This window comes from Gopherus flavomarginatus, chromosome 3, assembly GCF_025201925.1.
Source record: "Gopherus flavomarginatus isolate rGopFla2 chromosome 3, rGopFla2.mat.asm, whole genome shotgun sequence".
In the NCBI taxonomy this organism is placed as follows: Eukaryota; Metazoa; Chordata; order Testudines; family Testudinidae; genus Gopherus; species Gopherus flavomarginatus.
This window is the reverse complement of record NC_066619.1, coordinates 274,604,994-274,749,172: the sequence shown is the minus strand read 5'-3', so window position 1 is coordinate 274,749,172 and position 144,179 is coordinate 274,604,994. Positions and strand designations below refer to the sequence as shown.

Below are 144,179 nucleotides of genomic sequence, written 5' to 3'. Positions count from 1 at the left end.
CTGATACACCTGAGGAGGGGTGTGGCCCAGTGGGCAGGGAAGTGGGAGTGGCCACGCAGAAGGGTACTGACACCTTTATCCAGAAGGCATGAGGTGTGGACACATTCAGACAGGGTCTGGTAGTAAAAGTCAGCAGGAACCAATGAAAAAGGTGTTTAGTCAACTTCCCAGTGACTGCTGGGCTGGGCACACCATGCAGAAGAGCCAGCAGCTGCAGAGAGGGGTAACTACAGTGGAGTTTAGCAGGTTTGGAGGCCCTGCTGCTCCACTCACACAACCCCTGTGCCTCTGAGACTCAGGCGCCTACTATGTCATGGAAGTAGAGGGTGAAGGGGCATAGACACAATGGGCAGCACTGGAGCCTAGCGCACTGACACAACTGTTCAGCATTTCTGTGCTGTGCATACACCCAACATCTGAGCATGCTCAGACCTTGGATCTCCTCTTCCCAGACCTCACTTTCATCCTGCCTGTGTGCACCCTTCAAGCCTTTGAAAACAGCCTTCATTCTAGGCACGCAGAATGCATGCAGCCACTGGGGCCTCTGCAGAGGCCCATGCAGCTGCCGGTGCCGCTGCTTCTTTGAGAATCTGGCCTATCAATATCATGAAAATGGATTAATTAAAACAGACTGGGCTGATTGCATTTAAATCCCACACAGTAAATGACTGAATGATTTTAGCTCCTCTAACTTGTGGAAGGGCTCCTAGCACAGCTGCATCCTTGCACACCCTTGAAGATACCAGCAGTATTCTCTCCCAAAGGAAGGCATTTACTGTCCGGAGTATCTGGACAGGACATCAGCCCAACTATCTCATCGGGCAAGGACACTGGGGACATTCATGAATATTTTCATGTCAAAAAGTAAGGTAAAGGGCGGTAAACAGATCTGAAAAGTGCTGCAAAAATTGCTGGGAGATTTTAACCATAGACACATAGACTTTAAGGTCAGAAGGGACCATTATGATCATCTAGTCTGACCTCCTGCACAACGCAGGCCACAGAATCTCACCCACTCACTCCTGTAACAAACCCCTAACCTATGTCTGAGTTACTGAAGTCCTCAAATTGTGATTTGAAGACCTCAAGCTGTAGAGAATCCTCCAGGAAGTGACCCGTGCCATTCAAGTGAGGTGTATTTACATGATTCGTTCCTTTTGTAAATTCACATGTGAGCGATACTCCCTTCCTGCCCTGCTGAGCTTGTATAAATGGAGCTGTTTGCACAGCACAGTGTCCTGGTTAGCACTGGCAGCTGAGAACCGTCACAATGATCTCCCACACTCAGCTTCTCTGGATACTAGTTTTTAGGATGCAGGGGGTAAGAAAACACAATAGGCCCAGCTTTAATGAAAAGCAGCAGCAGAGACAATGCAAATATAATCTGTGTTGTAACGGATAATATTACGTTACTTTAATTATTTCTATTTAATAATATATACAACTAAAATATATTCAATATAAGGTTATAACTGATCAATTTATCACAAGTTCCTGCATGTTCTTTTTTACATCTAGACTCCACTGGGCAGAAAGTGCTGATGTAGACTCCAGAACAGGGGTAGGCAACCTATGGCACCCGTGCTGATTTTCAGTGGCACTTCACACTGCCCACGTCCTGGCCACCGATCCGGGGGGCTCTGCATTTTAATTTAAATTTTAAATGAAGCTTCTTAAACATTTTAAAACCTTATTTACTTTACATACAACAATAGTTTAGTTATATATTATAGACTTATAGAAAGAGACCTTCTAAAAATGTTAAAATGTATTACTGGCACGCGAAACCTTAAATTAGAGTGAATAAATGAAGACTCGGCACCCCACTTCTGAAAGGTTGCCGACCCCTGCTCCAGAATCTCTATTGGTTTCTCCAGGAGACAGAGTCACTATCAAACGCAGAGCCAGTGAAAGTATTAGCAACATTTTAGTTTGGTACCAACAGAAATCAGGACAAGCTTTTAACCTCCTTATCTACTATGCTACCACCCTGGAATCTGGGGTCCTAGCCTGGTTAGTGTTAGTGGGTTTGGGACTGATTTCACTCTCAAATTATTACTGTTAATAAGGCTACACCCCTCTCATCATGATAAAGACCAATACAAAAACCTCCCTGAGCGAGTGCACAGTGGTAAGTGTTTTTCACAGCTGCATGTGCAACACCAGCTTCACAGATTTCATAACAAGCAAAAAACAGGAAGTTAATTACAGAACTCTCAGCCACTACTCCCACTGTCATTTCTAGTCTAGACACGGAGAGTGAAGAGAAAACCCAACTTCACATGGCTCTTTTAAGCAAAGGCTATTGATAGAGACAGAGTGATCCTTTTACAACAGAAATTGCACAGGGAGGAATGGTAAAAGTAATGGTTCTGCAGCACCTCGATCTATGACTGGAGCCCGTAGGAGGCATGACAGCAATACAAGTACAGATAGTAATTAAGAAATACGAGCCAGTTTTTTCCAAAGAGATCATCTCCCATTTATGCACAAAATAAGCGTTCAACAGAGCTCAGCATGTTAGATGCCGTATCCTTCGAACAGGAGATTAGTGAACAACAAGTGATGATCAGCCCCTGCGGAATAAGGCACCAATTTTCATGATAAAAATCTATGAGATGTTCAGGCTTTGCGAACATTTCCATGAACACCCAGCACCCACCTGGATTCTCACATGCAACTGATGAGATGACCCCTCAAATTATAGCCAACCCAATGTGCTGCTTTTAGATGCGACTCACAGTTTATATTATTCATTATTCTAGTTTTTACTCAGACCTCATTCAGGCAAACTCCCACTCTCCAAAACTGACTCATGATTTGGCCTATCATTATATTATTTATCTAGAACTTTATAGCCAAGTTCCTGCCCCCGGGGAAGTATTCCAGGGACTACTGTCCTGACCACATTTTTCACTTTTATTTTTAAAACACTGAACATCTCTTATTTCACTAGCCCTCAGCAACAGCATTTCCATTAGAGTGCCATGGAATCCAGGGATCTGTCTCAGAATTCAAGTAGACCTTACCACAGAGTACACAGGGCTCCATGCAGATGGCTCAGGGAGGAGAAAATGAGACTCATTTATTCAAACTGATTTGTTAACTGTAAATGTCACTTTCCTTAAAGAATCTTTTCAAGCATGTTTTCTTTTACATTCAGTGAGAAGTGTCTCCACATCCCCACTATAGAGCCTGAACACAGCCCTCAATTAGGGCCAGATTCTGACAGCCTGGCTTATGCTGAGTATTACTTTTAGAACAGTCCCAATGATTTCAATAGGACTGTTTCAGGAGCAGGGCCCTGTTCAGGACAAGTAAATCAGAATCTACTCTCACTGCAAATGTAATACCACAGATATTGGTGCTTTCAGGCACCCAAACTGAGCTAACCCAGGACACATGGTGAGGATGTTTGCATAGCTATGTTTATTTTGCATATCCATGCATGAGTGGCATTTCCCTGTAGCTCAGAGGAGTTATAACGGCTCCATGTCACAGATCATGGTGCGTTGAGCAGCAGCTGTCAGTCTGGAGCTCTCAAGATGAGGTCACACACTCTGCTCATCTCTGTGCTAGTTTTCTTTGTGAAGGGTAAGTGCATTAGATTAGAATTTTAGAAAAATAGAGAATAAGCTACAGCATATCATCAGAAGAAAAGTGAGAATGATTTATCAAATAGATGCCAATTCTTGTGTATATGCTCCTTATGCTTTAACTACATCAAGAATAGAATTGAAAATGGTTTCATGTTAAATAAAATCTCGGTTAATAACAATGCTATGACAATTTAAATCCTTACACTATAGACACACCTGGATTTATGCTTTGATTTCACATACAGATGCCAGCGGAGACATTGTGCTGACTCAGACTCCAGAATCCCTGGCAGTGTCTCCAGGAGACAGAGTCACTATCAACTGCAAAGCCAGTTCCAGTGTTAGTAGCTCCATGGCCTGGTACCAACAGAAATCAGGACAAGCTCCTAAACTCCTTATCTACAGCGCTTCCACCCGTCCCTCTGGGATCCCAGACCGGTTCAGTGGCAGTGGATCTGGCACTGATTTCACTTTGACAATCACCAGTTTTCAGGCTGATGATGCTGGCAGTTATTATTGTCAACAGCACTATGACTGGCCTCTCACACAGTGATTCAGGCCAGTACAAAAACCTCCCTCAGTGCTGGTTCATCACTTCTATTGCAACTCTGTGTTTCAGTTACTCTGTCAGAGTCTTTCCAGTTTTCACTGCCCATCAGTGTAGAACAACATTAAATACATTGACTTATACATAAATGATTATACAATATACCAATTTTGCTTAAAAGAATTCAGATAGATCAGGTTAGAAAGCATCTCCGTAAACCAGGAGACACCAGGTTGGAGGTTTTGGAAACATTCTACATTTTGTTCCATTTATGGTAAACACCACATCAGAAGTTGGTCTAATGCATCAGTTAGAAACTTCTGCAGAACTGTGGAAACTGGTAACCACTGAGTTGACTTCCTTCCAGCTTAGAAATATAGTCTTGTCTCACCCAAAAATTACTGATAAAAATGAAGACGGCAGGTCCCTTGCTTTCTATCTAGTCCGTCTGTCCATCTATGCATCCACCCATCCTCTGGAGGCTTTCTGGAGCACCTCTTGCCAGGGTTTCTAAGCATATACTATCCTACCTATGCCATTAGAACTGTACGAAGTAGGGAAAACAAAAAATTGTGATCACTTATAGATGGCATCGAACATGGGCTTAGGAAATCCTGTACCATTTTAGCAGCACTCATCTGGGATCTATTCTTCTAGTTGCTGATGGGATTTTTTCATATCCCCTTGGGTCTCTGGAGGAGCTGGCAGGTAATACTGAGAGTTAGGAAAGGGATGATAGAGTCTTTGACTATTGTTTGTGTTCCTAATTTCTGTGTGCATCTAAACTATTACTGGCAAATAAAAAAAAATAAAAAATAGGCCCAGCTCCCCTTCCTCATGTGCAGTTTATTATCTAAGTTAATGAAGACGTCATTTTAAAAGCTAAGCAAGTAATTAAAAAAAAACAGCTGCATATACTCCCAATAACACCCCAAAGAATACTAATTAAAAGCAACCTTAACTACCTCGTAATTAACAGCTCCAATGTAACACAGCAAAATCCAAAAACTTGTATAAAAACTTTATTACTATAAAAAAAGAGTATTGCCATAAAACTTTGGGTTCATTCTGCATCAACATCAAAGTTTCAAATGAGTTCAGCAAAGGCCCAGGTCCCCTCCCTTCTATGCAGTTTCAGCTGGCCACTGAAACTGACCAAGCAACACCAAAAACTGGTAACTATAAAATCCAGCTGCCAAACCTTTTAGTATGTATGTATGCATGTAAATAAAAGCATATGCTAATTTCAATACTTAAAATTATACTCTCAATAAACACGTCGTATTGCCGTATCCCCTTTAAAAAACTTTCGTGTGCTTCTTATAAGCATAACAAGGTGCGGGGCATAAATCAAATTTTTTGAAATATTTACCCTCCCCCCAATTGTCCCTCACCTTTTGCACCAGAGAATCCTCCCCAGCTGCTTTCAGGCCCCCCAAATTAGAGAGAAGAACCTGCCTTCTTCGAGCCCTGTAGAAGGTGGGAAGGATGGCCCAATGGTTAGGGCACTGTGCAGGATGTGGGAGACATAGATTCAATTCCCTGCTCTGCCATAGACTTCCTGTGTGACCTTGGGTAAGTCACTTAGCCTCTCCGTGCCTCCCTCTCCCAGCTGTAAAACAGGGATGAGAACAATGCTCCCCTACCACACAGGGGTGTTGTGAGGGCGAACACATATAAGATTGCAAAGTGCTTTGAGATCTACGGATGGAAAGGGCTGAATAAGAAATAGGCATTATTATTAGAGGGCAAGCTTGGACCCAAGGCTTAATCACTCAGTCCTTGAATTCTGGGCAGCAGAGAGGGGCTCAGTGCTCCTTATACACAAGAAGGCAACAAAATACAGAAAAACCCGCCCCAAAATCCCACCACCAGCATTCCACAGTGTCACTATTTGGTTGTTACAAATTAAATGTTTGCCAACGGGAATTCAGATTTATTGGCAATCTTATCCGAGAGTCTCCACATCTTTTTGATTGACAGGTCTGAGCCAAATCCTACTGAAGTCAGTGGAGACCCCCACAGACTTCAGTGGGCTTTGGATCAGGCCCTAAATTTCTATCTCTAGCTACCGTTACAGTTGCTTTGTAAGCCGGGGACTAATTTGAAGACATTTGTCAGGACAGGACATGAGAACAATGCAGCTGTCTCAGGTTGGTGGATGCAGGAAATTTGGCTACACACAGAGAGCTGGGATTTTCAAAGGACACGTTTTTGCGCCGTTCGGCTACATTTGACATTCCCTCTCTAATTCTCTCTTGCGCACACACTTTTGGCCCACATGTTGGTTCTTCCAGTGCACACATTGCTGATTTTAAAACCAGCCCTAGGGAATTGATGAGTAGAGACCCTCGCCCAAGAATTTGTTCTGCAGAGGCAAAATGGTTCGAAAAGCCTCCACTCAGCCACTACAGCTCTAAGTCTCCTCCTTCAGAGCATTGAGGGGACATCAGAGAGCTCTCCTCCCTCAGGCCATAGAGTGGCAGCAAATAAGCTCTGTGGTGTCTACACCAGCCTCCGGTTTAATGCAAAGTCTGTGATCTTAATATCCCCCTACATGGTGGGCAACGACTGGTGGATCCACGCCACTTCTGTCCAGAGCCACTAACCCATCGAGTTTCTGCAGCATTTTTCCCTTCACAGTGCACGAGACTATGTATCCCAAGATTCTTCTGTCCCAGAGTAGTAGAGCCACGGACGGGAAGCCCTGAGTCTTGGCAGCCTCCTGCAGGGCTTGAGCTGCGAGTGCCAGCTTGCCTCACTGTAGGGGGAAACCCTGAGTCAGCGCCTCCCTCCCCACCTGGGCGGGTGAGTTGAATGTATGTGGCCCATGAATTTTCCTGAGGGTCAACGGCCCAGGATAGAAAAAAGCGTTCCCCACCTCTGATGTAGGGGATGGCGGGATTTGCTTTTCAATGAAGAGCTGTGCAAACAATGTATCTGAAACACCAGCCTCCATGTGACTAACCATGTGGGCCAGAAAGGGAGCCTCCCTTGGACAGGTGCACAGGAGGCATAGGCTGTGCAGGGAGCATTCCCTGCTAAGGAAGCCTGCACAAAGGCCACTCCCATGTGCAGGGACTGCTTGCCTCATCCAGCCCCAGGAGTGCTGAGGGATGACACACCAGGGCAGTTGTCATGGTAGAATTCCCCACTCTGAACCTTAGCATCCAAAAGATGGGGTACCAGCATGAATTCCTCTAAGATCAATTACCAGCTTAGTACTTGTAGCACTGCCACCAACCAGGAATTCCAGTGCCTGGTACACTCTGGTCCCCCCAAAACCTTGCCCGGGGACTCCCAAGACCCAGTCCCTCTGGATCTTAACATAAGGAAAGAAAACCCTTTCCCCCACCATTGCCCCTCCCAGGCTTCCCCTCCCTGGGTTACCCTGGAAGATCACTGTGATTCAAACTCCTTGAATCACAAAACAGAGAGGAAAATCCACCTTCCCCCCTCCTTCTCTCTTCCCCTCCCAGACTCTCCCTGAGAGAGAAAGTAATCCTAACACAGAGAAAATTAACCTCTCTCTCCCCCTTCCCTCCTTTCTCCCACCAATTCCCTGGTGGCTCCAGACCCAGTCCCCTGGGGTCTCACCAGAATAAAAAACAATCAGGTTCTTAAACAAGAAAAGCTTTTAATTAAAGAGGGAAAAACAGTAAAAATTATCTTTGTAAATTTACGATGGAATATGTTACAGGGTCTTTCAGCTATAGGCACTGGGAATACCCTCCCAGCCTAAGTATACAAGTACAAATTAAAATCCTTTCAGCAAAATACAAATTTGAACTCCTTCCCGCCAAATACACATTTGCAAATAAAGAAAACAAACATAAGCCTAACTCACCTTATCTACCTAGTACTCACTATTCTGGACATATAAGAGACTGTATCAAAGAGATTGGAGAGACAACTGGTTGCACGTCTGCTCCCTCTGAGCCCCCAGAGTGAACAACAACCAAACTAACAGCACACACAAAAACTTCCCTCCCTCAAGGTTTGAAAGTATCCTGTCCCCTGATTGGTCCTCTGGTCAGGTGACAGCCAGGCTCATTGATCTTGTTAACCCTTTACAGGCAAAAGAGATGTGAAGTACTTCTGTTCTATTTACTCTTACTTATCTGTTTATGACAGCAGTTATCTGCTTCATCATATAGCATGGAGGAAAGAGTGTCCCCTCTAGATGCACTGAGCAGCCCCTCCACAGGCTCCCTCTTAAGGCTCCTGCAGGCGCTGTGTGGCTCCACAGTGCCCCCTACAGAGGATGCACAACCCAGCCCTGGCTGTATATCGGATGTCTGTATTTATATTCAAACATGTTCTTAAATCTCTGTATACATTGTATTGCATTGCATTGCATTCAATACTCTGCACAGCACACTCAGACTAATGGAGCTGAACCTCCCCCAGTGACAGCAGGTGGCAGCACTGACACGTATCACTCTGAACACACTGCAGATGCTAAAATTCTGATTAGGATCAGTGCTTTGTAATAAAAGTGACAGCAATAAAAATGATAGAACTTCTGAAACGATGCAAACCAATCAGACCTCCATCTCTAGGCTCTGAGCCTGTGACACGGGCCTGAGGCAAGATGCTTTGCATATTCACATCTACTTCATTTCCCTGCTGCTCTGAGCAGTTATATAAGGAGTCACTTTTTACAGTTTCTATTGGTTTATTGATCAGCTACAGTCAATCCAGACATAGCAAGATGACCTCCCAGGCTCAGCTCATCTGGCTGTTAGTGCTCTGGATCCAAGGTAAGAATCAAACAGAGATAACACTGATTTTGTTGGAGAGATCAAGCCCTAGACATCTCCCAGTCATATATATACACACAATCTACTGCTCAATCCCAAATTTAGGATAAAAAGTTTAAAATATGATGCAAATGTAACAAGTGATTTACTGACCTACTCGTTGTGTTAATTTATATTACATTTTATGTTCAGACTCCAGTGGGCAGATTGTGATGACTCAGACTCCAGAATCCCTGGCAGTGTCTCTAGGAGACAGAGTCACCATCAAGTGCAAAGCCAGTTCCAGCACAGAAAACTATTTAAACTGGTACCAACAGAAATCAGGACAAGCTCCTAAGCTTCTTATTTATCACGGCTCTACCCTCGCCTCTGGAGTCCCAGTCCGGTTTAGTGGCAGTCAGTCTGGGAGTGGCCTCACTGATTACACTTTCACCATCAGCAGTGCTAAAACTGAAGATGCAGGAGATTACTATTATCAGTACAGTTATAGCTCCCCTCTCACAATGATACAGACTCATACAAAAACCTGCCTGCCCTTTTTGGTTTCAGTTTCTCTCATGTAACAAATGTTTCCTAGAGATAAAAACAGTTTGGACATAACCGCTATGTTACACAGTGTCCCACTGTGATGGGGTGAAGGGTCTCTACATTGTAGATAGGGCCTGATCCAATGGCCACTGAGGTCAACAAGAATTCTTCTACTGCACTGGGTCAAGCCTTTTATAAGGAAGGGGTTGAAATCTGCTTTGCACAGCTGGATGCTATTGCATAAAATGCTGAGATTACAGAAGAAGGCTGTCCCTGTGACACAGGAGCTGCTAATAACCCAGGAACACTTCCTGTCCTTTTTATCATACATATATTTGGAGCATAATTGGTCAGCAGATATCCAGTGAGGTATGCTATCAAACCTGAAAGGCAGTGATTGTGTGATTCCTTGGTAATACAAACAGATACCACAATGAAAGTCTACTGGAAAATGTTGATTTTTTTGTATGCTCACCTTTGTCTCTATTCTTCCTAATTGCATCTATCGCTATAATTCCAACTAGAGGAAACCCTGTCCTTGTCTGTATGAATTTTGATCTGAGGGAAGCCTGCCCTTTCGGCTGCCACAAACCTTATCCTTTTTGTTTGGGTCTGTGGGATGCCTTTTCCTTTCTCCCCATGGGGATGTGAAATAAATTGCATGTGGAATGAAACCAAACTCTGCAGCTTCAATATATTCTATCTTCCACTGTTGTGGCCAGACTGTTATTCTTGGAAAGTATGATAAACCTTCAAGCACTGCTGTCCCCCTCTGCCTCTCTATAAAGATCAACTAAATTAGGATATAATCATCTGCAGGAGAATTTCAAAACATCCTTTTTTTGCTTTTATGGCTAAAGCATGGACTGAGTGCCCCATTTACTGGAAATACAAAACCAATATGGCTGAGAGAGTGTAATGTTCCACTGTCATCCTTAGAACCCTGAAATCAAATTCCTCACTGATATAACTGCAGTGATTTCAAGTGATTTACACCTGGGATCAGTTTTTACATTCAATTAAAAGAACGGGCACACTGTATATGATTCTGCACAGAAATTCCTTTTACTGGTAAGTCTTTATCCATATATTCTTTTCTATTCAGAGTCCAGCAGTTGGATTGTGATGACTGTCTCCAAAATCCTCCCCTAAGTGTTTAAAGAGAAAGTAAAATTGTGTTCTTCAAAGGCAGTTCCAGCCCTCTGCATTCTATAGCCAGGTATCAGCAGAAATTGGGGCAAAGCACAAACTTCCCATCTACACTGCATCTGTCAACCCTGCGGATGCTCCAGGCCAGATCAATAGAACTGAGAATGGCTACACTGACCAGATTCTCAGGATCCATGGGTCTGAAGCAGATGATGCTGGAGATTATTACAGTCAACAAGATGAAGGGCCATCAGTACAAAAATCTTCTCATTTGATAGAGTTTCTTTCACTCTTGTCACAGATGGAGCTTTATGGCTATGACACTGGAACCAGAGAGCTGTGAAATCCTTCCAAATACAGCAGCTATTCACAATGCTCCCCCCTCTCCCTTGCCTTTTTGCTGCAGAGTTATTCACCCATCAGGGTGAAAAATCTGAGCCATCCTGAGCTCATGTTCTGGAGAATTGAGTCTTAACCAGCATCCTGAGCTTGGATTACCGCCCCAAGCTGTATTTCAGTTCCATGAATGCCTGGTCTCAGGACTAGAGAAGCTTAGTGTCTAAAAGTGTTTCCAGCTGGATTCCATCTCCTCCTGCTCTTTACCCAGCAGCCGCTTCTCTGTCTCTTGTCATTTTAACTGGCAATATCTCCTCTGGCTCAGCTGCCTGTGCTGAGTGCACATCACTTGCCTGCATTTAAAGTTGACATAGGAGGCAGCTGGCAGCATGTTGCACATATACATCAGGTGCAGCCTTGAGAGGATTCAGGGAGCTAGAAATCAGATAAATCAGAAAGGGCACGAGAGAGAATCTGTAAGAGTTTGGAGGAAGATCTGGATGAGGGAAGTTATAGGTTGGGAAAAAGGAAAACCCAAGTCCCTTCAGGGTCCTCTGTAAACCTGCCCTGGTGTGTTATGCCAAACCAGAAAGCAAAAGATCCATGTCCCTCACAATCAATCCACCAACAATTATCTGCTGTCCTGGCCATATATAAATGCACTACAATGTAAGCTGAATGATAGTATGCTGTGGGGAAGGGGGGAGTAGGGAGGTTGCCAGTTGTGGAGAAAGCAGGCAGCCAAACAACGTAAGAGTGGAGCATGGCACAACTTTAAATGAGCATGTTCTCAAATTGATCAGCAACTTAACAATGAAACAACGTTAACCGGGATGACTTAAAGTGAGGAGTTACTGTAATAAGTCAGAAATGTCTCTGCTGGAGTCTGAATGTAAAAATAGATATAAACAAAATTTTTAAATATAGAAGTTTTCACACATTAGTTATATCCTTCTTTATGTCCCTTGTCCCAATGCCACTTCTTCAAGTCCCCATATACTATCACACTAATTCCATTGACAGAATTCCAAGAAAGAAACTAGCAACCTACATGACACGTGCACTAGCCTCATAAGTAACCATATAATCCTCCCCGTCACCCTGCCCCTTCCTCATCCGTTTCCTGTGTTGTCTCCTCTTTGTTGCTTGAGTGCTTTAGACCCCTATTCTGTAAGCATGTGTGCACATGTGTACAGTTGGGTACAAGGGGAGAGCCACTGAATTCCAGGCATAGGACACTGATGGACTCAATGGGGCCTGCATAAAGCAGTGTTGTGAACTCTAGCCATTGATTTATGAGTCTGATGGCATCTGATGTTAATTTAAAGCCTTCCCAAATCCTGAAGTCCTGCTGGTCACAGTGAAAAGCTTGACCCAAGTATGCCCAGAATGCTCCAAACCAAAAGACAATGAAAACACTGACATTCTATTTCTAACTAATGTGTGAAAACACAAAAGCTTCTACATTTAATAATTCTGTTTATATTTATTTTTACATTCATATTCCAGCAGGGACTCTGCTGACTCAGACTCCAGAATCTGTGGCAATGTCTCCAGGAGACACAATCATTATCAACTGCAAAGCCAGTTCCAGAATGATGGGCCTACTTACCTGGTACCAACAGAAACCTGGGCAAGCTCCACCTTGCTGCCTGGGGTTGCAGCCCAGATCCATGGCAGTCAGGCTGGGAGCAGTGTCACTGATTACAGTCTCTCAGTCAGCACCGTTCAAACCGAGATGAAGGAGCTCATTATTGTCAACCTTTTTACGGTACCCCTTTCACACAGTGATGCAAGCAAATATAAAAACCTCCCTGCTCCATGTTTTAGTTACTTTCATACAGTGTAACAGCTGCTTCCTCTCATGCGTCTCCATATCAGGGTAATTGCAATGTGGGAACCATGGACAGCGACCAGGTGTCAGATTCATTCCTTGTGCCCCCTCTACCAGCCACCGGCTCAGATCTGTTCACCCAGCACAGAACAAAGTCCAAGGTTTATGCTGAGCTGAGAAGACTCCAGGCCACAACCTGTTAGTGTCACTCTTGGTGACAAATTGAGGTTTTTATTAATGGTGGATTTTCACTTTTTTGATGGCTCAAAGGGCTAATTAGACATCAAGAGGCTCTCTGGATACACTGGAAAAAAGCAATGGATAAAACAACATAAACCTCTTAGCCACATTGAGACAATACAGCTCTCATTGCTGGTGAACTAAATCACACAAAACCAGCTCGCCTCAGATTCCTGCCCTTCGTGCTCCTCATGTGCTACCTGACCAGTATTAGAGCTCTTCACTGGCTCCTCCCAACCCTCCATCCACCCCCTCCTCTTTCCTTGGCTACCTGCCTCCCCTGAAGGACTTGGAAGCTCAGCTCTCCCTGTTAAGCCATGGTGGTTGTGCAGCTCCATGGGAGTAGGAGTGGACACCATCTCAAAAGAAATATTAGAAATGGAAAAGGTACAGAGAAGGGCAACAATAATGATTAAGGGTATGGAACAGCTTCCGTATGAGGAGACATTAAAAAGACTAGAACTTTCTATCTTGGAAATGAAATGACTAAGAGGAGATATGATAGTCATCTACTACATAAAACTCTGACTGTTGTGGAGAAATAGAGAATAGAGAAGTGTTATTTGCCAATTCACATAACACAAGAACCAGGGGTCACCCCATGAAATAAATAGGCAGCAGGTTTAAAACAAACATAAGGAAGTACTTCCTCACACAGTGCACAGTCAACCTGCAGAACTCTTTGTCAGAGGATTTTCTGAAGGCCAAAACTATAACGGGTTCAAATAAGAACCAGACCAGTTTGTGGAGGATAGGTATGTTGGTGGCTATTAGACAATATGGTCAGGGATGCAACCTCATGCTCTGAGTGTCTGTAGCCTCTGATTCCCAGAGGGGAATGGAGTGGACAACAGGGGATTGATCACACAATGGCTGCCTGTTCTGTTCGCTCCTTCTGAAGCACCTGGCACTGGCTACTATCAGAAGACAGGATACTGGGCTAAATGGACCATTGGTCTGACCCACTATGGCCATTCTTATTTCTTAAGATATACAAACACACTGGGAGGCAGCAGAGTGCCATGTGGTTCAGCGGAGGCAACTGGGCAATCAGATCCTCAGTGTTAGAGTGGGGCAGTGCCAGAGCTGCAGGAAAATCTGGGACTGGATAAACAGGAGGAGGGGCAGACTGATGGGAAGCCAAGGACAGACAGACATTTTTGGAGATGTGGGACACGTGGAACCACCTACCCCTGGCTACCAACAGCCTCTATGTTTAGGTCTTGCCATGCTCCTTCACTCCCCAATTCTCCTCCTGTGGGAACACCGTACAACTAGAAACACCAGCTCTGCCCCACAGAAAGGAGCCTTCAATGCCTTCTAGGTCTTCCCTCAGGGGCCTTACAGCTACATTTGCTGCCACTCTGCACGAAGTGCCCACAGCAAAGTCAGCCCCCACCACCTCTTCAGACAAGGCCCAATCGTTCAAATATTTACACACGAGTAACTTCACTTGCAAGAGGAGCACACAAGGGGTAGATCAGATGATGTCATGAAATGCAGCACAAAGGAAAATTCATGACAAAACTGAGAAGTAAAACAAAGACGACTTTCCACCCACAAAAGCCAAGGTCAGGACTGTTGGAGCAGGCTGAGGGCTCACTGCCTGTAAAGGAGAAGGGATGGAAAGGAGTTTCTGTAGGCATCTGGATGGCTGAGTGCCTCTTGGCAATGATTATTTTAATGCTTCTGGGCTCTCATTGTATTGTATAATTAATGAAGGTGTTAGGGTGCCTAGGGCCTTGGATAGGTGTCTATCATTTTAAATCTAAATATATAAAAATGAAAATAATAGAAGAATGAACAAGATCATAGTGCAAAGGGTCTAACAGTTTGTGTTACTAACAGTGACCTCTGTTTAACAGGTGCCTTTTGTAATACTGGTGTGTGCGTAAAGCATTTCACCTGTGTATCTTACTCTCCATATTGCGTGAGTAATACGGCAGACCACAGTGACATTCGCCCCTGTGTGAGAGCCGGCATGAGGCCTATTAATTACTGAAGTGAAAGTCCTACTTAAGCCCAGAGAACGATAATATAGCTGCAGGGGGGTAAATTTCAACTCATGTTAACACTGATGTTGATTCTCCTTGTCTTTCCGCCGGATGGCAGCACCTGAGCACAAAACTCATAAGAACGTACATAAGAATAGCCATACTGGGTCAGAACAAAGGTCCATCTAGCCCAGTATCCTGTCTTCTGAAAATGGCCAATGACCGATGCTTTAGAGGAATGAGCTCCCAGATCCTTTTGCAGCATTCGAGATGTGGGCGTATAATACTCAACCAAACTGCTGTAATATTTGAAATGTTGTGTATAAATCTTAAATGGCTTCTACAACTCTAATGTAACAACCACTGACATTCTAACAAATTGTACACAAATCGATTCTCCAAGTCAAAACTCCGATCCTCTGACAAACCCACTTCTCTTTCTGTTCAACTTCCCAGCAACATCAGCTCCCAATATCCCAAAGGAGAATGTGCTCAAGACTTCCACAAACAGCAGCAAAAACCAAAGTGACTCCAGTGCAACACATATATGATGGATGATTACGTTAATGCCGGTATATACAGACATATAACAAAGGGTTTTCCAGTCCATGTGTATAAAAGGAATAAATCAGATGGGAGATGACTCCTCCACTGATTCATAGGGGAGAATGACATAAGGAAAATCTCTCTTCTAACACACCCATTGCTGTTCAGTACCTGAGACCAACACTTCCCAACCTGGGTGCCTGAAGTTAGGCTACTAAATCTTTATGGACACTTGATTTCCACAACTGTTGGACACTCACTAATTGCACTGAAGTTCAAGGGAGCTAAAGATACTCAGCCCCTCTGAAAAAAACCAGACCATTTTTACTTCGCTGCCAAAAATGTATTTAGCAGCCTAACTTTAGGCACCTGGGTATGATCATTTTAGCCCAAAAGAATATATGTTAAAATAATATCTTCCAAATATGCTCAGTAAAATACTAACCACAGCTTTATGTGGTTTAAATATTCAAGCCTTTGTCAACGTTGACCAAGAGATCTCATTGGCCCATTGGTGGACCCTGGAACAGACTGACAGAGATGTTCTTGAGCATCTATCCTTTCCTTTGTTTTATTTTCCACTCCACATTATGAGTCTAATGAATGTAAAGCCTATAGAACATCAGGCCGTGGCTTTTTCTCAGTTTAACAAACTACCTCAGATGATCCTGGATTTCTTTTTTGCCTGTTCCTCTGATGGTGTCTCCTCTTCACTTTGGGAGAGAGATGGAAATTTTATCCATCATCTCGATCACTCCTCCAGTCCAGTCTTCTCGCCTGACCTCAGATGGACCAGGGATTCTGCCTGCCTGAGGAAAGAGCTATAATTTTGCCCTAATTGCTCACCTACCACCTAACAAAGGAGCACCTCATTCTTTGTTTCCTTTAACCTTCTCCCCTCTTTTCTGTTATCCATGTCCCTTTGTATTTGACAGGCTTCAGAGTAGCAGCCGTGTTAGTCTGTATCTGCAAAAAGAACAAGAGTACTTGTGGCACCTTAGAGACTAACAAATTTATTTCAACATGATCTTTCGTGAGCTACAGCTCACTTATTCAGATGCACAGAATGGAACACACAGACAGGAGATATTCATACATACAGAGAACTTGAAAAGGCGGAAGTATGCATACCAACAGGAAGAGTCTAATCAGTTGAGATGAGCTATCATCAGCAGGGGAAAAAAACTTTTGAAGTGATAATTAAGATAACCCATAGAAGGTGTGAGGAGTACTTAACACAGGGAAATAGATTCAATTAGTGTAATGACCCAGCAATTCCCAGTCTCTGTTAAGGCCTGAGTTAATTGTGTCTAATTTGCATATTAATTCGAGTTCAGCAGTCTCTCTTTGGAGTCTGTTTTTGAAGGTTTTTTGTTGCAAAACTGCCACTTTCAAGTCTGTCACTGAGGGCTTGTCTACATCAGAAAGTTGCAGCGCTGGTGAGGGAGTTACAGCGCTGCAACTTTGAAGGTGTACACATCTGCAGGGCACCACCAGCGCTGCAACTCCCTGTTTGCAGCGCTGGCCGTACTCCCGTTTTGTCTCGGGTGTAGAGGATCCAGCGCTGGTGATCCAGCGCTGGTAATCCAATGTAGACACTTACCAGCGCTTTTCTTGACCTCCGTGGAAGGAGGAAGCCTCTGGTAATCAAGCTGGTCTCCTTTCCCGGTTTGCTCTCTCGTTCCCGGAGCCCAGAGCAAGCAGGTCTCCTTCCCTGCGGTTTGCTGGGTGGCTCCGGGAACGCGAGAGCAAACCGGGAAAGGAGACCCGCTTCGCCGCGGTTTGCTCTCTCGTTCCCGGAGCCACCCAGCAAACCGCAGGGAAGGAGTCCTGCTTGCTCTGGGCTCCGGGAACGAGAGAGCAAACCGGGAAAGGAGACCCGCTTCGCCGCGGTTTGCTCTCTCGTTCCCGGAGCCACCCAGCAAACCGCAGGGAAGGAGACCTGCTTGCTCGGGGCTCCGGGAACGAGAGAGCAAACCGCGGCGAAGCGGGTCTCCTTTCCCGGTTTGCTCTCTCGTTCCCAGAGCCCAGAGCAAGCAGGTCTCCTTCCCTGCGGTTTGCTGGGTGGCTCCGGGAACGAGAGAGCAAACCGCGGCGAAGCGGGTCTCCTTTCCCGGTTTGCTCTCTCGTTCCCGGAGCCCAGAGCAAGCAGGACTCCTTCCCTGCGGTTTGCTGGGTGGCTCCGGGAACGAGAGAGCAAACCGCGGCGAAGCTGGTCTCCTTTCCCGGTTTGCTCTCGCGTTCCCGGAACCCCCCTTGAAGCCGCCCAACAGCGCTGCAGTGTGGCCACATCTAACACCACTTGCAGCGCTGGTTGCTGTAAGTGTGGCCACTCTGCAGCGCTGGCCCTATACAGCTGTACTAATACAGCTGTAACAACCAGCGCTGCAAAACTTTAGATGTAGACATGGCCTGAGTGGTTAGAGTGATTGAAGTGTTCTCCCACTGGTTTTTGAATGTTATGATTCCTGATGTCAGATTTGTGTCCATTTATTCTTTTGTGAAGAGACTGTCCGGTTTGGCCAATGTACATGGCAGAGGGGCATTGCTGGCACATGATGGCATATATCACGTTGGTAGATGGACACAAATCTGACATCAGGAATCAGGTAAGAACACACGTCATTGTGTTGGTATCTGACTGTTCAGGACTGCATGTGATCCCCAACATGGGATCCCAGGAGATGGCATGGTCTGGTGGTTAATGCAAGAACTGAGAGTCAGGAGAATTGGGATCTAACCCTAGCCTGGTCTCTCACTCACTCACTAATGTTGGCCAAGACACAACTTCTATGTGCCTGGGTTTTCTATGAAAAACAGACACATTAATTTCCCTCCCTTAAATGGCATTGGAAGATGTGATTTGTTGATATTTTGAAAGCATTTTAAATTTTAGTGCAAGGGATTATTAAACGAAATAAAGCTTTTTATTTTATTTTATGTTGCTTCTTATGTATGAAACCATAACAACAACAATGTACTTCAATCGCTATTCTATAGAATTTATTGCCCTTGAGCTAAACTGGATCCGTCACTACCACTATTCAAAATTGGATTGGACGGAGAACTGGTGACAATGCAAAGGCACAGAGGAAGCTAAAATTCCTACTGCGATCTTCCACCTTTCATTCCTATGATTCTACTATCCTGGGGTTGCTGGTGGGAGTTCCATGTTTTGGCTTGTATAGTGTCTTTAATAACATGTACGTATTAAAGGATGAACGTGGCTGTTTGTAGAAGAGTGCTATCTGATTAGAAACATGCCAAGCTACATCTAAAAGGACTTCCATGTTCTTTTTGCACTATGGTTTTGTAATTTTTTCTGAGCTGTGGATGACAAAGTTTATTTTATAGCAACAGCCACTGGGAGGAGATAATCTAAGAAAAGGAAAAGTGCCAGACTCCACCCTGAAACTCAGAGGTCATTTAAATTGCCTGGCCTCTTTGCATTTCCTCACTGCTCTGAGCAGGGATTATAACTCCACCAGGTTGCATTTTACATTTCACTGCTGGGCTCTCAGCTTCTTGCCACCCAGAAGAGTCAAGATGATTTCACACACACACGGCTTTCCTTGATGATGATGGGGGTTTTTCTGGGTTCAGAGTAAGAAAGAACAAAGAGATAAGGTTTTTAAAAGGCTTGTGGGTGTATTTGGTGTGGGACATAATTCCTAGTATGTTTAATTCCTAGTACCAATAATCATGTGAAATTTACATTTTAAAAATGTTATGACATGAGCAGATTTTCTGTTTCTAGACACCAGTGGAGAGACTGTGCGACTCAGTCCCCAGCATCCCTTTCAGTTAGCGTAGGTAAAAGTGTTACTATCAGGTGCAAAGCCAGTTCGTGTGCTACTGCTGATGTAGCCTGGTACCAACAGTCATCTGGAAAAGCTCCTATGCCACTATCTCAAACTTCTTCTTGCCTTATGGAGGTTGCAGCCAGGTATAGTGGCAGTGGATATAGCACTGATATCTCATTCACCGTCACATTTGTGTAATATTGATACTACTATCTACCACAGCTCACAGCCCTTGGATAGCAGAGGAAAGATTATCGTGGAAAGAGAGAACATTTTGGTGGGGGCGGGGGAAGAAAAGGTAGGAGAGGAGAAGAAGAGCTGTCAAATCTAAAATGATTTGCACCTAGATCAGGAGCACTGGCAGCCTTTTTGGTGCCCTAGGCAGTGGAAGGTCCCGCCCCCAAAATGGCGCCCGACAGAGGCAGCGGAAGGACCCGCCCCCAAAATACCACCGACGACCGCGGCGGGCGGATGTTCGGCCACCACGGTTGCCACCCCCCAAATGTCAGCGCCCTAGGCGACCACCTAGGTTGCCTAATGGGTTGCGCTGGCCCTGACCTAGACTATTCATTCCATACTGGATTGAAGCTGCATGTATCTGACATAGAGCCTGATTATCCAGGGGGTGGGGGAGTATGACATAAGTTTATAAAATCATGAATTATGTGGAGAATGTGAGTGAGAAAGTGTTATTTACCCCTTCACATAACACAAGACCCAGGGGTCAGGCAATGAAATTAATAGACAGCAGGTTTAAAACAAACAAAAGGAAGTACTTCTTCACACAACGCACAGTCAACCTGTGGATCTTGTTGCCCAGGGATGTTGTGAAGGTCAAAACTATGGCGGGGTACAAAAAAAGATTTAGGTAAGTTAATGGAGGACAGGTCCATCAATGGCTATTAGTCAAGAAGGTCAGAGATGTAATCAGGTGATCTGGGTGTCCCTAAGCCTCTGACTGACAGATGCTGGGACTGGAAGGCAGTGGATGGATCACTCAATAAATTGCCAGTAAAATGAAGACCCATGCCCAGACTATGGTGTCACAGCCCAAGTGAATATTTAGGAGAGACATGTCAGATCTGGTCAAATATAATGCAAAGACATCTGTATATACACCATCTGAAACTAGGATAACACAATATAATTGCAAACTAGAAGAGCAGCAGGAAATAAGCCAAACATGAGCTTTTCACATCTCTGTGCTGAAACTAAAAGTGCAGTATATTTGCATGCATTTTGCGTAGGGGTGAGGTGTCATCAGTGAGCTGCTGAGCACATATAAACATTTCATTTTCCACTGCTCACTTATGAACGAGCTTTTCCAACCACGGTCAGGCAAGATGATTGCACACACGCCCCTTCTCTGGCTGCTGGTTCTCTGGATTCAGGGTAAGAAATCAATAAATAAAAAATGTAAAATGTCAGACATCAGTGTTAAAGAAGATAAGAAATGCTGCCATTCAGACTTATTTAATTAATATTCTACTGTTGTATTTAGTATAAATTCACATTGGAATATTCAAACTGTATTTCAGTATCTGAACACTGATCATCTCCAGCATTGTCTCGTTCATTCCCTACCCATCTTCTCTCTTTATCCAGACTCCTCTGGGCAAATTGTGATGACTCAGTCCCCGGAATCTCTGGCAGTGCCAGTGGGAGGGAGAGTCTCTATCAACTGCAAAGCCAGTACGAGCATTGGCACTTGCCTAAACTGGTATCAACAAAAACCTGGACAAGCTCCCAAATGTCTTATCTACGATGCCACCAATCTCCAGTCGGGGGTCCCAGCCCGGTTCAGCAGCAGAGGGTCTGGCACTGTTTTCACATTCACAATCAGCAGCGTAGAAGCTGATGATGATGGAGATTATTACTGCCAGCAGTGTGGCCAGGGCCGTCCTTAGGCATAGGCAACATAGGCAGCTGCGTAGGGCACCTGAAAATTTGGGGCACCACTGGGTCTTAGTGTCCACCTGCTTGTTTTCCTATCCCTGTTCTGACCCTTCCTACAGGCTCCCACAGATGGCTGCTCTAGCCTGGTGAGTCTTCCTTGGGAGGGAATCTAGTAGTTAAAAGTGAAAAAACCTCCAGCCTGCCAGACCTATTAGCACAACATTGAAACTGTTAAAGAGACATTCAAGGGGTAATAAAGCCATTTAATAGGCATTTGCCAACCCCAAGCTATATACTGACAGGTTTCAGAGTGGTAGTCCTGTTAGTCTGTATCAGCAAAAACAAGGACGAGTCCTTGTGTCACCTCAAAGACTAACAAATTATTTGGGCATAAGCTTTTGTGGACTAGAACCCATTTCATCAGATGTCCACGAAAGCTTATGCCCAAATAAATTTTTATACTGTCAGTTTCTGACTCTACTGACAAAAACAGTTGTGCTTTAATGTAATATTTACACAGAACATGTCAGTCTACAGGACCTCAGTTTAAAATTTGCTTTAAAAATATTTCATTAGTGAGCTGGTGAAGATTATAAAATCACATTTCTAAAAAATGCTTGCATAGAGTTTTAGATGCACAATCATCTTTAGCCTTAAATGTGTGGATCTTAACACATAGTTTTTTAAATAAATCCTTCAGAAGACCTCCCTTGTCTAAAATACACATTTTAATTACTATAGTTAAAAAAAAAGTGCTTCCAAGTCTTCCTGTCCTTTCTGTCCATCCCTTCACCACCTCTCCCCCCACTCCACACTGAAGAGAGCCCTTAAAGGGACAACAGTCCTTCCCTTCCAGATAGCTGGACAAAGAGTTCCCTTTCTTTACTTCTGACTATCCGACAAACTAGTTTTAAAAGAACCCTCCAGCAAAATCAGTACCTTAAGTAAGACAAAATCCTTGTTATACTTAAAATCTTTGGAAACATATTTTTTTAAAGTTGGTGAAATTTCATAACCATGTCTCTTGTTATGGAGATCACACAAAGTAAATTACTGTTCCCTTTTTCTAAAAGCAATGAACATTGTTCTGAACACACTAAACCTCTCTGATTAATTTAAAAGAATGTCTTTGTTTCAGTGAGTTAAATATGTAGCAATCTGGAATGCTGGCTTAAGATTTGAGTACATTTAAAATATAAATTCAATTTAGAAATACTGATGAAGAAAATGTAAAACAGAGAAGAGCTGCATCATGTATTCCATTATATGTAATGTTGTATTCAGCAGGACAGCTGACTCACCCTTACTATGAAGTTTTTGCAAATAAATCTCTGACAAACTTCAGGGCATATCAAAAAACCTGTGACTGACATTTTTTATTCCCAAATTTTAGTGCTTTTAATTAGGTACTTTCTTCATGTCCATTCTGCATGAGGGAGAGTGCATGGAAGTCTCTGCGGGGAACTGTGACTCTCCGCCACCATGAGGCAGGCTGGGCATCTCATTATCCTTTGCTGTCAAGTCCCTCCTCCCCCTCCTCCACCAGGCTGTGAGCTTGGGCTGCCATTCGGCATAGGGGCACCAGTTTAATAATACTGCGTAGGGCCCCATAAATCCTAAGGACGGCGCTGAGTGTGGCAGCTTCCCTCTCACAGTGATACAGACCAGTACAAAAACCTCCCTGCTCTCTGCAGCGTGCATTGCAGTTACCATTCGTTGCGGATGTAACTGCATTTCAAATGTTCTGTCAAACATGAAATTGGAGGGTGACTTATTCCATCTCCAAGCACACTATGAAAAGAGAACACCAGAAGACTCAAAGAGTTTGGCTACCGCAGACTCTAGGATATCCACAGAAACTTGACACTCACTACAGTTTTCTCTGCTTTATTCCCACTCTTGAATCCCAGGGCACCAGAGACAATTTCATTTGAGGAAAAAAAATCAAAGATTTTCATGTTAATAAGGTTGGTATGTTCATGTAAACTTTGTAAACTGAACTTCATAACACAACACCCAATGCAAAACACTAGAATAGTCAAAATGATAACATCGAAACAACCATTTTGACCGTACCGGAAGAAAATGTTGTGACCTTATCAAAACTTTCCCCTGAAACTTTCAACAGAATTCCTGTGTTCCCAGAGAACGTTTAGATTTTGTAAAATCTACATTTCCTTAGTGAAAGCTGTTCCTTTGGAAAAAATTCAACCACTCTGCCATTATCAATGCACTTCTACAATGGTCTCAAGGGCTCCTCTTATTTGAATAGATAATCAATAAAATCCCATAGGAAGGTCTCAGAATCATTATTCACAACAGAAAATTATACAAATTTAGGGATTTTTAAATGGTGGTGTTAAGATCAGATGCCTGTTTGCTCTGTTGTAGAGTACATTAAGACCACAGGGGCCAGATTCACAAAGGTCTGTATGGGAGCAAATCCCCAAACACACATGAACCCAGACGCACAAGCAGGTGATAGGCACATGCAGGATTTTCACAGGGACTGGGCAGATGCACCAGAAGAGAAGTGTGGCCCAAATGGGCAGGGAAGTGGGAGTGGCCATGCAGAAGGGTGCAGACCCCTTTATCCAGAAGGCATGGAGTGTGGACACATTCAGACTGGGTCTAGCTAGTAAGAGTCAGCAGGAGCCAATGGAAAAGGTGTTTAGTTAGCTTCCCAGTGACAGCTGGGCTGGCCACAACCAGGCAGAAGAGCCAGCAGGTGCAGAGAGGGGTAACTGCAGTGGAGTTTAGCAGGTTTGGAGGTCCTGCTGCTCCACTCACACAACCCTTTGTACTTCTCAGACTCTGGTGCCCCCATGTCATGGAAGTAGAAGGTGAAGGGGCACAGACACAATGGGCAGCGCTGGGGCCTGGCACACTGACACCACTGTTCAGCATTTCTGTGCTGTGCATACACCCAACATCTGAGCATGCTCAGACCTTGGATCTCCTCTTCCCAGACCTCACTTTCATCCTGCCTGTGTGCACCCTTCAAGCCTTTGAAAACAGCCTTCATTCTAGGCATGCAGAATGCATGCAACCACTGGGGCCTCTGCAGAGAACTATGCAGGTGTCAGTGCCGCTGCTTCCTTGAAAATCTGGCCCTATTAATATAATGAAAATGGATTAATTAAAAGAGACTAGGCTGATTGCATTTAAACCCCACACAGTAAATGACTGAATGATTTTAGCTTTTCTAACTTGGGTTTCAAGTTGCCACTTGCTTGGTTACTCATCATTAATCAAACAATTGTTGTTACCTCTATGTCCTGTAAAGCTAACTCCGGCTGCTTTACTATCTGGATCATGCAAATATGTTCCAGTTATTACAACCAATAACCACAAAACACCATCAAGTCAGATATTTCAAAGCTCCTCCCTGGCACTAATCTCTGGTCATTTACATCATTGGGCTCTTTTTGCATATTCACACATGGCTGATGTTTCCTCACTGAGATACTGAACACATAAATGGTTCCATTTCCACTACATACTTCACTGCTGAGCCTTTGCAACCACACAGAAGCAAGATGATCTCAAAGACTCCCCTTCTCTGGCTGCTGCTTTTCTGGTTTCAGGGTAAGAAACAGACGTGTGTCAAAAGTCTTGACAAGGAATGTGGCAAATCATAATAAATGACGGTGCTTTGTAGAGTTATATGCTGATTCCAGGTATAATTTTAGTTTATTTCTACTGTTCAGTTTACAAGTATTTCAATGTAGAGCTTTGAATAATGTTAATGTCATTGTCCCATTTACCCAACCCCAGCCCTGCCAATTTTTATTCTCTCTCTCCAGGTTCCAGTGGACAGACTGTGATGACTCAGACCCCAGAATCCCTGGCAGTGTCTCCAGGAGACAGAGTCACCATCAACTGCAAAGCCAGTTTAAGCATTGGTGGTGCTATAGCCTGGTACCAACAGAAATCAGGACAAACTCCTAAGCTCCTTATCTACGACGCTTCCACCCGTCCCTCTGGGATCCCAGACCGGTTCAGTGGCAGTGGGTCAGGCACTGACTACACATTCACAATCAGCAGGGTTGAAGCTGATGATGCTGGAGATTATTACTGTCAGCAGTATAACAACTTCCCTTTCACACAGTGATACAGACCAGTACAAAAACCTCCCTGCTCCATGAAGCATGAAGTCTAGTAGACACTAGTACATACAAGTAGCACAGCAAACTAGTTTTCAAATGTTCTGCCAAAAGAAAAAAGTGAGGATAACTAATCCCATCCACTAACATAACCTGAGACTCTAGCATTGTACAGTATTACTATCCCACGAGCTTAGCTATGCAGGGAAGATTTGGTATAGCATGAGCTGAACAACTGGGGGTCATCAGTGAAATCCCACAAAACATATTCTGTCTTTTTTTAAGTCTAATCTTAACCATGAATTTTCTGGGTTATGATCCTTGGTGTTTGGATCATGACAACATCCCTGTCACTGATTTTTATCCAAAATTACTAATATGCACTCGCAGCCTTAACTCCATCTTATTATTATTTATTGTTTGCTCTCTGGTAGCACCTACAAAACCCTAGCCATGGATCTCATTGCGCTAGGTGCTGTGCAAACACTGAGAAAACGATGGTCCCTGCCCTAAACAACTGCTACAGCAGTTTTTGTCTGGGGATGAATACGTTAATCTCGAAAGCAAATTTCATTAGCTGGAGGTTAAGGTTGTTTTCAGACAAAAGCATGGGAAATAGAGCTAATCTTCACTTATGCATACAGCACAGATCACATACAAATAAACTGTGACCACATGGTATACATTAAATCATTAATACATAGTTCTAGTTACAAACTATGCAGATCAAGTGGGGGCCATTAGGGAAGGCACCAGTAGTGCCTCATTCTGGGAATGAGACATAACACCCTTTCACGGGCTGGTTTATGGCAAACAGCTCCCTGATTGATCCTTTTCCCAGCTTTGCACCATAACTATCTTCAATGGGTTTAGACCTGTTGCTGATGGGCAATCCACTGGTGTCTTGCACTCCAGAACGTGGGCCTCTTCTTGGCCCATTTGAGAGGGGGCCACGTGCTGCTCGTTTTCACCAGGAAGCTGCAGGTTTGTGGCTAAGCAGGTAGACCACAGGGGCTGGCTGCACTTGGCATGCCTGGGACAACAACTTCAAGCTCCCTGCCTCACTCTGAAGAAGCCCACAGTGATTGCATCCTTGATAGATGTTGGAATTCTGCTACACTGGCCCTCACAGCCCAACATGTACAAAATAGGGCTTGTGTCTACAGTGCACAGGGGACTTTCTAAATATTTATTTATTTATTTTCACCCTGACCCTACAAAATTGAGAATTCTAGAAGTTTTGGCCCAAAACAGGCATTAAAAAAAATTCTAAAAGAATCCTTGTGATGCGGACACAGCCTCTGCCTATACTGTGACAATAATATTCTCCTCTCTGATATAAGTGTCTGTTTGTACATCCCCAGACAGAAATGATATTAAGATGGAATTCTGGTTGCAAGTACTACCACCACAGGAATTCTGCACCACTGCACATGCGCAGAATTCATGTGCTGTGCAGACATTCCCCACCCCCCCACGCAGAAAATACAGTTATGCTGCCCACCAGGGGCCACTGTGGCAAAACAGAGAGCAGCCACTCCCAGGCCAGCTACAGCTGCACATAGGGAAGAAAAGAGACTGCCTTCTTCACAGCACCCTGCCTGTGGGGCCCGGTCAGCAGGCACGGGATGTGGGAGGACAGACAGTATGGGGCACATGGGCTGCTGAGGGCGACACAGACTGCGGTTCATATTGGCTAGCGGCAGAGACAGAATAGGGTGGGGGCTGAATGTAAGTGGGGGTGCAGGGCCACATGGGAACAGAGGGGAGGCGGTGCTGGGACACATGGGGATGGGGGAGGAGGTGTGACTCAGTGGGGTTGCAAGGACAGATCAGGATGGGAGGTGCAGATACACATGGTGACAGGGGCAGATGTGCCTGACTGAATGAGAGAGGCTAGGTGGTCAGCCAGGATATGCATGGTAGGGAAGCTCCCTACCAATCCCTCCCTGCCCCCAAAAAAACCTGTTTCATATTTCTCCCACTCACATTCAACAACCCTCCAAGTTCAATCCAGGCTCCTTCCCAGAAATCACTTCCCTCTCTCTCAGCTCCTCCATTACCCCTGACTCTCCCAAGCCTTTGCACTGCTTCTGGAGCAGGAAATGCATTTCTGTATTGTAGTTTAAATGAATTATTACTCAGAGTTCTCTATTAACATGCCTAGAAAGGAATCTATTTGTCAAAACAAACATTTCCTGATTTTTTTGTTGTTGTTTGTATTGTTACAGACATACTTGTTGAGAGGTATTGTGAAACAGATTACCAAAATAATTAGACTGCTGTGCTTATATTGTGTGCTTTTGACAAATAAAATATGCTGAATTTTAAAATATTGTGTGCAGAATTTGTAATTTTTGGCTCACAATTTCCCCAAGAGTATTCATATTTGAGGTAAAATGCATTACAAGTGCGTTGCAGTTACACGAAAAACAAGTATAACAAACCTAGGAAAATCAGAGATAAATTTAAAACAAATTAATCATGTCGCAGTATGGAAATACACAGTGAGGGCACCCAAACAACCTAACTCCATCCTGTAATGATGCAGTGCCATTAATATATGATTCTGATTAAAGCATTTTAGTGTTAGAGGATCCCAGATCTGATTATAAAAAGATTTTTGAAGACACAATGGAGTTTTTCATATATTTCCCCCTATACTACAAAGTTAAGATTGTTTGGGTGTCTTAACAGAACTTCTTTTACATAAAAAAAATCTAAACACTTTAAAGTGTAAACATTCATTCTGAATATCCTTCATTTTACAGTGCTTGAGTCTAAGGTAAGTGCAACATCCTTGTAATATCATTACTCTTAAATTCTGGATAACTACTGACAACTTAACTCTATCCTAATATAGTTTTTTGTCCGGGAATTTCCTTATGTTTACTTATACACAGGTATACTTTCATACATGAACCCTAAAACAAATCCCATGAAAATGCTGCTTTACAACATTTCTAATGAGATGTAGATATGTAATATCAACCTTCCCTCTTCGTTTTATTTTCTTTAGATTCATCGATTTTTAAGGCCAGAAGGGACCATCATTATCATCTCGTTAGATCTCCTGCATAACACCGGCTATAGAACCCACCCAATACATTCTGCATCAAGCCCAGAACTTCAGTTTGAACAACAGCATGTTATCTAGAAGGCGCTGCAGTCTTGATTTCAGAGGGCAGATTTATTTGTACACCAAAACAGGCAGAGCACCCGGACAGTTTGCATCACCAGAACAGCTGAAGTGCACTGGTAAATCTGGTCCTTGATTTGTAATAGACTTTATGGGGCTGTGATGGAGACTGCCGCTGTGTCTCAGGCTCTGGAAAGATTCTATGGCTGCATTACCAGTGTGAGCAGCAGTGCTTGACAGGTTTCTCAGGGCGCTGCTTCCTCAAGTACATAGCACGCTGAAGTTGCACTGCTGAGGGGATCTAATCCAGGAGCATGCGGGGGGAGGGGGGACTGTAGGATGGTCTTGATTCAAAGCACAAAATTATTCACTGGGTGGCACGGGTTCCCCATGTCACAGACGGGGATCTGAAACAAAGCATAAGTGACTTGTCGCATGTCACACAAGGTGTCATAAACAAATAGTTAAGGGTTAATGTCTCTTTTACCTGTAAAGGGTTAAGAAGCTCAGTAAACCTGGCTGAGACCTGACCAGAGGATCAATAAAGGGACAAGATACTTTCAAATCTTGGTGGAGGGAAGTCTTTTGTTTGTGCTCTTTGTTTTTGAGGGTCGTTCGCTCTTGGGACTAAGAGGGACCAGACGTCAATCCAGGCTCTCCAAATCTTTCTGAATCAGTCTCTCATGTTTCCAACTTGTAAGTAATAGCCAGGCAAGGCGTGTTAGTCTTATTTTTGTTTTCTCAACTTGTAAATGTTCCTTTTTGCTGAGAGGATTTTACCTCTGTTTGCTGTAACTTTGAACCTAAGTCTAGAGGGGGTTCCTCTGGGCTATATGCATCTGATTACCCTGTAAAGTATTTTCCATCCTGATTTTACAGAGATGGTTTTTACTTTTCTGTCTCTAATTAAAAGCTTTCTTTTCAAGAACCTGATTGATTTTTCCTTGTTTTAAGATCCAAGGGGATTGGATCTGGACTCACCAGGAATTGGTGGGGGAAAGGAGGGGGGGAATGGTTAAATTCTCCTTATGTTAAGATCCAAGGGGTTGGATCAGTGTTCACCAGGGACTTGGTGAAAAAGCCTCTCAAGGCTGCCCAGGGAGGGGAAGGTTTTGCGGGGACAGGAAGTGATCCAGACACTGAAATTTCTGGATGGTGGAAGTGTTACCAGATCTAAGCTAGTAATTAAGCTTAGAAGTGTCCATGCAGGTCCCCACATCTGTACCCTAAAGTTCAGAGTTGGGGAGGAACCTTGACACAAGGAGACTAAGGCAGAGCCAGGAGCTGAACCCAGATTTCTTAAACACCAGTCCAGTACCTTAATAATAACACCATTCCTCCTTAATAAGACCCCATGTGCTACCTACTCACTACACAGGCTTTCTGATGCCTGATGAGATAATACCTCAGGGTGACAGGGATAACACAGAGGATACACCCTAGCCTAAATTCTGGCTATGGTGTAAATATCACTGTTACTGGCCCTACTGCTAAAGATTCAAAGGACTCATGTTTGAAAACTGGCTCCACAACGTCAATTACATCTTGAAATGTGTAACTGGGGTGGGGGGGAAGGGGAACCAGATATAAGAAGACAAAGAAGCATCAGGCCGTGTAGCAGCTCACTCCCTGGCGACCGCTAGGACATGTTTGGGCACTCCATTCACAGACTACAATCTATGGACAACTCTGCCATTGGCCAGTAGATGGCAGTATTTGGATACCACTTTGCAGAATTTGCAATTTCAGGACAAACAGGCCAGTTGGTTTCTGAAGGTTTCTTTACTGGTCTGATGAAAGAGGGAGAAGAATAATTGAGTGAATGGGCTTCACTGATCACCATCTTTAAAAAACCATAACTAACTGTGAGCCCCTTAAACCCACAGCTAAGTCCTCACTCCCATGAGCAGACTTTGTGAAAGACATGGGATTACTTATGAGAATAACTGCTCACCATGTGAATAATAGGAGCAGGATTGGCCCTATATATATATATATATAAGTTGTTATAGATGGTCTTGCATTTAAATGTATAGAAATCTGCAGCCTGCTCAGCTACCCATTGATAGAGTGTTCTTGTTAAATAATGAATCCACCAATGTAACCATCTTATGCCATGTGAGCCTCAGTCTGAGCACTTGAACACCCCACAAGTGAGTAACTATAAATAGTTATTATAGGCAACAGCAGCATGAAATAGACAAGCCAAATATTTCAGAACAGCTTTCCTAAGGCTATAATGCTGGTGACTTCCAGGATTTTATCTTTTTGCATGTTCACACAAGTGATTTTCCCCCTTCTGAGCACTTACAAATGTGTTGATTTCCACTGTGCGCTTATCAACCGATCACAGACTAGATCATATATACACACGCACACACACACAAAGCTGAAACCGTCCTCACTCACCAGGTTTCAAAACCTGGGCTCCAGCCCAAGTGGAAATGTCTATGCTGCCATCTTTAGACACACGGGGTCTGAGACTCGCCATTGTGGTTTTGGTTTGCTTTGCTTTTTTGCAGTGGAGACATACCTACTGATTACACTCACACCATCAGCAGCATTAAAGCTCATCATACTGGAGAATATGATTGTAAACTGGCCTTTCTCAGTGATACAGGCCAGTGCAAAAACCTCCTTTTTCTACACAGAGATACATGCTTAGAGATCCCTGAAGATATTTAGGTGCCTAATTTGTATTGAAATTAGTGGGAGTCAGGTATCAAAAAAGCTTTGCATGGCGGATCTTAGGAGAACAAGTGTGTCATGGAGACCAGCCACTAAAAGGGAACAAAGTCCCAGACTCTCCTTGGGGGGGAGGGGAGGAAGGAGGTACATTATCTTGCTTTCTCCAAATAAAGGGCTCATACAAAGCAATTTAGGCAAGTCTGCACTGGGAGCACAGCTGAGCAGAAGTAGTTCCACCAGGAATTACCTAACACGTCTCTGAACCCCACAGCAAGCAAGGAGAATGTAGCTGCTGCTCGGTTCCTGGAGTGGGCACTGCATACACACCACCTTCAAGCACTGGCCTTCTCTAAGGCCGGTGCAGGAGGTGGAGATCTTGGCTCACAGCCAGTTCTGGGGTGGTTAGTGATGCTGGCTACATACATTACTTCGGTTTGTGTGGGTGCAAAGATTCCACTGCACCTAGCCACTGCATGGAAGGGCTCCTAGCACAACCGCATCCTTGCACACCCATGGAGACACCAGCAGCATTTTCTCCCAAAGGAAGGCATTTACAGTCAGGAGAATCTGGACAGGACATCAGCCCAACTATTTCCTTGGACAAGGACACTAGGGACATTCATGAATATTTTCATGGCAAGGAGAATAAACAAGGTAAAGGGAGGTAAATGGATCTGAAAACTGCTGTAAAAATGGTTAGGAGATTTTAACCATTTAAATACAAGGTCACATACAAAATTCCTGATGCCCTCCCCATAGAGCCCTTCAGCTATTCCAGTCATAAAACTATTAGTGTTGCAACTTTACCTCATAAGTCACTATCACCAGGTTACAGAGACCAACACCATATAATAGTAACAGGAAATGTCCTTGGATTTAAAAAACAGCACATTTATATGAATGGGTCATTTGCATGTTCACTCAGGAAGGATGTTCCCTAGCTGAGCTGCTGGTCATTCATAAACGGTCCTGTTTGCCCTGTCTGGTGAGCTGCTCAGCATTCCCCACGGAGACCTTCTCCCAGGCCCAGCTTCTCTGGATACTAGTGCTTTGGATTCAGGGAGAGCATTACATCAACAGGGAACAGACTTCATAGGCAATAAAATACTAGTTAAGCTTAAAATAATATTGCTTACTTACTTTGCAATCTAGTGTTTCATGACTTCTTAAATGAAAAATGAATTTAAGTACCAAGCTTTAATTACTTTTAATAACATGTCAAGATTGCATGAATTTTCTTTCCATATCTAGACTCCTATGGCCAAATTGTTTTGACGCAGACTCCAGAATCTCTATCAGTGTCCCCTGGACAGAGAGTCACCATCAACTGCAAAGCCAGTACCAGCATTAGCAACTACTTAGGCTGGTACCAACAGAAACCAGGACAAGCACCTAAGCTACTTATCTATGATTCTACCAACCGTTACTCAGGAACCCCAGCCTGGTTCAGTGGCAGTGGGTCTGGGACTGATTTCACTCTCATAATCAGCAGCCTTGAAACTGAAGATGCTGGAGATTATTACTGTCATCAACGGCCTCAGTTACCCTGTCACAGTGACACAGACCATTACAAAAACATCCCTGTGAACAGAGAGTGCTCTTTGCTCATTGTTTGTCACAGCTGCGACCAAGATGGTGAATTTTGTGAATTAATGCAAATAAAAAACAGTGAGTGACTCCAAATACACCTGCCATTTTATACAGCACCAAACAACCCCAAACCATCAAAGAAATACAGGGATCAGATCACTCTTCGCTGAAGCTCAGCTCCAGTGAGGTGGCAGGAGAAATACTCTACAACTGGATCCCAAGATTACTCTATCCATTAAAACTGCAGGGAGTATTTGATAGGTCTATTCTTCCACAATTCTTGTGCTAATATTCATCCCTATTATTGGAAAATTTGCCATGGGTTGTCTGAAGACCCTAAGTAGTCATGGCTCTTGTCTGAGGTCTCATTCAAATGACCGCTCCTTGCAGTGCAGCTCCCCTAATGCCACCAGAGATCATGGGTTCAGTACAGGCTCAGAGGGAGGAGAGTCTCCTACTAAACCATCAACATCACTTTCTGCAGCAACTCCATTTTTCTAGCAGTCTCCCATCCAAGTATTTACTAGAGCCATCTCTGCTCTATGTTTGGCAGAAGATAGTATCTGAACCTGTATCTGCATGGTTGCAAGCGGACATACATTAACATTCTTTGTATCATCTCTCAAGGGCACAGAAGGTTTTGCAGGTGGAAAATTTCCCATTCGCCATTTTTTTTCTTCTGCATCCCTGCAGGGGTTTAAGAATCCCTCTGAGTTCCCTTCTCTTTAATCTCCTCCCTGGAGGATGCAATGTGTCAGGGACAGACTACTGTTATATCACAAACCACACCAACTATCTTGCTTCCCATCCTTTCTTCAACCCAAGTGACTTTGTTTGTGATGTTCTGTACCTGGGGTGAACACCCAGCACCCCCATGTTCATCCTCATAATATGATTGTGTGGTATCTAATGCAAAGTTTATCACATCAAATGTCTTTGGAAGGCGCATGATGTACTGAGCATTGTTGTTATGGTAATGTTATAATAATTGTTGTCATAGTAATGTTATAGGTTATAATTTCATGAATATAGTTATGAGGCTGAAAATGTGTCCTCATGGCTTAAGGCAAGCCCCGGCAAAAACTCTCGAGAAGCAGTGGGGCAGTTCACACCTCATCAAGGCATGTATGGGACAAACCCAGCCCAGCCTCGCAGGAACAAAGGACACTGACCTAGGCAACAGCAAAGGATCTGTTGGACTCTCAAGTGAGTCAGCCCCCTTCCCTTGGTCAGTTTGGGACTGTGATGAGGTAATGCTCACCTGACTCTGAAGGGGTGGTGGCAAAGACCAGAGGGAAGAAAGAACATGATAAAAGGGAGAGACATTTGCAATGTTCATCCTCTCTCTTCCACCTCCATCTACAGACATCACCACCAAGCGACAGAAGCGCTGATCAAAGGGGAGAGCCTGTCTAAAGAGCAACCAGCCAGCCTGTGGTGAGAAGCCTCTAAGTTTATAAGGGCATTGAAAGTGTTAAGATCAGCTTAGAACACGTTTTGCTTTTATTTCATTTGACCAAATCCAACTTGTTATGCTTTAACTTATAATAGCTTAAAATCTATCTTCGTAGTTAGTAAATCTGTTATTCTACCTGAAGCAGGGTGTTTGGTTTGAAGTGTGTCAGAGGCTCCCCTTGGGATAACAAGCCTGGTACATATAAATTTCTTTGTTAAATTGATGAACCCATATAAGCTTGCAGCGTCCAGCAGGCATAACTGGACACTGCAAGATGTAGATTCCTAGGGTTGTGTCTGAGACCAGAGATATTGGCTAGTGTCATGATTCAAGGAGCAGCTTACATGCCAGATGCTGTGCGTGACCAGCCCAGGAGTGGGGGTGTCATAAACAGATAGCTAAGGGTTAATGTCTCTTTCACCTGAAGCACCTGACCAGAGGACCAATCAGGAAACTGGATTTTTTGCAATTTTGGGTGGAGGGAATTTTGTGTCTGAGGTCTTTGTTTTCTGTCTGCCTGCTGTCTCTGAGCTTTGGAGAAGTAGTTTTACTTTCTAATCTTCTGTTTCTAAGTGTAAGGACAAAGAGATCAGATAGTAAGTTATATGGTTTCTTTTCTTTGGTATTTGCATGAATATAAGTGCTGGAGTGCTTTGATTTGTATTCTTTTTGAATAAGGCTGTTTATTCATATTTCTTTTAAGCAATTAACCCTGTATTTTGTCACCTTAATACAGAGAGACCATTTGTATGTATTTTTCTTTCTTTTTTATATAAAGCTTTCTTTTAAGACCTGTTGGAGTTTTTCTTTACTTCAGGGAAATTGAGTCTGTACTCACCAGGGAATTGGTGGGAGGAAGAAATCAGGGGGAGATCTGTGTGTGTTGGATTTGCTAGCCTGATTTTGCATTCCCTCTGGGTGAAGAGGAAAGTGCTTTTGTTTCCAGGACTGGGAACAGAGAGGGGGAGTCACTCTGTTTGGATTCACAGAGCTTGTGTCTGTGTATCTCTCCAGGAGCACCTGGAGGGGGGAAGGGAAAAAGGATTATTTCCCTTTGTTGTGAGACTCAAGGGATTTGGGTCTTGGGGTCCCCATGGAAGGTTTTTCAGGGGGACCAGAGTGCCCCAAAACACTCTAATTTTTTGGGTGGTGGCAGCAAGTACCAGGTCCAAGCTGGTAACTAAGCTTGGAGGTTTTCATGCTAACCCCCATAATTTGGATGCTAAGGTCCAAATCTGGGATAAGGTTTATGATAGGCGGTTCTCACAGCAGAGCAGGGTAAGGCTGACTCTCAGAGTGAAAGACTGGAGTGACCTATCAGATCATGGGTCCAGATAATACCAGGGGAACGTCACACCATCCCTGCAGGGCATTAAGAATCTCTCTGAGTTTCCCTCTCTTTAATCTCCTCCATGGAGGACCCATGTTTCAGACTTCTGTTATATCACAAACCACACCAGCTATCTGCTTCCGGTCCTTTTTGCAATCCAGGTGCCTTTGTTCTACCTAAACACACTCAGAGTAGGACTTTAAACTCTCTATTGATTTCAATGAGCCCTTTGGATTCAATTCTGTAGGGAAAGCTTCTCAGAAATAATTAGAATTAAATGAACCTACATCAGCTACCAAAGCATCAAGGTGATTTTTCATTACTATTGATAGATGAATTCCAGAAGATTTGCTTTCTTGTCATATAGTTCTAAAATTAATAAATGTGCATTAGTCACCATGACAATGAGGACAAATAGCAAATCACACATTTAAAGTAGGTGCAGCAAACCATGTTTCTTCCCATGCCAGGCTTTGCAGAGAGATGCACCAATGGGAACACCAAGGGATTCACTGTCATGTTTTGTGGAAGGAAAAGGGGAAAAAAAGTTAAATGTTTTCAGGGCTCTAATGATGGCAGGTTAAAATAAAATCATTCTACCTTCTCCTTGGTTGTTCCATGTGTTCAAATCCACTGCTCGCTTGGTGACCCAGGGAGAAAAACTGCAAAAGCACCTGCTTAAAACTGAGTAAGGGTCAAATGTGACCTCAGCTGGTTTCCAAAACAATTCAGTCCCTACAGCTCATCCCTGTTACACTTTGATGTCACTGAAGCCCCATTGCGGGTAGAGGGGTATCTGAATCACAAAGATATTACAACTAATTATAACCAGAGTGGGGCCCAAGCTGAGAAGTTCAGAACAGGATCTGGATCCTCTAAGCAGTAGAGGGTATCAGACCAGTGTTCTGGCTCATGCCCATCTCTAAAGAGACTGAGCACACGCAGCATGAAACATAGAACCCACCTGCAATCACTGTAAATCTCTGCCTGGAAGTAAAGCCCAGACCATTTCCAGACATTTTGCATATTCACACGTGTGACATTTCCCCTGTGAGCTGCTGAGAACTTATAAACTTTTCGTTTTCCAGTATAAGCCTCAGTGACAAGCATTTCCAGCCATTGCCTGCCAAGATGATCTCACAGAGTCACGTTCTCTGGCTGCTGGTTCTCTGAGTTCATGGTAAGATGCAGCACAAGAGTCTGCAGGGCTATTAACCAATGTAATAAAATACAGGAAATGCTGCAATATTTTATTTAAATCATTCTTACTTTCCGGCATGTGCTGCAATGTAAAGCCTTGACTCACATATGCTGCCCTTGGTCAATTACCCTCTTGCTGCTCTTATTACCACCAGCAATTTTCCATTTCTATCCATCTAGGTTCAAATGGGCTGACTGTGGCAACTCTGACTCAGACTCCAGAATCTCTGTCCGCGTCTGTGGGGGAAACAGTAACTATCACATGCCAAGCCAGTTTTAGTATTGCTACCCACATAAGCTGGTACCAACAGAAATCTGGGCAATCTCCAAAGCTTCTTATCTGGGATCCCCGCCCGGTTCAGTGGCAGTGGGTCTGACACCGATTTCACTCTCACCATCAGTGGAGTTGACACCAATGATGCTGGAGATTATTACTGTCAGCAGTCCAGCTACAGCGTCCCTAACACAGTGATACAGACCAATACAGAAACCTTCACAGTGTCCCCAGTGTGCAAAGCGGTTGGTTGCCTTTGTGTGAACAAAGCTTGCAAAGTTTCCTGTCAGCAGCACATGAAACAGGATGACGTCCCTTCTCAGCTCTTTCCATGAACAATATGATGTCAATACTTCCCAAAAGCTGAGATTTAAAATGAGCTTCTGTTACAGCCTCCTGGGTGGCAGAAGGTTATCAATCAGGGAGGAGGTGTGTGCAAAGTGGCTGGTCCATTCCACACCATCAGTAAATTTTTCAAACAAAAACTGAGTCTCACAAACTCTGAGCAAGAACCTGTTTTTTCAGAGTAACAGCTGAACTGTGGTAAGAAAGTGAGTCAGGGTTTGTACTTTCCCACTTAGTTCTCTGCTGTCCATCCATACAATTTCCCTGTCTGTTCCTCTGTACTAGTAAAACACCTGAGACTCTTCAGACCTCTCCTATGTTGTCTGAAGGGTGTTGTGCATCCCCTTCCAACCCATACTGGTCACTGATTAGACCCCATCAGCCTGCACTGGGTGGGGTCACCCCCTATTTCCAAAGCCACCATTTAGCCCACACTGAGATCTACCCTGAGGAAAACCTGCAGAAACCAGCTCAGCCAACCCTGAGCATCCACCGGCCCTGCCGCTCCCGTCTCACACCTTTGAAAATTCTCACCTGTGGGATTCCTCAGAGCTGGAGCTGTAATTACCCTCATCTCTTCTGTACCCTCACCAGCAGCCTTCTCCACATGATCTAAAAGCCCAAGGAGGTACCTGACAGCTGCTTAGAGCCAACCAAAGGAAGTCACACAATAAAGATCAAAACCTCTGGCACAATAGAGATTAAATTCATCCCTGAGGCAACTCTGCTCAATTCACTGTAGTTACATCAAGGATGGATTTGGCTTCATAAGTGTAGCTGGGCTGGTTCTACTCCATGAAAGTAGAAGAGACAGCTGAGATAATGATGCAGTCCAAAGGTTTTGGTGCCCCCTACAAGTGTTTGTTCAGATCTTCAGCAACCCATCCCCACTATTTCCATAGGAGGAAGCTGTGCTGTCAGCCACAGCATGGTTTGGTTTTGCTGTGTTGTGGGTTAGTTAGCGGTATTTTTACGGACTAGTAGGGAATAAATCCCCACCACTCTTTCAGCACCCCAGCTGGGAAGGACTCCCTGAGGAAAGGTAGTCAAGGTTTGGCCAGTCTGTGTCAAGCCCTTCAAACTGGAGCTAGCTATTCTCATGAGAAGCAGAGACAGGTTTTCTGGTCAGTCAAAGCAGGGAATGATGGCAACAGAGAAGTCTGCAGGGGGTATGTTATTTTGCTTGGGTTCATACTGCTGGGCTGCAGTTTCTAGGATACTGGGCTGCAGGAAAGGATGGGGGCAGAGTGTTGGCAGGTTTGGGGTTTATAGTTGAATACAACCTCTGCAAATGAATCAGAAACTGCAATAAATTTGGTTAGTTGCTTCACCTGGGCCACCCGTGAGCTTCCTTTCCTGATGCTCCCTAACCTCTGTTTGCCAGAAGCTGGGAATGGGATATATGGGATGGATCATTTGATAATTACCTTTTCTGTTCATTCCCTGTGGGACACCTGGCATTGGCCACTGTCAGAGAGAGGATACTGGGCTAGATGGTCCTCTGATCTGACCCACATCCTGGCTTGGCCACTGTCCTAATAAGCACCATAATGATAGTATCTGACCATTCAGGATAGGCAATAATGAAAGGTCATGTTGATTGGGAAGCAAACTGCATAAAGAGTAGAGCAGAAAACATTTAGCCAAGAATTTTTTTTTCCTTATAGGTAGAAAATAAATAAGAAATACAATTACAACAATGGGTTTCTATTATTGCACTTTGCAATAAAAGCTACACTTTAAAATAAAAGCCACCTTGATGATATTTTTTAATATACACACACACACACTCCAGGATATGCACCAGGCATTAATGCATATGTACAACATTTCCTCTATTGCTCCATTATCCAAGCTTTTGGAGCAATACAGAGCTGCAATGGTCAGGTTAAGCCATATAATTAAATGATCAAGATTAAAATTCAAAATAAAAACTGTTTAAAATGCCATAAACAGCCTCTGTTGAGCATCTTTTTTAGCATCTCTCCAGCCCAAAAGACACACCAGGAACATTCTCTGTGGACTCTCAGTTACTCAAAATCTCTCCCCCTCTCTGGTTCCTGCCCAAATCCCTTTGACCAATGGATACAAGTTAGAGGTGAGGTTCTGAAACACATCTCAGTACCTGGGGCTGAGTATGCCAACCAGAAACAGTGTGAGCCCAGGTGTTGCAGTGCTGTAGATCATGTAAGTTAGTTTGCTGTATTCTGACTCTCTATTAGAAAGCAGAGCCATAACTTCCCAAGGGTAACAACTTGGCAGATGGTCTTTAATTTCCTACATAAGGAGATATTGTCCTATTCGATTATATTTTCATGGGGAAGGAGGAAGCAGGCCAGGCTGCTAAAAACCTTCTAGAATATGGATGGATGGTTTGGCTACTTATATCTACTTGCAGCATATAAGATGTCACCTTGACCATCTTGCTACTGCATTCTCATAAACCAGACATGACCAACAATACAGTTCAGAATCCTGCTTTTGCCATTCAAGTGAGGTGTATTTACATGACTCGTTCTTTTTGCAAATTCACACGTGAGCGACACTCCCTTCCTGTCCTGCTGACTCATATAAATGGAGCTGTTTGCACTACACAGTGTCCTGGTTAGCATTGGCAGCTGAGAACGGTCACAATGATCTCCCACACTCAGCTTCTCTGCATACTAGTTTTTTGGATTTACGGTAAGAAAACACAATAAACCCAGCTTTAATGAGTGACAGCTGCAGAGACAATGCAAATATAATTATTTGTTATAACAGATATGATATTATTTTATTTATTGCTATTTAATAACCTAATAATTAAAAATGTATTCAATATAAGACTATATTTTCTTTTTACATCTAGACTCCACTGGGCAGAAAGTGCTGACACAGACTCCAGAATCTCTATCAGTCTCTCCAGGAAAGACAATTATTATCAAAAGCAAAGTCAGTGAAAGTGTTGGCAACCGCTTAGCCTGGTACCAACAGAAATCAGGACAAGCTCCTAAGCTCCTTATCTACTATGCTATCCTCTGGCAATCTGAGGTCCCAACTCGGTTCATTGGCAGTGGATCTGGGACTGATTTCACTCTCATAATCGATCAGGTGGAAGCTGATGATGCTGGAGATTATTACTGCCAACAAGGCTACATCCCTTTCACAGTGATACAGACCAATATAAAAACCTCCCTGAGCAAGGGCACAGTGCTGGGTGTTTGTCACAGCTGCATGTGCAACACCAGCTTCACAGATTTCATAACAAACAAGAAACAGGGAGTTAATTACACAACCCTCTGCCACTACTCCCACTGTCATTTCTAGTCTGGACACGGAGGGCGAAGAGAAAACCTAACTCCACATGGCTCTTTTAAGCAAATGCTATTAATAGAGGCAGAATGATCCTTTTACAACAGAAATTTCATGAGGGAGCAATGGGAAAAACACTATCTGTGGAGCACCTTGATCCATGGCTGGAGCCCCCAGGAGGCAAGACAGCAATACAAACAATGACAGGACTTAAGAAATATGAGCCAGTTTTTTCCAAAACAATTATCTCCCATTTAGGCACAAAATAAATATTCCACAGAGCTCAGCAGGTTGGATGTTGAGGTCTGTTGGAAACCTGCTGACAAATATCTCAATAGGAGTGGCTGGGTGGCTCGTATTTAGGTGCCTAAATGGGAGCAGAGCTTTTTTGGAAATCTGCTGCTTTGAGCCTGATCCGAGGCCCAGAGATATTAACGGAGTGTTGCCACTGATGACAATGGGTGTTAGATCCTTCAGGCACGTCCCCAAGCTGGAGCTTCCCCCACAGCTGCTGGAACTGGGGGAGCTGGGATGCTGCCGCATCCCCTTTCTTGGAGTGGTTCTATCATACACAGGGATTACAGTTTGGTTCAATGGCTCTCACTACCCCCATTATACAAATTGTACCAGCGCCCCTGGCCTCCCCCAGCTGAGTGGCAATGGGTCTGGGAGTAATATCCCACTCACAGTAAGTGCTGTTGAAGCGGTCAGTGCTGGAGATCATTCCTGTCAGCAAGGCTGGGACTGGTCACTGTCACAGTGATACAGACCAACACAATAACTTCCCCATTCTCCATGGAGTGCTTTGGGCTCACCACTGTATGTGTCACAGCCAGGTGTCCAGCCATTGCCACCTTCATGGCAAACCAAAACAGGAAGGTCACTGACTGATTTCGCAATTGAAAACAGCGACAAAGCATGACATGCTCTCAGAACAGTGTCACTGCTCAATGGGAAAAAGGGCAAAGTAAAGTCCTATAGTAGCCTGGCCTGCTGTGTGCGTAGATACAGCTGTCATAGTCAGACTCTATTCACATTAGTCATGAGGAATATTATTTATTGCAAATTTGGGATAAAATTCTCCCAGGCACAAGGCAGCATAAGCAGAATTTTCAGGGCTTAAGTGAAGCTTTAATGGTTCATAGGCCTTGGGCTGGACCAAAGCTTGGGCTGAATTTCACCCAGAGCCTGTTCATTTGTTCCTGTGCTGGCTTTTGTAAGTTATTCATTGTTCTTGAGCCTTCCAAATGATTTCTGCAGACAAGTTTTAACCTATGGATCATACAAAACTGTTCCCCTGCACTACTTTTTTCATGGTGAGTGGTCATGTGAATCATGGGGTATTTTCTCTGCTTGCTGTGTAGATGGCTGTATCCTTTGAACAGGAGATTAGTGAATGACAACTGACAATCAGCCAATGAGGAATAAGGCACTTACATGAGCCAATGTTCATGCTAAAAGTCTTATGAAACTTTCAGTATTTGCAAACATTCCCATGAATACCCAGGACCTATCCAGATTTTCACATGACCCCAGAAATTACAGCCACTCAATTTTCTGCTTTTAGACGTGACTCACAGTTTACATTATTCATTATTCTGGTTTTTACTCAGTCCTCATTTAGGCAAATGCCCATTGTCCAAAATTGACTCATAATTTAGCCCCTTATTCTGTTATTTATATAGAACTTTATAGCCAAGTTCCTGTCCCCAGGGAACTAATCCAGGGGCTACTGTCCTGCCTGCATTATTCATTTTTATTTTTACTACATTAAAAATCCCTTTTTTATTTCACCTGCCACGGAATTTCCACCAGCCACAGAATCCAGGGTTTTGCCTCAGAATTCAGGTAGACCTTACCACGGAGCACACAGGGCTCCATGCAGATGGCTCAGGGAGGAGAAAATGAGACTCATTTATTCAAACTGACTTTTTAACTGTAAATGTCACTTTCCTTAAAGAATCTTTTCAAGCATGTTTCCTTTTACATTCAGTGAGAAATGTCTCCACAGCCCCACTATGGAGCTTGAAAACAGTCCTCAGTTAGGGCCAGATTCTGACAGCCTGGCTCACGTTGAGTATTGAGTTACTCTTTGAACAGTCCCAATGATTTTGATAGGACAGTTTGAGGAGCAGGACTCTGTTCGTGACAAGTAAATCAGAATCTGCCCTCATTGTAAATGTAATACCACAGACATCAATTCCTTCAAGCACCCAAATCCAGCTAATGGAGCACACAGAGGGGATGTTTGCATAGCTATGGTTATTTTGCATATCCATGCATGAGTGGCATTTCCCTGTAGCTCAGAGGAGTTATAACAGCTCCGTGTCACATATCATGATGCACTGAGCAGCAGCTGTCAGTCCAGAGCTCTCAAGATGAGGTCACACACTCTGCTCATCTCTGCGCTAGTTTTCTTTATGAAGGGTAAGTGCATTTTATTAGAATTGTAGAAAAAATGTATAAAGAGATGGACAATAAGCTATAGAGTATCATCAGACAAAAATGAGGAATGATTTGTAAAATAGATGTCAATTCTAATTTATATACTTCCATATGTTCTGTCTATATAAACAGCAGAATTGAAATGGTTTCATATCAAATAAAATCCTGGCTGATACCCATGCTATGACAATTTAAATCCTCCCATGATCATGTACTAATACAGAAACATGGATTTATGCTTTAATCTCACATACAGATGCCAGTGGGCAGATTGTGATGACCCAGACTCTAGAATCCCTCTCAGTGTCTCCAGGAGACAGAGTCACCATCAACTGCAAAGCCAGTACAAGCATCAGCAGCAACATAGCCTGGTTCCAACAGAAATCAGGACAAGCTCCTAAGCTCCTGTTCTATGGTTCTTCCTCCCGTCCCTCTGGGGTCCCAGACCGATTCAGCGGCAGTGGCTCAGGCACTGACTACACATTCACAATCAGCAGGGTTGAAGCTGATGATGGTGCAGATTATTACTGTCAGCAGTATAGCAGCTTCCCTCTCACACAGTGATATAGACCAATACAAAAACCTCCCTGTTCTGTTTAGTTTTAGACTCTCACTCAATGTTTCAGCTGCTTCCTGTGCAGCATCCTTACAGCATTGCCTCTGTTGCCCTGCAGTGGGGTAGCTGAGTGAGTCAGAGACTTTGGTCACCTTCCCCCACACTCAAGAACTCCCAGTCCTTTCAAGAGCTCACACCAGGGGTCCAGCATTCTTTACTCACCAATTGCTCACCAACCTCTAACATGAATTTGCTCTTCTGAGTTGTATCCAACTTCCTACTGACAGCAGGTTACAATCCAAGCAACTGTCTACAGAGCTGACGAAATGGACGGAGAACTACACCCCGGCTTTGTAAAGCAGCCACACTGGAAAACTGCAACAGTCTAATCCAAACAAACTGTGTTCAGAGTAAAAGCCACTATCTGATCCAGCCTCTTCAGTTCAGTTAGTTGTGCTCATTAAAACATGTTTGGTATATGGAATCATCCAAATATCTGTTGCTCCTGCACTGGCATCATACTAGTGGACTAGAGCCCAACAGTTCAGAGAAGTGAGCTAGAACCTCAGTTCTTTTTTGAGTTCTACATAAAAGTGCAGCATATTTGATACAATTGATATAAAAATATTAAAGCAGTGCAGGGAAGTAAGATGGACTGTTTCCTAAGGGCCAGAAACAACATTTGATTCTAGAATTGAGTCCACACACTTTCAAACACTCTGGTATGTCCATAAAGTGAGCATTGCAGAGACAGCTGCAGGGAAAACAAGGAGAGAAAATTGAAAGGAGGGAGACCAGGAAGGTCAAGTTTAAATTGCACCCAGGATGTAGAGACAGAGCAGCTGATTTAAAGACTCCACAGAAGTGACATTCTAATCTGAACATACCACGTGGTTTACTGTCCAGATCCTCAGCTGGTGCAAATCAGCAGAGCTCTGCTGAGTGCAGTGGACATTCACTGACCTAAATCAATGGGTCTGGTGCTGTGTATTCATGAACAGTGACTGTCTGGAGCATCCTTTCCTTCCAGCATCTGAAGGTCTCTCACCAGTCAAACACAGAGGAACCCAATAACCCAGTTCACAAAATGCCTAGCTGTAAAAATATTCCATGAGTTGATGATTTCTTTTAGCTGACTTTTCTTGTAAACCCCACTAAAGAAGTTGCAGGCAAACTTCACACTGAGCAAGCCTGCAGAAGCAGCAAAAACCCCATTTTCCACAGCTGTGTGTGTGATTCATTCCACACAGTGGGGAGACCCAATCATATTATTTTTCAAAAATTAAGCAAACATCTGGCTCAGGGAACGTGTTGTTGATCTCATACAGACATCCCCCAAATAATCCCTGCTCCATGGCCAGCACCACCATGTCAGGTAAGAACACATGTCATTGTGGTGATATCTGATTATGGGCTGTTCAGGAATCCAGGAGATCCCCAAAATGGGATCTCAGGGAGCTGGCATGGTCTAGTGGTTAATGCAAGTAGTGAGTGTCAGGAGAATTGGAATCTAACCTCAGCCTGGTCTCTAACTCACTCACTAACCTTGGCCAAAATACAACTTCTACAGGCCTGGGTTTTCCATCTATCAAAAAAACGGATACATAAATTTTCCTCCCTTGTTAGAAGACTTGATTACTTGAAGTTTTTAAAGCATTTTTGAAATTTTAGTACACGATGCAAGGGATCATTAAATGAAATACAACTTTTTATTTTATTTTCTTTCTTCTTACGTATGAAATCATAACAACAACAACATACTTCAGCCCATTAATGGAGATATTCTACAGAGTTTACTGCCCTGGAGCTAACCGTATCCATTACTATCACCATTCAAAATTGAATTGGACAGACATAGAACAGGCTAAAATTCCTACTGGGGCTGCTAGCAGGGGTGGGGGGCAGGAGCTGAATATTTTGATGTGTACAGTGACTTTAATAACATGTACACATTAATGAATGAACTTGGCTGTTTGGAGGAGCCATCTGATTAGAAACATGCCAAGCTACATCTAAAAGGACTTCTATGTCCTTTCTCAGGATGGTGGTGTAATTTTTCTGGACTGTCAATGGCTGTGCTTCTCTTAAAGCAGCCACCCATGGGAGGGGATGATCTAAGAAAAGGAACATTTCCAGACTCTGGCTTGGCCTCTTTGCTTTTACACACCCCAGTCCCATTTCCTCACTGCTCTGAGCAGGGATTATAACTCTACCAGGTTGCATTTTACATTTCACTGCAGGGCTCTGAGCTTCTTGTCACCCAGAAGAGTCAAGATGATTTCACACACACATGGCTTTTCTCAATGATGTTTTTTTTTTCCCCTGGGTTCAGGGTAAGAACAAACAAAAAGATGAAGGTGGTTTATCTGGTATGGAACACAATTCCTAGTATGTTTAAATCCTAATACATTTAATCATGTGAAATGTACATTTTAAAAATGTTGTGGCATCCACAGAATTTTCTTTCTGTTTCTAGACACCAGTGCAGAGATTGTGATGACTGAGATTCTGATGACAGTCTCCAGCACCCCTACCAGTCAGTGTAGGAGAAAGCATTTCTATCAGTTCTGCGCCCATTCGGGGATTACCCATGACATAGGCTGGTGTCATAAACAGATAGCTAAGGGTTAATGTCTCTTCCACCTATAAAGGGTTAACAAACAGCAACCTGCAAACACCTGACCAGAGGACCAATCAGGAGACAAGATACTTTCAAATCTCGTGGAGGAAAGCCTTTGTTTGTGGGTTTTGGGTTTGGCTTTGTTCTCTCTGGGTCCTGGATGGGGCTAGAGGTGCAACCAGGTTTCTGCCAATCTCCCTGCTACAGTCTCTTATCTATTCAGAATTGTAAGTAAGAAAAGGCGGTCATAGTCTTTTAATTTGTTTTTTTTCCATTTGCATATGTGTACTTGCTGGAAGTAGCTTAAATTGTGTTTCTGCTGAAGAAAGTTTCTTTCTATTGTTTATAAGTTGAAAGACCCTGTAACTGTTTACTATCTAAAGTGCAGAGATAAACCTTTTACTTTTTTTCTTTCTTTTTTATTAAAAGTTTTGCTTTTAAGACCTGTTGATTTTTCTCTCCTAATTAAGGCTCAAAGAAATTGAGTCTGTATATACCAGGGAATTGGTGGGGAGAAGGGAAGGATAAATTTCCTCTTTGTGTTAGATTCATGCAGCTTGAATCTGTATTGCCTCTGGGTGAGGGGGAAGCAAGGAGGGAAAGGTAAATTTCCTCCTTGTGTTAGATTCAGGCAGCTTGAATCTGTATTGCCTCTGGGTGAGGGGGAGAGAGAAACTTGATCTCTCTGTGTTGTGTTTCAAGGAATTGATTCACAGTATCTCCTAGTGTACCCAGGCAGGAAAGATCTGGGAGGAGGTGAAGAGGTGGGAGGGAATGGTTTATTTCCCTTTGTTGTGAGACTCAAGGAATCTGGGTCTTGGGGTCCCCTGGGAAGGTTTTGGGGGGACCAGAGGGTATCAGGCCCTAAAAATTCCTGATTGGAGGCAGCGCTACAGAATCTAAGATGGTAATTAAGTTTAGAGGACTTTATGCTAGTACCAATATGACGCTAAGGTCCAGATTTGGGAATTATATGATGACAGCTGGTAACATCAGAAATCTGGGAAAGCTCCAAAACCCATTATATAAGAAGCTTCTTCTCAGCCTAATGGTGTCTCAGCCTGGTTCAGTGGCAGTGAATCTGGCACTGATTTCACATTCACCATCAGCAGTGTTGAGGCTAAAGATGATGGAGATTATTACTGTCAGAAGTATAACTGCTATCGTCTCACAGCAATACAGGCTAGAACAAACACCTCCCCATGCTGTGCAGGGTGGTTTGCTCCAGCCAGCTGTTCTACACTCATTCTGTGTAGGCCTCTCTACACCTGGAGGGCCCCTGTAGCTGTTGGAGCATATTCCCTGTTCAATTCTGTATGTGCAAGAAATAAAGCAACTTCTATCATTCCTTTAGTTTAGCCCATTTCTGCTGGTTACGTATATTCCCTCATATCTATGATGTTCCCATTCAAATGTCAGTACTAATTGGTTTGCTTATATTTAAAAAGATTTACACACAATCAAGATTTACATACAAATCAACTAGATTATATTGGAAATTATTAGAGCCATTATAATGCTATCTCATCTTGCTGAATCAGCCAATCTGAGGTTAGAAAGGTGATGCAGTTACTGACACATCCCTGTTCAATGGGGCTCACATCATCTCACCCTTCCTACTCCGTCAGCTGTGCCATTGAAATGAGGGGACAAGGCTGTGCCAGGCTGAATGTGAAGTGCTCTTCAAAGGGGCTCCCCTGTGGCTCTTCTAACACAGATTCCTCTTTTCCCTCAGAAAGGCTTCAGCTGTGACAGAGGCCTCACACACAAACACAAAAGGAGCGTACAAGGGTTAGGGCAAGATAGCTCCAGACACGTCCAGGCCCAAATTAAGAGACCTCATTTGAAAACGGGGCCTCGGTTAGACTCCCAAATTGCACATGTGTGTGCTTGTATCAACACATGGAAGCATAAATTCCCCTTTCCATGAGCCTAAATCCAAATCAAGCATCAGCCTGTGGCATTTGGACCAACACAGCTCTGTGGTGGAAAATTGGCCCCACAGTATCAATTGCATATTAAAATGTACAACTAGAGAATTAAAAGAGGAAACAGGCATCACTATAAAGATGACCGTACAATACAGCACTCTCCGTGGGCATGCACTAATATTTGCTTGGGTCGTCCTTTGATGGATTAAACTGTGAGGAATTCTGACACCAGTGACTAGATGGCACTAGAAAGACGGGACTGCTGGACCAGAGATTTCAGTCAATCAATAGGCTAGAGTTAGTCTGACATTAACTCAGCAGGATAATATTAAATTAATGGTGTCTAGTGAGAAAAGAAGCTGCTCCTGAAGCATTTGGGGTTGGAACAGTGTGATTTTCTCTCTTTCCTAAGAACTAGTTCAGTTCCTCTTTTGCAGTAATGTCCATGCCACTGATGCTGTGAGGGATTCAAACTTCATAGCAAGAGAGAGAGCACATTTTTCTTGTCTCTGGCCAAGGTGAATGGACCTTCTTCAAGGTTTGTTCTATCGTCTGTTAGTGAAAAAAAATGTGGGTCAGGAAAGGGCCCTTATGGCCAGTCTTTGGGGATCCCTGTCCCACACACCCTGGTCAGCAACACCCTCAGTGTCACTAATTATTTATGTAACTGACAACAAACAAATCACACAATTATCAGTGAAAACTCGGATTCCTTATTGATGAGACATAGCTCCCCTTGTGGCATGCATGTAACTTTTCCTTTAAATAATCAATGAGGGTTGTCGGCTGCCTGAATCAAAGCAGAGAGCTAAATCCCAGCCCCTGCATCAACTCATTTTCTGTAGGGATTTCTTTACAACTGAACCCACTCAGCACAGCTGCAGACCCACACACCCACTCACACTAAATAAGCCCACACTATTCCCAGAATAGGGAGATCTTAGTCTAACAGAGCAATTTCAGAAGTGAATATACCATCCAATGGGACAACAGCTGTGGAGCTGCGTAACAGCCTAGGCAGGACCTGTGATAGAATTGATCTCACTAGATCACAGGATAGTTGTGCCATATCTCTACAACATCTCTGCCTAACAATGAAAAGGTAGGAGCCTGGGAGGCACTTATAGGGCAAGGATTATTTGGTGAAGCCAGGTAAACTCTGTAGGAACTTGACCACAAAGCAGGATCCCCTGCTATTAATGCTTGTCGGCAGTATGTGACGCACAAGGCAGGCAGAACTGTAGGAAAGAGACCTTTGTTAAACATGCAGAGGCTAGTTTGTCCCTTAGCGGCCTGGCCTCTGTTTGCTTTCCCAAACGCCTGATCTCACTAAAAAGCCCCTGTCTTCAATTCCTGTCATCATACAACAATTAGGAACTCAGCTAAATATATATAGGTGAGGAAACCACCACACAGCGGAGAAGCGAGCACCTGGCTCATATCACATCCGGTGAACCTGCTCTCCTTGTCAAACTCCAGTCCTTGTGCCATGGCCAGCCCTGCCATGTCGGGTGGCCACAGGGCACATTTTCTGGCTCTCTACCCATATGCTGTCTCAGAGTCAGCCATTACACATTAGTAATTAAGAGTCTCCCTAGAGCTCCCAAGAGTCCACAAATGGAAACCCAGAAGAGGAGCATATCATATGGCTAATGGAACAACTGTGAGTCACAAGAACTGGGTTCTAATCCTGGCTCTGCTACTGGCTGATCGTGGGAGGGCCAGTAAACCTCTGTGCCTCACACTTTCTCATCTGCGTAATACAGATACTAGTAATTCCACAATGACCCTTGGGTAGAAGAGGAAAGATATTCATCGACAGAGACTACATTTTTAAAGGAAAAGATAGGAGAAGAGGGATTGTCATATCCAAATTGTCTAGCACCAAGGCTATTCAATCCATACTGGATCGAATGTGAATGCATCTGATATAGAGCCTGATTATCAGAGGGCGGCTATGATAGAGGTCTATAAAATCATGACTGGTGTGGAGAAAGTGAATAGGGAAGTGTTATTTACCCCTTCACATAACACAAGAACCAGGCGTCACCCAAAGAAATGAATAGGCAGCAGGTTTAAAGCAAACATAAGGAAGTACTTCATCACACAACACACAGCCAACCTGTGGAACTCATTGCTAGAGCCAAAACTGTAACTGGGTTAAAAATAGAATTAGCCAAGTTTCTGGAGGATGGGTTCAACAATGGTTATTAGCCAAGATGGTCAAGGATGCAACTCCATGCTCTGGGTGTCCCGAAACCTCTGACTGCCAGATGCTGGGACTGGATGACAGCAGATAGATAACTTGATAATTGATCTGTTCTGTTCAAAGCCACTGAAGCATCTGGCATTGGTCACTGTCGGAAGACAAGATACTGGGCTGGACGGACGGTTGGTCTGACCCCATATGGTCGTTCTTATGTAGGTGTCTTATGCATTTACATCTGTAAATGAGGCGCAAGCAAGTGCTCTCTGCCTAACAGACATACTATGGAGATGATGTTGTGGAGAATACTCTGATGGGAAGACCAGACATTTGGGAATCACTGCTTTGTCTAAGGAGAACAAGGTGCTTTTCAAGGGCTTGAAATCAGTGACATCCAGAGTGTGTTCAGATGACTAGGGTTGAAATAAAGGCTCATCTTAAGACACTGGTGGCACATCCAGAGTGAATATTTAGGGGAGACATGTCAGATCTGCTCAAATATATGTAAGATCTGCAAAGACATCTGTATATATAGCATCTGAATCTAAGATAACACAATATAATTGTAAAATAGAAGAGCAGCAGAAAATAAGCCAAATATGAGCATTTCACATCTCTAGACTGAAACTAAAAGTGCAGTAAATTTGCATGCATTTTGCATAGGGATGAGGTGTCCTCACTGCTCTGCTGAACACATATAAACATTTCATTTTCCACTGTTCTCTTATGAACAAGCTTTTCCAACCACGGTCAGGCAAGATGATTGCACGCACGCCCCTTTTCTGGCTGCTCGTTCTCTGGATTCAGGGTAAGAAATTAATAAATACAAAATGTAAAACGTCACACATCAGTGTGACAGAAGATAAGAAATGCTGCCATTCAGACTTATTTAATTAATATTCTAGTGTTGTATTTAGTATACATTTACACTGGAGAATTCCAACTGTGTTTCAGCATTTGAACACTTGTCATATCCAGCATTGTATTACTGTTCATTTCCTTCCCACCTTTTCTCTTTATCCAGACTCCTCCGGGCAAATTGTGATGACTCAGTCCCCGGAATCTCTGGCAGTGCCAGTGGGAGGGAGAGTCTCTATCAACTGCAAAGCCAGTACAAGCATTGGGAGTTACATAAACTGGTACCAACAGAAACCTGGACAAGCTCCCAAACTTCTTATCTATGGCGCTAGCAACCTCCAGTCTGGGGTCCCAGCCCGGTTCAGTGGCAGTGGATCTGGCACTGATTACACATTCACAATCAGCAGCGTAGAAGCTGAAGATGCTGGAGATTATTACTGCCAGCAGAGTTACAGCTACCCTCTCACAGTGATACAGACCAATACAAAAACCTCCCTGCACCACGAATTGCAGTTACTGCTTCCTGCAGATACAACTGTGTAGTTTTCATATGTTCTGTCAAATGCAAAAGAAGAGGGTAACATTTTCCATCTGTGAACATACAGTAGAAAAGAGAACACCGAAAGAGCTGAAGTGTTTCAATAATAACATAGATACTAGAACATACACAGAGGCCTGAGGCTCACTGCAGTTTTCTCTGCTTTATTCTCAATCCTGAATCCCAGTGCACCGGACACACTCACTTGTGTTTCAATACAAATCATTCCAAACAGTTGTTAAACATTCTAGGCTGAAAGACAGAAAGTGTATGTTGCATAAGAAACTGACTTAATTGCGTTACAGAGAGCTGATCAGAAAGAGGAATTCCCATATTGTGAGAAATTCCAAATGTAGGGAAGGTGAAGAGGGGCTTGTTGTGAATTAGTATGACAATTTGACATTTCAAAATTTCCCGTGATATGAAAATTTTCAAAAGCAACATTTCATTTTGATTTAAACTTAATCTACTTGACCTTTATGCTATAAATATAAAATATAATATGTCAAAACAATTACAAAACTAAACACTTCAACCGCATTCAAAGGAAATTATTAAAATGAATCACTGTGATGATTTTCCCTTGAACATTTCAACATAATTGATGTCTTCCCAGAGGATGTTTAGATTTTGTCAAATCCACATTTTCTGAAGTAAAGCTGTCCAACCAAAAAAATTTCAACCTGTTCTATTTTTATAAATACATTCCTAAAATGGCCTGGGTATCTCCTTTCACTGGAATAGAACTTCAACAAAATTCCACTAGGAAAGTCTCAGTCATTATTAATCTAGGAAAACTGTACTAATTTAGGAATTTGTAAATGGCTGTGTTAAGATCAAGTGCCTATTTGCAAAGTATCCAGATTTTGAAAGGTCTGTGTGGGAGCAAATCCCAAAATGCGCACGAACCCTGAGACATAAGCAGTTAATAGGCACACACAGGATTTTCAACAGGGTTGGAGTGGGGCAGAGGCTGGTTGTGAACGCACCAGAGAAGCTCTGTGCCCGAATAGACAGGGCAGGGGGGTGGCCACACAGCTGAGTGCTCACCACCTGTTCCAGAATAGCATGGAGTTCCAGAATAGCATGGAGTGCATGGGTCTGGCTAGTACAAGCCTGCAGGAGCTGATGGCGGAGGTGTTCAGTCAGCTTCCTGGGGGCTGCTAGGCTGGCCACACCCACCCAATACAGGCAGCCGCTGGCATGGTGGGGTAAACAAGGCTGAAGGGAGAGAGGTCTGGAGGTTCCCCTGCTATAGTCACACAACCCCCTGCGGCTCTCAGGCTTGGGCACCTTCCAGTGACAGAGGTCAAGGGAATGGGGCACTGACACAATGGGCCTGGCACACTGATGCCACTCTTCAACTTTTCAGTGCTGCGCATACACCCAATATCTGAGCATGCTCGGACCTTGGGTGAGCTCTTCCCAGACCTCATTTTCATTCTTCCTGTGTGCATCCTTCAAGCCTTCTAGATGAGCCGTCATTCTGGAGATGCAAAATGCATGCAGCCACCAGTGCCACTGCAGAGACACACGGAGCCCCTGGTAGTGCTGCTTCCTTAGAAACCTGGCCCTTAAATGAAAGGAAAAAGTGTCATAAAATGAATTCAAACAAATTCAGCTGATTGGATTTAACCCCCCTACACAATGACTGGATGATTTTAGCTCTTCTTACTTGTGTTTCAGTCTGCAGCCTGCTCGGTTACTCTTCATTAATCAAACAGCTGTTTTTACCCCCTCTGCTTGTAAAGCTAACTCTGGCTGTTTTACCATGGGAACCATGCAAATATGTTATAGGTAATGCAGCCAATGACAGACTGAAACCATCAATCCGACAGCTCAAAGCTTCTCCCTGGTATTAACATCTGGTCATTTACATAATTGGGCTCTTTTTGCTATTCACACATGGCTGATGGTCCCTCACTGAGCTGCTGAACACATAAATGGTTCCATTTCCACCACATGCTTCACTGACAAACATTTCCAGCCACACAGAAGCAAGATGATCTCAAAGACTCTCCTTCTCTGGCTGCTGCTTTTATGGATTCAGGGTAAGAAACAGACAATGTTCAAAGAGTTAATAAGGAATGAGACAAACCATCCAAAATGGCAGTGGTTTGTCTGTTGAAATACTAGTTCTTGGGGTATTTTCTAGTTCACTTCCACTCTTGAGTTTACAAGCCTTTTAATGTCTCACTTACCCAACCCTGCCAATTTTCATTTCTCTCTCCAGATTCCAGTGGGCAGATTGTCTTGACTCAGACTCCAGAATCTCTCTCAGTGTCTGTGGGAGAGACCATCACTATCAAATGCAAAGCCAGTACAAGCATTAGCAACAACATCGCTTGGTACCAACAGAAACCTGGACAGGCTCCCAAGCTTCTTATCTATTATGCCAGCAGCCGTCTCACAGGCATCCCAGACCGGTTCAGTGGCAGTGGATCGGGCACTGATTTCACCTTCACAATCAGCAGGGTTGAAGCTGATGATGCTGGAGATTATTACTGTCAGAAGCATTACAGCACCCCTCTCACACAGTGATACAGACCAATACAAAAACCTCCCTGCTCTATGAAATGTGCAGTGTAATAGACACTAGTACACCACAGTCAAGTAGTACCACAGTCAAGTTTTCAGATGTTCTGCCAAAAGACAACTAGAAGGAAAACTTCTCATATCCACTTACATAATCTAAAACTCTAGCACTGTATTGCCATCCTGAGAGCTTAGCTATGCAGGGAAGTTGGTTATAGCAAGAGCTGAGAGTCATTGGTGAAATCTCACATTGGTATTTCTAATTAGTTCCATCGTTTTTAGAAATCCAAACTTCTTTGTGAATTTTCTGGATTTATGATGCTTGAAATTTAGATAATGACAACATCCTTGTAATGGATTTTATCTTAAATTTCCAATATATACTCTCCGCATTAGCATCATCTTACTTTTTTTATATTTATAAAAACAAACATAGAAATTCCCAGACAATAACTACATTAAAATGGGTTGTTGAGAACCTTAACTCTAAGAGTAACAACATTACAAGGATGTTGTACTTATCCCAAAACCAAGCATTGGAAAACCAAGGAAATTCAGAATGAATTTAACATATACTTTAAAAAATATCCTAAACACTTTAAAATAAAAAAAAAATACTGCTAAGGTACCCAAACAACCTCCACACTCTCTCTCTCTCTCTCTCTCTCTCTCTCTCTCACACACACACACACACACACACTCTCTCTCTGTAAAAGTGTCACATATGAGCACTACCACAAACCCAAAGAGAATGCCACTGTACAACAGTACTAATGATATGCAGATAGGTAATATCTACCTTATGTCTTCATTTTATGTTATTTAAAATAATAGATTTTTTTAAGACCAGAAGGGTTCATTTTGATGATCTCGTCTATCTCCTGAATAACACCAGCTATAGAACCTACCTATATGTTCTTTTACTTGTACACCAAAGAAGGTAGAATACACCAGCCAGTTTGCATCACCAGAGCAGCCAAAACATCCTGGTAAACCTAGCCCTTGATTTGTAACTGACACTGGTTCAGGAAGCTGTTAGTGAGTCGGGGGCTGTATGAAAGAGGCAGAGAGAGCCCAATTTCTGCAGTCTCACCATCTGTGCTCTTCAGAGATTTCATGGCTGCATACCAGCGTGAGCAGCAGTGCTTGACAGGCTCCCCATGGTGTTGCTTCCTCAACTATACTGCGCAATGAAGTTGCACTCCCGGGGGACCTAATCCAATAGTGCCAGGGAATGTCTGTCTGCTGGGTAGGGCCCTACCAAATTCTCGGTCCATTTTGGTCAATTTCATGGTCATGGGATTTTAAAAATTGTAAATGTGATGATTTTGGCTATTTACATCTGCAATTTCACAGTGCTGTAATTGTAGGGGTCCTGACCCAAAATGGGGTTGTCATAAAGTTAGTGTAGGGAGGTTGCTAAACTTCTACCCTTACTTCTGCACTGCTACTGGGAGCAGTGCTGCCTTCAGAGTTGGGAGGTTGGAGAGCGGCAGCACAGAATTATGGGATGGTATTGCCATCCCTACTTCTGTGTTGCTGTCTGCAGAGCTGGGCCCTCGGCCAGCCGCCGCCACTCTCTGACTGCCCAGCTCTGAAGGCAACAGTGCAGAAGTAAGAGTGGCCTGGTATGGCATTGCCACCCTTACTTCTGCGCTGCTGCTGGTGGGGCGCTGCCTTCAGAGCTGGGTGCCTGGCCAACAACTGCCGCTTTCTCACCACCCAGCTCTAAAGTCAGGGTGGCAATACCGTGACGACCCTACAATAACCTTGCAACCCCCCTGTAGCTCCCTTTTGGGTCAGGACTCCCAGTTTGAGAAACGAGGGTCTCCCCTGTGAAATCTGTATAGTATCGGGTAAAATTACACAAAAGACAAGATTTCACAGTCCGTGACATGTTTTTCATGGCCGAGAATTTGGTAGGGCCCTAACGATGGTCTTGACTCAAAGCATAAAACTATTCACTGGGTGGCCTGGGTTCCCCATGTAACAAATGAGGAACTGAGACACAGAAACATTAAAGACTTGTCCCATGTTGCACAGGGAGACTATGGCAGAGCCAGGAACTGAACATTTATCTCTTAACCACCGATCCAGTACTTTAATAACTAGCCCATCCTTCCTTAATAAGGCCCATGTGCTATCTATACACTATACGGGTCCCCTGATGTAGGATAAGATAAAACCTCAGGATTACAGTGATTACACAGAAGATACAAATGCCGTCCTGGCCTGAACTCTGGCCATGGTGTAAATATCGCCAGGCCTGGCCGTAACGCCATAGTCTGAAAGCACAGCTTGTAACATGTGACTGGGGGGTGAAAAGCGGACACAGATATGAGAAGGGAAAAAAGCATCAGGCCGTGTAGCACCACACTCCCTGGGGAACACTCCAACATCTGCTCCTGCAGGCTGTTCATGCCCTAAATTCTGCGGACAATTTTTCCATTGGCCAGTAGGTGGCAGTATTATGACACAACATTGCAGAGCTGGAATTTTCAGGCCAAGCAGAGCATTTGAACTCTGAGGGATTCACTGGTACAATCTGATTAAAGAGGAAGGAGGATGAACGAGTGACTATACTTCCCTGAGCAAAATATTTTAAAAAGAAACAGCTTTAAGGCAAGACTGGGAGCCCTTATCCCCATAGCTGAGCACTCACACGAGCAGTCCCAGTGAAATGAATGGGATTATCTATGAGAATAACTGCTCACCGTGTGAGTAACAGGCTCAAGACTTGACCCTAAAAATAGTTATAGACGAACTTGTGTTTAAACCTATGGAAATTGGGAAATGAATGGACATCTGCATCCTGCTCTGCTACCCATTGATAGAGTCACCTCATTAAATAATAAATCCTCCACCGTACCCACTTTATGCCATGTAAGCTTCAGTCTGAGCACTCGAACACCAGAATAGTGCGTAACTATGAATAGTTATAACATGTAACGGCAGCATCAGACAGACAATTCAAATATTTCAGAACAGTTCTCCTGGATGTATTATCCTGTTAACCTCCAGCATTTGACCCTTTTGTGTATTCACACTAGAGTGGTTTTCCTTTTCTGAGCACTTACAAATGTGTTGAATTTCACTCACTGGAAATTGTGCTTCTTGACAAGCATTTCCAGTAATAGATAAGCAAGGCAGAGTCACTGACTCTCCTTCCTGGATGCTATTTGGTGTCTGGCTTCAAGGTTAGAAATGATACAAATGTAAGAATCACTGCATTCATGTGTTAAATCTATTGTATTGTAAGTTAATTTCTACTCTTTAAGTGAAATTTAAACAGTTTTTCAGTGTAAATCTTTGAATAATTGTCCATCATCCTGCTTACCCCATCCTATATCTGCCTCTCTTTTTTCTATATCTAGATTCCAATGGGCAGAAAGTGCTGACTCAGACTCCAGAATCCCTGTCAATGTTTCCAGGGGACACAGCCACTATCAACTGCAAAGTCAGGGTGAGCCTAGCAATCACTTAGCTTGGTTCCAAAAGCAACCAGGACAAGCTCCTGAGCTTCTCATTCATAGTGCTCTTACCCTGGCCTCTAGGCTCCCAGCCTGATTCAGTTCTTGTGGTGCTCGCAACGGACACACTGATTATACTCTCACTGTTAGCAGTGTGGAAGCTGGTGATTGTTATTATGAGCTGTACAATCATTGGCCTCTCCCAGTGAAACAGGCTAATGCAAAAACCTTTCGGTGCTACACAGAGTGTGACATGCCTGTCAGCCTGTGTAACTGCATCAGCTTTTCACTGTTATCTTTGGCTTCTCTTCTGTATTACTCTCCTATTGTAATTTCCAAATATTCATTTGTTGCATCTGGTAATTAAATAGGCCTAGAACTGCAAACTCTTACTCACACACATCATGTCATTCACAGGACTTCTCCCATTGATGTCAGTGGAACTACTCACATCAGTAAAGTGACATATGTCTGCAGGGGTTGGCAGGATCAGGTCCTTAGTGTGTAAACTCCTCAGGGCAGGGACTGTGTTTTCCCCTCTGGTTGTACAGCACCAAGCAAAATGGGTCCTGACTGGAGCCATGGGATGGCACTGTCTGTAATATAGCATGAAATTTAAAAAAATAGTAAAGGAGAGTGAGGCAGAGAGATATAAAACTTCCATACCAAACAAAAACAGGACATTCTCACTATAGTTAATAACTGATCTCTACAGACAATATTGTGGCACCTTTCAGCCACAGACTGCAAAACTCTCAACAAACTTAAGAAACGGCTGCAACATCACCAGGCATCCTCGTCTGGGTGGAATTCAGCATCCATTAGAGTGCAAAGTAACTGTTCAAAACAGAAAGAGAATCTTTATCAAATGAAACTATGTGGGGACCTAGAGGATTACTGTTCTCAGCTGTGACTTTACCAGAGCACTGGAGCTCAGATTTTTAGTGACAGTTATGTGTGGTTCCTCTCAGTTTGTGGTTCCTTAGCCTCATTTTCAGACATGATTTTGGCACTTAGGTATGTAAATAGCTTTGCTGATCTGGATCTATCTCCTGCTGAAATCAAAGGGAGTTAAGCATCTTTATGGTATAGTGGGACTCAGGAACACAAGTCTCTTACAGAGACCAATCACTGGAGGGGACAGAGATCCACACTCTCTAGTGGGATCTACACTCTATCCTGCTTTCCCAAAGAAGCCAGTTTGCACAGATCTGCACTGGGAGCAGGGCCAAGAAGCAGCAGCTTCACAAGGAATTACTCAATGTTTTTCTGAGCCGCTTGACAAGCAGGGGGAATGCAGCTACTGTTCTGCTCCTGAAGTGGGTGCTGCACACACCCTCTCTTCCACAGCTGGCCATCTCTATGGCTGGTGCAGGGGGGGTGGAGATCCTGGCTCACAGTCACTTCTTGGGTGTTAGTGATGCTAGCTCCATACATCCCTTGGGTTTATGTGGGTGCAAGGACAGCAATGTGTCTAGTCCCTGTATGGGAGGGCTCCTAGCACACCCCCATCCTTGCACCCCCATGGAGGCACCAGCAACAATCTGTCCCGAAGGAAGGGCCTTACTGTAAAAAGAATCTAGACAGGACATGGGCCCAACTATCTCCTTGGGCAAGGACACTGGAGAGAATCCATGAATATTTTAATGGCAGGGAGAATAACGCAAAGGTAAATTGAGGTAAATGGATATGAAAAATTCTGTAAAAATGACTGGAAGATTTTAATTGCTAAAATTCCAGGTCACATGCAATATTTCTGGTGCCCTAACCATAGAGCACCTTCTGTTATTACATTTATTAAACCTCCAGTCTTGCATTTTTACCTCATACATCACTATCACCAGGTTACAGAGACCACTGCACAAGAGTAACAGGAAACACCCCGTAGCTAAAATACGGCACATTTATATGAACAGGTCATTTGCATGTTCACTCAGGAGGAATGTTGCATGGCTGGGCTGCTGAGAGTTCATAAATGGTCCCATTTCCACTGCATGGTGAGCTGTTCAGCATTCCCCACGGAGACCTGTCAAGATGCTCTCCCAGGCCCAGCTTCTCTGGATACTAGTGCTTTGGATTCAGGGTGAGCATTACATCAACAGGGAACAGACTTCATAGGCAATAAAATGCAAGTTGGATTTAAAATAATACTATGTTACTTATTTAGCATACTAGTGTTAAATAAATTATCCAGTTTTAGTTACTTTTCATAAAATGCGATGACACTATGAATTTTCTTTCCACATCTAGGCTCCTATGGCGAAATTGTTTTGACTCAGACTCCAGAATCCCTGTCAGTGTCGCCTGGACAGAGAGTCACCATCAACTGCAAAGCCAGTACCAGCATTAGCAACTACTTAGGCTGGTACCAACAGAAATCGGGACAAGCACCTAAGCTCCTTATCTATGATTCTACCAACCGTGTCTCTGGGATCCCAGACCGGTTCAGCGGCAGTGGGTCTGGGACTGATTTCACTCTCACAATCAGCAGCGTTGAAGTTGAAGATGCTGGAGATTATTACTGTCAGCAACGCCAGAGCTTCCCTCTCACAGTGATACACACCATTACAAAAACCTCCCTGTAAACAGAGAGAGCTGATACTTATCATTTGTTACAGCTGTGACCAGGAGGGTGAATTTTATGATTTCATGCAAATAAAACACAGAAAGTAACTCAAAATACACCTGACACTTTTATAGCAGCAACAATCCCAAAGTCAAACAAAATACAGGGATCAGTTCATCCTCCACTGAAACCCAGCTCCATGGGGGTGGAAGGAGTAACACCAGGTACTTGAATCCAAAGTTCACTGTCTGCCATTAGAACTTCCAGGAGTAGTTTCATTGGGCCGCATTTATATTCTTCCACAACACTCGTACTAATCTTGAGCCCTGTTATTGCAAAACTTGCCTTGGGATGTCTGAAGATCCCAAGTGATCCTGGCTCTAGTTTGGTATCTCATCCAAAAGACCAGCCCCTGCAGTGCAGCCCCCTCATAACACAGGAGATTGTCGATTCAGTACAGACCCAGAGGATGAGCGCCTCCTAATAAACCATCAGCACCATTTCCATTTTCCTAGACAGTCTCCTATTCAGTTACTTACCAGACCCATCTCTGGTCCAGCTAGGACAGCACATGGTACTAGAACCTGTATCTGCATGGCCAGAGCAGGGAGCTAAGCCCAGCCAGCGATGCGGGAGAAGAACCACTTCAACCAGGACAGGTGGTTCGGGGAGTCAAAGCAGGACAGACCCGTAAAGCCAGGACTTGGTTACAGCTGTGTGAACAAAGCTCACCTAGGTTACAGTCAGCTAATCACACGTGATACGGGGCGCCAGCCCTTCTCAGTTCATTCCATGAACAATACGATGTTTCTTACTTCCAAAAGGCCTAGCAGTAAAATGAGCTCCTGATACAGCCTCCTGGATGGCAAAGGGTTATCCGGGAGGGGGTGGGTGCAGTGGCTGGACCTTTATAAACCATCAATCACTTTTGCAAACAAAAACTGAGTTTCACACACTCTGAGCAAGAACCTGTTATTTGAGAGTAACAACTGAACTGTGGTAAGAAAGGGAGTCCAGGCTGGAATCTTCCCACTTAATTCTGTGCTGTCCATCTGGAGGATTTCCTGTCTGTGTTTCTGTCCTAGTGGACAGGCCTGAGACTCTGCAGAGCTCTCCTGTGTTGTCTGAAGGGTGCGGTGCGTCCTCTTACAACCCACTGCTCTTTGCAGAATAGGGTTGCATGGAGGTAAAGATGAGGTCATGATGGAGGACAATTGATTTGGTGCCCCCTACGGGTGTTGATGCAAATCTGGAGCAACTCATCACCACCATTCCCATAGGAGGGGGCTCTGCTGCATCATCAGCCACAGCACGGTTTGGTTTTGTTGCGGGTTGGTTTGGGGGTATTTAGAAGTTGGCGGGCAGTAAATCTCCAGCACACTTTCTGTACCCCAGCTGGGAGGGCCTTGCTGAGGAAAGGTAATCAAGGTGCAGCCAGTCTATTTGGATCAAGCCCTTAAACAGGAGCTAGTTAGCCTCATGAGAAGTAGGAAGAGAGGTTCTCTCTTCACCAGCCAGAGTAGGGAATGATGGCAACAGAAAAGCCATGATCATGTGGCCTAGGAAGCAAATAGTATAAAGAGTAGAGCAGAAAATCTTCAGCACAAAAAAAAATAATTAAAATAGGTTTTCTTATAGGCAGAGAATAAATAAGAAATAAAATTTGAACAATGGGTTTCTACTATTGCACTTTACAATAAAAGCCACTCGGGTGATTTTCATTGTATTTACACGTATACCAAAATGTGCAAGATGCGTTATTGTACCTGTGCAACATTTCCTCTAACACTGCATTAACCAAGCTTTTGGAGCAGCATGGGGCTACCACGACCTTGTTCCCATACAGAATTCAATGATCTAGATTAAAGTTCAACATCAAAGTGTTTAAAATGCAATAAACAGCCCTGCAGAGAAGTTTTTATATCCTCCCTTCCAACCAAAAGACACACCAGGCGCATCAGTGGGACCAGTGGTGTTCAAGGCCTGCAATACAAGAGACTCCCAGTTACTCAAAATCTCTCCCCTCTCTATTTTCTGCCCAGATCCCTTTCTCACCCACAATGGACATAGGGCGAGGTTCTGAAACACGCTTCAGTGCCTGGGCTGAGTATGCTGGCCAGGAACACAGTGTGAGCCCAGCTGTGACATGCAGTAGTGTCACCGTTACCACAATTGGTTGCCAGCACTATAGATCGTGTTACTACTTTGCTGTATTGTGCTGGCTCAGCGTGGAAGGAAAGGCGTCACTTGTCACGGGGAACTGAAAGGCATCCAACCCACTTATCTCCTGCAGAAGGAAATACTGGGTAATTCAATTATATTTCCATGTGGTGGGAGAAAAACTGAACTAGAAAAAGGAAACAGGCTGAACTCTTCAAACTGCTGTTAAAAACCGTCTAGAAAATGGGCGGATAGCTTAGCCACTCTTATCCAGCTGCAGCACATATGGTGTCCTCTGCACCATCTTGCTGCTCCAGTCTTATAAACCAGACACACAAATGTTCAGAATCCTGCCCCCACCACTCACATGAAGTGAATTTGCATGGCTTGTTCCTTTTGCAAATTCACACATGAGCGACACTCCCTTCCTGCCCTGCTGAGCTCATATAGATGGAGCTGTCTGCACTGCAGAGTGACACAGTTAGCATTGCTGGCTCAGAACTGCCACAATGATCTTTCACACTCAGCTTCTCTGGATATTAGTTTTTTGGATTCAAGATAAGGAAATACAATAGACTCCGCTTTAATGAACAATAACATCAGTGACAATGTAAATATAATCTATTCATTGTTGTAACAGACAATATGATATTTTATTTAATGCTGTTTTAGAAGATAGCAGATTAAAAATGTGTTGCAAAATAAAGCTATAACTCGTTGATAAGTGTGTTACAAATTCTTCCATTTCCTTTCTACCTCTAGATTCCATTGGACAGAAAATACTGACTCAGACTCCAGAATCTCTATTGGTCTCTCCCGGAGACACAGTCACTATCAAATGCAGAGCCAGTGAAAGTGTTAGCACCCACCTGGCTTGGCACCAACAGAAATCAAGACAAGCTCCTAAGCAACTTATCTACGGTGCTACCACCCTGCAATCAGGCGTCCCAGCCCGGTTCAGCAGCAGGGGGTCAGGGACTGATTTCACTCTCACAATCAGCAGGGCTGAAGCTGAAGATGCTGGAGATTATTACTGTCAGCAGTATAACAGCTGGCCTCTCACAGTGATACAGCCCAATACAAAAACCTCCGTGTCAGTGCATAGTGTTGAGCATTTCTCACAGCTGCATGTGGACAGTCAGCTTCACAGACTCATAAGAAACAAGAAACAGGAAGTTAATGAAATCACTGTCTACCACAACAACGCAGCAAACTCCTTTCATTGTCATTTCCACTGTCCATGCAGAGAGCTCAGGGAAAACCTAAGGCTGCATGGCTCTGTTAAATAAGTTTGTTAATAAAGGCAGAGCAATCCCTTTAAAAGAAAAAATGCAAGAGGGAGGAACGAGAAAAGCAATGCTTGTGCAGCACCTAGCATAATGGATCCATCACAGGAGCCCTTAGGCACAACAGCAATACAAATAACAATGGTAATAATTAACAAATATGGGCCAGCGTTTCCAGAGAGATTGTCTCCTATTTGGGCACAAACTAAATGTTCCACAGAGCTCAGAAAGTTGTATACAGACGCACCCCGGGTTATGCAAGTCCCGACATATGCAAATTCTCACTTACGGAAAAAGTTCCATAAGCCAGAAATAGGATTTTTGAGTTGCGGAAATTTGTGCGTAACATATGGGTAAATGTTTCCGACTTATGCAAAATTCAAGTTATGCAAGGCTTTCCAGAATGGAAGACTGCGTAAGTCTGGGGGTTGTTGAAAATCTGCCCATACCTATCTTAACAGAAGCAGCTGAGGAGCCAATATTTAGATGCCTAAATGGGAGCTGAGCTCTTTTGAAAAATCCGTGTCTTGGAGCCTGGTCCTACGCCCAGTGAAGTTAACAGGAGTGTCCCCATTGACTTCTATGGGTGTAGGATCGGACCCACTACAGGCTCTCCAACAAGTTACCATGTTCCAAGGTTCTTCGGTTCATGCAGGAGCAAGTGGCTGGTTAGTTACTGGAGAGGCAGATAACAGATGAACAGCTGGGAAAGGGTGTGAATAAAACAGCCCACAAGGAGGAAAGCCTGGAGAACAAGAAGAAGCTGGTGTCACAAGGTCAGACCAAAAAGAAGTGGAGCCTTCTTGTAAATTCCTTTCCTTCTCCAATGCAGGCTGGGGTACCACAAGGTCAGGCCAGGAGAAAGAAGTGAAAGACAGTGACCACACTGGCCATGCCACAGTTATCCCAGGGACAGGGACAGTTATCCCAGGTGCCTCCTCCTAACCATCCTCTTCAGACAGATGCTGGGAGAGTTACTGGAAAGTAGCCAAATATCAAGATCTGACAACTGAATTGCAGCACAGCCATAGTTCACACAGAACCAGTCACAGACACATCGTCAATGGGGCATCCACAACAGCCACTGAATTGCAATCCATGGCAAACTGAGGATCTCCAAAGATTATCAAAGGGCTCTAATTCACAGTGAATACACAAGTGTTCCACAGAGTCTCTGTTCAGTTAGGGCACCTACTAACTAACCATCAGGTAATGAGAGTTCATGTTCATTGACAATCTTCACTAAGCGTCTCCACAGCTTTAATCAATTATGGGCTTCATCCAAAGCCCACTGGAGTCAGAGGAAAGTCTCCCACAGACTTCAATGAGCTTTGAAATCAGGCCCTTAAGGTTTTAGCTCCAGCATTCTTTCACAGCTGGTGTGTAAGTAGGGGAATAAATGAACAACCGTAATTTGAAGTCATTTTTTGTTTGTCCGGGACATGAAACAGTGTATCTGGAATGATACACATGGAAACACTCATCAGAAAGTCCCATATAGTAAGTGCTTTGAGGACTCAGATTGAAGCTATGGTGATGGGGGTTAGAACAGCAATACACATTATCAGTTCCAGAAATTCTGAGGGCAGCTTTCCATAAGTGGCCAATAGCAGAGCCTTTGTGAAAGAAACCAGTCTATACTCTACTGCAATACCCTGCCTGCTTGTGGCAATACATCTGAATCAAGCAGAAGCAGCAATTTTGCATGGCAGCCTGCCTGCTGCCCTCGTGGCGACTGGCAGAGTGCCCCCCGTGGCTTGCCACCCCAAGCACGCACTTGGTGTGCTGGTGCCTGGAGCGGCCGCTGGTCTGGACTCTACTGCAATACCCTGCCTGCCTGTGGTAATACATCTGAATCAAGCAGAAGCAGCAGTTTTGCAAAGATAAACCTCGAACAAGCATAGTTTGTAAAGTAAAGGACACCTATTTATATTTTTTATGGCAGGGAGAATAACAAAGGGAGGTAAATAGATCTGAAAACTGCTCTAAAATGGCTGGGAAGTATAAACGGTTTACATACAAGGTCACATACAACATTCCTGGTTCCCTCTCCATAGAGCACCTTCTGTTATTCCATTCATAAAACCATCACTGTTGCAAGTTTATCTCATAAGTCACTATCACTAGGTTACAGAGACCAACACCACACAAGAGTAACAGGAAATGCCCTTGGATCTAAAATGCAGCACATTTATATGAAGGGGTCATTTGCATATTCACTCAGGAAGGATGTTCCCTGGCTGGGCTGCTGAGCATTCATAAACGGTCCTGTTTGCACTGCTTGGTGAGCTGTTCAGCATTCCGCACGGAGACCTATCAAGATGTTCTCCCAGGCCCAGCTTCTCTGGATACTAGTGCTTTGGATTCAGGGTGAGCATTTTATCAACAAGGAACAGACTTCATTGGCAATAAAATACTAGCGAAGCTTAAAATAATATTGCAGTACTTATTTTGAAATCTAAATTCTTAAATGAAAAATGCATTTAAATACCAAGCTTTAATTACTTTTAATAACATGTCATGATTCCATGAATTTGCTTTCCATATCCAGAGTCCTATGGCCAAACTGTTTTGACACAGACTCTAGAATCCCTGTCAGTGTCTCCTGGAGAGCGAGTCATCATCAAATGCAAAGCCACTACCAGCATTAGCAACAACTTAGACTGGCACCGACAGAAACCAGGACAAGCACCTGAGTTCCTTATCTACGATTCTACCAACCGTTACTCTGGAATCCCAGCCTGGTTCAGCGGCAGTGGGTCTGGGGCTGATTTCACTCTCACAGTCAGCAGCATTGATGTGCTAGATGCTGGAGATTATTACTGTCAGCAACGCAACAGCTTCCCTGTCACGGTGATACAGACCATTACAAAAACCTCCCTGTGCACAGAGCACGCACGGTGCTTGTTTGTCACAACATGGTGAATTTTAATATTTAATGCAAATGAAAAAGAGGCAGTAACTCAAAATACACCTGACATTTTATACAGCACCAAACATCCCCAAACCATCAAAGAAACAAATACAGCGATCAGATCACACTCTGCTGAAGCTCAGCTCCAGCGGGGTGGCAGAAGCAATACTCTACAACTGGATCTCAAGATTATTGTATCCCATTAGAACTACAGGGAGTATTTGATAGGTCTATTCTTCCACAATACATGTGTAATATTCATCCCTATTATTGCAAAACTTACCATGAGGTAGCTGTAGACCCTAAACGGGGTCTAGTCTGTGGTCTCATCCAAATGACTGCTCTCTGCAGTGCAGCTCTCCTAATGCTACCGGACATCATGGGTTCACTACACACTCAGAGGGAGGAGGGTCTCCTAGTAAAACATCAACTTCCCTTCCTGTAGCAACTCAGCAGTCTCCCATCCAAGTATTTAACAGACCCATCTCTGGTCTATCTATGGCAGCAGATGTATGTAAACTTGTATGGCTGCAGGTGGAGGAATATTAACATTATTTGTATCGTCTCTCAAGAGCACACAAGTGGTTATAGGTAGAATATTCCCTGCTCTCCATTTTTTTTCTTCTCCATCCCTGCAGGGGGTTAAGTATCCCTCTGAGTCTCCCTCTCTTTTGTCTCCGCCCTGGAGGCCCCAGGTGTCAGAGACAGAACAGACTTCGGTTATATCACAAAACACACCAACTGTCTGCTTCCAATTCTTTCTTCAACCTACATGACTTTGTTCTGTCTAAACACAGTCAGAGTAGAACTTTAAACTCTCCATTAATTTCAATGAGCCCTTTGGATCATTCTGTATGGAAAGCTTCTCAAAAATAATTAGAATTAAATGAAACTAATCAAAGCATCCAGGTGACTTTTCATGGCTATTGACAGATGAAGAATACCAGAAGATGTCCCTCTCTGTCATATAGTTCTAAAATTAATAACTGAACATTAGTCACCATGATGATGAGATCACACATGGCAAATCACACATTTAAACTAAGTGCAGCAAAACACATTTCCTTCCGTGCCAGGCTTTGCAGAAAAATACACCAATGGGAACACCGAGAGATTCATTGTCATGTTTTGTGGAAGAAAAAGGGTGTGGGGGGGAGTTGAATGTTTTCAGGGCTCTAATGATGGCAGGTGAAAATAAAATCATTCTACCTTCCCAGTGGTCATTCCATGTGTTCAAATCCACTGCTCCCTTGATGACCCAGGGAGAGAAGCTGTGGAAGCATCTGCTTAAAACTGAGCAAGGGTCAAATGTGACCTTAGCTGGTTTCCAAAACAACTTTAGTCCCTGCAACTCATCCCTGTTACACTTTGACGTCACTGAAGCCCCAATCCAGGGATAGGAGTATCTGAATTACAAAGATATTACAACTAATTATAATGAGAGTGGGGCCCAAGTGGAGAAGTTCAGAACAGGATCTGGATCCTCTAAGCAGTAGAGGGTATCAGACCAGTGTTCTGGCTCATGCCCATCTCTAAAGAGACTGAGCACACACAGCATGAAACATAGAACCCACCTGCGATCACTGTAAATCTCTGCCTGGAAGTAAAGCTCAGAACATTTCCATACATTTTGCATATTCACTTGTGTGACATTTCCCCTGTCAGCTGCTGAGAACTTATAAACTTTTCGCTTTCCCCTACAAGGCTCAGTGACAAGCATTTCCAGCCACCGCCTGCCAAGATGATCTCACAGAGTCACTTTCTCTGGCTGCTGGTTCTCTGGGTTTATGGTAAGAAGCAGTACAAGGGTCTGCAGGGCTATTAACCAATGTATTAAAATGCAGGAAATGCTGGATTTTTCTTAAATGAATTCTTACTTGCTGGCCTGATTTTTGATTAAACAACATCTTTTACATTCCAATGTAAGACGTGCTTCAGTGTGAAGCTTTGACTCAGATGTTATGTCATTGGCCAATTATCCCTTGCTGCTCTTCTTACCACCACCAATTTTCCATTTAGGTTCAAATGGGCAGATTGTGATGACTCAGACTCCAGAATCTCTATCCGTGTCTGTGGGGGAAACAGTAACTATCAAATGCCAAGCCAGTTCAAGCATTGGTACCTACGCACACTGGTACCAACAGAAATCTGGTCAAACTCCAAAGCTTCTTATCTATAGTGCTAGCAGCCGCCCATCTGGGATTCCAGCTCGATTCAGTGGCAGTGGGTCTGGCACTGATTTCACTCTCACCATTAGTACAGTTGAAGCCGATGATGCTGGAGATTATTACTGTCTGCAGAGTGGCTACAGCACCCCTCTCACAGTGATACAGACCAATACAAAAACCTTCCTACTGTCCAGTGTGAATTGCGGTTGCCTTTGTTCCAGCTGTGTGAACAAAGCTTGCAAAGTTTCCTGTCAGTCACATGTGAAAGAGGATGCCCCTTCTCAGCTCTTTCCATGAGCAATATGATATCTATAATTCCCAAAGGCTGAGATTTAAAATGAGCTTCTGTTACAGCCTCCTGGATGGCTGAGGGTTATCAATCAGGGAAGGGGTGTGCTCAGTGGCGAGTCCATTCCACACCATCAATCAATTTTTCAAACAAAAACTGAGTGTCAAACTCTGGGCAAGAACTTGGTTTTTATTTTTTTTTTCAGAGTAACAATTGAATTGTGGTAAGAAACTAACCAGGGTTTAAAACCTTCCCACTTAATTGTGTGCTGTCCATCTGGATGATTGTGTACTAGTGGAAGGCTTGAGACTATGCGGAACTCTCCTATGTTGTCTGAAGGATGCGGTGAATCCTCTTACAACCCACACCAGCCACCGTGTGTTAGACCCCATCAGCCTGCACTGGGTGGGGTTACCATGTATTTCCAAAGCCACCATTCAGCCCACCCTCAGCTCTACCCCACTGAAAACCCTGCAGAAACCAGCTCAGCCAACTCTGAGCACCCACTGGCTCTGCTGCTCCCTGTCTCACCCCTCTGAAAATTCTCACTTATGGGATTCCTAACAGAGCTGGAGCTGTAACTACCTTCATCTCTCTTGTACCCTCACCAGCAGCCATCTCCTCATTATCTAAACACCCAAGGAGGAATCTATCAACTGCTTTGAGCCAACAAAAGGAAGTCACACAAACACACACCAGGAAACCTCTGGAACAATACAGATCAAATTCATCCCTCAAATAATTGCTCACTTCACTGTAGTTACACCAAGGATGGATTTGGCCCCAAATATCTAGCTGGGCTGATCCTTGCAGACCAGAGTACAGAAACAGCTGAGATCAAGATCGAATCCAAGTGACTTGGTGCCCCCTACAGGTGTTCATTCAGATCTGCAGGAACCCATTCCCACCATTCCCACAGGATGGGGCTTTGCTGAGTCAGCCACAGCATGGTTTGATTTGGGGTACTTTTAGGGGTTGAGGAAATAAATCCCCACCAGGCTTTCAGCACCCCAGCTGGGAGGACCTCCCTGAAGAAAGCTAATTGAGGTGTAGCCAGTCTATCTGCATCAAGCCCTTAAAACAGCAGTTATTCTCATGTGAAGTACAAACAGGTTTTCTGATCAGTCAAAGCAGGGAATGATGGCAACAGAGAAATCTCCAGATGCTATTTTGCTTGGGTTCATATTGCTGGGCTGCAGTTCCCAGGCTACAAAGCTGCAGGAAAGAATGGGAGCAGATTGTTGGCTTGTTTGGGGGTTACAGTTAAATACAAACCCTGCAAATAAACCAGAAACTACAAAGAGGTTGATTAGTTGGCTCACCTGGGCCTCTTGTGAGCTTCCTCTTCTGCCACTCACACCCTGGCATAGCCACTGTCCTAGTAAGCACCATAATGACAGCATCTGACCATTCAGAATGGGCAGTAAGGAAAGGCCATGTTGCTAAGGGAGCAAACAGCATAAAGAGGAGAGCAGAAAATATTTAGCCAAGAAAAAAGTTGTTTTCTTATAGCTAGAGAATAAATCAGAAATAAAATTATAGGGGTAGGTTTCTATTATTGAACTTACAATAAAAGCTACACTTTAAAATAAAAGCCACCTGGATGATTTTCATATATATTTCTATTTATACACACCCTATGATGTGCACCAGGCATGATTGCATATGCACAAATATCCTCTATTGCACCATTAACCAACTCTTTGGAGCAGTACAGAGCTGCAATGGTCAGGCTCAGCCATGTAATTAAGTGGTGAAGATTAAAATCCAACATAAAAACTGCTTAAAATGCCATAAACAGCTTCTGCTGAGCAGCTTTTCTAGCATCTCTCCAGCCCAAAAGACACACCAGGAACATTCTCTGTGGACTCTCGGTTACTCAAAATCTCTCCCCCTCTCTGGTTCCTGCCCAAATCCCTTTGAACAACGGACACAGGGTAGGAGGTGAGGTTCTGAAACACACCTCAGTACCAGGGGCTCAGTACGGCGGCCAGTAACACAGTGTGAGCTCAGCTGTCACATGGAGCAGTGTCATTGTTACCGGGGATCCTTTGTCGTGCTGTAGATCTTATTTAGTCTGCTGTATTCTGGCTCTCCGTGAGAAAGCAGAGCCATAACTTTCCAAGAGAATGTAGCAGATGCTTTTAGTTAATCTCCTGCCGAACGGAATACCGGGCTATTCCATCACAGGAACTCCTCACTTAACATTGTAGTTATGTTCCTGAAAAATGTGACTTTAAGAGAAACGATGTTAAGTGAATCCAATTTCCCCATAAGAATTCATGTAAATGAGGGGGGTAGGTTCCAGGGAATATTTTTTTTTTTGGCCAGACAAAAGGCATTATATACATTTCAAACAAGCAGTTTAATACAGGTATAAGTTTTAAATAATTTTAAAGAAACAATTTAATACTACGATCCTCACTGCTGAATATGAAGCTTGGTTGAGGTGGTGGAGTTAGAGAGTGGAAGAAGATGGATTGTCCGACTGCTTCTCTTGCTGTTCTTGCAAGCACAGGCATTGATTTTGCCGGGGTCAGGAGGCTCAACTCTTTGCCCATTCACTCCACCCCTTTCCCCAAACCCCCACCCTTGACCCACCTCTTCTCCCCCCCAATCTCCTCCCCCTTTACTTTGCACGCTGCGTCCTCACTCCCACCCCCCCTTCTGAGCACTGCAAGCCAGCTGATTGCAGGAGGCAGGGGAGGGAGGAGGAAGGCATGCCTAGTCCTCGCTCTTCCCCCCTTCCTCCTGCCTGGGGCAATCAGCTGGCTTGGCGAGGACATGGCACGCAGGCTCCTTCTCCCTCCCCCTCCCGGCCTTCTGCCCAGAGAAATCAGCTGATTTGCAGTGTTCAGGAGGGAGGGGGAGCCTGCGCACCAAGTCCTCGCTCCTCCCCCCTCCCTTCTGCCTCCTAAACACCACAAGCCAGCTGATTGCCGCAGGCAGGAGGAGCGAGAAGACGCTGATCTCCAAGGTCAGCTGGCGGGCAGGAGGTGCTGGAGGGTAGGGGGGTAGAGAGGCTGCCAGCTATGGAGAAAGCAGGCAGCCAAACAATGTACGAGTGGAGTATTGCACAACTTTAAATGAGCATGTTCCCCAATTGATCAGCAACATAACAACGAAATAACGTTAACCAGGATGACTTTAAGTGAAGAGTTACTGTATATTTACATGGGGAAGGAGAAAACTAGAAGATAAAATGATGACAGGCCGGTAGTAGTATAATTCCCAATTCTGGACCTTAGCGTCCAAAATATGGGTACTAGCATGAATTTCCCTAAGCTTAATTACCAGCTTAGATCTGATATGCTGCCACCAATCAGGAATTTTCCAGGGCCTGATACCCTCTGGTCCCCCCAAAACCTTCCCTGGGGACCCCAAGAACCCAGATCCCTTGGGTTCTTAAAACAAGGAGAAATAAGCCATTCCCTTCCCCCTCCCTTCTTCCTCCCAGCTCCTTCCCGCCCTGGGAACACTAGGAGATCGCCTGATTCAACTTCTTGAATCACCACACCGAGAGGAGTGTTACCTTCCCCCTCACCCAGAGGCAATACAAGCTGCGTGAATATAACACAAAGAGAAAATTTATCCTTTCCTTCTCCTCACCAATTTCCTGGTGAGTACAGACACAATTCCCTTGAAGCTTAACTGGGAGAAAAAAAATCAAACAGGTCTTAAAAAGCAAAACTTTTAATAAAAAAAGAAAGAAAAAAGTAAAAGGTTTATCTCTGCACTTTAGATGGCAAAAAGTTACAGGGTCTTTCAACTATAAACAATAGAAAGAAACTTTCTCCAGCAGAAACACAATTTAAGCTACTTCCAGCAAGTACACATATGTAAATGAAAAAAAACAAATTAAAAGACTATGACCACCTTTTCTTACTCACAATTCTGAATAGGTAAGAGACTGTAGCAGGGAGATTGGCAGAAACCTGGTTGCACCTCTAGCCCCATCCAGGACCCAGAGAGAACAAAGCCAAACCCCAAACCCACAAACAAAGGCTTCCGTCCACGAGATTTGAAAGTATCTTGTCTCCTGATTGGTCCTCTGGTCAGGTGTTTGCAGGTCACTGTTTGTTAACCCTTTATAGGTGAAAGAGACATTAACCCTTAGCTATCTGTTTATGACAAGGCCAGGCACCTAAAACCTTCTAGAATATGAGTGGTTAGTCTGGCTACTTATATCTAGTTGCAGCACATATGATGTCCCCTCAACCATCTTGCTACTCCATTCTTATAAACTAGAGATGAACAACAAGACAGTTCAGAATCCTGCCCCAGCCACTCACACGAAGTGAAGTTACATGGCTCCTTCCTTTTCCAAATTCACACATGAGCGACACTCCCTTCCTTCCTGCTGAGTTCCTATATATGGAGCTGTTTGCGCTGCACAGCGACCTGCTTAGCACTGCCAGCTGAGAACTGTCGCAATGATCTCCCACGCTTAGCTTCTCTGCATACTCATTTTTTGGATTCAGGGTAAGAAAAAACAATAGGCCCAGCTTTAATGAGTGACAGCAGCAGAGACAATGCAAATACAATGTATGTGTTCTGACACATATGATATCATTTTATGTATTGCTATTCAATAACCTAAAATTAAAAATGTATTCAGTATAAGACTGCATTTTCTTTGTACATCTAGATTCCACTGGACAGAAAGTGCTGATGCAGACTCCAGAATCTCTATCAGTCTCTCCAGGAGACACAGTCACTATCAAATGCAGAGCCAGTGAAAGTGTTGGCAGCTGGTTAGCCTGGTACCAACAGAAATCAGGAAAAGCTCCTAAGCTCCTTATCTACTATGCTACTGCCCAGTAATCTGGGGTCCCAGCCCAGTTCAGTGGCAGTGGATCTGGGACTGATTTCATTCTCACAATCAGTAAGGTTGAAGCTGAAGATGCTGGAGATTATTACTTCCAACAAGGCTACACCCCTCTCTCAGCGACACAGACCAAAACAGAAGTTAATTACACAACTCTGCCACTACTCCCACTGTCATTTCTAGTCTGGACACAAAGGGTGAAGAGAAAACCTAACTCCACATGGCTTTTTTAAGCAAAGACTATTGATAGAGGCAGAGTGATCCTTTTAAAAGAAGAAATTGCATGAGGGAGGAATGGGAAAAGCAATGTTTGTGCAGTACCTTGATCCAGGACAGGAGCCCTTAGGCACGACAGCAATACAAATAATGATAGTAATTAAGGAATAGGAGCAGATTTTCCAAAGAAATCATCCCTCATTTAGGCACAAAATCAGTGTTCAGCATTGCTCAGAATGTTAGCGGTTGAGGTCTGTTGGAAACCTGGCAGCACATTTCTCAAATATGGACCACCCAGGCACTTTTATTAGGTTCCTAAATGAGAACTGTGCTTTTTTGAAAATCTGCTTCTTCAAGCTCAATCCAAGGCCTAGAGACATTAACGAAGGATTGCCACTGACTTCAGTGGGTGTTGGATCAGACAGTACAGGCATGTCTCCAAACTGCAGCCTCCCTAGTTCAGTGGCAGTAGGTCTGGAACTAATTTCCCACTCACAGTAAGCGCTCTTGAAGCAATCAGCGCTGGAGATCATTACTGTCAGCAAGGCTGGGACTGACCACTGTCACAGTGATACAGATCAACACAAAAACCTCCCTGTTCTCCATGGACCACATTGAGCTCCTCCACTGCAGGTGTCACAGTCAGGTGTTCAGACATTGCCACCTTCATGGCAAATCAAATCAGGAAGGCTCTTGGGTCACTGACTGATTCCACAGTTGAAAACTGTGAGAGAGCAGGACATGCTCTCTGAACAATGACACAGCTTAATGGGAACAAGAGCAAAGTAAAATCCTACAGCAGCCTCACCTGCTATGAGTGTAGATACAGCTGTCGAAATCGGCATTTAAGGCCAGAAGGGACCACCAGATCTTCCAAACTGACCTTCTGATTATGACAAGCCACCAACCCCACCCAGCACCCACCCACTAAACCAACAACCAAATGAGATCAAAGTATTTTTAAGAGTAGGTTAGATAAATGTCTATCAGGGATGGTCTAGACAGTATTTGGTCCTGCCATGAGGGCAGGGACTGGACTCGATGACCTCTCGAGGTCTCTTCCAGTCCTAGAGTCTATGAATCTATGAATCTAGTACAGCCCGCAGCTGAGTATTACAGCTGAGCTGTTTGTAAGAAATTCTCATACACTTCCTAATGCTGGGCCAACTTCTCAGATTCTTCCTTCCCCAGCATTTATGAGAGCTAGTTACATTATTCATGGGGAATATTGTTTATTGCAAATTTGGGGTATAATTCTCCCAGGCACAAGGCAGCATAAGCAGCATTTTCAGGCTTTAAGTGAAGCTTCAGTGGTTCATAGGCCTTAGGCTGGCCCCTGCTGAGGGTGAATTTCACCAAGAGCTCTTCTGTTAGTTCCTGTGTTGGTTTTTTTGAGTTAGTCATTCTTTTTCAAAAGATTTCTGCAGACTAGTTTTAGCCTATATATAAGCTTTTCCCCTGCACTAATTGCTCTTTATGGTGATTGGTCACATGACTTATGGGGTATTTTCTCTGCTCTCCTTGCAGTGCTGCAGATCATGTTATATAGTTTGCTGTATTCTGAATCTCTGTTACAAAGCAGAGCCATAACTTCCAAAGGGTAACACCTTAGCAGATGGTCTTTAGTTTCCTACATAAGGAGATACTGGGTTATTCAATTATATTTACATGGGGAAGGAGAAAAACTAGCAGATAAAATGATGACAGGCCAGGCTGCTAAAAACCTTCTAGAATATGGATGGATGGTTTGGCTACGTATATATCGAGTTGCAGCACATAAGATGTCATCTTGACCATCTTGCTACTGCATTCTCATAAACCAGACATGACCAACAAGACAGTTCAGAATCCTGCTTCTGCCATTCAGGTGAGGTGTATTTACATGACTCGTTCCTTTTGCAAATTCACACGTGAGCGACACTCCCTTCCTGCCCTGCTGACTCCTATAAATGGAGCTGTTTGCACTGCACAGTGCCCTAGTTAGCACTGGCGACTGAGAACTGTCACAATGACCTCCCACACTCTGCTTCTCTGGATGCTAGTTTTTTGGATTCAGGGTAAGAAAACACAGTAGATCCAGTTTTAATGAACAGCAGCAGCAGCAGCAGCGACGATGAAAATATATTCTATTTGTTGTAACAAATATGTTATTTTGTTTGTTTCTATTTAATAACCTATAAAGTTAAAAATGTATTCAATATAAAGCTATAACTCTGATTAATATATCAAAAGATCCTCTATTTTCTTTTTACATCTAGACTCTGCTGGGCAGAAATTGCTGACACAGACTCCAGAATCTCTATCGGTCTCTCCAGGAGACACAGTCACTATTAAATGCAGAGCCAGTGAAAGCGTTAGCAGCTACCTAGCTTGGTATCAACAGAAATCAGGACAAGCTCCTAAGCTCCTTATCCACTCCGCTACCACCCGTCCCTCTGGGATCCCAGACCGGTTCAGTGGCAGTGGGTCAGGGACTGATTTCACTTTCACCATTAGTAAGTTTGAAGCCGAAGATGCTGGAGATTATTACTGTCAACAAGGCTACATCCCTCTCACAGTGATACAGACCAATACAAAAACCTCCCTGAGCGAGGGCACAGTGCTGAGCATCTGTCACAGCTGCATGTGCAACACCAGCTTCACAGATTTCATAACAAACAAGAAAGAGGAAGTTAATAACACAACCCTCTGCCACTACTCCCACTGCCATTTCTAGTCTGGACACGGAGGGTGAAGAGATAACCTAACTCCACACGGTTTTTTTTAAGCAAAGACTATTCATAGAGAAAGAGTGATCCTTTAAAAAGAAGCAAAGAATCCTGTGGCACCTTATAGACTAACAGACGTTTTGGAGCATGAGCTTTCACCCACGAAAGCTTTTTACAGATCCAGACTAACACGGCTACCCCTCTGATATTTTAAAAAGAAGAAACTGCATGGGCGAGGAGTGGGAAAAGCACTGTTTGTGCAGCACCTTGATCCCTGGCTGGAGCCCCAAGGAGGCACGACAGCTATAGAAACAATGACAGGAATTAAGAAACACGAGCCAGTTTTTTCCAAAGAAATCATCTCCCATTTAGGCACAAAATAAATATTCCACAGAGCTCAGCAGATTGGATGTTGACGTCTGTTGGAAACCTGGCCACACCTGTCTCAATAGGAGTGGCTGGGTGGCCCATATTTAGGTGCCTAAATGGGAGCTCAACTTTTTTGGAAATCTGCTTCTTTGAGCCTGATCCAAAACCTAGAGACATTAACGGAGCATTGCCATTGATGTCAATGGGTATTAGACCCTTCAGGCATGTCCCCAAGCTGCAGCTTCCCCCGCAGCTGCTGGAATTGGGGGACCTGGGATGCTGCCACAACCCCTGGCTTGGAGTGGTTCTATCCTCTACAGGGCTTACAGTTTGGTTCAATAGCTCTCACTACCCCCACTATACAAATTGTGCCAGTGCCCCTGGCCTCCCCCAGTTCAGTGGCACTGAGTCTGGGAGTAATTTCCCACTCACAGTAAACACTGTTGAAGCAGTCAGTGCTGGAGATCATTTAATGTCATCGAGACTGGCCACTGATACAGACCGATACAATAACTTGCTTGTTCTCCATGCAGCGCTTTTTGCTCACCACTGTATGTGTCGCAGCCAGGTTTCCAGCCATTGCCACCTTCATGGCAAATCAAAACAGGAAGGTCACTGACTGATTCCGCAACTGAAAACGGCAAGAAAGCAGGACAAGCTCTCTGAACAGTGTCACTGCTCAACGGGAACAACAGAAAAGTAAAGTCCTACCGCAGCGTAGTCTGCTGTGTGTGTAGATACAGCTGTCATAGTCAGAGTCTAAGTCCAGAAAGGACCACCAGATCCTCCAGTCTGACACCCACCGAGCACCCACACACTAAACCAACAACCAAATGAGATCAAAGTATTACAGCTCACTGCTGAATATTATAGCTGATCTCCTTGTAAGAAATTCTCATACACTTCCTAAAGCTGGGCCAGCTCCTCAGATCCTTCCTTCCCTGGCATTTACGAGAGCTAGTCACGTTAGTCATGGGGAATATTATTTATTGCAAATTTAGGGTAAAATTCTCCCAGGCATAAGGCAGCATAAGCAGCATTTTCAGGGCATAAGTCAGGGGTAGGCAACCTATGGCACGCAAGCTGATTTTCAGTGGCACTCTCAGTGCCTGGGTCCTGGCCACCGGTCCAGGAGGCTCTGCATTTTAATTTAATTTTAAATGAATCTTCTTAACCACTTTAAAAACATTATTTACTTTACATACAACAATAGTTTCGTTATATATTATAGACTTATAGAAAGAGACCTTCTAAAAACGTTAAAATGTATCACCGGCATGCAAAACCTTAAATTAGAGTGAATAAATAAAGACTCGGCACCCCATTTCTGAAAGGTTGCCGACCCCTGGCTTAAGTGAAGCATTAATGGTTCATAGGCCTTAGGCTGGACTCCAGCTCCAGCTCAGAGTGAATTTTACCCAGAGCTTGTTCATTTGTTCCTGTGCTGGCTTTTCTGAGTTATTCATTGTTCTTGAGCCTTCCAAATGATTTCTGCAGACAAGTTTTAGCCTATGGATCATACAAAACTGTTCCCCTGCACTACTCTTTTCATGGTGAGTGGTCGTGTGAATCATGGGGTATTTTCTCTGCTTGCTGTGTAGATGGCGGTATCCTTCGAACAGGAGATTAGTGAATGACAACTGACGATCAGCCATTGAGGAATAAGGCACTTTCAATTTTCATGCTAAAATCTATTAAACATTCAGGCTTTGCTAACATTTCCATGAACACCTAGCACCCGCCTAGAATCTCATATGCAACCGATGAAGTGACCCCACAGATTACAGCCAACCCAATGTGCTGCTTTTAGACGTGACTCACAGTTTACATTATTCTAGTTTTTACTCAGTCCTCATTCAGGTAAACTCCCATTCTCCAAAACTGACTCATGATTTGGCCCATTATCCTGTTATTTATATAGAACTTTATAGCCAAGTTCCTACCCCCAGGAAAGTATTCCAGGGGCTACTGTCCTGACCGCATTATTCATTTTTATTTTTAATACACCAAACGGCTCTTATTTCACCAGCCACCAGCAACAGCATGTCTACTAGAGTACCACAGAATCCAGGGATCTGCCTCAGAATTCAGGACGACCTTACCACAGAGTACAGAGGGCTCCATGCAAATGGCTCAGGGAGGAGAAAATGAGACACAGTTAAAAAGTCAGTTTGAACAAATGAAAATGTCACTTTCCTTAAAGAATCTTTTCAAGCATGTTTCCTTTTACATTCAGTGAGAAATGTCTCTGCATCACCACTAAAGAGCCTGAACACAGTCCTCAGTTAGGACCAGATTCTGACAGCCTGACTCACGTTGAGTAGTGAGCTACTCTTTGAACAGTCCCAATGATTTTGATAGGACTGTTTGAGGAGCAGGGCCCTATCCATGACAAATAAATCAGAATCTGCCGTCCTGGTAAATGTAGTACCACAGACATCAATGCTTTCAGGCACCCAAATCCAGCTACTCGGCCACACAGAGGGGATGTTTGCATAGCTATGGTTATTTTGTGTATCCATGCATGAGTGGCATTTCCCTGTAGCTCAGAGTTGTTATAACAGCTCCATGTCACAGATCATGGTGCACTGAGCAGCAGCTGTCAGTCCAGAGCTCTCAAGATGAGGTCACACACACTGCTCATCTGGGTGTTAATCCTCTTTATGAAGGGTAAGTGCATTAGATTAGAATCATAGAAAAATACATAAAAAGATGGACAATAAACAATAGAATATCAGAACAAAAATGAGGAAGGATTTGTCAAATAGATGCCAATTCTCATTTATATGTTTTCATAAGCTCTGTCCACATAAACAACAGAATTGCAATGATTTCATGTTAAATGGAATCCTAGCTGATACCAATGCTCTGACAATTTAAATCCTTGCACTGTCAGCTACTATCACAGAAACATGGATTTATGCTTTAATCTCACATACAGATGTCAGCGGAGACATTGTGGTCAACAACTTGCAGAGTTCACTTGACTTCGTCAAATAACCGATGCCCTCTAAGTGCTTCCCAAGCTCCTGCCTTTTCACTGTCATTTTCCCTTCAAAGCAGAGAGTCAGATCCGAGCCCCTGCATCAAGTCATGCTCTCCAAGGATATTCTTATCATTGAACCCACTCAGCACAGCTGAAGACCCACATACTCACTCACACTAAATAAACCAACACTATTCCCAGAATAGGGAAATCTTAGCCCAAACAAGCAGTTTGGGGAGAGAATATCCCATGGGATGGGATAACAGCTGGCAGGGTGCATAAGAGCCTAAGGCAGGACCTATGATAGACTCGCTTTCACTGGATGAGAGGATAGGTTTGTGCCATATTGCCACAACATCTCTGCCTCAGTGAAAAGGCAGGAGACTGAGAAGCACTGAGGCGCCCCGGGTTATTTGGTGAGGTCAAGTGAACTCTAAGCGGTTGACCCCAAAGCAGGATCCCCTGCTATTAATGCTCGTCGGCAGTATGTGATGCACCAGCCAGGCAGAGCTGTAGGAAAGAGACCTTTGCTAAACCTGCTGAGAGGCCAGTGTTACAAGCAGAGGCTCTGGAGTTTGTCCCTTAGTAGCCTTGCCTCTGTTTGCTTCCTCAAACCCCTGTCTCCAGTTCCACTCATCATACAACACTGAGGAGCTCTGTTTAACGGATGCTTTGATAAAGGTGAGGAAACATTGCAAAGCAAAGGAGCGAGCATCTGGCTCGCAGGCGCAGCACACTCTGTGAACCTGGTTACTCACTGTCGCACTCCAATGCCTGGGCCATGGCCAGCACCACAAGTAACCACCAAACACATTGTGTGGGTCTCTGCTCATGTGCTGTCTCGGAGTCAGCCATTTCACGTCAGTAATTAAGAGTCTCCCTAGAGTTCCCAAGAGACCACAGATGGAAAGCCAGTGGAGGCACATATCATGTGGTTAAAGGAAGAACGGAGAGTCAAAAGAGCTGGGTTCTAATGCTGGCTCTGCTCTTGGGTGATCTTGGGTCAGTCACTAAACCTTCGTGCCTCAGACTTCCTCATCCATGTAATATTGATACTACTAAGTACACAATGACCTTTGATAGAAGAGGAAAGATTATTAATTGATAGAGATGATATTTTTACAGGAAAGGTGAGGGAGGAAAAGATAGGAGAGGAGGAATTGCCAAGTCCAAATTGATTGACGCTATTCACTCCATACGGGAATGTACATTCATCTGACATAGAGCCTGGTTATCAGAGGGGGGATATGATAGAGGTCTATAAAATCATGCCTGGTGTGCAGGAAGTGAATAAAGAAGTACTATTTACCCCTTCACATAATACAAGAACAGGGCTCACCCTAGGAAATTAATAGGCATGGTTTAAAACAATCATAAGGAAGTACTTATGTAGTAAAGGCCAAAACTATAACTGGGTTCAACAAAGAATTAGTCATGGAAGATAGGTCCATGAATGGCTAATAGACAAGATGGTCAGGGATGCAACCCCATGTTCTGGGTGTCCCTAAACCTCTGACTGCCAGATGCTGTGTCATAACTCTCCTACTCAGATCTGAACCTTAGAGTTCAGAACATGAGAAGCTAGCATGAAACCTCCAAACTTAATTACCAGCTTGGATCTGATATCGCTGCCACCAGCCAGAGAATTCCAGTGTCTGGCTCACTCTGGTCTCCCCAAAACCTTTCCTGGGGAGCCCCAAGACTCAGATGCCCTGAGTCTCACCACAAAGGGAAATAACCCACTTCCCTTCCCCCTCTTTACCTCCTCCCAGATTTCCCCGCCCTGGGTACTCTAGGAGATTCCCTGCTTCAAGTCCTTGAAACACAAGTACCGAGAGATCAAATCTCTCCCTCCCCTCACCCAGAGAGTATGCAAAGTCAGGCTTAGTAAATCTAACACAAAGAGATTTCCCCCCTCCCTTCCTTTCTTAGCCTTAACCAGTGAAAAAACTCAAACAGGTCTTAAAAAGAAAGATTTATATAAAAAGAAAGAAAAAGACATAAAAATGGTCTCTGTATCAAGGTGACAATATACAGGGTCAATTGCTTAAAAGAAAAAAATGAATAAACAGCCTTATCCAAAAAGAATACAATTTAAAACACTCCAGCAACTACACACATGTAAATAGAAAAAAACATTATAAACCTATTGTCTTACTATCCTTGTACTTACAACTTGGAAACAGAAGATTAGAAAGCTTGGCGATAAAGAGATCACTCTCAGAGCCAAGAGAGTCACCGAACCGAGACAAAGAACAAAGAACTTACACCCAAAACTTCCCTCCACCCAGATTTGAAAAAGTCTTGTTTCCTGATTGGTCCTCTGGTCAGGTGTTTGCAGGTCACTGTTTGTTAACCCTTCATAGGTGAAAGAGACATTAACCCTTAGCTATCTGTTTATGACAGATGGTCAGGGATGCAACCCCATGTTCTGGGTGTCCCTAAACCTCTGACTGCCAGATGTTGGGACTGGATGACAGGGATCACTTGATAATTGCTCTGTTCTGTTCCTGACCACTGAAGCATCTGGCACCGTCCACGGTTGGAAGACAAGATACTGGTTTGGACGGACCATTGGTTTGATCCTATATGGCTATTATGTGGTGCCAAGCACTCACAGCATCTGTTCACTAGTACATCTGTAAATGAGGCCCAAGGTTTTTTAGCATGTTTATTGCTAGAGTTCTCAGGTGACTAGACAAATCTTGGGCGTGATTTTTGGGGAATTCTCTGATGCGGAGACCAGCCATTTGGAAATCACTGCTTTGTCTAAGACGGACAAAGCGCCTTCCCAGGACATGAAATCAGTGACATCCAGAGTGTGTTCAGATGAATAGGGCTGAAATGAAGACTCATGCTCAGACACTGGTGGCACATCCAGAGTGAATATTTAGGAGAGACATGTTAGATCTGCTCAAATATATGTAAGATCTGCAAAGACATCTGTATATACACCATCTGAAACTAGGAAATACACAACATCATTGTAATATACAAGAGTAGCAGGAAATAAACCAAATATGAATATTTCGTAATGCTATATTGAAACTAAAGGGCAGTAAATTTGCATGCATTTTGCATAGGGAGGAGGTTTCCTGACTGAGCTGCCGAGCACATATAAGTGTTTCATTTTCCACTACAGGTTTATGAACAAATCTTTCAAATCACAGTCAGGCAAGATGATCTCACACACGCCCCTTCTCTGGCTGCTGGTTCTCTGGATTCAGGGTAAGAAACTTAAAATATAAAATATTTGAAAATGTAATAATCCGTGAGACAGAATACAAGAAAAGTTGCCATTCATATATATTTAATTAAAATTCTTTGTGCTGTTATTTAGTATAAATTCATACTAGCAAATTTAAATGGTGTTTCAGCATCTGAACACGTGTCATATCCAGCCTTGTATCATTGTTCATTCCCTTCCCACCATCTCTCTTCATCCAGACTCCTCCGGGCAAATTGTGATGACTCAGTCCCCGGAATCTCTGGCAGTGCCAGTGGGAGGGAGAGTCTCTATCAACTGCAAAGCCAGTACAAGCATTAGCAATAACTTACACTGGTACCAACAGAAACCTGGACAAGCTCCCAAGCTTCTTATCTACTATGCCAGCAGCCTCCAGTCTGGGGTCCCGGCCCGGTTCAGCGGCAGTAGGTCTGGCACTGATTTCACATTCACAATCAGCAGCGTAGAAGCTGATGATGCTGGTGATTATTACTGCCAGCAGAGTAACAGCTACCCTCTCACAGTGATACAGACCAATACAAAAACCTCCCTGCTCTCTGCAGTGTGCATTGCAGTAACTGCTTCCTCCAGATACAACTGTCTAGTTTTCACATGTTCTGTCATAAGCGACAGAAGAGGGTAACATTTTCCATCTGTGAACATACAGTAAAAAGGAGAACACTGAAAGACCAAACGTGTTTGGATAATCACAGATACTAGAATATATTGAGAGACCTGAGGTTCACTACAGTTTTGTCTGATTTATTCCCAGTCATGAATGCCAGTGCAATGGACACAATTCCTTGAGTTTCAGTAGAAATCATTCCAAACAGCTGTTACACCTTCTATCTTTCAGTATAGAATGATTCTGTCATATAGCAAACTGACTTAGTTCTATTACAGAGAGCTGATGAGAAACAGAAATTCTCATATTGTGAGAAATTCCAAGTTGGAGGGGTGGGGAAAAAAGAGAGGCTTGTTCTGAATCAGCATGAAAACTTGAAATTTTTAAATTTCCTTTAATATGAAAATTTCAAAATTTCATTTTGGGAAAAATCAAAGCAATGTTTTATTTTGATAAGGTCAAAATGTTCATTTCAACTTCATCGACTTGAACTTTGTGTTATAAATATAAAATATAATATGTCAAAGTGATTACAGAGTCAAAACATTTCAACCACACTCAAAGGAAATTTCTGATCTTAACAAAATGAATCATTTTGTTCATTTTCCCCTGAACATTTCAACATCATTGATGCGTTCCCAGAGTATGTTTGGATTTTGTCAAATCCATTTTCTGAAGGAAAGCTGTTCCATCAGAAAAAATTCAACCTGCTCTACTATTGTAAATACATATCTACAATGGCCTGGGTGTTTCCTTTCATTGCAATAGATCCTCACTAAAACCCCATTGGGAAAGTCTCAATCATTATTAACCTAGGAAAATTATACTAACCTAGGGATTTGTAAATGGCTGTGTCTACTGCTTACAGATTAGGATAAGACTTCCTGGTCCAGATTTTCCAAGACCTGTGAGGGAGCAATTTCCCGAATGCAACCAATCCCTAAGACACATGCAGCTAATAGGCACACAAAGGATTTTCAACAGAGTTGGGTCTGCGCAGAGGCCAGCTGTGGAAGCAACAGAGGAGGGGTGTGTCCCAATGGGAAGGGCTGCCAGGGTGGCCACACAGAGGGGTGTTCACCAGCTGTTCCAGAATGGCATGGGGTGCGCCCACACTCTGAGTGGATCTGGCTAGCACAAACCAGCAGGAGCTGATGGAGGAGGTGTTCACTCAGCTTCCGAGGGGGTTGCTGGGCTGGCCACACCCACCCAAAGGAGGGGTCAGGAGGTAAACAGAGCTGGAGGGGGAGAGGTCTGGAGGTTCCCCTGCTTCACTCACAGAACCCCCTGTGGCTCTAAGGCTTAGGCACCTACCAGGTCATGGAGGAAGAGGGGGTATGGGTAGAAACACAACAGACAGCACTGGAGCCTGGCACATTGAGGCCACTTTTCAACTTTTCTGTGCTGCATCTGCATCCAAAATCTGAGCATGCTCAGACTTTGGGTCTTCTCTCCGCTGTCAGCAGCAGCACAGAAATAAGGGTGGCATGGTACAGTATTGCCATCCTTACTTCTGCATCGCTGCTGGCAGCAGTGCTGCCTTCAGAGCTGAGCTGCTGAAGAGCAGTGGCTGCTGGCCGGAAGCTCAGCTCTGAAGGCAGAGCCGCTGCCAGCAGCAGCAGCAGCACAGAACTAAGGGTGGTGTGGTATTGCCACCCTTACTTCTGGCAGGGTGCTGCCTTCATAGCTGGGCACCCAGCCAACAGTCGCAGCTCTCCGACCACCCAGCTCAGAAGACAGTACATAAGTAAGAGGGGCAATACTGGGACCCCTCCCCTAAAATAACCTTGAGATCGCCCTGCAACTCCATTTTGGGTCAGGACCCTCAATTTTAGAAATGCTGATCTCCCCTGTGAAATCTGTATACTATAGGGTAAAAGACACAAAAGACCAGATTTTACAGGGGGAGACCAGATTTCATGGTCTGTGATGTGTGTTTCATGGCCGTGAATTTGGTAAGGCCCTAACTATACGGGTCTCCTGGTATATGATGAGATAATAACTCAGAGTTACAGCCATAACACAGAGGACAGAAATGTCACCATAGCCAGAACTCTGGCCATGGTATAAACATTACTGGGCCTCGCTGTACTGCCATAGTCTGAAAGGCCTCATGTTTGAAAACTGACTCCACAACATCAACCACAGCTTGAAGCATGTGACTAAAGGGCTAAATGGGGACACAGATACAAGAAGGGGAAGAAGCATCAGGCCATGTAGCACCAGACTGTCTCAGGAAAGCTACAACATCTGCTTGGGCATGCTATTTATAGACTGAATTCTGCACACAACCCTGCCCTTGGCCAGTAGGTGGCAGTATTCTGACACAACATTGCAGAGCTGGAGACTTCAGGTCAAACAGGGTGCTTGGACTCCACGTTCACTGGTGCAACCTGATTAAAATGGAAGGAGAACGAATGAGTGACTACACTTGCTTTAAGTGGTTTATTTTTAAAATGTTTTGCTCAGGGAAGACTGGGAGCCCTTATCCCCACAGTTGAGCACTCACACGAGCAGGCCCAGTGAAATGAATGGGATTATCTATGAGAATAACTGCTCACCATGTCATCTCGATTATCACTTCAAAGGTTTTTTCTCTCCTGCTGATGATAGCTCATCTCAATTGATTGGCCTCTTACAGTTGGTATGTGTACTTCCACCTTTTCATGTTCTCTGTATGTATAAATATCTCCTGTCTGTGTGTTCCATTCTATGCATCTGAAGAAGTGGGTTCTAGCCCACGAAAGCTCATGCTGAAATAAATTTGTTAGTCTCTAAGGTGCCACAAGTACTCCTGTTCGTAACAGGCTCAAGACTTGACCCTAACTCACCAAATTGTTATAGACGGGCTTGTGTTTAAACGTATGGAAATTGGGAAATGAATGGACATCTGCAGCCTGCTCTGCTACCCATTGATAGTGTTTCCTCATTATATAAATCCAGAACTGAACCCACTTTATGCCATGTAAGCCTTAGTCTGGGCAGTCGAATAGTGAGTAACTATGAATAGTTACTGCATGCAACAGCGGCATGAAACAGACAATTCAAAGATTTCAGAACAGTTCTCCTGGATGTATTATCCTGTTAACCTCCAGCATTTGACCCTTTTGTGTATTCACACTAGAGTGATTTTCCTTTTCTGAGCACTTATAAATGTGTTGAATTCCACTCATTGGAAATTGTGCTTCTTGACAAGCATTTCTAATAACAGACAATCAAGATGGTGTCAGAGACTCCTCTTTCCTGGATGCTAGTTGATTTCTGCTTTCAAGGTGAGAAATAATACAAATGTAAGAATTGTTGCACTGATGTATTAAATCTATTGTAGTGTAAGTTAATTTCCACTCTTCAGCTGAAAATTACACTGTGTTTCTGTGTAAAGTTTTGAATAATTGTGATGCCATCATCCTGCTTACCCCATCCCTATCTGCGCCTCTCTTTTCTCTATATTTTGATACCAATGGGCAGAAAGTGCTGACTCAGACTCCAGAATCCCTGTCAATGTTTCTAGGAGATACAGCCACTATCAAAGCCAGGGTGAGCCTAGCAACAACTTAGCCTCATACCAAAAGCAACCAGGACAAGCTCCTGAGCTTCTCATTCATAGGGCTCTTACCCTGGCCTTTAGGCTCCCAGCCTGGTTCAGGGGCAGTGGTCCTGGCAATGGACACACTGATTACATTCACAATGTCAGCAGTGTGGAAGCTGATGATGCTGGAGAATATCACTATAGAGCTGTACAATGACTGGCCTCCCCCAGTTGCACGGGACAATGCAAGTCCCCCCCTCACTCCCTGTCCTACAACGTTTGCTGCTCCTTTGTCTCCCCTGTTTTCACTCTCACAATCTCTCACCCCTCCCTCTGGAAATTCTGGCCTATGGGATTCCTCAGAGCTGGAGCTGTAATTACCCTCATCTCTCCTGTGCCCTCACCAGCAGCCTTCTCCACATGATCTAAATGTCCAAAGAGGTGCCGGACAGTTGCTTAGTGCAAACAAAAGGAAGTCACACAATAAAGATCAAAACCTCTGGCACAATATAGATTAAATTCATTCCTGAGGCAACTCTGCTCGTTTCATTGTAGTCACACCAAAATGCCTTTAGCCACACATGTCTAGCTGGCTGCTCTTCGTAGAGTAGGTTTCCTTGGAGGTAAAGATGACATCATGATGGAGGATAATTGATTTGGTGTTGATGCAGATCTGCGCAACCCATCCCCACCATTCCCATAGAAGGGGGCTCTGCTGAGTCAGCCACAGGACGGTTTAGTTTTGTTGTGGGTTGGTCTGGGGGTATTTAGGGGTTGGCAGGCAGTAAATCCCCACCACACTTTCAATACCCCAGCTGGGAGGGCCTTGCTGAGGAAAGGTAATCAAGATGCAGCCAGTCTATTTGGATCAAGCCCTTAAACAGGAGCTAGTTAGTCTCATGAGTAGTAGAGAGAGAGGTTCTCTCTTCACAAGCCAGAGCAGGGAATGATGGCAACACAAAAGCCTCCGCGATCATGTTGCTTAGGAAGCAAACAAAGAGTAGAGCAGAAAATCTTCAGCACAAAAAAATAAAAAATAAAATCTGTTTTCTTATAGGCAGAGAATAAATAAGAAATAAAATTAGAACAGTGGGTTTCTACTATTGCACTTTACAATAAAAGCCACTGGGGTGATTTTCATTGTATTTACATGTATACCAAAATGTGCACCATGCGTTATTGTACCTGTGCAACATTTCCTCTAACGCTGCATTAACCAAGCCTTTGGAGTAGCATGGGGCTACCACAGCCTTATTCCCACATAGAATTCAATGATCTAGATTAAAGTTCAATATCAAAGTGTTTAAAATGCAATAAACAGCCCTGCAGAGAAGTTTTTTATATCCTCCCTTCCAGCCAAAAGACACACCAGGCGCATCAGTGGGACCAGTGGTGTTCAAGGTCTGCAATACAAGAGACTCCCAGTTATTCAAAATCTCTCCCCTCTCTAATTTCTGCCCAGATCCCTTTCTCACCCACAATGGACACAGGGCGAGGTTCTGAAACACGCTTCAGTGCCCAGGGCTCAGTATGCTGGCCAGGAATACAGTGTGAGCCCAGCTGTGACATGCAGTGTCATTGTTACCAGGTTTCAGAGGGGTAGCCATGTTAGTCTGTATCAGCAAAAACAACAAGGAGTACTTGTGGCAACTTAGAGACTAACAGATTTATTTGGCATTAGCTGCATCTGATGAAGTGGGTTTTATGCCATGCAAGCTTATGCCTGAATACATTTGTTAGTCTCTGCGGTGCCACAAGGACTCCTCCTTGTTTTTATTGGTACCAGAGTTCCTTTCTAGCACTTTAGGTCTTGTTAGTTAGTTTGCTCTATTCTGCTGGCTCAGTGTGAAAGGAATTACAAGACATCTGCTCAGTTAACTCCTGCAGAAGGAAATACTGGGTAATTCAATTGCATTTTTATGGGACTGGAAAAAAACTGAACTAGAAAAAGAAAGCAGACTGAGCTCTTCAAACTGCTGTTAAAAGCCTTCTAGAAAATGAGTGAATGGTTTGGCCGCTCGTATCTAGCTGCAGCACCATCTTGCTACTCCAGTCTTATAAATCAGACATGAATACAAGACAGTTGAAAATCCTGCCCCCGCCACTCACATGAAGTGAGTTTACATGACTCATTCTTTTTGCAACTTCACACATGAGCGACACTCCCCTCCTGCTCTGCTGAGCTCCTATAAATGGAGCTGTTTGCACTGCATAATGCCCTGGTTAGCGTTGCTGGCTCAGAACTGCCACAATGATCTCCCACACTCAGCTTCTCTGGATACTAGTTTTTTGGATTCAGGGTAAGAAAAAAAACAATAAACCCAGCTTTAAAGAACAATAACATCACTGACTATGTAAATATAATCTACTCGTAACAGATAATATAATGATGATTTATTTAATGCTCTTTAATAAGATATTAGATTAAAAATGTATTGCATGACAAAACGATAACTCTGAACAATATGTTACAATTTCCTTCATTTCCTCTTTACTTCTAGACTCCATCGGGCAGATTGTGCTGACTCAGACTCCAGAATCTCTCTCAGGCCTGGTCTACACTACGCCTTTAAACTGATTTTAGCAGCGTTAACCGATTTAACGCTGTACCCATCCACACTACGAGGTCATTTATATCGATATAAAGGGCTCTTTAAATCAGTTTCTGTACTCCTCCCCAACAAGAGGAGTAGCGCTAAAATCGGTATTACCATATCGGATTAGGGTTAGTGTGGCCGCAAAGCGACGGTATTGGCCTCCGGGCAGTATCCCACAGTACACCACTGTGACCGCTCTGGACAGCAATCTGAACTCGGATGCAGTGGCCAGGTAAACAGGAAAAGCCCTGCGAACTTTTGAATTTCATTTCCTGTTTGCCCAGCGTGGAGCTCTGATCAGCATGGGTGGAGATGCAGTCCCAAATCCAAAAAGAGCTCCAGCATGGACCGTACGGGAGATACTGGATCTGATTGCTGTATGGGGAGACAAATCTGTTCTATCACAGCTCCGTTACAGAAGACGAAATGCCAAAGCGTTTGAAAAAAATCTCCAGGCTACACAGTGCTGCGTGACAAGGGTAACGGAAAGCCAAAGAATCAAATGGACGCTCATGGAGGGAGGAAGGGGGTACTGAGGACTCCAGCTATCCCACAGTCCACAGCAGTCTCCGAAAAATATTTACATTCTTGGCTGAGCTCCCAGTGCCTGTAGGTTCAAACACATTGTCCGGCATGGTTCAGGGTATAGCTCGACAATTTACTCCCTGCCCCCCACCCCACGTGAAAGAAAAGGGAAAGAAATCATTCCTTGACTTCTTTCAGTGTCACCCTATGTCTACTGAATGCTGCTGGTAGACGTGATGCTGCGGCAGTGAAGACCAGTGTCCGCTTCTCTCCCCTCCCTGGTGGCAGATGGTGCAGTAGGACTGCTAGCCGTCCTTATCATCAGCCCGTGAGTGCTCCTGGCTGGCATCTGGGTAAAAATAGGAAGAATTCCCAGTCATTCCCAATAGATGGTACAGAACGGCTGGTAACCGTCCTCATCATAGCAACTGGGGGCTGAGCTCCATCAGCCCCCTCCCTTTCCTGTGTAAAGAAAAGATTCTGTACTGCCTGGACTATCATAGCAGTGGGATGCTGGGCTCCTCTCCCCCACACTACTTAATATCCTGCCTGGACTGTCATAGCAGCAGGATGCTGGGCTCCTCTCCCCCACACAGCTTAATGTTCTGCCTGGACTGTCATAGCACCGGGAGGCTGCCTCCCCCTCATTTTATCTCACTAACAAGTCACTGTTTCTTATTCCTGCATTCTTTATAACTTCATGACACAAATGGGGGGGACATTGCCACAGTAGCCCAGGAAGGTTGGGGGAGGAGGGAAGCAACGGGTGGGGTTGTTGCAGGGGTACCCCCTGTGAATGGCATGTAGCTTATCATTTCTGCAGGATCTGACACAGAGCAGCTGTGCTCTCTGATACACTGGTTTTCTAGTACACTTGCCCCATATTCTAGGCAGGACTGACTCTATTTTTAGAAACCATAAAGGAGGGATTGACTCGGGGAGTCATTCCCAGTTTTGCCTTTGCACCCCCGGCCAACCTCAGCCAGGGGCACCCATGATAGCAGCAGACAGTACAGAATGACAGATAACGGTCATCTTACTTCCAATTTACAATGGCAGCAGACGGTACAGAACAACTGATAACCATCTCTGCTATTAGGCAAAAGCAAAGGAATGCTGCTGTGTAGCGCTGCAGTAACGCCTCTGTTAGCAGCATCCAGTACACATACGGTGACAGTAAAAAAAAAGCTGAATGGGCTCCATGGTTGCCGTGCTATGACGTCTGCCAGAGCAATCCAGGGAAAAAGAGCGCGAAATGATTGTCTGCCGTTGTTTTCCCGGAGGAAGGAATGAGTGATGACATTTACCCAGAACCACCCGCGACAATGATTTTTGCCCCATCAGGCACTGGGATCTCAACCCAGAATTCCAAGGGGCGGGGGAGACTGCGGGAACTATGGGATAGCTGCAGAATAGCTACCCACAGTGCAACTCTCCGGAAATCGATGCTAGCCTCGGACCGTGGACGCATACCGCCGAATTAATGTGCTTAGTGTGACCGCGTGCACTCGACTTTATACAATCTGTTTTACAAACTGGTTTATGTAAAATTGGAATAATCCCATAGTGTAGACGTACCCTCAGTGCCTCCAGAAGACACAATCACTATCAACTGCAAAAGCCAGCTCAAGCCTCACCAGTAGCTCTTCAGGCAAAGATCTCTTAGCTTGGTTTCAACAGAAATCAGGACAAGTTCCTAAACTCCATATTTATCATGCTACCTCCCTGCAATCTGGTGTCCCAGCCCGGTTCAGTGGCGGTGGGTCTGGGACTGATTTCACTCTCACAATCAGCAGGGTTGAAGCTGAAGATGCTGGAGATTATTACTGCCAACAAGAGTACACCCCTGTCACAGTGATCCAGACCAATACAAAAACCTCCCTGAGCGAGGGCACAGTGCTGAGTGCTTCTAACAGCTGCATCTGGACATTCAGCATCACAAATTTCATAACAAAGAAGGAACAGGATGTTAATTAACTGTCTGCCAGAACAACACAGCAAACTCATCCCACTGTAACTTCTACTGTCCATACAGAGGGCTCAGAGAACACTTACCTCTAAATGGCTCTGTTAAGTAAAGTTTGTTGAGACAGGCCGAGTGGTCCTTTTAAAACAAAAACTGCATGAGGGAGGAGTGAGAAAAGCAATGCTTGTGCAGCACCTAGTGCAAAGGGCCTTGATCCATGACTGGGGTGCCGAGGCATTACAGCAATAACAATAATTAATAAATATGAGCCAGTTTTTTCCAAAGAGATCATCTCCTATTTAGGCACAAACTAAATGTTCCACAGAGCTCAGCAAGTTGTATGTTGAGGTCTGTTGAAAATCAGGCCACACGTGATTTGACGCAGTTGAGTAGCCAATATTTAGATGCCTAAATGAGAGCTGAGTTGTTTTGAAAAATCTGCTTCTTAGAGCCTGATCCTAGGCCCAGTGAAGTTAACAGGAGTGTTTCCATTTACTTCTATCGGTGCTGGATCGAACCCACTACAGACTCAACTGCATGCTACAGACTTCCAAAGTTCTTCGGTTAATTCAGGAGCAAGCAGCTGGTTTGTCACTGGACAGGCAGGTAAGAGAGGAACAGCTGCAAAAGGGTGTGAATAAAACATCCCACAAGGAGGAAGGCACAAGATGAATCGTGTGTGATGGGAAGGGACCAAAAAGAAGTGGAGCCTTCTTGTAAATTCCCATCATTCCCAAGCATGGCCTGGACCACCAAAATATGGCCAGGAAGAAGAAATATTATTATTATAATAAATGAAAGACAGTGACCACACTGGCCACAAGGACAGGCACGTGCCTTCTCCTACCCAACCACCTCAGACAGGTGCTGGAAGAGTTACTGGGAAGTAGCCAAATATCAGGTTTTGGCAGCTGAATTGCAGCACAGCCCTAGTTCAAATAGAACTAATCACAGACACATCGTCAATGAGGTGTCCACAACAGCCACTGAATTGTAATCCATGGCAAACCACAGATCTCCAAAGATCCTCAAAGTGCTCTAATTCATAGTGAATACACAAGTGTTCCACCGAGTCACTAATCAGTTAGGGCACCTACTAATTAAGTGTCAGCTAATCAGAGTTTATGTTCAATGACAATCTCCATTGACACTCTTCACAGCCTTATGAATTACAGGCTTGATCTAAAGCCCACTGGAATCAGAGGAAAGTCTCTCATAGACTTTAATGAGCTTTGAAATCAGGCCCTTAAGGTTTTAGCTCCAGCATTCCTTCACAGCTGGTGTGTAGGCAGGGGAATGAATGAGCAACCTTAATTTGAAGTCATTTTTTGTTTGTTTGTCCGGGACATGAAATAGTGTATCTGGAATGATACACATGGAAACACTCATCAGAAAGTCCCACACAGTAAGTGCTTTAGGGACTCAGATTGAAGCTATGGTGATGGGGGTTAGGACAGCAATACACATTATCAGTTCCAGAAATTCTAAGGGCAGCTTTCCATAAGTGGCCAATAGCAGAGCCCTTGTGAAAGAAATCAGTCTGTACTCTACTGCAATACCCTGGCTACAAGCATTATTCAATTTCTAAATCAAGCAGAAGCACCAGTTTTGCAAAGACACAAACCACTGTGTAAAGCCTCTAACAGGCATAGTTTGTAAAGTAAAGAATTTATGAATGTGCCTGCCTGGATCATGGATTGAGGTGAGACATTGCTGGGTAGGGTGACCAGCCAGCAAATGTGAAAAATTGGGATGGGTGGGGGGTAATAGGAGCCTACATAAGAAAAAGACCCAAAAATCGGGACTGTCCCTATAAAATCAGGACATATCTCGCCCTATCGGTGGGACCCCTTTATGTGTGTTGGCAGCATGTCCCTTGATAGTAATGTGCAGTAAGCTGGATCAAGAGTTGACTCTCTCTGCAAACAATTCCACAGCAAAATACTGCTGGCAAGAAGTCCCAGACTCATAGTCCTCTACCCACGGGACAGGCTGACTGCAGCACAGGCTCCTTAATACTGCTTTGACACGGAGGCTGGATTGTCCCTTCCAAGAATTCTTTATGGGCTGGAAGGCGGGCTATGTGTGAACTCTCTGGTCCCACCCACTCCTTACCTCCACCTGCCCAGCCTCCACCACCTTCTCCCATGCAGATTCCAGACCCTGAGCAAACCCTGTACAGAGTGCAGAGGAAATGGGGAGGGTGCCATGCAGGCAGCTGGATCACCCCTGCAGACAGCTATGAGGAGATCCATGCCTGGAGGGGATGCTGAGTGCACAGATCTCTGGGGTATGATCAAGGCTTGTAAAACTAAACGACCCAGTAAAGGTGAATGTTTTGAAACACCAGATATGAAGCGCATTTACAGGAACTTTGCATGTTCATATGCAAACGACATCTGTTCATTGTGCTACTGAGCTCTTATAAATGCATCTGTTAAGACCGCACAGGTAGCTGATCACTGTGCCAGCTCCAGAGCTGCTAAGATGATCTCACAAACTGTTTTTCTGGGTACCTGTATTGTGCATTCTAGATACAAAATAATTATGACCCAGGCTTTGAAGCAATGTAGCATCAGGAACAACATCTAAAATATGGAAAATAACATCTCAGTATTTAAGAATTACACTTTAATACATTCTTCACTTAAACGTGTTTCTAAAAACAGTCCTGAGCTTTTAGTCATTGTAACAACATGTCAAGTCTCTATGGATTTTCCTTCTACATCCAGACCCCTATGGAGAGATTGTGATGATGCAGACTCCAGAATCCCAAATAGTGTCTGTAGGAGACAAATTTGCTAGAAGCTGCAAAGCTAGTTCTAGCGCTGGCAGTAACAGGCCCAGGTACCAACAAAAATCAGGGTGAGCTCCAAAGCTCCTTATTTATCCTTCCAGGGATCCCGCCTGATTCAGTGACAGTGGGTCTGGGGCTGATTTCACTCTCACAGTAAATGCTGTTGAGGCAGATGATGCTGGAGATTACTATTGTCACCAAAGCTGGCACTGGCCATGCTCACAGTGATACAGACCAATAGAAAACCTCCCTCTTCCTCATGGAGCACACTGGGCTCACCAATGCACGTGTCTCAGTTGGGTGTCAAACCATCACAACATTCATTGACTTCCTGGTGAATCAAAACAGGAAGGATCTCAGGTCAACAACTTATTCCACAATTGAAAACTGCAACAGAACGTGAAACACTCTCTGAACAGTGTCACTGCTCAACAGTAACAAGAGCAAAGTAAAGTCCTACTGCAGCCTGGCCTGCTATGTGTGTAGATACAGCTGAGCTGTTTGTCAGAAATTCTAACACGCTTCCTATGGCTGGGCCAGAGCCTCAGCTCCTTCCTTACAGCTAGTCCCGCTATCCACAAGCATTCCAGAGAGTCACTATTTGGTTATTACAAATTAAACGTTTGCCAATGCACAGGACTTCCCATTGGTTATCTTATCTGAGAGTCTCCCGGTCTTTAGGAATTATGGCTCTGATCCAAATCCCACTGAAGTCAGTGAAAAGACATCCATAGACTTCAGGGAAGGCTATGTCAGTCCCATACATTTTTAGCTCCAGCGCTCTTCCACAGCAGATTTCTAAGGAGCAGAATAATTTGATGTTTGGGGGGTTTTGGGACCATGATGGGAACAATGCGGCTGCCTCAGCTTGTGGGAATGCAGGAAATGTGGCTGCACACAGAGAGCTGGAATCTTTCAAAGGACACATTATTGTGCCATGCAGGTAAATTTGGCAGTTCCTCTCTCTCTCTCTCGCCCCACCCCACAACATACAACCTTTTGCTCTATGTGCTGTTTCTTCCAGGGAAACGTGCTGCTCTTTTTAAAAGTAACCTTAGAGATCAATCACTCCTGAGTGCCTCCCCTCAAGAGTTTGCCTTATGCAAACAGAACAGTTCTAAAAATCTTGACTCAGCCACTACAGCTCCAATTCTCCTCCTTTAGGGCACATGGGAGCTCACCAAGGGTATGCCAGGGAGATAGACCCTCGTCTCAGGGTACAGAGTGACAGAAAATCTATGCTGAGAACTCTACACCAGCCTTAGGGTGTTGCAAGCTCTGTGGTCCTAGTATCTCTCTCCAAGAGCAACTAACAAATGGAGATCCTGCAATATTTCCCTCCACTGGGTACAGGGCTATATACCCTGAGACCCAGAGCAGCAGGCTCACAGCAGCCCTGAGTCTGGGGCTGTCCACACTGTGGAGGGAGTGGCAGAATTTACTCTCAGTGAAAGGCTGTTCAGACAACAGATCCGAAGTTCCAGCCCTTGTGTGGACTAGAATGAGAGTGGCCCTTCGACAGATGCACACAAGGGGTGGGCCATGTAGAGAGTAACTGCCACTGGGGCAGCCTGCACAGAGGCCAGTCACCTGACCAGGGACTGCTCACCTCCTTCATCCCCCAGTGACCAGTCACCTGGAAGGAGTGGGGAGGGGATGACATACTCAGGGGGAAAGATCGACTTCATTGTAGAGGATGGAGTAAGGGCGCCCCTCCAGGCCACTGATCAGCCCCAGCACAGATTCCCTCTCAGTGCTATGACGGAGGCAGTGCAGCTCCACAGCATCCCCTAGAGGATGCACAACTCAGCCCTGTTCTTAAATCTCCATACACACGTCTCACATTCATTACTATGCACAACGGGATCAAACTAACGGAGCTGAACATCCCCTAATTTCAACAAGTGGCAGCCCAGACACGTATCAAACTCACCCTGAACACACGGCAGATGCTAGAATTCTGAGTATGGGCAGTACTTCGTCATAAGGGATGGTAATAAAAACGACAAAACATCTGAAATAATGCAAATAAATCAGTTCTCCATTTTCAGGGCCTGAAGTGAGATGCTTTGCATATTTATGTCTGACTGATATTTCTCTGCTGCTCTGAGCAGTTATATATGGAGTCCCTTTTTACAGTCTTTAGGATTTATTGATCAGCACCGGTCAATCCAGACGTATTAAGATGATCTCACAGGCTCAGCTCCTCTGGCTGCTAGTGCTCTGGATCCAGGGAAAGATTCCATTTGAGATAAAATGGGTCTGGTGAGATAATGGGAGATTGAGCCCTGGAAACACCTCTCACACGTACATGTATACACACAATAGATTGCTCAATCTCAAATTTATTGCATTCTCTGTTTTTTAAATGCACTCATTTTTCATAATCTTTTAGTTAAATGAGAAAAAAAGATAAACTATGCTACAAACCTAAAGTGAAAACATGAATTTTCTGACTCATGCATTATGTTAATTTACATTTTCCTTTCAATTCAGACTCCAGTGGGCAGATTGTGATGACTCAGACTCCAGAATCCCTGGCAGTGTCTCCAGGAGACAGAGTCACCATCAACTGCAAAGCCAGTTCCAGCATTGGCAATGTTATAGCCTGGTACCAACAGAAACCAGGACAAGCTCCTAAGCTTCTCATCTATGCACTTCCACCCGTCCCTCTGGGATCCCAGCGGGGTTCAGTGGCAGTGGCTCTGGGAGTGGCTACACCGATTACACTCTCACTATCAGCAGTGCAGAAGCTGAAGACGCTGGAGATTACTATTGTCAGCAGGGTGCTAGCTTCCCTCTCACAATGATACAGACCCATAAAAAAACCTCCCTACTCTGTGTGGTTTCAGTTTCTTTCCTGTCACAGATGCTTTCTTAAGAGAATCACAGCTTGAACATAACCTGTGTGTTACACAGTGTCCTGCTGCAGTGGGGTATAGGGTCTCTGCGCTATAGATAAGGTCTCAACCAATGGCCGCTGAAATCAATGAGAGACCTTCCACTGCATTGGATCAAGCCTGTTGTAAGGAAGAGATTGAAATCTGCTTCATTCAGCTGGATACCACTGCTAAAGTGGCTTAAATTACAGAGGGAGGCTGCATGTTCAATATACTGGCTGCTAAATTTCTAGATGTACTTCCTGTCATTTTTAATATGCACATTCTTTGAGCATATTTTGTCAGCTGGTAATCAATGAGAGATGTTAACAAACCGCAATCATGTGGTTCCCTGGGAATGGGGAATAAAAACAGCAGAAGGGCAGAACCAGAAGCCACTTCAAAGGCTGGAGTCACTAATCAGACAAAATGGTCATCAGTGAAATGCCAATATCTGCTAACAGATCCAACACTCCAGAGTCTGCAGCACCATAACCACAGAATGGGGACTGTATCCTGGAGAGCAGTGACTCTGAAAAGGATTTAGGGTCAGAGAGGACAAGCAACTCAGGATGAGCTCTCAATGCAGTGCTGTGACAAAAAGGACTACTGTGACCCCTGATAAATAGGGGAGCAGGACTAGGGAGGGGATGTTATCTCTGCAAACATCATTGGTGAGACCCACACTGGGATACTGCATCCAGTTCCAGTGTCCATAGTTTTAAAAGGATGTGGAAAATTAGAGAGGGTGCATAAAAGAACCAAAATATGATCTCAGGCCTGGAGAAAATGCCTTGCAGTGAGAGACTTAAGGAGCTCCAGCTGTTTAGTTTATGAATAAGAAGATTGAGAGATTAGTTGGTTACATTGCACAAGTACCTTCCAGGGGAGAAAACACCAGATACTAAAAGACTCATTTTTTCTACAGAGAAAGGCATAACAAGAATCAGTAGCTGAATCCTGAAGCCAGACTACTTCCAATTAGAAATTAGGCACAACATTTTAACAGTGGGAATAATCCACTGATGGAAGAGTAATAGAATGCTAAACTGCATTATAATTATCTGCCATTAGGTGGAACTGTGTGTAACAAACCTTGTTTAAATGAACCTCAGCAATACCTGGCAGTACCTGGATTTTACAAACATATCCGGGATCTAAAAACAAACTCTGTGACCAGCCCCATATCTGGTACAGAAGAACACCACAGGAGCAAAGTGATGGATTCTCCATCTCTTCATGTCTCCACATCGAGCCTGGATGCCTTGAGACGTGCTTTACCAAAATTTTGGGAAACGGGGTGAAATTGAATGCTCTGTGATACAAAGCAGATGATCTCATAACCCTATAAGAACACTAAATGTACAGAAATATCTGACATTACTTCTGTGATAATTAGCATTTTGAATGGTAACCTAAAACTCTACGCACACTGAATGATGGAAACAAGTCAGCTCTCGGGCCCAAACCTGTGACACAAGGTCTGAGACTGGATATTTTACATAATTCCATTGGACTGAGATTTCCCTGCTGTTCAGAGCAGGTAAAAATACTATTTTATTCTTTAAGTTTCATTAACAATATGACTCAGACACACTAAGATGATCTCACAGGTTCAGCCCACCTGGTTATTAGTGCTCTGGACCCAGGGTCAGAACCAAACAAATAGAGCTCTGGCTTAAAGAAGCAACTTGAGACCCCAATCTGGAAGTGTCATTACATCACTTTAGCATTCTCTCAGTTCAGAGACACTGGTGATTTTTTCTTTATTTCCATTTTAGGGTCTTCTTGTGTTAATGTATAGTCAATTAGGAAAACAGCAGAAACACTGTTTACATCTACAGAATTAAATAATGACTCTATATAGAAACATTTTTATTGACAAAATATCAATATTTCCCTTTCTATTCAGCTTCCAGGGATCAGACTGGGCTGACTTGGTCTCCAAAGTCCTTCTCAGTGTTTCCAGAAAAAAGCATCACTATCCTCTGCAAACCATAGCCTGGTACTGGCACAAATCAGGATAAACTCCCAAACTTCTTATCTATACAGTTTCCATCAATCACAAGGATCCTCTAGACTGGATCAGTGGGAACAGATACTCTGAGCACATTCTCTCAATGCATGGGGTAGAAACAGATGATGCTGGACATTCATATTACCAGCAAGGTGGAAGGCCACCTTGCACAGTGCTGAAGAATAATACAAAAGCCTCCCTCTGACGTTTCTTTCATTCTCATATAACTAACACGTAACTGCTGTGCAATGCTATATTGGTAAGTACCATACTTTGCAAGCCTGTGCTAGATGGGTAAAAATTCCTAGCTCCTTACACATCATAGATACCCAATGTATTTCTATCTCTAATTACCACATTAGAGTGTTTAGCAATATATATGGACACAAGCAAGAAAATTACAGATCCAGTGCCCTTCCCATCCACCCTGCACCGCCTCTGTATTTTGCTCTGCAAACTGTGAGCAGTTTTTCTGAATCATTCCCCAAAATCTAGGATTTAATAATCTGGAAAGAACTAAAGTGGAAGAGAAAGAGGGGCGAGATCTGAGGTCAGAGTGCTTTGAAATGGACCTTTGTAAGGGTGACTGTTTGTCTTTGTGAATAAAGAGAACATTAAGTCTAAAAGAAGCTTATCATCTGCTGGGAGTTTCTCCCTAAAGAAACTAAATGTTCAAAGCCTAATCCCAGAGCTTTCACAGAGCCAATCTAAATTAAATTTGCAATCACCACACACTGAAACTTCAGAGACAATCACAAAATAAAAACAGACTTGCTGGAATCTACAAGAGTTCAAGTGCAAGAGAATTTGATGGCAGGTTAAGTGCACATCCTACCCGCAATAAACTTAATGGTAAATTTCACAGGAGCAATGGGAGCAGGATCTGGCCTTCCCCGCCCAAGAGGGTGCATGTAGCTTGGATGCAGATTTCTTTTTTTAAAAAATGAAAATTGTCACATACTTACTTGACTCTAGGAGCTGGAACTTTAAAAAATAACAAACCACTAAGTATGATGAGACTTACTCACCTTACTGTCTTGTATAAAAGGCCAATATCACCATTAACCTCTCCATGGTAGAGGGGGAGGGATTGGGCCCATGCTCACCCACTCTGCTAATCCAGCACCATCTTCCTGAGGATCTCCAAGCACTTTACAAACACTAATCAGTGATATCGCAGCACCCCTCAGGGGCACACCGAGGGGGCACCACCTTCCCCATATCACAGAAAGAGAGGATGAGGCACAGACAAATTTAATGCCCTATTCCTCTCCCACTGAAATTAATGGGAGTTTTGCCTTGACATCAGCAGGACCAGGATTGGGTGCATAGGGTCAGGTCCCACAGCCCTTATTCCCACAGGTTATCCCATTGATTTTAATGGGAATTGAGAGTGCTCAGTACTGCACAAGATCCAGCCCACAACGATAAGCCAAAGATCACACATGGGCAGAGGCAGAACCAGACCTCTGTGCCTGACCCACAAGAGTATTTCTCACCCACACACACGGAGGATAAGTGAGCATCACACACTGCGATGATGCACAGAAACCAGCTCTTTGTATAGTCACACCAGGGAGGCCAGGATCCCGCACACATGGGCTGCTTTGCATGTGAACTCTCCAGTGACGCCGCCCTGTTGCTCTGGGGGCTATAAAAGTTTTTGTTCCACTCTCTGCGGTTTATTGAGCAGCAACTGCCAGCTCAGACATACCAAAATGTTCTCCCAGGCTCAGCTGCTCTGGTTACTGGTGCTGTGGCTTCTGGGTAAGAATCAGAACTGGACGACACTGGCTTAAAAGTACAATGATCCATTTAAATTTTAAAAATTCAAAACATTGTTGCTAGATTGGATATTAAACAGTAGTTCATCAGAGTTATGGCTTGAATATAACAATTGTGAACATTTTGTATTATATGATGCATTTCATACATTTTCTAAAGATGCAAATATCAATCACTATAATTTATTGTTGCTCACTATCAGTTACCTTTTCTCTGTATTTATTTTGATTCCATATTTAATGCAGGATCCTATAGGCATGTCACAATGACTCAGTCTCCAGAATCCCTCTCAGTGTGTCCTGGAGAAAAAGTCACTATCATATGTACAGCCAGTTCTAGCCTTAGCAGCCAGTATGTATCCTGGTACCAACAGAAGCACGGACAAACTCCTAAGTTTCTTATCTACTGGGACTCCACACTTGTCTCTGGAGTTCCAGCCTGGTTCAGGCACTGATTACACTCTCGCAATCAGCAGCATTGAAGCTGATGATGCAGCAGATTACTACTGTTTGCAGAGGCATAGCTCACCTCTCACAGTGATACAGACCAATACAAAAACCTCCCCGCTCTGGGTGTCTGCAATAGCAGATTTCTGTGAAGATCATCACAGTGTCAGGCCTGGTCTACACTATGTGTTTAAACCGAATTTAGCAGCGTTAAACCGATTTAACCCTGAACCCGTCCACACAATGAGGCCCTTTATATCGATATAAAGGGCTCTTTAAACCGATTTCTGTACTCCTCCCCGACAAGAGGAGTAGCGCTGAAATCGGTTTTGCCATATCGGATTAGGGTTAGTGTGGCTGCAATTTGACGGTATTGGTCTCCGGGCGGTATCCCACAGTGCACCATTGTGACCGCTCTGGAAAGCAATCTGAACTTGGATGCACTGGCCAGGTAGATAGGAAAAGCCCCGCGAACTTTTGAATTTCATTTCCTGTTTGTCCAGCGTGGAGCTCTGATCAGCATGGGTGGCGATGCAGTCCCAAATCCAAAAAGAGCTCCAGCATGGACCGTACGGGAGATACTGGATCTGATCGCTGTATGGGGAGACAAATCTGTTCTATCAGAGCTCCGTTACAGAAGACGAAATAACAAAGCGTTTGAAAAAATCTCCAGGCTACGATAGACAGAGGCCACAGCACAGTGCTGTGGGACAAGCATAACAGAAAACCAAAGAATCAAATGGACGCTCATGGAGTGAGGGAGGGGGGACTGAGGACTCCAGCTATCCCACAGTCCCTGCAGTCTCCAAAAAGCATTTGCATTCTTGGCTGAGCTCCCAATGCCTAAAGGGTCAAAAACATTTTCCTGAGTGTTTCAGGGTATATCTCGTCAATTTACACCCTTCCCCCCCCCGAAAGAAAAGGGAAAAAAAACATTTCTCGCCCTATGTCTACTGCATGCTGCTGGTAGACAGGGTGCTGCAGCACTGAACACCAGCATCCCCTTCCTGGTGGCAGACAGTACAATATGACTGCTATCCACCATCATCATCAGCCCGTGAGTGCTCCTGGTTGGCCTCGGTGAGGTCGGCTGGGGGCGCCTGGGTAAAAATGGGAATGACTCCCGGTCATTCCCGGCAGATGGTACAGAACGGCTGGTAATCATCTTCATCATAGCAACTGGAGGCTGAGCTCTATCAGCCCTGCCCCTTTCATGTCTAAAGAAAAGATTCGGTACTGCCTGGACTATCATAGCAGTGGAAGGTTGGGCTCCTCTCCCCGCCACCTTTTAATGTCCTGCCTGGACTATCATAGCAGCTGGAGGCTTCCTCCCCCTCATTTTATCTTACTAAAAAGTCAGTGTTTCTTATTCATGCATTCTTTATTACTTCATCACACAAATGGGGGGACACCGCCACGGTAGCCCAGGAGGGTTGGGGGAGGAGGGAAGCAACGAGTGGGGTTGTTGCCGGGGCACCCCCTAGAATGGCATGCAGCTCATCATTTCTGTGGGATCTCTGGGGCTCTGACACGGAGCGGCTGTGCTCTCTGGTTCTCTAGTACACTTGCCCCATATTCTAGGCAGGACTGACTCTATAAAGAAGGGAATGACCCGGGGCGTCATTTCCATTTTTGTCCATGTGCCCCCGGCTGACCTCAGCGAGGCCAGCCAGGAGCATCCATGACAGCAGCAGATGGTACAGAATGACTGATAACCATCATCTCATCGCCAATTTACAATGGCAGATGGTGCAATAGGGATGGTAAGTGTCTCTGCTACCTTGCAAAGGCAAATTAATGCTGCTGTGTAGCACTGCAGTACCGTGTCTGTCAGCAGCATCCAGTACACATACGGTGACAGTGACAAAAGGCAAAACAGGCTCTATGGTTGCCATGCTATGGCATCTGCCAGGGCAAACCAGGGAAAAAGGGCGCGAAATGATTGTCTGCCGTTGCTTTCACGGAGGAAGGATTGAGTGACAACATTTACCTAGAATCACCCGCGACACTGTTTTTGCATTGGGATCTCAATCCAGAATTCCAATGGGCGGGGGGGGACTGAGGGAACTATGGGATAGCTACGGGATAGCTACCCACAGTGCAACGCTCCGGAAATCGACACTAGCCTCGGTACATGGACGTGCACCGCCCAATTAATGTGCTTAGTGTGGCCGCGTGCACTCGACTTTATACAATCTGTTTTACAAAACCGGTTTATGTAAAATCGGAATAATCCCATAGTGTAGACATAACCTCAGTGTAGCTGCTGTACTGTGACTTAGGGCTCAGGTGTTCCGTGTCAGCATCAGGGCTCCTCACTGCAACACCCTTCTGTGTACCTCCCCTATACTCCCCACCACCAACATACAAATAACCATTTTCCTTGGGAAACCCAGTTACCTCTGCTCTAATGGGAGCACAGAAGCCACCTGATGTCCAGGAAGAAAACCCCATCCTGTGCGGACTGAATCAGGCGCCGTTTGGCTGAGCATTAGCAGTTCAGAGAAAGCAATGTATACAAAACTTCCCTGCCAATGGGTGCTACTGGAAGTGGCAGCCAGCATGTCCCTGCAGCCCGCTCCACTGCCTGCAGCTCCGATTGCCCGTAAACGGCAAACCGTGGCCACTTGGAGCTGCAGGGGACTGAGAGTGCAGACAGTCAATGTAAACAAATTGTCTCACAGCCCGCCAACAGATTACCCAGATGGGCCGCATACAGCCAATGGGCTGCAGGTTGCCCACAACTGGTCTAACAGCTTTGGTAATGAACATTGACCTTTAACAGGTGCCTTTTGTAATATGGGTGTGTTCGTAAAGAGTTTCACCTGTGTATCTTACTCTCCATATTGTAAGAAAAATACAGCAAACCATGGTGGCATTTACCCCTTGTGAGGGCCGGCATGAGGCCTATGAATTACTAAAGTGAAAATAAAAACAATGAGAGTCCTTGTGGCATCTTAGAGACTAACATATTTATTTGGGCATAACCTTTGGAGGGCCATAACCCAGTTCATCAGCTGCATGGAGTGAAAAATACAGTAGTAAGGTATAAATATACGGCACATGAAAAGATGGGAGTTGTCTTAGCAGGTTGGGGGTCAGTGCTAATGAGGCCAATTCAATCAGGGTGGATGTGACCCATTCCCAACAGTTGACAAGAAGGTGTGAGTATCAATAGAGGGAAAATTACTTTTTTGTAATTGACAAAGCCAGAAGGATATCCAGAAATCACCTAGTACAGGACAGGTCCAATGAAGAAAGTAACAGAATGCCACCAGCCATCACCTACAGCCCCCAACAAAAACCTCTCTAGCGCATCATCAAGGATCTACAACCTATCCCAGAGGACGATCCCTCACTCTCACAGACCTTGGGAGACAGGCCAGTCCTCACTTACAGACAGCCACCCAACCTGAAGTAAATACTCACCAGCAACTACACACCGTACAACAGAAACACTAACCCAGGAACCAAGCCCAGCAACAAACCTCATTACCCACTCTGCATAGCTATTGAAGGGACATCATCATAAAACCTAACCACATCAGCCATACCATCAGGGGTTTGTTCACCTGCACATCTACCAATGTGATCTATGCCATCATGTGCCAGCAATGCCCTCTGCCATGTACATTGGGCAAACTGGACATTCTCTATGCAAAAGAATAAATGGACACAGATCAGACATCAAGAACTGTAACACTCAAAAAATGGTACGAGAACACTTCTACCTCACTGGACACTCAATAATAGATTTAAAAGAGCCATTCTTCAACAAAAAATCTTCAAAAACAGACTTCAACTAGAAACTGCAGAATTAGAATTAATTTGCAAACTGGACACCATCAAATTAGGCCTGAATAAAGACTGGGAGTGGCTGGGTCACTACAAAAAGTAGTTGATACTCACATCTTCTTGTCAACGGTTGCCAGCTGTTGGAGGGAGGGATAGCTCAGGGTTTGAGCATTGGCCTGCTAAACCCAGGATTGTGAGTTCAATCCTTCAGCGGGCCATTTGGGGAACTGGGGTAAAAACCTGGGGATTGGTCCTGCTTTGAGCAGGGGGTTGGACTAGATGACCTCCTGAGGTCCCTTCCAACCCTGATATTCTATGATTCTATGAACATGGCTACCCCTCTGAAGTGAAAGTCCCACCTTAACTGCAGAGTGTAAATTTCACCTCAAATTAACAATGATGTTGATTCTTCTAATCTTGCCAGCAGATGGCAGCACACCATCATAAAACTCAATCAAAATGCTGTAATATTTGAAATGTTATGTATAACCTTAAATGGCTTCCATAACCCTAATGTAACAACCATCAACATTCTAACTAATAGTACACAAATCAATTCTCCAGGTTGACACTCTGATCCTCTGACAAACTCTGTTCAACTTCAACATCAGCTCCAAATATCCCAAAGGGGAATGTACTCAAGACTTCCACAAACAGGAACAAAAACCAAAGTGACTCCAGTGCAATACATATATGATGGATGATGTTGTTAACGCCAGTATATACAGATATAGAACTAAGGGTTTTCCAGCTCATGCATATAAAAGGAATAAATCAGATGGGAGATGACTCCTCCACTGATTCATATGGGAGAATGACATAAGAAAAATCTCTCTTCTAACACACCCATTGCTATTCAACACCTGAGACCAACACTTCCCAACCTGGGTGCCTGAAGTTAGGCTACTAAATCTGTACGGACACTTGATTTTCCACAGCTGCTGAGCACCCACTAACTGCACTGAAGTCCAAGGGAGCTGAAGATACTCAGCCCCTCTGAATATCAGGCCATTTTTACTTCTGTACCAAATATGGATTTACAGGCCTTACTTTAGGCACCTACCAGGGTCTGATCATTTTGGCCCAAATGAAGATGTGTTAAAATAATAGCTCCCAAATAGAGAACATGCTCAGTAAACTAACCACAGCTCGATGTGGTTTTACATATTCAAGCCTTTGTCAATGCTGACCAAGAGATCTTGTTGGCACATGGGTGGATCTTGGCATAGACAGACAGTGTTGCTCTTGAGCAGTTGGTATTTTTTTTTCTGTTCTGCATCTATCCTTTACTTTTATTTTATTTTCCACTCCACATTACCGGTCTAATGAATGCAAAGGCTATAAAACATCAGGCCATGGTGTTTTTTCAGTTTAACAACCTACCTTATATAATCCCTGGCTTTCTTTTTCACATGTTCCTATGATGTTGTCTCCTCTCCACTTTGGCAAAGGGATGAGAATTTTATCCATCATCTCAACCACTCCTCCAATCCAGTTTTCCTGCCTCACCTCAGATGGACCAGGGATTCTGCCTGCCTGAGGAAAGAGCTATAATTTAGCCCTAAACCTGACAATAATAATCGCTTTCCAGTCCTACCACCTAACAAAGGAGCATCTCATTCTTTGATTTCTTTAACCTTCTCCTTTCTTTTCTGTTATCCATGTCCCTTTGTGTTTGGTTGAGGAAACTGTCTTTGTTACTAAACTCAGAACGCTTTGCTTGCAGCCTACTGTAATTAATATTTTCATAGGAAAAATATGAGCTTTACAATCAGCTCTACATAATACTGTCTGTGGGATGCAAAATGTAACATCACATTCTCCAAAATCCATGACACAGGCCAATTTCTTATCATTCTGACAGGACTCAATATTTTGCTGTTGCTCATCCTGCCTGGTGGGCTCTCTTATGCAAGATCTCACAGGGTTCAATGATGATGTCTTCTGGTATATTAATCTACTAGGAGAGAGCTGAGGTGCCTTCTGTGTATATATGACCATGACCAGAGGCTCGGGGGAGCCAGCTGAGGTCACTCAATTAGGGTGAACTGCAAAGAAGAGGGCAGGCAATCCCCAAAGCTGGTGGATATTCCAATACTTCGATTTATCCAGCCATCATAAAACAGCTTCTATTATATCTCACTCATTACTCAGCAGTCAACAAAACAGTTCCCTTAAAGAAACCCAGCCTCGGGCCTCCACCTAGACACTCAAGTCAAGTATGATGAGGATTTCTGAAAATCTTATTCATCGTATAAAAAAGTTCTACCAATTCCAAAGGATCGGACACATCCTGTCAAATTAACTTGGTGTCTTCTTTTTCTGTGATAATAAGTATGGTTGATAAATGTAATTATGTTGTAACATAACTGGACTTCTGTAAGGCATTTGACCAGGAACTGCAAAATATCTTGATTAAAAAAAATAGAACTGTATAACATTACCACGGCATACATTAAATGGATTAAAAATTGGCTAACTGATAGGTTTCAAAATGTAACAGTAAATTGAGGAATCAACACAGAATGGACATTTTTCCAGTGCGATCCCACAGGGCTCAGTTCTTGGTCCTTTGCTATTTTTAATTTTTATCAGTGATCTGGAAGAAAACATAAAATCATCACTGATAAAGGTTAGATGACACAAAAAATGGGGGAATGTAAATAATGTAGAGGACAGGCAACTGACACAGAGCGATCTGGATTGTTAAGTAAACTGGGCACAAGCAAACAATCCCCATTTTAATATGGCTAAATGTAAATGTATATATCTGGGAACAAACCATGTAGGCCATACTTACAGGACGGGAGACTCGATCCAGGGCATCAGTGACTCTGAAAAAGATTTGGGGGTCCTGGTGGATAATCAGTGTGACACTGGAACCAAAAAAGCTAAAGTAAATCTGGGATGTATTAACAGGGGAATCTGAAGTAGGAGTAGGGAGGTTATTTTACCTCCATATTTGGCCCAGGAGTGACCACTGCTGGACTAGTATCCAATTCTGGTAGCCACACTTCAGGAAGAACGTTGATCAGAGATGGTTCAGAGAACAGCCACTGGAACGATTTAAGAATTAGAAAATCTGCCTTATAATGACAGACTCAAAGAGCTCCATCTATTTAGCTCTACAAAGAAAAGGCTAAGGGGTGACCTATCACACTGTATAACAATTGACTCTGCAGTCTAATCCAGAAAGGTATAACGCGGAAGTTGAAGCTAGACGAACGTAGACTGGAAATAAAGTGCAAATGTTTAACGGTGACAGTACTTAACCATTGGAACAATTTACCAAGGGTCATGGCGGATTCTCCATCACTGACCATTTTAAAATCACACTTGAATGTTTTGTCTAGAAGCTCTGCTCTAGGAATTATTTTGAGGTAGTTCTATGACCTGCATTATGCAGGAGGTCAAACTAGGTGACCAAAATGGACCCTTCTGGCCTTGGAATCTATGCATGTATTACCTCCCTGTTTGTATTCAGTGACAAGGGAATCTGTCAATTAAAATAATATGTAGTCCTTAAACAGACCTGCAATTTTTCAAAGCACTGTGTAAAGATTAATGAATTAATGAACTAATTAACTAGCATCCTAATAATCAATGTGGGAAACTGTTCTCTGAGTGAACACTGGGATCAAAGAACTAAATAAGCCATGAGAGTTGGACATTACTAGTGACACAGACACCGGATGCTGCTGAGCTTATGAACAAACTGAGCCCAGTGCTGGACTCCTTGATCAGAAAAAGCTCCAGGATACTCTGGGCCCACTGATTAGAGAGACCTTTCCCTGCCTGACCCTTCTGGGCATCCCTCACTGACAGGAATGGGAGACGCGTTACCAGATTGAGGGGTGTACGTGGCCTTGGGTCTGGAGAGCGAATGGACATTTACACAGAGATGCTGCTTTTGCATATTTCCACCCAAGTGACAGTTCCTGGCTGTTCAGAGCAGATATAAATGTGTCACCTTCACACTTTGTGCTTCTGAACTTGGCATCTGTCACTCTACACGTATCAAGATGATCTCCCAGACTCTATTTCTCTGGCTTCTCGTGTTCTGGATTCAGGGTAAGAACAACCACACAGGAGGATTTGTTTAAAAGAAAAGTTATAGTATTTTACAAGGATTTAAATACTAAAATATTTCCCTTTCCAGCAATCATTCCTAGCAGCATTTACAGTGTTAGCAGAAAGAGAGCTCCAGGCTAAACTCCTAGATATGCAGCTTTGTAGTGTTAATTATTCTGATACTGGAGGATTTTACATTTCTTTTTATTCCAAATTTATTCTCCAATACAGATTCCAGTGGGCAGATCCTGCTGACTCAGACTCCAGAATCCCTGGCAGTGTCTCCAGGAGACAGAGTCACCATCAACTGCAAAGCCAGTTCCAGTGCTAGCAGCTGGATGTCCTGGTACCAACAGAAATCAGGACAAGCTCCTAAGCTCCTTATCTATAAAGCCTCTACTCGTCCCTCTGGGATTCCAGACCGGTTCAGTGGCAGTGGGTCTGGCACTGATTTTACATTCACAATCAGCAGGGTTGAAGCAGATGATGCTGGAGATTATTACTGTCAACAGTAGAACAGCTTCCCTCTCACACAGTGATACAGACCAGCACAAAAAGCTCCCTGCTGTTTAGATTCAGACTCTCACTCAGTATTTCAGGTGCTTCCTGGGCAATTACATTGTTATCTCTGCTCCCCTGCAGTGGGGTGGGTGGATGTGTCAGACTTCAGTCACCGCCCTCCACGCACGAACTTCTGGTCCTTACAGGTGCTCACACCATGGGTTCAGATTTGCTCTTATGGGCAGCATCCAACTTCCTATTGACAGCAGGTTACAATCCACGCACCTTTCTACTGAGCTGACAAAATACTTCAGCCTTGTAAATCACCCACGCTGGAAAACTGCAACAATCTAATCCCAAACTGTGCTCAGAGTACAAGCCACTATCTCATCCAGCATCTTCTGTTCAGTTAGTTTTGCTCATTAGAACATCTGCTTCATGTACAGAACCATCCAAACATCTGCTACTGCCACTTCAGTGTCAATAACTGCATCCACCTTTGATGCTTTCTCTCTTAGTTACTACTAGGTAGGCTAGAGCCTAAGAACATCAGTTCGTTTTTCAGTCCTACATAAAAGTGCAGCTTGTTTGATACAATTAATAGTAAAAAATAAGAAATCAGTGCAAGAAGACAAGACAGGCTCTTTCCTAAAGAACAGAAACAATATTTGATTCCAGAATAGAGCTCATAAACATGCAAATGCCCCAGTACACCCATAGTGTCCATCTCAGAGAGCAGAGGAAACAAGGAGAGAAAAATGAAAGGAGGAGAGAGAAGGGCAGCTTTAAAGTCCACACAGGATAAAGAGGCAGAGCAGCTGACTTAAAAAGTCCACAGAAGTGACATTCTAATCTGAATCAGGTGGTTTCCTGTTCAAGTCCCCAGATGGTGCAAATCAACAGAGCTCTATTGATTTCAGTGGAACTACACTAAACTAAACCAATGAGCATAACCTGTGTATTTATGAACAGTGAATCTCTTCAGAGATTATTGTCCTTCCAGCATCTGAAAGTCTCTCACCAGTCAGACACAGAGAGACCCAGTAAGCTAGTTCACAGAATGTCTAACTGTAAAATCCCATGTACTGAAGATTTCTTATAGCTGCCTTTTCCTGTAAACTCCACTAAAGAAATTACAGCCAATCTTCACACTGAACACACCAGTCCAAAACAGCAGAAGCAGCTGTAAAAAACAATTTTCCACAGCTGTGTGTGAGATTCAATTCACAGAGCGAGGCCAGAATCCTTGTTTCAATGGGCCACATCCTCTGCTGGTGTAGATCAACATAGCTCTATTCACTTTAACGGAGCTCCCTTTATATGAAACAGCACAATCAGCTCAATGGCTTTGCCATTTACTACTGTATAAGAGCATTTACCCTAAGACAGCTCTGTCAGCTGAGATATTTAACACTAGAGCGGAAGGTAACTTTGCAGAGGTCTTTACCTCTCTGATGTCTATGATATTATAAAGCTTGGGCTACAATGGGGATTTTAAAAGCTTGGCTGAAGTCAGTCATGAATGTCAATAGGCTCTGTTATAATTTTATTTTCCTTCCTGGACTCAAGGATGCATCACAGAAATAACTAAGCCGAGCTGTGGATGTTGTAGAAAGGAGCAGTATGACAGAGGATTTTAATGTCATTTGAAAGGGTCCATTTTCATTTTCTCTGGGCTGTGCTTGATTAAATTCTGCTCTAGATGCAAACCTCAGATTCTGATGATCCACAAATATCAGCATTTTCAGAATATACCCTACATCTCAGAGACAATTTACATCGCTAGGGTTCTGCATATTCACACCCGAATGTCATTTTATTCATGCTCTGAGCAGGGATTATAAATCTGTCCAGTTGTACTTCAGATTTCACTGCAGGGCTCTGATCTCCTGCACTCAGCATGGCCAATGTAATTCCATATGCAAAGCTTTTCTTGATGTTACTCTTCTGGGTTGGAGGTACAAGAATGAAAATATGAACACTGAGAACAGTCTGTTGGGTTATGCAATGTAACACACAATTACTGCTATCTTCAACTTCTAGTAGATTTAAAGTACATTTCACAATATTGTCAATGCTGTGTATTTTCTTTCTACTTCTAGCAATTTCAGGCTGGATGATTTCAGAATCAACAAGCTGGTTTGACTTTGATGTTATACCACCAAGCACATTTCTAATAAGGGGTCTCTTGGAGGGTTCAGTTTCAAAGGAGAGAGCTAGATCCCAGCCACTGCATAAACTCCTGAATTTTTTGAGTGTCACTGCACTTGGACTAGATGGACCCTGCTCATTTCTCTTCCAGATCCCAACCCAGACAAGATGGACTAACAAGGGCCACAGGAAAACAGACACAACTTCCTGCTTATCAGTCAGTTTGGCAAAGCAATAAATACTTGGTGACGTGGGGTAGACTCTATACACTGTAAGTGCCGGACCACTATCAGCCTGGAGACCATAGTTGAACAGACTCTTTCATTATACTTACATGCCAGCTGTGGAATAGTAAAGGTTGAGCTGTGCTTTCTGGTTAGTCAGCTCTTAGTGAATGAACAAACACATGGCTCAGGGGATGTGTTCTTGATCTGGTCTCACACTGCGCATCCCCCAAATAATCTTTGCCCCCTGGCCAGCACCAACATATCAAGTAGGACCACACGTCATTGTGTTGATATCTGACTATGGGTCATTCAAGAGTCCATGAGATCCCCAAAATGGGATCCCAGGTGATGGAATGGTCTAGTGGTTAATGCAAGAACTGAGAGTCAGGGGAATTTGGATCTAAGCCCAGCCTGGTCTCTCACTCACTCACTAACCTTGGCCAAGACAACTTCTGCATGCCTGGGTTTTCCATCTATAAAAAACAGATGTGGTAATTCCCCTCCCTTAACAGTTTTTGGAAGACATGATGTGTTAATGTTTTTAAAGCATTTTTAATTTTTAGTACATAGTGCAAGGGATTATTAAATGAAATACAACATTTTATTTTGCTTCTTACACATGAAAGCATAACAGCAATGGACTTCAATCCATTAATGGAGATGTTCTATACAGTTTATTGCCCTTGACGTAAACCAGACCCATCACTACCACTATTCAAAATTGGGTTGGACAGAGCACTGGAGACCATGCAAAGGCGTAGGAGAGGCTAAAATTCCTATTGGAATTTTCTACCTCTCTCTTCAATGATTCTACTATCCTGGAACTGCTGGGGGGAGCTGAATGTTTTGGCTTGTACAGAATCTTCAGTAACATGTACACATTAAAGAATGAACTTGGCTGTCTGTAGAAAGGAGCCCTCTGATTAGAAATATGCCAAGCTAAACCTAAAAAGACTTCCATGTCCTTTGTCAGGATTGTGTTGTAATTTTTCTGGGCTTATCTTAATATAACAGCCCCTGGGAGGGGGTGGTTTAACGAAAGAAACATTTCCTGACTACCCTGAAACTCAGAGGCAATTTACATAGCTTGGTGTCTCTGCATTTTCACACCCTGTCATAAACAGATAGCTAAGGGTTAATGTCTCTTACACCTGGAAAGAAGTAACCTGAAACACCTGACCAGAGGACCAATCAGGAAACCAGACTTTTTCAAATCTGGGTGGAGGGAAGTTTGTGTCTGAGTTTTTTGTCCTCTGCCTGTCTCTCTCTCGGCTATGGGAGGATTTCTGTTTCCTGCTTTCTAATCTTCTGTTTCCAAGTTTGAGTAAAGAGATCATAATACAATAGGGGTTATTGTTTTTTTCTTTTGTATTTACATGGTATAGTTGCTGGAATGTTTTGAATTGTATTCTTTTTGAATAAGGCTGTTTATTCATATTTCTTTTAAGCAATTGACCCTGTATTTGTCACCTTAATACAGAGAGACCATTTTTATGTATTTTTTTCTTTCTTTTTACATTAAGCTTTCTTTTAAGACCTGTTGGAGTTTTTCTTTAGTGGGGAACTCCAGGGAATTGAGTCTGTGCTCACCAGGGAATTGGTGGGAGGAAGAAGTCAGGGGGAAATCTGTGTGTGTTAGATTTACTAGCCTGACTTTGCATACCCTCTGGGTGAAGAGGGAAGTACTTCTGTTTCCAGGACTGGAAATAGAGAGGGTGGAATCCCTCTGTTTAGATTCACGGAGCTTGCTTCTGTATATCTCTCCAGGAACACCTGGAGGGGGGAAGGGAAAAGGTTTATTTCCCTTTGTTGTGAGACTCAAGGGATTTGGGTCTTGGGGTCCCCAGGGAAGGTTTTTGGGGGAACCAGAGTGCCCCAAAACAGTCTAATTTTTTGGGTGGTGGCAGCTTTACCAGGTCCAAGCTGGTAACTAAGCTTGGAGGTTTTCATGCTAACCCCCATATTTTGGACGCTAAGGTCCAAATCTGGGACTAGGATATGACACACTCAAATGCCATTTCCTCACTGCTCTGAGCAGAGATTATAACTCTACTGGGTTGAATTTTAGATTTCACTGCAGGGCTCTGACCTTCTCGTCATCCAGAGGAGTCAAGATGATTTCACACACACGGCTTTCCTTGATGATGAGAGGGTGTGTCTGGGTTCAGGGTAAGAAAGAACAAAAAGATGAAGTTTTTAAAAAGGCCTGTGGGTGTATTTAGTGTGGGACACAATTCCTAGTACATTTAATTCCTAATACCAATAATCATGTGAAATTTACATTTTAAAAACGTTGTGGCATCCACAGATGTTCTGCTTCCAGACACCACTGGAGAGATTGTGATGACTCAATCCCCAGCATCCCCTTTCAGTTAATGTAGGTGAAAGCATTTCTATCAATTGTAGAGCCAGTTTTTGTGTTACTGCTGATATAGCCTGGTACCAACAAACGTCTTAAAAAGCTCCATAACCCATGATCTATTAAGCTTCTTCTTGCCCTACGGCAGTTTCAGCTCAGTATTGGCAGAGGATATAGCATTGATTTCACATTCACCATCACATTTGTGTAATATTGATACTACCATCTGCCACGGCCCTTGGATAGAAGAGGAAAGATTATAATGGAAAGAGAACATTTTGAAGGAAGGGGAAAAAGGAAAAGATAGGAGAGGAGAGGAGGAATTATCAAGTCCAAAATGATTAGCACCCAGACTATTCGTTCCATACTGGATTGAAGCTGCATGCATCTGACATACAGCCTGATTATCTGAGGGGTGAGGGTAGGGAGATATGAAAGAGGTCTATAAAATCATGACTGGTGTGGAGAAAGTGAATGAGGAAGTGTTATTTACCCTTTCACACAACACAAGAACCAGGGGTCACCCAATGAAATTAATTGACAAAAGATTTAAAGCAAACAAAATGAAGTACTACTTCTCACAACGCACAGTCAACCTGTGGAACTCACTGCCAGGGGATGTTGTGAAGGCCAAAATAATACTGGGGTACAAAAAAGAATAAGATAAGTTCATGGAGGACAGCTCCATCAATGGCTATTAGTCAAGAAGGTCAGGGAGGCAAACTCGTGATTTGGGTGTCCCTAAGCCTCTAGCTGCCAGATGCTGGGACTGGAAGGCAGGGGATTGATCACTCAATAAATTACCCTATTCTGTTCCTGTCCTCTGAAGCATCTGGCATTGGCCACTGTTGGAAGCTAGGGTACTAGGATGGATGGACCACTGATCTCATCGAGTATGGCCATTCTTATATAGGTGTTAACCACCTACAGCTTCTATTCACTTGTCCTGGAGATGCTGGTACTCAGCACATCTGTAAATGAGGCCCTAGGTTATTTAGCTTTTCTAAAATGAGAGATCTCAGACTAATTGACACACCTTGGGAATGATGTTGTGGGAAAGGCCAGCAATTTGGGAATCGCTGCTTTATCTAAGAAAGACAGAATGACTTCCTAGTGCATGAAATCAGTGACATCCAGAGTGTGTTCAGATGGAGAGGGCTGAAATGAAGGCCCATCCCAGATTATGGTGGCACAGGCCAAGTGAATATTTAGGAGAGACGTGTCAGATCTGGTCAAATATACATAAGATCTGCAAAGACAGCTGTATATACTGCATCTGTATCTCAGAAACCACAATATCATTTCAACACAGAAGAGCAGCAGGAAATAAGCCAAATATGAGCATTTCACATCTCTGGGCTGAAACTAAAAGTGCAGTAAATTTGCATGCATTTTGCATAGGGGTGAGGTGTCCTCACTGAGCTGCTGAGCACATATAAACATTTCATTTTCCACTGCTCACTTATGAACAAGCTTTTCCAACCACGGTCAGGCAAGATGATCTCACACACACCCCTTCTCTGGCTGCTGGTTCTCTGGGTTCAGGGTAAGAAATTAATTAATATGCTTTTTGAAAATGTCACACATCAGTGTGACAGATCAGAAATGCTGCCAGTCTGACTTATTTAATTAATATTCTACTCTTGTACTTTAGTATAAATTCACATTGGAAAATTCAAACTGTGTTTCAGCATCTGAACACTTGTAAAATACAGTATAGTATCACTGTTCATTCCCTACCCATCTTCTCTCTTTATCCAGACTCCTCTGGGCAAATTGTGATGACTCAGTCCCCGGAATCTCTGGCAGTGCCAGTGGGAGGGAGAGTCTCTATCAACTGCAAAGCCAGTACAAGCATTGGCAGTTACATAAACTGGTACCAACAGAAACCTGGACAAGCTCCAAAACTTCTTATCTACTACGCCACCAACCTCCAGTCTGGGGTCCCAGCTCGGTTCAGCGGCAGTGGGTCTGGCACCGATTTCACATTCACGATCAGCAGTGTAGAAGCTGAAGATGCTGGTGATTATTACTGTCAGCAGGGTAGCAGCTTACCTCTCACAGTGATACAGACCGATACAAAAACCTCCCTGCTCTCTGCAGTGTGCATTGCAGTTACTGCTTCCTCCAGATAAAACTGTCAATTTTTCACATTCTATGAAGCGCGAAGGAAGAGGGTAACGTTTTTCATCTCTGAACATACAGTGAAAAGGAGAAAGCTGAAAGAGCTAAATTGTTTGAATAAGCACATAAATACTAGAATTTATACGTAGGTCTGAAATTTATTACAGTTTATGCTGCTTTATTCCCAGTCTTGAATCCCAGGGCAACAGACACACTTACTTGAGTTTCAATACAAGTAATTCGGAACAGCTGTTACATCTTCTATCTTTCAGTCTTGAATGTTTCTATCTTCTAGCAAAATGACTTAATTCCTTTATAGAGAGCTGATCAGAAACAGGAATTCTCATATTGTAAGAAATTCCAAATTTGGGGAAGAAGGAGGGGGGCTTGTTGTGAATTGGCATAATAATTTGAAATTTCAACATTTCCTGTGATATGGAAATTCCAAAATTTCTTTTTGTGAAAAATCAAAGCAATGTTTCATTTTTATTCATACTTCAGCTACTTGACCTTGAAGGGTGTTATATAATGTCAAAACGATTACAAAATCATTTTCCCATGAAAATTTCAGCATAATTGATGTGTTCCCAGAGAAGGTTTAGATTTGGAAAGCTGTTCCATCAAAAAATTCAACCTGCTCTACTATTGTAAATACATTTCTACCATGACCTGGGTGTCTCCTTTCATTGGAATAGATCCTCACTAAAATCCCACTGGGAAGGTCTCAATCATTATTAATCTAGGAAAATTATACTAACCTAGGGATTTGTAAATGGCTGTGTCTACTGTTTGCAGATTAGGGTAAGAATTCCTGGTCCAGAGTTTCCAAGACCAGTGAGGGAGCAATTCCCCAAACGTAACCGAACCCTGAGACAAAGCAGCTAATAGACACGCATAGGAATTTCAACAGAGTTCAGGGTGGAGGGAGGCTGGGTATGGAAGCTCCAGAGGAAGGATATGGCCCAATGGGCAGGGCAGTAGGGGCAGCCACACAGAGCATGCCCACCCCTGTTCCAGAATAGCATTGATTATGAACATATTCAGATGGGTTCTGGCTAGCACAAGCAGCAGGAACCAAGGGAGGTGGTGTTCAGTCAGCTTCCTGGGGGCTGCTGGGGCTGGCCACACGCACCCAAAAGAGGTAGCTGCTGGGGATGGAGTGGGTACGGTAAAAGGGCTAGAAGGAGAGAGGTCTGGAGGTCCCCCTGCTCCTCTCACACAATCCCCTGCAACTCTCAGGCTTGGGCACCTACCAGGTCACAGAGGTAGAGGGGATAGGGGCACGGACACAATGGGCAGTGCTGGAGGCTGGCACACTGCTGCTATTTTTCAACTTTTCTGTGCTGCACCTGCACTCAAAATCTGAGCATGCTTGGGTGACCTCATCCCAGACCTCATTTTCAGCCTGCTGATGTGCACCCTTCAAGCCGTCGAGAGCATCCATCATTCTGGAGATGCAAAGTGCACGCAGCCACTGGTGCGGATGCAGAGAAGCACGGAGCTGCTGGTGCCACTCCTTTTAGTAACCTGGCCCTTAAATAAAAGGAAAATGTGTTATAAGATGAATGAATTCAAACAGACTCAGCTGATTGGATGTAAACCCATACACAGTAAACGGTTGAATGACTTTAGCTCTTCTTACTTGTGTTACAACCTGCAGCCTGCTCCGTTACTCTTCATTAATCAAACAGCTGTTGTTACCCCTGTGCTTGTAAAGCTAACTCTGGCTGCTTTGCCATCTGAACCATGCAAATATGTTATAGTTAATACAGCCAATGACAGACTGAAACCATCAATCCAATAGCTCAAAGCTCCTCCCTGGTATTAACATTGGGTCATTTACATAGTTGGGCTCTTTTTGCCTATTCACACATGGCTGATGGTCCCTCACTGAGCTGCTGAACACATAAATGGTTCCATTTTCACTACATGCTTCACTGAGGAGCATTTCCAGCCACACAGAAGCAAGATGATCTCAAAAACTCCCCTTCTCTGGCTGCTGTTTTTTTGGATTCAGGGTAAGAAACAGACAATGTTCAAAGAGTTATTAAGGAATGAGACAATCCATCAAAAAAGGCAGTGATTTGTTTATTTAAATACTAGTTCCTGGGGTATTTTCTAATCCACTTCTACTGTTCAGTTTACAAATGTTTCAGTGTAAAGTTTTTTAATGTCATTGTCTTAGTCATGGTATCTAGCCCCAATCTGAACCTTAGAGTCCAAAAAAATGAGGTACCAGCTAAGTTCTTTTGAAAATCTGCTTCTTTGACCCTGATCCTAGGCCCAATGAAGTTAACAGGAGTGTCCCCATTGAATTCTATGGGAGCTGGATCAGACCCCCTACAGGCTTATCCGCAAGCTACAGTCTTCCAGGGTTCTTGGGTTCACTCAGCAGCAAGCAGCTGCTTTGTCGCTGGAGAGGCAGGTAAGAGAGGAACAGCTAGAAAAGGGTATGAATAAAACAGCCCACAAGCAGAGGAGCACAAGAAAAAGCTGGTGTCATGGGGCCAGACTAAAAAGAAGTGGTACCTTCTCATAAATTCCCTTCTTTCTCCAATGCAGGCTGAGCAAACACAAGGTCAGGCCAGAAGGAAGAAGTGAAAGACAGACAATGACCACACTGTCCGTGCCACAGTTATCCCAGGGACAGGCAGGTGCCTTCTACCCATCCACCTCAGACAGGTGCTGGAATAGTTACTGGGAAGTAGACAAATATCAAGATCTGGCAGCTGAATTGCAGCACAGCCCTAGTTCCAACAGAACTAATCACAGACACATCATCAATAAGGAAGCCACAACAACCTCTGAATTGCAATCCATGGCAACCGCAGATCTTCAAAGATCATCAAAGTGCTCTAATTCATAGTGAATACACAAGTGTTCCACAGAGTCTTTAATCAGTTAGGACATCTACTAATTAACTGGTAGCTAATGACAATTCATGTTCATTGACAATCTTCAGAGAGTCTCCACAGCTATATGAATTATGGACTTGACCCAAAGCCCACTGGAGTCAGAGGAAAGACTCCCATAGACTCCAATGAGCTTTGAGATCAGGTCCTTAAGGTTTTACCTCCAGCATTCTTTCACAGCTGGTGTGTAAACTGGGGAATGAATGAGCAATCTTAAGTTAAAGTTGTTTTTTGTTTGTCCAGGACATGAAATAGTGTATCTATAATGTCGGGGTTATCTTTATCCCAGACTTTTCAGGTTCATTGTATGACTGCAAGAGAGACAGACAACCCAGCAAAGTCCGAAACCAAGTTCTTTATTGATGTATGCACACAAACAACAAAGAACAAGCCCATTTTCCGCACAGAACCAGCCCCCTTTGTGCAAATTCAAATAGCTTTTTATTAGCTACTCCGTCGCATCATCACTTACGTCACGTCATCACTGTACCTTTCCAGATATACTTTCCCAGCACACAAGAGAAAAACAAAGAGCAACTGTTATTTCTTGATAAGTTTCAAAAAGGTACAAGTTGTTTAACAAAGTGTGTGCAAGCATTTTTCCCAGACTCTGCAAGCATTCTCTTATCTAGCAAGGTCATAAATCTGGCCTGTCTACCCCAGCCAGTAAATTTTCGGTAGGCCTTGATCGGTTCTAAGCTGAACTGGGTTGCTAAGCAGAACAGGCCATCAAGGCAAACTCATCAATAACAATACACATGGAAACACTCATCAGAAAAGTCCCATCCAGTCAGTGCTTTAGGGACTCTTACTGAAGCAATTATGATGGGGATTAGGACAGCAGTAAACTTTCTTTTCTGTTCCAGAAATTATGAGGGCAGATTTTCATGAGTGACAGCCAATAGCAGTGCCTTTGTGAGAGAAATCTAACTGGATTCTACTGCAATACCCTGCCTGCCTGCTGGCAATAGTAAATGTCTAAATCAAGCAGAAGCAGCAGTTTTGCAAAGAAACAAACCACTGTGTAAACTCTCTAACAAGCATAGTTTGTAAAGTACAGGTTTATAAAGGTGCCTGCCTGGATCATGGATTGAAGCAGGACGTCTGAGATAGCCTTTTATACATGTTAGCAGCACGTCTCTATAGTAATGTGCACTAAGCTGGATGACGAGTTGAATCTCTCTGCAAACAGTTCCACAGTAAAATACTGCTGGTGGCAGGTGCTAGACTCAAAATCTACCCACAGAAGTGACTGCCTGCAGCACAGTCTCCTTTTCAGTGCCCCAACACTCAGGGGCAGCTCTAGGCACCAGCAAAGCAAGCACGTGCTTGGGGCAGCACATTTGCAGGGGCAGCAGGGATCCAGCATGGGAGCTGAGAACCAACAGGAGGCCCTGGGAGCTGTAGTTCCTTGGTTAGCTCCCTGCCTATAGAGCCAGCCCTCGAGCAGAGAAAGAACTACATTTCCCAGCATTCCCTTGGCTACCACCAACAGGAAAGGAAGGGGGAGGGAGTGAGGTAGCTGAGACCTCAGGCTGCAGCCTGCTGTGAATGGAAAGCTGCACCGTGAAGGGTCGAGATACCATATTTTAACATTCAAAAAACAGGACACTCCATGGGGAGGGAGGGTAACCCCACCCTGCCACCATACACTCTCTCCAACTGCCCCCCACAGAAACCCCAACCCATCTAACCCCCCCCCACTCCCTGTCCCCTGATCGCCCCCTCAGGGGACCCCTGCCCATAACTGCCCCCAGGACTCCACCCCTATCTAAGCACCACTGGTCCTTATCCCCTGATCACCCCCTCCTGGGATCTTTGCCCCTAACTGCCCCCAGGACTCCACCCCCTATCTAAGCACCACTGGTCTTACCCCTGATTGCCCCCTCCTGGGACCCCACTCCCTATCTAAGCCTCCCTTTTCCTTGTCCTTAACTGCCTCCTCCTGAGACCCCACCCCATACCTGTCCCCTGACAAACCCCTGGGACTCCTGTGCCTATCCAACCATTGCCTGTCCCCTGACTGTCCCCCCCCAAACCCCTGACCCATCTAACCCCCCTTCTCCCTGCCCCTGAATGACCCCCGAACCTCCTCCCCATCCAACCCCCCATACTCCCAGTCCCTTGACTGCCCCCCCCCCAGAATGCCCTACCCCTTCTCCAACCCCCCCAGCCCTCTTACCGTGCCATTCAGACCAGCGTGTCTGGCTCCGTGCAGCGCCTAACATGCTGCTGCATACATGCTGCTGTGCTCCCCCACGGAGCCACAGCCTCTCCCCTCCCACACACACACACAGCACCTGCCTTCCAGATTTGAACACTTCAGAATTCAGGAGTGCTCAAGCTCAGTTTAGGCAGCTGTTACTTCATTTCTCCCAAATCAAATATATTGATCCAGTGTAACTTGCTGTAGAGAAAGTAGGATAAAATTGAGCAAGAAATGCTTATTAGGACTGGAATTGCTATTTTCAAACAACCATTGCCTTGTTTGTTTGTTTGTTTATTTAAAAGGAAGACAGTGATATTGCACTGGAAAATTCCCCATAGAAAGAAAGAGTGAAACAAAAGAACAATAAAGGCACCTCAACTTTTCCTCATTTATGGAGGGCAGTCTTATAATATGGATCCAGAGATCCTCCAATCACACAAGCTGAAAATTGTTCCACTTTACTGCAGCTCTGTAACCATATGGGAACCAATCCTGTCTGTGTTCTGTGCACATCCAAAATTCCTGCTGAATGACTTGCCCTGGGAGCGAGTTACCAGTGACCTACTGCCGTGGCAGAAGGAGGGGGCGGGGGCGGGGACGGGGAGAGCCCAGCGCTGGGGCGGCAGGAGGTGTGGGGGGGCACTGGTGGGGAGGAAGGGGCTTGCCCAGAGCTGGGGTGGCAGAGGGTGTGGGGGGGGGGGAGAGAGCCCAGGGCTGGGGCAGCAGGGGGGCGCGGCAAGGAGCCCAGGTCTGGGACGGGGGGGCGGCAAAAAACCTAGAGTCAGCCCTGCCAACACTGTGTCTGGATTGTCCCTTCCTAGGATTCTCTATGGGCTGGAGATGTGAACTCTCTGGCCCAGTCCACTGCCCACCTACTCCTCCCCTCCATCTGCCCAGCTTCCACCTCCTGCTCCCATGCAGATTCCAGACCCAGAGCAAACCCTGCATACAGTACAGAGGAAAAGGGGAAGGTGCCATGGAGGCAGCTGGATCACCCCTGTGCACAGTCATGGGGAGATCCATGAATGGCGGGGATCCTGAGTGCACGGATCTCAGAGGTACAATCCAGGCTGATAAAACTAAACAAGCCAGTCAAAGGTGACAGTCTGAAAATACTGGATGAGAAGTGCACTTACAGGAGCTTTGCATGTTCACAAACAAACAACATCTGTTCAGTGTGGCACTGAGCTGTTACAAATGCATCTGCTAGTACTCTATGGGCAGGTGACCACTGTGCCGACTCCAGAGCAGCTAAGCTGGGCTCACAGACTGTTTCTCTGGGTACTCTGTATTTTGTATTCCAGATATGAAATAGTGATGATCCAGGCTTTGAGGCAATGTAGCATCAGGAAGAAAAATATTCTAAAAGATGGAAAATAGAGGTAAGCAGAGTCTGAATGAGCTGTCGCCTGACATCTAGTGATGAGCTGTGGAAAAGGACTTCAGGAGCTGATCTTGTTTGTAAGGGTGCACCCACCCTGCCTAGGTGCTCAGCATGATGGGATCGCTTGCCCAAATGGTCACTTTTGGCTGGTGTTGGATCCTCAAGTTTCCTCGTTATTGGGGCAGGAGTAATAAAGTGTTGTTATCCTTGTTGTGTGAACCCAGGGCAGCAGAACTGTACTTGGCATTTCCCGATTGAGGAACTCACCTATAACTAACAGCACTCGCTAGGCAGGGGACATGGGTTCCAAAACCCAGCGAGTTGAGAGAGAGTGGGCACAAACAATTGTACCTGGTGGTGTGGGCCTTGCCTAAGGGTCCCAGACACCATTTGACCCTTCCTCTCTCCACTGTGTAATATCAGAGCTAATTTAGATTCAACTGGGAGTCTTGTTACAGGCTGAAGAACTGAAATCTCTGATACCTAGGTCTAAGTATGCATTGGGACAGTGTCTCTATTGCGAGAGACTGCCCAGTGTGCACCAGCAGTGAAGGTCCCCCAATAACAGCTGAGAGCTGTGTTAAGTGTGGGGCCCTGAAGACATCTCGGCGAGTGGCCAGCAGGGTGGCTGGTGGAGAGACGCGGCGAGTGGTCAGTAGGGCAGCTGGCAGAGAGTGCCAGAGTAGAGTTCCTCAGAGTGGGGCAGTGAGAGCCCAAGCAGCAGAGCGAGTAAGGTGCCTCCTTACCTCCGCCCACCCTCACGGAGGTGAACTGTGCAGATACACCTCTGAACTCTGGGTCTGCACTGTCCAAGGACAGCATCTGTTAGTGGGGTGCAGAGAAGGGACTAGAAAATTAAATAGACTTTTGGGTGGCTGGACTTAAGAACCTGAGGGGAAAAGGACACTGTTCAACTTACTTGGTGGTGGGTCTTTTGCTCATGGCTTATGTTTATAAACCCTGTTTGCAGTGTTTCCCTAAATTTATGCCATGTTATTTCCCTCCTTTTATGAAAAGGTTTTTGCTACACAGACTCCGTGCTTGCGAGAGGGGCAGTATTGCCTCTCAGAGGCGCCCAGGGGTGGTGTGTAATTGTCACAGGTCACTGGGTGGGGGCTCGAGCTGGTTTTGTGTTGTATTGTTGAAAAGGAACCCCTAGATACGGAACCCTGCCCTTGTTGCTGCCAACTCTAACTTGCAGAAGGGTTTCATACAGCATCACAGTATTAGAAAACTTCAACAGGTCTTAAAAGAAAGCTTTATATAAAAAGAAAAAAATACATACAAATGGTCTCTCTGTATTAAGGTGACACAATACAGGGTTAATTGCTTAAAAGAATATTGAATAAACAGCCTTATTCAAAAAGAATACAAATCAAAGCACTCCAGCACTTATATTCATGCAAATACCAAAGAAAAGAAACCATATAACTTACTATCTGATCTCTTTGTCCTTACACTTAGAAACAAAAGATTAGAAAGCAGAACTACTTCTCCAAAGCTCAGAGAAAGCAGGCAGGCAGAAAACAAAGACTCAGACACAAACTTCCCTCCACCCAAAGTTGAAAAAATCCGGTTTCCTGATTGGTCCTCTGGTCAGGTGCTTCAGGTGAAAGAGACATTAACCCTTAGCTATCTGTTTATGACACGCCCCCCAAATTGCAGACAGTGGGGAAGCTCACTGGCGGCGATTTCCTTCTAGAACTTGAAAATAAACAGATTAATACAACACATGCACCTTTACATATACTCCTAAGTATATAACTAACAGACTTCTACATTTTAAGAACACTTTTTAACTACTGAACTCTGGGAAACTCTCACGGGAGAGTGCATCAGCTACTTTGTTAGAAGCTCCTGTGATGTGCTGAATTTCAAAATCAAAATCTTGGAGAGCTAAACTCCAACGAAGAAGTTTCTTGTTGTTCCCCTTGGCAGTATGAAGCCACTTTAGTGCAGCATGGTCAGTTTGTAGTTGGAACCGCCGTCCCCAAACATATGGGCGTAGCTTTTCCAGGGCGTACACAATGGCATAGCATTCCTTTTCACTGACTGACCAGTGACTTTCCCTCTCAGACAGTTTCTTGCTGAGAAACACGACAGGATGGAAGTTGTGATCTGTTGCTTCCTGCATGAGCACTGCTCCTATACCACGCTCAGATGCATCTGTGGTTACTAGGAATGGCTTGTCAAAGTCCGGGGCCCTGAGCACAGGGTCAGACATGAGCATCGCCTTAAGCTGGGTAAAGGCCTTTTGACACTCCTCAGTCCACTTAACTGCATTTGGCTGGGTCTTTTTGGTCAGGTCGGTCAGTGGGGCAGCGATTTGGCTGTAGTGGGGTACAAATCGCCTGTAGTATCCGGCCAAGCCTAAGAAGGATTGGACCTGCTTCTTGGACCGTGGGACAGGCCACTTTTGGATAGCATCCACCTTGGCCTGTAAGGGGTTTATGGTTCCTCGACCTACCTGGTGCCCCAGGTAAGTCACTCTGTTTTGGCCTATTTGACACTTTTTGGCCTTAACAGTTAGTCCGGCCTGCCTGATGCGCTCAAAGACCTTTTCCAGGTGTAGTAGGTGTTCAGGCCAGGAGTCTGAAAAAATGGCCACATCATCGAGGTAGGCAACTGCAAATTCTCCCAGTCCAGCTAGTAGACCATCTACCAGCCTCTGGAAGTTGGCGGGTGCATTTCGAAGGCCGAAAGGAAGGACATTGAATTCATACACCCCCGCATGGGTGACGAATGCTGACCTCTCCTTGGCAGGTTCATCTAGCGGTACTTGCCAGTACCCCTTGGTTAAGTCTATTGTAGAGATGAACTGGGCACGTCCCAACTTCTCCAATAGCTCATCGGTGCGTGGCATTGGATAGTTGTCCGGACGAGTTACCGCATTTAGCTTACGGTAGTCCACGCAAAAGCGTATTTCCCCATCTGGTTTGGGTACCAGAACCACTGGAGATGCCCATGCACTGGTAGATGAGCGGATTATACCCATCTGTAGCATGTTCTGGATCTCCCATTCTATAGCAGCTTGGGCATGAGGAGACACCCGGTAGGGTGGGGTTCTGATTGGGTGAGCATTACCTGTATCAATGGAGTGGTATGCCCGCTCAGTCCGTCCTGGGGTGGCTGAGAACAATGGGGCGAAGCTAGTGCACAGCTCCTTGATTTGTTGCCGCTGCAGACGTTCCAGGGTGGTTGAGAGGTTCACCACTTCCACGCCACCGTCTTTTTTCCCGTCGTAGTAGACACCGTCAGGCCACTCAGCCTCATCTCCCTGGACTGTAAACTGACAAACCTGTAAGTCTCTGGAATAGAAAGGCTTGAGAGAATTAACATGGTACACTTTAGGCTTTAGTGAGGAATTGGGAAATGCTATGAGGTAGTTTACAGTTCCCAGGCGCTCTTGGACCGTGAATGGCCCTTCCCATGATGCTTCCATCTTATGGGCCTGTTGCGCCTTCAAGACCATAACCTGGTCTCCTACCTTGAAGGAACGTTCTCTGGCATGTCTGTCATACCAGGCCTTTTGCTCTTCCTGAGCATTCTTTAGGTTTTCTCTAGCAAGGGCTAAAGAGTGTCGGAGGGTGCTTTGTAGGTTGCTTACAAAGTCCAGAATGTTAGTTTCTGGAGAAGGCGTAAACCCCTCCCATTGCTGCTTCACCAACTGTAATGGCCCCTTAACCTCGTGACCATACACAAGTTCAAATGGTGAAAACCCTAAACTGGGATGTGGTACAGCCCTGTAGGCAAACAGCAACTGCTGCAACACTAGGTCCCAATTATTGGAGAATTCGTTGATGAATTTTCGTATCATGGCCCCCAAAGTTCCATTGAACCTTTCCACCAGGCCATTGGTTTGATGGTGGTAGGGGGTGGCAACCAAGTGATTCACCCCATGAGTTTCCCACAGTTTTTCCATGGTCCCTGCCAGGAAATTAGACCCTGAATCTGTAAGGATGTCGGAGGGCCAACCTACCCTGGCAAAGATGTCTGTTAGGGCCAGGCACACAGTGTTAGCTCTGGTGTTGCCTAGAGCTACTGCTTCTGGCCATCGGGTAGCAAAGTCCACTAAGGTCAGTACGTACTGCTTTCCTCTGGGCGTCTTTTTTGGGAAAGGGCCCAGAATATCCACAGCTACTCGCTGAAATGGGACCTCAATTATGGGGAGTGGCTGGAGAGGGGCCTTGACCTGGTCTTGAGGCTTTCCCACTCTTTGGCATACCTCACAAGACCGGACATACTTGGCAACGTCCTTGCCCATCCCCTCCCAGTGGAAGGACTTCCCCAACCGGTCCTTGGTTCTGTTCACCCCAGCATGGCCACTGGGATGATCATGGGCTAAGCTTAAGAGCTTCCCCCGGTACTTAGTTGGAACCACCAACTGTTTTTGCGGCTGCCATTCTTCCCGGTGTCCACCAGAAAGAATTTCCTTGTATAAAAGTCCTTGGACTATAACAAACCGGGATCGATTACAAGAGCTGAGAGGCGGTGGGGTGCTCCGTGCCGCCGCCCAAGCTTTCTGAAGGCTGTCATCTGCTTCCTGCTCAGTCTGGAACTGTTCCCTTGAGGCTGGGGTCACCAGTTCTTCCTCAGACTGTGGACTTGGGCTTGGTCCTTCTGGAAGCGATGTAGGTGATGGGGTTGTTTCCGTTGCTGGTGAACCGCTCTCCGCGGGTGCACCTGAGGGTATTTCAGGCTCTGGTTGAGCCTTTTGGGTATGGCTGTCTGTTGCTTCTGCCAGTTGTGGCTCGCTGGCGCCCACTGGCGTTGAGTTTGAAGATGGGGTTGCAATTGCTGGTGCTGGTTGCTGTTCCAGTTCCAGGCCTGGGACTGGAGATGCTGTGGCTGTTTCAGTGGTAGGCATGGAATCCGGGTCCACTACCTCTGTCTGGGTCTCTGGTAACACAGACGGGGCCTCTGTGGACGGCTCAGGAACAGGAATGGGTCTGGAAGCTTGCCTGGTTTGGCTACGTGTAACCATTCCCACTCTCTTAGCCCGCCTCACCTGGTTGGCCAAGTCTTCCCCCAGTAGCATGGGGATAGGATAATTGTCATAGACTGCAAAAGTCCACATTCCTGACCAGCCTTTGTACTGGACAGGCAGTTGAGCTGTAGGCAAGTCTACAGCTTGTGACATGAAGGGGTAAATTGTAACTTTGGCCTTTGGGTTGATGAATTTGGGGTCAACGAAGGATTGGTGGATAGCTGACACTTGTGCCCCCGTGTCTCTCCACGCAGTAACCTTCTTTCCGCCCACTCTCAAATTTTCCCTTCGCTCCAAGGGTATTTGAGAGGCATCCGGGCCTGGGGATCTTTGGTGTGATGGTGGTGTAATGAATTGCACTCGCATGGTGTTCTTTGGACAGTTGGCCTTGATATGTCCCAGTTCATTACACTTAAAGCATCTTCCATCTGATGGGTCACTGGGCCGAGGTGAGTTACTGGAGACTGGTGAGGTGGAAGGGTAGGGTGTCTGTGGCTTTACTTGGGTGGTATGTGGGGTCTTTGGCTGTCCTCGGTTGTAGGGTTTATGGTCTGTATGCTCCCTGGGGTAATCGTTCCCCTTGACAGTAGCTTTCTTGCTTTCTGCCAGTTCCATCCATTTGGCTCCAATCTCCCCCGCCTCAGCGAGATCTTTGGGTTTTCCATCTTGTATGTACCGTGTGATGTCTTCAGGAACACCATCCAATAACTGCTCCATTTGTATGAGGAGGTGCAGTTCTTCCAATGTTTGAACGTTGTTTCCTGTTATCCAGGCCTCATAGTTTTTTGCAATGTAGTAGGCGTGTTTGGGAAATGACACCTCTGGTTTCCACTTTTGGGTTCTGAAGCGCCGACGGGCATGATCTGGGGTTATCCCCATTCTGTATCTGGCCTTGGTTTGAAAAAGTTTATAGTCATTCATTTGCTGCTTAGGCATTTCAGCTGCCACCTCTGCTAAAGGTCCACTGAGCTGTGGCCTTAATTCTACCATGTACTGGTGTTCGGGGATGCTGTACCCAAGACAGGCTCTTTCAAAATTTTCCAAGAAGGCCTCGGTGTCATCACCTGCCTTGTAGGTGGGAAATTTCCTGTGCTGTGGAGCAATAATGGGCGATGCGTTGTTAGGATTGGCTGGAGTCTGTTGCTTAGCCTTTTCTAATTCCATGGCCTGTTGGTGGGCTTCCCTCTGGAGTTCTATCTGTCTTCTGTGGGCTGCCTCTTCTTCTTCGTGCTTCCTTCTGTGGGCCAACTCTTCTTCTGCTTGTTTCCTTCGGTGGGCCACCTCTTCTTCTTCTAGTTTTCTTTTGTGTGCTGCCTCTTTCGCTGCCTGTTCTCTTTGGTAGGCTGCCAGTTTGATGCTTTCTTCCTTTTCTTTCAGCTCCACCTCTTTTTGTCTTTTTTCCAGTTGTCACCTGTGTTCAGCTTCTTTGATTTTTTCTTCGGCCTCCATTTTTGTCTTGGTAGACATGGTTCCTGTTTTCTTGTGTTGGGGTGCCCTCCGGTGTTTCTCTTCTGAACTGCAGGCTCTGTTGCCTCCTGAAGTCTGCCTAGCAACAGTGCCTTTAGCTAATCTTCAATGTTAAGTAAACCTGAAAAACCACTTTATTTGCATATATATAGTGCTGGTAATGACTCTCAATGGGAGTGCTATTGTGTGACAAAAGACTCTTAATAGCACCTTAATGATTTCTTGCTTATGTTGCAAGCCACAAACTGCCAGAGAGAGCAGAAAAAAAAATTCTCTCTGGTTCCCTTTTAAAACCAAACTGTTTCTCTCTGCTAAAAAGCCCTTAGCAGAGAAAAGAAAAATATAATATTCCTACTGGCTTCTGGATTCTGTCTATATCCCACCCGCTGCTACACCATGTCATAACCTTAGTCCCAGATTTGGACCTTAGCGTCCAAAATATGGGGGTTAGCATGAAAACCTCCAAGCTTAGCTACCAGCTTGGACCTGGTACTTGCTGCCACCACTCAAAAAATTAGAGTGTTTTGGGGCACTCTGGTCCCCCTGAAAAACCTTCCCTGGGGACCCCAAGACCCAAATCCCTTGAGTCTCACAACAAAGGGAAATAATCCTTTTTCCCTTCCCCCCTCCCGGTGCTCCTGGAGAGATACACAGACACAAGCTCTGTGAATCCAAACAGAGTGACTCCCCCTCTCCGTTCCCAGTCCTGGAAACAAAAAGTACTTTCCTATTCCCCCAGAGGGAATGCAAAATCAGGCTAGCAAATCCAACACACACAGATTTCCCCGATCTCTTCCTCCCACCAATTCCCTGGTGAGTACAGATTCAATTTTCCTGAAATTTCCCAGTAAAGAAAACTTCAACAGGTCTTAAAAGAAAGCTTTATATAAAAAGAAAGAAAAATACATACAAATGGTCTCTCTGTATTAAGGTGACACAATACAGGGTTAATTGCTTAAAAGAATATTGAATAAACAGCCTTATTCAAAAAGAATACAAATCAAAGCACTCCAGCACTTATATTCATGCAAATACCAAAAAAAAGAAACCATATAACTTACTATCTGATCTCTTTGTCCTTACACTTAGAAACAAAAGATTAGAAAGCAGAACTACTTCTCCAAAGCTCAGAGAAAGCAGGCAGACAGAAAACAAAGACTCAGACACAAACTTCCCTCCACCCAAAGTTGAAAAAATCCGGTTTCCTGATTGGTCCTCTGGTCAGGTGCTTCAGGTGAAAGAGACATTAACCCTTAGCTATCTGTTTATGACATATGTTCTTCACCTAGATGTGTCTATAAAAACAGTCATGAGCTTTTAATCATTGTAATAAGATGTCAGATCTCTATGGCTTTTCTTTGTGCATCTAGACCCCTGTGGAGAGATTGTGATGACGCAGACTCCAGAATCCCAAATGGTGTCTGCAAGAGACAGATTCAGTATAAGCTGCAAAGCTAGTTCCAGCGCTGGCAGTAACATGGCCAGGTACCAACAGAATTCAGGGCAAGCCCCAACGCTCTTTACTTATGTTGCTTCCTCCTGTCCTTCCAGGGTTCCCGCCTGGTTTAGTGTCAACAAACTGGACAGGCAGCAATCGTGTGATTCCCTGAGAATGGAGAATATAAACAGCAGAAGGGCAGAACCAGTGGTGACTTTAAAGCCTGGAGTCGCTAACCAGACAAAATGGTCACCGGTGAAATACCAATATTTGCTAACAGATCCCACACTCCAGTGTCTGCAGTACCACAATTACCTCCTATTTTCAGGAACAAGGAATGTCGGCCATAACTACAAAATGGGGGACTGTATCTTGGAGAGTAGTGACTCTGAAATTTAATTTAATAACCTGGAAACAACTAAAAAGGATGTGAAAGAGGGGTAAGATTTGAGGCTAGAGTGCTCTGAAATGGACCTTTGTAAGGGTGACTGTTTGTCTTTGTGAATAAAAAGAATATTGAGTCTAAAAGAAGTTACCATCTGTTGGGAGTTTCTCCCTAAAGAGACTGAATGTGCAGAGACTAATCCCAGAGCTTTCACAGAGACAATCTAAATCTTATTTGCAAACAACATCACACATTGAAAACTTCTGAGACTATCACAAAATAAAAACTGGCTTGCTGGAATCTACAAGAGCTCAAGTGTAAAAGAATTTGATGGCAGGTTAGGAGCAGGTCCTACCCACAGTGAAATTAATGGTAAATTTCACAGGAGCAATTGGAGCAGGATCTGCCCTTTGTTGCCCAAGAGGGTGCATGTAGCTATGTCATAAACATACAGCTTAGGGTAGCATAAAATCTCTTTTTACTCTGTAAAGGGTTAATTCTTCTTTTACCTGTAAAGAGTTAAGAAGCTCAGATAACCTGGTTGGCACCTGACCAAAAGGACCAATAAGGGGAGAAGATACTTTCAAATCTGTGGGGGAAGGTTTTTGTTTGTGTCTTTGTTTTGTTCTCAATGAGTCAGCAAAGGAACCAGGACAGTAGATACATCTCCCTAAGCCATATCTGGACTAAGCATCTAGGATTGCAGAAATAGTAAGTAATAGCAAAGAAATGTGTTAGATTATCTTTTGTTTTAGCTTGTGAATTTTCCCTATGCTAAGTGGCAGGTTTATCTCTGTTTTTGTAACTTTAAAGTTTTCCCTAGAGGGGAAATCCTCTGTGTTTGGAAACTTTTTGTTACTCTGTAAAGTTATCTTCCATCCTGATTTTACAGAGGTGATTCTTTATTTTTTTTTTAAATAAACTTCTTTTAAGAATCTGATTGTTTTTCAGTGTCCTAAAGACCCGGGGGAGGGGGTTGATCTGTGCTCACTTTATACCAATTGGTTAGGATATTATTCTCAAGCCTCCCCAGGAATAGGGTTGTAGGGCCTTGGAGGGATATTTTGGGGGAGGTAGGGCTCCAAGTGGCCTTCCCTAAATGTTTGTTTAAATCACTTGGTGGTGGCAGCGATCAAGGACAAGGTGGAACTTGTGCCTTGGGGAAAGTTTTAACCTAAGCTGGTAGAAATAAGCTTAAGGGATCTTTCATGCGGGTCCCCACATCTGTACCCCAGAGTTCAGAGTGGGGAAGAAACCCTGACAAGCTAGGGTACAGATTTCCATGCACTGCATCTTGAAATGTTAAGAATGGCACCTGTCTATCTGCTGGGAAACTGGGCTGAGAAGTATTTCAGGAGCAAGAGATACTCTCTGCCTTCTCTTCACTGAGATTTTATATCAGTTCGTTCTTTGCTCATTTCCTAAATCTAAAAGCCATACGGACAGAGGGCCTGATTCTCCAGTGCCGGCCTCTCATGTTGTCCTTTACACTTGGGCACAATGCATGTCAAAAGGTTAGTAGGAAGCATTTTACACTCCCTTTGCACAGGTGCAAGACACTAGACAGAGGCACAAGGCACTGGAGAATCTGCCTACTTCACACAGGTGTAAATGAGGAGAAGGTGCAGGGCCCTGGGAATCCAAACATGAGGCTGTCAACTTTTTGAATGAGAAAACAGAGAAAACAAAAACCTCCCGTATGGTAGAGAGGAAAATACAATGTAAGGGTGTCCTCTTTAAATATATAAAATCATACAATCAGAGAAGACTAGGGTTGGAAGGGACCCCAGGAGGTCATCTAGTTCAACCCTCTGCTCAAAACAGGACCAACCCCAACTAATCTGTAACTAATCATATAACTAATTTGTTTCTATCTAAGTCAGCTATTTCATGCAATCATAGCTAATTAACATCCACTACAATAAGAGAGCAAAGATTTTTTGTTTGTAACTAACAATTGGTTCTGCCAACATAACTCACATCAATTAGTACCTTAGTACCCCCTTGAAATCAATAGAGTTTAGGAACCTGAGTACCTATAAAAGTCTGTCTCATAACCCCAAAGTATTCTTACAGTGGGCTAATGTGGAGTAAAGGTGCTACAGATCATGAGTAACAGTGACAGATTTGTGCCTTTCACAGATGGTCTCTTGTATTTCAGAGATATTCTTAACTCATTTTAAATATGGGATTCTTCATATTTAGTACACTATTGTAACAAACCGATGAAGCTGAATTCTCTGCACGGCCACCAGATGGTGTTACCAACATATAAAATACTACAGCTCTGTCTAAAGTACTCTCCACAAATGGAAACCTCTGCCATTCACTCCATGAGATGATATTTATATTTAATCACCCCAAACATTCTGATTCAGACAAATCCCTTCTCATCTCTGAGCCTGTGACAAGGGCTGTGTCTAGGTATTTTGCATAGTTCTATTTAACTGATATTTCCCCACTGTTCAGAGCAGCTGTACGTGTTTTGTTTTACTCTTTAGGTTTCATTTATCAGCATCAGTCAACTGAAGGTGATCGCAAAGGCTCAGTTCATCTGGTTGTCAGTGCTCTGGATCCAGGGGAAGAGTCATAACAATGGGTCTCTGGCTTAAGGAAGTAAAGACAGATCCTGCTCTAGGAATGTCACAGGATATAGCTTAATGTGTGTCAAACCAGTTACATTCCTTGGTTATTTATTTTCATTTTCCATCTATCCATGGTCATTTAGAAAGCAAAAGGGTAACAAATTAACTGTATAAGTAAACAATGTACATAATGATTCTGGACAAAAACAATGTTAGCTGATGTATAGCTGTGTTCATATTTTATTTTATGTTCAGATTCCAGTGTGGAAATTATGAGGACTCAGGCTCCAAAATCCTTGTTAAAGTCTCCTGGAGACAGAGTCACCATCAATTGCAAAGCCAGTTCCAGTGTTAACAACTACATAGCCTCCAGGCACCAGCAGAAATCCAGAGAAGTTCCTAAGCTTCTTGTTTATGGTGCCTTCACCCATCCCTCTGGGATCCCAGACCCACTGAGTGGAACAGGGAATGAAAACCCGGACTACAGTTTCACAATCAGCAGGGTTCAAGGTGAAGATGCTGGAGTTTATTTCTGTCAAAACACCTATCACTTGCCTCTCCCAGTGACACAGACCCATGGAAAAACCTCTCTGTTCCCTGCTTGTGTTTAGTTTCCCTCACTCTAGTGTAACAGATGCTTCCTGTAGATAGGATCACTGTAATGATGGTATTAAAATCAAAAGGCAGTGATAACCTTACAGGCACTTCAGCTGCCCAAAATGCCTTTTCTTTATGTATTGGTTGATGCATGTAGCTGTACACCCACTGGGGGTAGAAATCCAAACCAGCCTGACCTTTTCCAATCACATTCCAGGCCAATAAATCTTAGCTCAAACTCAAAGTGGCTAAAGAGAATCCTGATTTTCCCTTCAAGCACTCCCTGTTCCTTCATTTCTCCACCACTATGGACAACATCACCATCTTGCCTGTCACTCAGGCCCATAACTTGGCCATCACTGTCAACCTGCCCATCTCTCTAGTCCTCACAAGCAGGTTATGTCTAAATCTGGCAGATTCTTTCTGCTAACATCTCTAAGAGAGGGCTTTTTGCATTCATCCACAGAGCCGAACCTCTCATCCAAGTTCTCATCATCAATCTGACCTACAACAAAGATTTTAAAAACTGGGTATGTTGAATCTTGAGTTAAGAAGACTGATGGTGGAGGGAGCTGATCACAGGCTTCAAATATATTAAGGGCTGTTATAAAGAGAACAGGCATCAATTATTCTCCAACTCCAATGGATGTAGGATGAGAAGTAACTGACTTAATCTGCAGCAGGGGAGATTTAGGTTAGGAATTAGGCAGAACATTGAAACTATGAAGATAGTTAAGTAGTGGTATATGTCACCAAGAGAGGTTGTAGAATTCCCATCATTGTATTAACCTCCCCATGGTGAATGGGGAACGGTAAGACCAAGAACACCCTCTGCACGAATGCAGCACCATTTAACTGAGGATCTCAAAGCATTTTACAGAAGCTAATCAGTGATATTTCAGCACAGCCCAGGGTCATACCCTACCCATTTTACACACTGGGAAGATGAGGCAGAGAGATTTCATGACCTTTTCCACTGGAGCAGGAATGTGTGTATAGGACTAGATGCTGCAGCACTTGTTCACATAGATTCATAGATTCTAGGACTGGAAGGGACCTTGAAAGGTCATTGAATCCAGTCTCTGCCCTCAAGGCAGGACCAAATACTGTCTAGACCATCCCTGATAGACATTTATCTAACCTACTCTTAAATATCTCCAGAGATGGAGATTCCACAACCTCCCTAGGCAATTTATTCCAGTGTTTAACCACCCTTACAGTTAGGAACTTTTTCCAAATGTCCAACCTAAACCTCCATTGCTTCAGTTTAAGCCCATTGCTTCCTGTTCTATCCTTAGAGGCTAAGGTGAACAAATTTTCTCCCTCCTCCTTATAACACCCTTTTAGAAACCTGAAAACTGCTATCATGTCCCCTCTCAGTCTTCTCTTTTCCAAACTAAACAAACCCAATTCTTTCATCCTTCATTTGTAGGTCATGTTCTCAAGACCTTTAATCATTTTTGTTGCTCTTCTCTGGACCCTCTCCAATTTCTCCACATCTTTCTTGAAATGCGGTGCCCAGAACTGGACACAATACTCCATTTGAGGCCTAACCAGCGCAGAGTAGAGCAGAAGAATGACTTCTCGTGTCTTGTTTACAACACACCTGTTAATGCATCCCAGAATCACGTTTGCTTTTTTTGCAACAGCATCACACTGTTGACTCATAGTTAGCTTGTGGTCCACTATAACCCCTAGATCTCTTTCTGCCGTACTCCTTCCTAGACAGTCTCTTCCCATTCTGTTCATATGAAACTGATTTTTCCTTCCTAAGTGGAGCACTTTGCATTTGTCTTAGTTAAACTTCATCCGGTTTACCTCAGACCATTTCTCCAATTTGTTCAGATCATTTTGAATTATGATCCTGTCCTCCAAAGCAGTTGCAATCCCTCCCAGTTTGGTATCATCTGCAAACTTAATAAGCGTACTTTCTATGCCAATATCTAAGTCGTTGATGAAGATATTGAACAGAGCTGGTCCCAAAACAGACCTCTGCGGAATCCCACTTGTTATACCTTTCCAGCAGGATTGGTAACCATTAATAACTTCTCTCTGAGTACGGTTATGCACCAGCCAGCCAGTTATGCACCCACCTTATAGTAGCCCCATCTAAATCGTATTTGCCTAATTTATCAATAAGAATATCATGTGAGACCGTATCAAATGTCTTCCTAAAATCTAGGTATACCACATCCACCGCTTTTCCCTTATCCACAAGACTCATTATCGTATCAAAGAAAGCTATCAGATTGGTTTGACATGATTTGTTCTTTACAAATCCATTCTGGCTATTCCCTATCACCTTACCACCTTCCAAGTGTTTGCAGATGATTTCCTTAATTACTTGCTCCATTATCTTCCCTGGCACAGAAGTTAAACTAACTGGTCTGCAGTTTCCTGGGTTGTTTTTATTTCCCTTTTTATAGATGGGCATTATATTTGCCCTTTTCCAGTCTTCTGGAATCTCTCCCGTCTCCCATGATTTTCCAAAGATAATAGCTTGAGGCTCAGATACCTCCTCTATTAGTTCCTTGAGCATTCTAGGATGCATTTCATCAGACCCTGGTGAATTGCAGGCATCTAACTTTTCTAAGTGATTTTTAACTTGTTCTTTTTTTATTTTATCTTCTAAATCTACCCCCTTCTCATTAGCATTCACTGTTAGGCATTCCTTCAGACTTCTCGCTGAAGACCGAAACAAAGAAGTCATTAAGCATCTCTGCCATTTCCAAGTTTTCTGTTACTGTTTCTCCCTCCTCACTGAGCAGTGGGCCTACCCTGTCCTTGGTCTTCCTCTTGCTTCTAATGTATTGATCAAAATGTATTGATCATCACATTGGTTTCAATGGCAGCTGAGGGTGCTCAGTACTTCACAAGATCGACCCCACAATGACAAGCCAGAAGTCACACACAAAGGGTGTAACAAAGGCAGAAGCAGAGCCAAACACTTCTGTGTCTGACCCAGCAGAGCATCCTTCCCCCTAGAGGATGAGTGACCATCACACACTGTGATGATGCACAGAAACCGGCCCTATGTCTAGTCTATGCAGAGAGGCTGGGACTCCGCATACATGGGCTGCTTTGCATGTGAACTCCCCAGTGACGCTGCTCTGTTGCTCTGGGGGCTATAAAAGATTTTGTTCCACTCTCCCCGGTTTATTGAGCAGCACCTGCCAACTCAGACGTACCAAGATGTTCTCCCAGACTCAGCTGCTCTGGCTACTGGCGCTGTGGCTTCCGGGTAAGAATCAGAACCAAACGACACTGGCTTAAAAGACAATGATCCACTGATATTTTAAAAATTCAAAACATTGTAGCTAGATTGGCTGTTAAATAAGTAATTCATCACACTTATGGCTTGAATATAATGATGGTGAATATCTTGTATTATACGATGCATTTGATACCATTGTCTAAAGATGCAAATGTTAATCACTTATTATTATTTATTCTTGCTCACTATCAATGACCTTTTCTCTGTGCTTATTTATATTTCATATTTAATGCAGATGCCTATGGGCAGGTCACTATGACTCAGTCTCCAGAATCCCTCTCAGTGTTTCCGGGAGAAAAAGTCACCATCAGATGTACAGCCAGTTCTAGCCTTAGCAGCTACGCTGTATCCTGGTACCAACAGAAACCCGGACAAGCTCCTAAGCTTCTTATCTATAGTGACACCTACCGTGCCTCTGGGGTCCCGGCCCGGGTCAGTGGCAGTGGATCTGGTACCGTTTACACTCTCTCAATCAGCAGCGTTGAAGCCGATGATGCAGCAGATTACTATTGTCTGCAGGCTGATAGCTCACCTCTCACAGTGATACAGACCAATACAAAAACTTCCCTCCTCTGCAGCAGTGTGAGTGCTGCTTCCGGTGAAGATCATCACAGTGTTAGTGCAGCTGCTATACCCTGAATTAGGGTGCAGTGTTACATGTTAGTGTCTGGGGCGCTCACTGCAAGGTCTTCTCCTTGCCTCCCCTTTGCTCCCCACCACCAACACACAATTAACCAAACATTTTCCTTGGGAAACCCAGGTCCCTCCATTCTAATGGGGACACAGAAAGTGCCCAATGGCCTGGAACAAACCCCGCCTCCTCCAGTTCAGACTGTGCCAACGGGATCAGGGTTCTGTTTGGGTCGGTGTTACCAACTCAGAGATAATGACATATGCAAAATCTCAGCCATTTGGGTTACATTGATTTATGGCCATGAGGTTCCAAGCATAACACAAGACATAAGAGAGCAGTTACACTCCCAATGTTCTATGGCCAAGCAGGGCCACTCCTGCCAGGTACTGAGAGGATCCTGTGAGGCAGGGAGTGACTGCAGCTCCCTTTGGAGACAAAGAGAGTTGAGAGCTCTCAGCACCTCTCAAGACCTGCCTGGAACCTTGTAGGAAGAGGTCCTAAGAGAAAAAGGGAAGGCCCTGTGTGGGTGAAGGGGAACTGGAATTCAAATAGTGCATGGAATGTACTATAGGGTGAATGGGCTGGGTACAGGGTTGTGTGATATGTGGGAGAAGTGGAAGACATGAGAGACAAGCAGAAGGAGAGAGATGGAAGGGGATGCATGAGAGAAAATAGGAAGAAATTCTGACTATAGAAAAAGGAAATGAATAAAAATAAAGTGTTATCTAAATGACAGGGTCAACAAGGGTTCCACTTTAGTTTCTCTAGTGATTCTTGTATCCCCGTTTCCATCTCCTCACACACAATCACTGTGGGGGAAATCCTGGCCTCACTGAAGTCAGAGTCAAAATCTAATTGGCTTCAAGGGTGCCAGGGCCCAACTTCTGTTCTCTTCTGTAGTCAGTCTGTATTTTGTGTGCATCTCACTTTGGTTTCTTTGCATCTGAGCGTGCAGGGGAAGGGTGGGGGGCAAACTGGAAAGTCAGAGCTGGAGGAAGCTTCTGGAAGTAAAAGAGAAGAAAATAACAAAACACCGGACATGAGAAGTTACTGGACACATTCTTTCTACTGTTATTTTGGCATTTGATCATAATAAATGTTTCCCAATAGATTTTACGCTAAAGAGCATTCTGAACAGAGCAGCTATACAAGAAATCAATGTCAGATTCATTTTTGCTGCATCTAATGAAGAATAAGGATGCACAGGGTTGTAAAAATAACCATTCGTTATTATTTTATGTAGAGAAACAAAACGAAGCATTTAAATATATTGAACATTTTTCAAGAGATCAAACAAATGAAAGCATAAACCTCCAGTGCCACAAAAGGGGGAAATGCAACTCCCAAAAACCTTTCAGTCAGCATATTTTCTGTTTATTAAATAAAAGCTATTTCACTAAGTCAGTGAAACTTCAGAGAAGAGACTATGAGGTGGATCTGTTTGTTCCACTAATAATCTGTGCTTAGTCGTTTCCTCTTGTGACAATAAAATGTTCTTGCATGTCGTTAGATGTGCGTATCCTCACATCAAAAGAGGGATACTATGAAACTAATTAATTGAACTGAATATTCCCCTACAACCAGCAGGTGGCAAAACACAAATGTGTCACATCTGCAGCAGAGACTGGAACATGTGAAATTCCAAACACAGAAAGCTGTGTAGACAGGAGCGGCTCCAGGCCCCAGCGGCCCAAGAGTGTGCCTGGGGCAGCAAGCCACGGGGGGCACTCTGCCAGTCGCCGTGAGGGCGGCAGGAAGGCTGCCTTCGGTGGCTTGCCTGCGGAGGGTCCGCTGGTTCCGTGGCTTCGGACCTCCCGCAGGCACGCTGAAGCCGCGGGACCAGCGGACCCTCTGCAGGCAAGCCGCCGAAGGCAGCCTGCCTGCCGTGCTTGGGGCGGCAAAATCCCTAGAGCCACCCCTGCGTGTAGCGTTACTGTTGGATGTGCTTGGCACTTCGCTGAACAAATGCAGACAGGAGCCCTGCTCTGAAGAGCTGACAGTCCCTGTTCCTGATCCTGTTAACACTACTATTCAACACTAATTTATCAGTAGTGCCCACCACAAACATTCAGAAGTCATGAAGTGAGCTTAAAAATCACAAGACTAAAATAATACCATTTGATTTCTTTGATTTCTCTTCTGATCTGGGGCATTCTGTGGGTGTTTGAGTCAAGCTTTGCTCTGCATCCAGTAGGGCTAGAAAATTGAACTCTTATTTTTGTTTTGTTTTGTTCTTTAAGCTGGGCCTCTCACATAATCAGTTGCCTCCAGGACTTTGGGGAGGCTGTAAGTAGATCATGACATGTCATGAGCCTCAGGATTAAATTGCTAGAGTTGGCAATGCTCTGTTATACATATGTGTCATCCCACTGAGTCCATCATGCACCCTATGCCTGGAATTCAATGGGTCTACTCATGTACACATGTGCACATATGCTTACATGATCAGGATTTGAAACACAAGAAAAACAAGAGGAGATTAAAGGGACAGGATGATAGGAAGGATTAAATGGTAATTTAGGAGGCTAATGCAAGTGACAAATGCCTTCTGGTTTCTTTCTTGGTTCGTATCTGATCTATGAGAATAGGTTAAAAACTGAGCATGTGTAGTCTTCAGATAAGACGACTAAGGTGGGACATGACAACAGTCTCCATGTTAAGGACTGTCATTAAGAGAACAGTGATCAAGTGTTCGTGTCCTCTGAAGGTAGGACAAGGAGTAATGAGATTTAAGGGAGATTTAAGGTTAGATGTTAGGAAAAAAACTTTCCAACTATAAGGATAGTTAAAAACTCAAATACATTCCCAAGGAAGGCTGTGGAAGTCACATCGCTGGAGGTTTGTACAAACAGGTTAGACAAACATCTGTCAGGATGGTCTAGGTATGCTTTGCCTGCTTCAGCCCTGGGTGGTGGGGGAGGGGAAGAGGGCTGCCCTAGATAACCTATCAACATCCCTTACAGCCCTACATTTCTATGATTCATTGGCCTTGATAAATGCTATCTTTCCTACTCACATCCATTCAGAATGCTGCTGCAAAGATCATTTGCCTAACCCATGTCACCTTCTCTTTGTATCTCTCCACTAACTCCCCGTTCTCTATCTCATCAAAATAAGCTACTTGTCTTCACTCTGAAGGCCCTTCTTTGCTTGTCTCCAGGCTACCTATCATCTCTCACTCAGTACTGGAGCACCAGTTCCCATCTCCCATCAGCTCATGCTGTCGCCCTACATCACCCACCTGTTCAATTGCAAACAAGGATCTTCATATTTTCTTCCATGCTGCCCCTCACATGTGGAAGGAACTTCCCATAAACATCTGCAAAACTATTGCATTTTTCTCCTTCAAATCCCCCCTGAAATTTCTCCTTTGTCATGAGACCTACAGACAACAGTCAGGTTTCTGTTGTGCTGAGACCACTGCCTGTCATGCTGACCAGTATGGTCTCATCATTTCCTTGTAGACTCTGTCTGGCTGGAGCCATCTGTTGTCTTTTTTCTTATTCTTAGATTGTCAACTCCTTGGGACAGAGGCCATCTATTTTGTACTGTGTTTGTACAGCACCTACCACAATGGGATCCCAGTGCATGGTCCCAATGGGCTCCTAGATGCGATGGTAACATAAATAAATAAGAAGACTATAATGAATAAGTCCGAGCTAGAGAACTGAGCTTGAGTTACGGCCCCTGACTGTCTAAATTCACTGTCTGCCAGGACTCAGGCATAGTAAGCGGAGTGGTGGGATAACAGGAAACACCCCTGAATGCTGTATTGCCGGCCCAGCCTTTCACAAATCACAGGTCAGGGGCCAACATATCACCAGATTTTCATAAATACTAAATTCTGGTTTCTTTTTACTTGCCTTCAGGATTTCCCTTTTTCAGACTTAGCTCCACAACCAAGTGGGCCGGAAACTCTCTTTAAAAAAAAAAAAAGCCAAGTTTCTCTTGACCCCAGGAATCAGGACTTAAAAAAAACACTCCAAAACCTTAGTATCACAAGACTTGCTCACCTTACTGTCTTGTATAAAAGGCTGATATCACCATTAACACCCTATAGTGGATGAGGAGGGGTTACGCCCATGAACACCCTCTGCACTGATCCAGTACCATTTACCTGAGGATCTCGAAGCACTTTACAAACACTAATCAGTGATATCCCAGCACCCCTCAGTGGCACATTGTGTAGGCATCACCTTTCCCATATTGCAAACAGGGAAGATGAAGGTGCAGAGAGATTTAAGGACCTATTCCATTGCCACTGAAATTAATGAGAGTTTTGCCTTTGACATCAGTGGGGGCAGGATTGGGTGTATAGGGTCATATCCTGCTGTCCTTGTTCGTTTAGGTTTCCCTATGGATTTCAGTGGGAGATGAGAGCACC

General features: G+C 44.2%; 1 protein-coding gene and 1 pseudogene across 1 annotated transcript; both read left to right on the top strand.

The window, feature by feature from the left end:
- The first annotated feature begins 24,507 nt into the window (after window positions 1-24,507).
- LOC127046445 (immunoglobulin kappa variable 3-15-like) lies at window positions 24,508-25,409 on the top strand (annotated as a pseudogene).
- Window positions 25,410-53,789: 28,380 nt separating this feature from the next.
- Window positions 53,790-117,934, top strand: LOC127047415 (uncharacterized). Its single transcript, XM_050945523.1, has 7 exons — window positions 53,790-53,859; window positions 54,042-54,345; window positions 57,718-57,806; window positions 59,816-59,896; window positions 60,064-60,271; window positions 83,959-84,168; window positions 117,454-117,934. The coding sequence occupies exons 1-7, from the start codon at window positions 53,811-53,813 to the stop codon at window positions 117,932-117,934; spliced, it is 1,422 nt and encodes a 473-aa protein (XP_050801480.1). The 5' UTR covers window positions 53,790-53,810.
- Window positions 117,935-144,179: the final 26,245 nt, after the last annotated feature.

Bases quoted from the DNA above. Each gene is read 5' to 3' on its own strand.
- LOC127047415 (XM_050945523.1), top strand. From the start codon at position 53,811: ATGATCTCAAAGACTCTCCTTCTCTGGCTGCTGCTTTTATGGATTCAG. The intron at 53,860-54,041 runs GTAAGAAACAGA...TTCTCTCTCCAG, and splicing joins GCTGCTTTTATGGATTCAGG to ATTCCAGTGGGCAGATTGTC. The intron at 54,346-57,717 runs GTGATACAGACC...TTCTATATCTAG, and splicing joins TACAGCACCCCTCTCACACA to ATTCCAATGGGCAGAAAGTG.